Here is a 121,896-nt window from a genome sequence, read left to right on the forward strand (position 1 = left end):
AGAAGTGCATAAAAAAGAAGAGGAAATACAGATTTTTTGTCTCAGTTAACATATCATGCTCAAAATGGGGTAGGAAGAAGTGAGAACTTATAAACTCCTACCCCCTAAACACTTGAAACTTTAGAGTCCTACTGTCATTAAAAAAATCAAAATCAAAATGGCAGTCAGAAGTAACAGTTACTAATATTTACCCATACATTTTCCCATTTTATGCTGGTTTGTCTTTCTAAACCCTTACACCAAGTTGTTATCTGCAATACACACCTTATTGCTTTCTGTCACCCATATGTGTATCTATTGAAAATTACCTCCTTGTACTTTCTTTTGAATTGTGTTAAGCTATTGCTTTGTTTTAAATCTTCATGTAACTTGTTCCATAACTTTACACCTTTAATTGAAATACAGAAGCTCTTTCTTGTTGTTCTAAAATTGCGGATCTTGAAGTTTGAGTGACCCCTTAAGTTATACCCCCCTTCTCTTTCAGAAAACGTGCTCTGTATGTACTCAGGTAACAACTTTTTAGATACTTTGAACATAAATTGAGCCATTTTAAATTCTACAAGCTCCTCAAATTTGAGAATTCTGGATATTATGAAGAGCGGGTTTGTATGCTCATAATAACCGACATTATGGATGATTCTAATGGCTCGTTTCTGTAGGACGGTTACCGGATGTAAAGAGCTCTTGTAATTAACTCCCCACACTTCACAACAATATGATAGATATGGTAAAACCAGAGAGTTATATAGAATATGAAGTGATTCAGCATTCAGTACATGTCTAGCTCTAGCCAATATGGATGTACTTCTACTGAGTTTACTCTGTAAATATTTAATATGAGGTTTCCAACTGATTTTGTCATCTATTATTAAACCGAGGAACTTATTAGCAAAAACCCTTTCTAGAGTTACGTCCTCTATTTGAACTTGGATTTCAGTATTTTTATAACAGTTCCCAAAGACCATGATCTTCGTCTTGTCCAGATTTAGGGATAATTTATTATGGTCAAACCATATCTTTAACTTACTAATCTCTGAGGTGACTGTTGAGAGAAGATGCTCTAAATTGTTGCCAGAGACTAGAATATTTGTGTCATCAGCGAATAAGATAAATTTTAGTACATTGGACACTTTACTGATATCATTTATATAGAGATTAAATAAAACTGGTCCCAATACGGATCCTTGTGGTACTCCACAGACAGTCTCCTGCCAGTCAGATTCCACATCTCCCAATATCACAAATTGTTTTCGGCTCTTTAAATAACTCCTCATCCAGTCAGAAACTACTCCCCTAATTCCATAGCGTTCTAATTTTTTAAGTAGGATTTCATGATTTATTGTATCAAAAGCTTTCTTTAGATCTATAAATATCCCTACTGCCAGTTTCTTACTATCTGTTGCGTTGGTTATTTCTTCTATTAAGTCAGTTACGGCCAGCGATGTTGACCGGTTTGCTCTGAATCCATATTGACTGCTGATAAGTAGCGAATGTTTTTCTATGAATTGTTCCACTCTTTTCTTAAAGAGTTTTTCCAGGATTTTAGAAAATTGTGGGAGAAGAGAGACAGGCCTGTAGTTAGTGAAGAGGTGTTTGTTGCCAGTTTTATACATTGGTTTGACCTTAGCTATTTTCATTTTGTTGGGAAATGATCCCGTTTGAAATGATAAATTGCAAATATAAGTTAGTGGTTTAGAGATTCCTTTAATTACTATTTCAATAGTTTTCATGTCCAGATCATCACAGTCAGTGGATGTCTTATTTTTACATTTATTCACAATGTTTATGATTTCTTCTTCTAGTACAGGGTTGAGATATAAGGAGCTGGGATTATTCTCAATTTGATATTGCTGAGTTGCAGTTTTTGTAATCGGTATTTTTTCTGCTAATTGAGGTCCTATATTAACAAAATAACTATTGAATTTATTGACGACACTTTTCAAATCAGTAATATTCTGTTCATTATCTGTAAAATAGTCTGGATAGTTGTTATTGTTAGATTTTCTAATAACTCTATTTAAAATATTCCATGTTTCCTTAATGTTGTTTTTATTCCTATCCAGTAATTTATGATAATAGTCCTTTTTACATGTTTTTATAATATTAGTTAACTTATTTTTATATTTCTTATATTTATTTTCTGATTCAGACGTTCTATGTTTTAGAAATTCTCTATAAAGTTTGTTTTTCTTTTTACATGCCTTTTGTATTCCTTTTGTGATCCACTGTTCATTATTTTTGATTGCTTTTCCTGTTATATTGTTTGATTGGGCAGTGCTTGTTATATAATATTTTAAATGTTTTTAAAAATTCTTCATATGCTGAATTCACATCATTCATTTTATATATTAATCTCCAATCGTAGGCCAACAACTCAGCTTCTAGAGCTTTTAATGTCTCTTCAGACGTAACCCGTCTGTAATGCGTCTCTATTTTTTGATCGTCTGTTTTGCACTTACAGTCGTAGACTATGAACACTGGTAAGTGATCAGTTATGTCATTCATTAATATTCCACTAGTTAAATTATTTTCCAGCACATTTGTAAAAATATTATCAATTAAGGTAGCGCAGTGCGATGTAATGCGACTGGGCCTGGTGATTTTAGGATACAGGCTTAGACTGAACATGGTGTTAATAAATTCTTCAGTCATTCTATGTTTATTTGGATTAAGAAGGTCAATATTGAAATCCCCACAGAAAAATGTTATTTTTTGAGTAATTGTTATAAATTTTTCTTCTATCCAGTTGTTGAGTACTTCAATGTTTGATCCAGGGGCTCTATAAATGCAACTCACTAAGACATTTTTCCTTTTTTCCACGAGTATTTCTATAGTCACACATTCAAACATGTTGTCCATCACAGTTGACATTGTTTCGATCAACTTATAATTAATCTTCTTGTCAACATATAAAGCTACCCCCCCTCCATTTTTGTTTTCTCTGTTCTTACAAGCCATTTCATAACCATTGATTTCAAAGTCTATGCCCTTATCACTATTGAGCCAAGTTTCTGATAAGGCACATGTGTCAAACTCAAGGCCCGCGGGCCACATGTGGCCCTCTACGTCATTTTATGTGGCCCTCTCCCCCCACCACCGTTTTACAGCCCCATTGATTGACTTAAAATAGGTTTTGAGCACGAATTGACTACAAACTACATCTCCCATAATGCCGTCCGATTCTTACCAGCCAACATTACGGCTTCTCGCCACTAGAGTGCAGCAGAGTCACCTCAAGCTGATTATTAATTTTCCCAGCGAATAAAACTGAAACATCGACAAGCTAACAAGCTAAAGAGCGAAGTCCAGTGATGTTTCAATCGAGGATTTTTACCATCTACTGCCCCCTGATTTGATGCCACAGCTTCGACTCCATGCAGCTCGTGTTTTGTCCATGTTTGGAAGCACCTATCTGTGTTTTCAATAATGAATTTAAACAAGACCAAGCACAGATCGCGCATTACTGACGAAAACCTACACGCCGTTTTGCGGATTTCCTCAGCACAAGAACTAAAACCGGACATGGACGAACTGACCAGGGGAAAACTGTGCCAGACATCCGGCCAGAAAACATTGGTAAGCACAAACAAACTAAATTTAAATAGAATGAATGTAAAACCAAAACTCAGTATAATGGAATATGCTTATAGTTTATTGATTTTGCTTGTGTTTTGTGTTTATTTACAGAACACATCACAATGAGGATGTGTGAGTTGGTGACAGGGTGAAGAGGATCAGCTTTGTGTTCAAGGACAGGCAACATCACCTCATTGTTTTGTTCTTATGTGAAATACATGTTCGTTGTGTAATAAATAACAAAAAAGTTTTGTGAATGAAGTTGAGAGTTAATATCAAACCTTGTTTTTATTCTTTGTCTGCTTATCTTTAAAGCAGACAAAGATTAATTTTCCCAGCGAATAAAACTGAAACATCGACAAGCTAACGAGCTAAAGAGCGAAGTTTAGCTGAGCAGTTTAAAAATACTGAGCATATTTTTAAACTGCTCAGTTTAAAAATATTGTAATTTTTAAACTGAGCAGTAATTTTACATCCATGCAAACTCAAATGTAATATTTAAAACTTGAATACATAAAATCAGTTATTTAACAATGTGAGGTGTTGTTTAATTTATTTTTAACATTGTATTTCCATACATTTATGCTAGGGTTGCCCAAGTCTAGTTTTCCAGACCCACCACTCTGCAACTTTAGATTTGTTCTTTCTCTAACACACCTGGATCATTGACTCATTCATAGGCCTCTACAGAACTGAGTTGCTGCTAATGAGGGAATTCAACTTTTTGTCTGGGGTACGTTTTAGCAGGGACGCATCTAAAAGTTGCAGTCTGGAGGACTGAACTTGGGCATTCCTGATTTATACGGTCAATGTGGCCCATTGAGGGTGGCCAATATGCTGAAGTGGCCCTTGGTGAAATTGAGTTTGACACCCCTGTGATAAGGCAATAACATTGAAGGTCTGTGAAAGTTGTTTGATGCTGTCAAAATTTGCATAAAGGCTTCTGCTATTAAAGTGAATTATTGACAGCTTTTGTTCCGTTTTAATGCTGTTGAACTGATCATCGCTGTAATAGTGACAACTATCATTGCTGACATTATAAAAGTTGTTATCAGGATCGATGTCAGTTTCAATATCTTGCTGATGATAGTTTCTGTGTTGGAATACGGGTAGCTCTATATATCCTCATAGGCCGCGATCTGTTGCATGTTTCTCTTTCAGAAGTGAACGTCAGCTATGTCTGGCTGTCTGTCATACATTGTTGGATAATTTAGGGGTACTAGTACGTGGATGGGTGATCAACTTATCATAACGTAGGTAAGCAATGTCCCCTCTTTGACGTGCTGCTCTTAAGTCCGGCATTAGTTCCGCCCTCCTTTTCCTTACTGCATCCGTGAAGTCTTCGTTAATGAAAATCTTAGATCCCTTAAGTGCCTTGGTGCTCTGCAGAATAGTTGATCTGTCCTTGTATTGTAAAAATTTGACAACAATGGGCCTGGGTCTGTCTCCTCTAGGTTTACCGGTGCGGTGAGCTCTCTCAATGTCAACCTTATGTTGAAAGTTTAGCTTTTCATTTAAAATAGTTCTCACTTTCTCCTCAGTCTCAGCCCAAGTCTCATTTGGTGATTCAGTAATTCCATCAAAAACCAGATTGTTTCTCCTTGATTGCCCCTCAAGGTACTCCATTTTATCAGTGATAGTCATCATGCCCTCACATACTTTAAATATGTCTGACTGCACCGTGTCACTTCGGTCCTTGTGCTTAGCACTTTCTACTTTAATATCGTCAACGTCTTTCTGTGTAAATTGCAGGCTGGTTTTAATGTCCTGTAGTTCTCGTGTCATTGCGTCCATTCTAGTGTTAGTAGTGTCCACAATGATTTTAACAAAACCTTTAAAATTGTCCTGTTGTTGTTGGAGTAACTCCATATACATTTGCTTTTGCTGGCTCAGCAGCTCTTTGACTTGCGTGAGTGATACATAGTCCTCATCTTGTCTCCCGTCGGTCTTGGATCCTTTTGGAGGCATTATTTCGCTTCTTTTTGCCTGTCGCTTCCTTAAGGCTCCTGCTCAGCAGTTGGAGGCCACTGCGCTGTCTCTCTCTGCTTGCTGTCAGTCCAACGTGTCGTTTTCCACTGGTTGTTTTCTCGGTTAGCTCGGTTAGCTGCCGGACGTTCAATCAATCAATCAAATTTTATTTGTATAGCACATTTCAGCAGCAAGGCATTTACATCATTACAAACACAGAATCACAATGCAATATAGAATCAAGCATTAAGTCAAGTTCCATCAATAAATTTGTAATTGATTACATTTCAAATACAATTCTAAACAGGTGGGTTTTTAGTTGAGATTTTAAAGAAGTCAGTGTTTCAGCTGTTTTACAGTTTTCTGGAAGTTTGTTCCAAATTTGTGGTGCATAGATGCTGAAAGCTGCTTCTCCTCGTTTGGTTCTGGTTCTGGGGATGCAGAGCAGAACCAGAACCAGAAGACCTGAGAGTTCTGGAAGGTTGATACAACAACAGCAGATCTTTAATGTATTGTGGTGCTAAGCCGTTCAGTGATTTGTAAACTAACAACAGTATTTTAAAGTCTATTCTTTGAGCTACAGGGAGCCAGTGGAGGGACTTTAAAACTGGTGTTATGTGCTCTATCTTCCTGGTTTTAGTGAGAACGCCAGCAGCAGCATTCTGGATCAGCTGCAGCTGTTTGATTGATTTGTTGGACAGACCTGTGAAGACGCTGTTGCAATAATCAATACGACTGAAGATGAACGCATCGATGAGTTTCTCTAGATCTGGCTGAGACATTAGTCCTTTAATCCTGGAAATGTTCTTCAGGTGATAGAAGGCCGACTTTGTAACTGTCTTTATGTGGCTCTGGAGGTTCAGGTCAGAGTCCATCACTACTCCCAGGTTTCGGGCCTGATCGCTGGTTTTTAGTTGTAATAACTGAAGCTGTGCGTTGACTCTAGATCTATAACTCTAGATCTATAACTCTAGATCTATAACTCTAGATCGTTCCTCTTTAGGTCCAAAAATAATAACTTCAGTTTTGTTTCTGTTCAACTGGAGAACGTTTTGGCACATCCACACATTTATCTGTTCTAAGCATCTGTTCAGTGATTGGATGGGGTCAAAGGTCACCTGGTGACATCGTAATGTAGAGCTGTGTGTCATCTGCATAGTTATGGTAGCTAATATTATTTCCTGTTATAACCTGAGCTAGTGGGAGCATATAAATATTGAATAAAAGGGGTCCTAGGATTGAACCTTGGGGTACCCCACATGTGACCTTTGACGTCTTTGATGAAAAGTTTCCAAATGAAACAAAGAAAACCCTGTTCTTTATGTAGGATTCAAACCAGTTAAGTACTGGACCGGAGAGTCCGACCCAACTCTCCAGTCGATTCAGTAACATGTCATGGTCAACAGTGTCAAAAGCTGCACTGAGGTCCAACAGAACCAGCACTGTGGTTAACACTGTGGATCATTGAACACTTTTATGAGGGCGGTCTCTGTGCTGTGGTGACATCGGAAACCAGACTGGAAGGAGTCAAAGCGGTTGGTTATAGTTAGGAAGCTATTTAATTGTTTAAACTGCTTTTTCAATAACTTTGCTGATGAATGGCAGGTTGGAGGTCAGAGATCGGCCTGTAATTCTGCATTAGTGATTTGTCCAGATTGTTCTTTTTTATCAGTGGTTTGATTACTGCTGTTTTCAAAGCCTGGGGGAAATGAGTTTACTATTTGGATCAGATCATTAGCAACGACAGGCAGGACTTTCTTAAAGAAATTTGTGGGTAAAACATCCAGACAGCAGGAACTGGAGCTTAGTTGACTTATAATTTCCTCTAAGGTTTTAAAATTAAGTAGTTGAAATTGGGTCATTTTTCCTGTATTTGTTTTGTTTGGGCACAGCATTGGTACTGACTTTATAGTGGATGTACTGATTAATCCTCTGATTTTTTAAATTTTCTCTGAAAAGAAGCTGGAAAACTGGTTGCAGGCGGCAATGCATTGGAATTCAGGCAGTAACATCACAGGAGGGTTTGTGATTCTGTCAACTGTTGCAAATAAAGCTCGAGCATTATTAATGTTTTTGTTTATGACATCTGCAAAGAAAGCCTCTCTTGCATGTTTTAGTGTTAAATGATAGTTACGTAGTCTTTCCTTATATATGTCACAATGAACGTGGAGTTGAGTTTTACGCCATTTTCGTTCTGCCCTACGGCAGAGTTGTCTTGCAGATCTAACTGTTTGTGCATTTCTCCATGGAGATTTCTTTCTACCAGACACAACCTTCATTTTAATGGAATCAATTATATCTGAAACTTTAGACTGAAAATCATTTACCAACTTATCTACATCATTACAGCTTAAGGGTGAGGAAGAAGAGTAGATTTGATTAAAACTTTCTGCTGTGTTTTCAGTGAGAGAACGTTTTGTGATGGTTGCTGTTTGTCCAAGTGGGTTAAAAGATAAAGAACTTTCAAAAATAACAGCGAAGTGATCCGACAGGCGACATCAGTTACAGAGACATTGGAAATATTCACACCCTTACTGATAACCAGGTCCAGTGTGTGTCCTTTAGTGTGTGTTGCTTGTTTGACATGTTGTGTTGGACCAAAAGTCTCTAAAATATTAGCGAGCTTTTTTGCCCCTCTGTCTTGGGGGTTGTCAACATGAATGTTGAAATCACCGACAATTATTAAACAATCATAATCAATACATATAAGAGATAGAAGCTCATTCAAGTCAGTATAGAAATTTTCCACAAAAGTTGGAGTTTTGTATAGAGTTACTGTCAAAGTTCGTTTGCGGCCTTTAACCTCAATTCCAAGATACTCAAAAGAGGTGAAATGACCCAAAGAGATTTTACTACAATGTATGGTATTCTTAAATATTGAAGCCACGCCTCCTCCTTTTTTATGTTTTCTATTCTCACTGAAGAAATTGTAGTTAGGAGGCGCAGATTCAATTAGTACGATCGATTCATTATTATCATTCAACGATGTTTCTGTCAGAAACATAACATCGATATTATGCTCAGTGATGAAATCATTAATTAATAGAGCTTTAGCACAGAGAGATCTGGTATTTAAAAGAGCTAGTTTAAGTGACTTGGAGGCCAAGAAATCTTCAGTCTGGGGTTCCTTTAGGCAGGGGATCAGTCTGATGTTTGAATTAGGTCCCCTATATTTTATGTTTCTGTTTCTTGTAGATTTTCTTGTAGTTATCCAGACAGGTAATGTCCTGTTCTGCAGTGCCGAGGGGCCAGACACATTCTGGAGCAAGAAGGGTGTAAAGATAAAGTCTGGACCCCGGCCTCAGACCTCAGAAACGCAGAGTGATGGATCCTCTGGGAAGTTAGAGTCAGGTGGCTTAAATGAAGTGAGGTCTGCTACGTGAGCGCTAAGGAGAGACGTCCCAAGTACAACCTGTTGATTCATTCCATCTGTAAATTTAAGAAACTCCGGTCCAGAAGACATTTCTTCATGTGTATCTTGTGAATCCTGTGAATGAGTGGGTGAGCAGAGAGGGAGGAAGGGAACCAGTCGCTCCGCCTCCAGTCGATGTATCAGCTGCTTTTGGAACAGTTTGTTCCTGATAAGCCGACGGTTTTTTCCTAGTCAGAAATCCTTGAGCCTGTTCTACAGAAGCGATGATCACGTTGCTGTCCTTGTTGATAAAGTGAAAAAGATTTGCAGAGAGTAGCTTTATCCCATGTTTATTAAAATTGCGTCCGCTTCTTCCAAAAAGGTGAAAGCGCTGCCAATAGATCCAGAGATTATCGATGAAGGTCACTGAGCTGGCAGAGCAGCTTTTAATCAGCCATTTGTTTATCATGTCCAGCCTGGAGTGTTTTTCATCTGATGGAATTGGACCACTGAGAAATAACTTCATTTTTAACGTTCCCATAGTTTTCAGAAGAATATTAAAGTCCTTTTTCAGAATCTCAGCTTTCTGCTTTGCCAGATCGTTGGCTCCAACATGCACTACTAAGGACTCAATATCTGGCTGATCAGCGGTCAGCGAAAGAACTTTACGAGTTAAATCAGATACAGTGTCACCAGGAAAAGAAATCACTCGTTTTCTTGGGATTGCAAACGTGACTGATTCCATTTACTGCCTCATCTCCAACAATAAGCACTTTTGGCATACCTTTCGTTTTCCTGGTAGCCGCTTTGTCTTTAGGGGGTGGATGTGATGGTCTTGCCTCATTGTTGGTGTTTGAAAGCGAGGTTTCACTCAGAGGCTCAGGCTGGAGTACAGAAAATCTGTTTTTCAGTGGGATTCCCACAGAGTCAGAATGTTTTGAGGCCCGGGCTGGTCGCTCTGTCCTTGGGAGCGGGGTCGGTGGAACCGTTTTGGTTGCAGCTGCTTGTTTGTTTTTCTTTGGTGGAGCAGGTGTTGAGGTTGAAGGTGGGTTTCGGCTCAGAGCCGGCCACGCTGATTCGTCCAGGTGAGGGGTTCTCCCTGTCAGTCGCCTCATCGGATCTGCAGTGTGAGACTTTTGCTTCGGCTTGGCACCCAGAGCGTTCCAGGGTGAGCTGCTTGATGCGAGGCGTACAACCTCTCCGTTGATTTGAGGAAGAGTTGTCTGATTTCCACAGTTAGCGTTGATTTCAAAGTTCACCTCCAGCTGTTTGATCTTCATGTCTATAGACTGAAGTCGTTGTATAATACTGCTAATGTCCTTGGGGTCGGCCGGAGACGTTGGCCTCGTCCCGGGTAGCAGCCGCGATGTTAGTAAGCTAGCCGCAGCAAGCTAGCCTTTGTGTTTTCTGCATTCGCTAAAATAGCTTCACAAGTTTCAGGAAGTATGTTAAGCACGCGCTTGTTTGTCCAGAAACACTCACGCTCTCTGCTCGTTTTCCAGGCCGGCGTCGGAGTACTCCAGCCCATCCGGGCGTCCGCTGAGCTGCAAACACGCCGTGTTGATAACAGACGGCATGTGTTGCAGGGAACCAACACTTTGTGCGGTACTTCACTGTTTAAGTTCTGCAAGCTGCCAAAGAACAGATCAGCCTGCTGAGTCATTCAACTGCAATGTCAAGTTCAAGTAGGTCTGAACAAATCAAGGCGTGGGATGTCATTGGCTATAGAAGAAAAAAAAAAAAAAAACAGAATAACTTTACAGACACTAAGATTTTAATAAAAAAATAGATTTTGTTGTTGTTTGAATAATTTCCATAAAATCCTGCGCTCATTTTGTGCTTTTCCAGATCTTTCCAGATTCTATTCCTGCACATGTCCCGGTTTTTTTTTTCTTTTGGGGCCCCCGTGAAATTCCTTCTTAAGTGTCAACCAAATGTTGCAACTGTAAGAACATCTTAACTAACCCTCTGATTCAAAAGATCTTTTACAAAAAAAAGCAACTTCTTAGACTGAAGATTTAAAAAGGAGCGACTGAAGAATCATGCACAATACTGGATCCAAATGGTTCTACATTTGGATCCAAGGTTTATTTATTATGATCTTGTCCCTCATGGTGTCTTTATGTCTCGCGAAACCGTCAAGGTTTTACTTTTTTCATTATTTAAAATATGTAAAAAAAAAATAAAAAAACATTTAAAAAATTAGAAAAATTATGACAGTTTACCGATTTTTGCATGGATTGCATTGTGAACTCATCTATATTCAAAATCCATCACCAAGACGATGAACATTTAATGACCTTTGTATGGAAATGTCAATTCCAACTCTAAATGGATCAAAAACAAACTTATACTTTATTGTTTCTGCAAGTGTTTCCTCCTCTTTACGCTTAGCACGGCTTTCTGTGTGCAAACTCTAAATATACGAGTTTGAATTTAAGGCATTGTTAAAATAAATACAACTAAATACATTTTAAATTCAAATCTTATCTCCCACAGTGATTCTGCATGGCCACTGTACTGCAGTGCAAAAATGTGAAAAATGCGGTGCTGGTCACATTTTACAGATTGACAATGCAGCTGTTTAAATAGTCTGACAAGTTTGATTCATGCCAGCTAAATGTATGTGGTGTGTTAGAAATAAAATAAAAAACCCAAAAGGTACTTTTTAACTTTTTTTAAAATTAATCTAACGTAAAAACGCATTTAGATTTATCTTTTGCCTTTTTAAAGTGCGTAAATTGGTCTTCTAACCCCGGGAGTGACCCGGATGACAGAAATATGCAGATGCTCGCATGTTTTTACTAACGTTTCATAATGTTTTGCATCTGAATTTTCGGCCACGTGCCCACCCAGGCCAGGCCCATTGCGGTAGTTCGGTACCGTAAGCCGGGCCGGCAGTCTGGAAATTTCCACTTCGGTGACAGGATCAGAGCTCCATCACCGATCTAAGAAAAAAAAAAAAAGAAAAAAGATCTCGGCCTACAATTTACATTGAAAGAAAAGACACGCCCCCACAAAAAAACGATCCCACCGATGCCGACGGCCGCCATTGGCCAGCCCGGATGCGTGTCATTCAACGTGACGTCAGAGAGCATAAATAAAACCGGACGAGCCCCCTTCGATAAACTCGAGTTGCGACACTTGAACAGCCGCCAGCACAGATAACCTGTAGGTAATGTCAGCTTGTGGTTGTTTGTGTGACTAAATTAGGGCGTGTTGGATCCGCGGCTGCGTCTCTCGCGCTTCGCCTCATGAATATTCAACAGGCGCCGGACGCCAATAAAAGCCCGGCCTCCTACTGCGCCAACAGCGTCCACCAGCGTAACGTTTCGCCGGGCTTTCATCGGAACTCTTTTTCTCTGTGACTAAAGACACTGAGGATTATTTATTTTATTTATTTACTTATTTTATTTTTTATTTATTTATTTTTGGGGGGGCAGAGAGGATAATAAAAGAAGAAAATGGCACTGAGGGGACCGCTTTCCCATCTTCTCCGAACTCAACTCAGACAAACGTGCCAGCAAAGCAGAGCTCAGTCTGTGGCTGTCCTGGGAGCCCCGTTCTCCAAAGGACAGGTAGAAGAGACTCACCTTTATTATTACTATTAGTCCTCTTTCATTCATTCATTTATTTATGAATCTACTTATTCTACATCCCTCCACCCTCATCCCCTCTTCTGCCTTGCTTACAGAAAAGAGGAGGAGTGGAGCACGGCCCCAAAGCGATCAGAGATGCGGGTCTCATCGAGCGGCTGTCCAGCTTAGGTAGGTGAAAAGCGGGGAAGGACCGGAACGGCGCAGCCGGTGGCGCAGAGTTATTATGCAACGTCGGGTGTCTGAAAACACTGGAGGGTTTTAACTTCTACATCCGGTTTTCTCCGAACTTGTTACATCACCGCGACACGGGATAAATATACACACACCCGCGTGTAGAGGTGAGGCGCCGTTTTTCGTTTTGCTTTGCTCTGATTATTTGTTCTTTTTTTTTTTTTTTAAAAAAACAAACTCTTTCGCCATCGCGGACGTTTTTACACGTTGTGAGGTTTTTCCACTATTTGAAATCCACATGTCAGTGTTAGTCACGCTTTTCCCCCCCCTCACGCTTTTGCAGATGCTCGGAAGGTGACTCATTTCTGAGCTTTCTTTCTTTCTTTCTTTTTGTGTCACTGTAGCTACTGTTTTCAGACTATATGCTTCCACCACCCGTTCATCCGCACCTCAAACTGCGGCTGCGCCCTGGTTACAGAAGCTGCAGGCCGCCGCCGGGTGGAGAAATCAAACCAACACCTCAGTCAGGAAAACAAACAAAACAACAAACAACGCAATTGTCTTGCTGTGCGTCACGACTAATAAAGGAGCAATGACTCAGACATAACAGAGACGGCAAAACGTGACAGTACGCCACACGCTGTGATGAAGTTATAGTCATCCATGGTCCAGATAGCTGCGCGATTGTTGTATATTTCACTGCCTTGCCAAGGTACTCCCACCCATAAAAACATAACCAATAGGGATTTAGATTAACGCAAAGTGGTTCATATTTGTTGCTCTCTTGGAAGGGGGAAAAAACAACAAAGTCTTCATCATTTGTTTTTAGTTAAAATTATAAAAAACAAAAAAAAAACCCCAAAAAATCTAAAAAGTGTGCTGTTTGTATTCATCCTCTCCTTTCAGCCTGACTCCGCTAAATAAAACCCAACTGAGCTAATTTGCAATCAAACGAGTAAACTGAGTTTGACCTGTGGGTCATTTTTAAACACTGATGGTTGGGATGACCAGGGCCGGCCCAAGCCTTTTTGGGGCCCTGAGCAGATTTTATTTCGGGGCCCCTCCGTACCAGCATGGTAAAAAACAGATACTTCATCGTTCCAACGCTAAGCCTGTGACATACCAGCGTTTATTAGCGTCAGTTGTAATTAGCTCGCATCATGTCTTTGTTGCTACGTCTGCTGGGTTTAACCTTAAAGGAATAGTAAACAAGCAAAGATGCTCTAATTAGTTAGCATTTTGAAATGGCGATCGGTGTTCAAGTGCGGCGCGTTTTTAACTATTTGAAAGTAGCATCTGGAGACAATGAACAAGTTAGCGACTTTAATATCTTTTGCTTTCAAAATGTGGAACAGGTGTGTGAAATGTGTCAAACGTACAATCTGCCACAACAAAAATCGAATCAGAGTAATTCTGTTTCATTTGGTCTCTTAAGTACGAAATATTTCATAAATGACGGGTATTCAGCATCTGATTCAGAACAATCTTCGTTATCATGCATTTAAAACCTAAAGATTATGTCCATCAATACGAAATACACCTGGTCAGATTATTACGGGTAGTTTTACAACTGTAATCTTTAGAGAATATAAACACGGTTTATGGATGGAGGGGATTTATGACACTCTCTCTGACTCTTTGAAGTACTGAAACAAATGTGAAATATATTTCTAAAATTGTTTACGATTAAGGCAAAAAAAATGGTACTGGAGTCGTAAAAAAGCCTTTAAGTTTGCTCTTCGTGACATTTTGAGTTAACATGAATTATAGCAACATTTTAATTTCCCTCTGGGAGCAATCGAGTGTATTTGAACGGAACCTGAATAGTCTGTAAACTGTTTCCCTGACGACAGCGGTTACGATGCGGCGCTTTTTGGAAGTGGCACTCGCTGAACTGCCTAAAGTTGGACATGGAAATTCTTTATTCAACACCGGAACTACCTCAACTGCTTTTCCTAAAAGTTGATAGATTTCTATGCAATGCAACCTAAAACATAAACCCTTTGTATTGTGTAATAACAATCTTAAATATGTGCCTAAGGACCTCGGGTCACCGGGTTCACACATCGTCGCCTGGGTTTTCTTTTCATCAAAATGCTAAAAATTCAAGCGCAACAACACTTTGATCTCGTCGAGGCGTGCCAGGAGATGTTTTGTGGCTTCAAAGGGAAATACATTTGTCAGTCATCAGCACAGCAATGACACGGGATCCTGTCTCTTCTGAATATTGAACCCAAAGGTAGTAAGTAATGCGGTTGAACAAGTTTGTGTTGGAGCCAAAACCGAGGTTTGCGTCCAGCTTCAGCCGCCTCAGCGACAGCCGCCTCAGCGACAGCCGCCTCAGCGACAGCCGCCTCAGCTTCAGCCGCCTCAGCTTCAGCCGCCTCAGCTTCAGCCGCCTCAGCGACAGCCGCCTCAGCGACAGCCGCCTCAGCGACAGCCGCCTCAGCTTCAGCCGCCTCAGCTTCAGCCGCCTCAGCGACAGCCGCCTCAGCGACAGCCGCCTCAGCGACAGCCGCCTCAGCGACAGCCGCCTCAGCGACAGCCGCCTCAGCGACAGCCCTAGCTTGCTAGCAAGACGTGCTTCTTAACCCGAAACCGGTTGTTCTCAATGAAGCGTAGATCTTCGCTGGGGTTGTCATGGAAACGGTGTGGGCGCCATCTTGTTTGATTCACTTTAATGCCATTGCGCACGGACACGACAGCGAATTTGGCAAGAAAATGTCGTTGTTTGGCCAGAGTACACGGGAAAAAAATACTGAAAAACTACAAGTGTGACTTAAAAATACATGTAAATAAGTAAAAATCTAGAATAAGTACGCAAATAGATTTAAAGTGCTTATACATATTTCTTTCTAGTTTGGAAGGGCAAGCTCTAAAGCAAAACATGATCTTAGTAAGTAGTTTATTTCCAGCTTAATTGAGTCATTTGGAGAATACTCAACAGTATTTACTGAAACTGATCTAAATAAAAACAGTCGTCACCTGTTCAGCACCTCTGACTGTACGACTATAAATAAAGAAGGGGAACGGGCCGAGTGTCTCTGATGCCAGCGGCTCTGTGAAATTACATAATAGCCTTCATAGCGGTGTTTGCTTTCAATCTAGCAAGGCGTAAAGCAACGGCTGCCAAGTAATCCGACCAGCGTTGCTCCCAGACATCAGATGAAATCAGAAGGGAAAGTTGCATGTGTTGGATATTGACTTTTACAGAGTAAATCCGACGTAGTTTCAAAGCTTGTGAGCAGAGTCGGGTTTTAAACTAGGACTCGTGAAAATAAATGTACCCAATTCGCGCCTCATGTATCTAGGCAGGTATAATTTGCCTGGTAAACTTTCTAATATTTGCTCTAGAGACGTAGGTGTTATGCTGTAAAACAATGTGACTTATTTACTTAGGAAAGGTTCAATCCTACTGATGTGAACATTTCTGTTGTAAAGTGTACTTTAAAATAACGAAACAAATAATAGGTTTGCGGTGCAGTCAACAGGACGATTTGAGCGTACATGCAAAAACTGCTGTCATGATTAGCATGGCTGTCTAATGATATAACTATTATGAGGAATTACGAATGAAAGTCTTTCTTTTCTGTAGACAGTGGCCAGTACACTGTAAAAATGGGCAACGTGAATAGATTTTTCTCAACTTCTTCATCTTAACTCATTGAAGTTTAAGGCAACTGGAGTGAAAATTAGCCTCCCAACGGGCAAAACGGCTGCAGCGTCAGGAATGGAGTCCAGTATCTGCAACTGAACACCAACCCAACTGCATATCATACCATCCCTGAATCTTAAAGCCGTTTGTTCATACAGTGTCTTGTGTATTTGTGCCTTAGCAATCATAGCAAGACTCTTTGAGCAATAAACAGCATGCTGTAAGAGTTCTGAGTTGGTGATTTGAACCGGATTGAGCAGAACCAGCAGATAGACCATCCACACTCTCCTCGGTCTGTCCTGCAAGAGATGCTCGCTGTTGCATCAGGTCAAGGCTATTCCTGTCCCGCCCCACAGGGCTGGCCAGGCCGGTAGCCCTTAGATCAGCAGAGTAATCCGACACCGCTAACAGGGTTTACATTTTCAACCCTGATGGCCTTTAAACATGGCAAATTGTTCACAATCTATCATCCTCCCTGGAGTTCACGGTTTGTTTTTTCCTTCTTCAAGTTCTTAAGTCTGCAGCAACTTTGCACGGTGCGAGGCGCAGTCACTGAAACCCGAGCCCCAGTTCGAATCAGGACAAGTGGAAAGTGCCCCGTCACTAATGTTCCACTGGCAGCCGGTGACTCAACCCTCTCAAGGGCTGAAGGGTCAGGCAAATCCCTGTGAGGAGGCGTCTGAGACACTGACACCTGGTGTTCACACCGTGCAACTGTCCGGATTGCGTTGAACAGTTGAGGGGTGGCAGGTTTTATGCTCTGCAGACAGTGAGCGGTTTCTGATACGGGCGGCGGTCCAGGGCGGTTTCTCTTCTAGGGTGTCGGGAGCCTCGTTGTTTGCGTTTAACCGCCTAGAACGACACGTTTGGTTTTCAGCACAAAATATTTCAGTTTTTAAAACTTTAATTCTTCTAAAACTAAACCACGACAAGGGAAAGTAAAACTATACTTACTAATGGCAATGATGTTGTGATGTAACGTGGGTCATGTGAAATAGCCATTAGCTGGAAGAGGCGTCGCTTCTGATCAGAGTGTTTCACAAACTGTCAAGACATGGTGAAAGTTTTAACAAATATGTGTATATTTTTTTTAAATAAAAGTTGCGTACTGCAGCTTCAGTCCGGCTCGCGATGAAGAATGACGGTACATTTCATTTTCTCAGACTACTCTGTTCATGACTTCGGCGACCTCAGCTTCCACCTCCCGGAGACGGACGAGCCCCACATGAACGTGAAGTCTCCGAGAAGCGTGGGCGGCGCCAACCAGAAGCTCTCCCGCGCAGTGAGCAGAGCCATCGGCGCCGGGCACACTCTGGTCATGTTGGGGGGAGATCACAGGTATTAATCTCCAAAAAAAAAAAGGAGACACAAAAACGACACTTCATGGAGCACAGAATATTCTGCGCGGAGCTCAAACCACAAGCATTTACGACTGCTTCTCACCTTTCCCAGCCTCGCTATTGGCTCAGTGAGCGGCCACGCCCAGCAGTGCCCCGATCTGTGCGTCATCTGGGTCGACGCTCACGCCGATATAAACACGCCCATGACGTCGCCGTCAGGAAACCTCCACGGCCAGCCTGTGGCGTTCATGCTCAAAGAGCTGCAAGACAAGGTGAGAAGGGCGGCGAATGGTCTTATAGGATCATTCATTGTAGATAGAAATAATAATAATAATAATAATTTTTAAAAGTAGTGGCAAATATCCGCTAAGCTTCAAAAGTTGAAGATTTTCTAGAACAAAATAATTAGAAATAGTTTGAAAATGTTGAACATTTTTGACTTTTGAATTTCCAATTTTCAAGTTTTTTTCTCAAAACTTTCTGAGATCAATCTGAAAATTTCTGATCTTTTATCAGCATATGTTAAACTTTTCAAACTCAGAAATTTCCAAGGTTCTTTTCTAGAGAACTTTGGGGATTCATCTCAAAATTTCAGAATTTTTCTCAAACAACTTTTTGACTTTTGGAACTTCTTGCTTTGTCTAGAAAATCTCAGATTCTCCAAACAAATTTTCTAGAAAATTTATCCCCCCCCCTATCTACAACTATCTAAACCCGCAGTCGTAACTTCATGGCAATAAAATACCTCGCAAACGTTTTAAAGTGACATGTTGTCACTAGAATAAGTACGCAAAAGTGACATGTTGTCACTTTAAAACGACAACCTTTACATTTGGTGTTTTATGTGATAAACCAACGCAAAGTACTGTATAATTTTTATTTTTGTACATTTTTCACAAACTCAAATCCAAAATGTGGGAAGTGTCTGTGTTCAGGCAGTCATTGACCCGCCTGCCACAAAGCTGAAAGTTTTGCCCGTACGTCTTTGCTAAGCTAAGATGAACTTTCTGGAATGTGCTTTCATCAAAGCATTTTGTTGCAGCTCTGGCCATAACAGATTTTCTTTCGGTATTATCTTCTTTTATCTGATCTTCAACTCTGAAGAACTTCCTCATTCCTCATCCCTCGGCAGATCCTGCCAACAACATAGCAGTGTTGGGACTTGCAGTGTAATTTTTCTACCACAAACAGCATTTTGTATGTAGGCCAAGTAACATAAGGCACCTGGTGTGGAGTCTACTTATTGAAGAGATTATGTAATGTAAGGGTACCCAAATAAAAATGCCTGAAGACAAACACACACCACAGTTTACAGATTTAAAAAAAATATATATTTCTAACCAAAATCCTGAAAAATTCTGGTTTATTTATTAAATTCTTTTCTTATTTCCTTGTTTAACAGAGTTCTACTTTTGAATTTAATGACATTGTTTCCATCTACACACCCAGATGCCTGATATTCCTGGATTCTCCTGGACTAAACCGTTCCTCTCTTCACGGGATCTGGTGTACGTCGGACTGCGGGACGTTGACCCCGGAGAGCAGTGAGTACCAGAGTACCTGCTTTTACTTAAAATATCTTTGACGTGTCACAGATTTTCCCTTCAAGCAAGCGTTGCAAAAAACTTTATTTGTACGCTTTCGTTTTGTTTCAGCCACATCCTAAAGAACCTGGGCATCCAGTACTTCACCATGAGGGATATTGACAGACTAGGCATCCAGAGGGTCATGGAAGTCGCTCTGGACCATCTTTTGGCAAGGTAGCGAATACTTACTGATCATGATTGATGTGCTGATTGAATTCAAAGACGCCTTGAATTCACCTTTTGTCATTACCTGCAGGAAACAGCGTCCGATCCACTTAAGCTTCGACATCGATGCGTTCGACCCGTCTCTGGCTCCTGCCACAGGAACACCGGTCAACGGCGGATTGACCTACAGAGAGGGGATCTACGTGACAGAGGAGATTCACAACACAGGTACCAGCGTCTGCAACAACAGTCCTATAAAATTATATAGATCCTTGACTTTGGAGTCCAACATGCTCCTGTGTCGATGCATAGGTCTGCTGTCGGCCATCGACCTGGTGGAAGTGAACCCCGTCCTGGGGGCAAACCAGGAAGCGGTGGAGGCCACCGCGTCCTTAGCGGTGGACGTCATCGCGTCGTCTCTGGGCCAGACGAGAGAGGGCGCTCACGCCTCCATCCCTGCGGAGAAAAGCGACACGGAGCAGCTCTGCCTCTGAGAGCTTTGAGAATCGAGAGCTATCTGAACTTTAAGCCATGCCTGACCATTCCATTGTTTTTACTTTCTGCTGTTGTTTAAACTCTGGTGGAAAACAAGGGAATTTCTGGATCCATAAGCGAAAGAACGAAACGAAAGGGCTTTAAATGTCTTCATGTTGGTCATGCTGAGGAAAGCCTTTAACGGGATTTGAAAGGACCTGACGGTTTGATGAAACTGCTGCTTATCTGAAAAGCAATACTAATCCACTTTTGTTTATTTGTATGAAGTGTTTTAAAAGATAAGGAGGTACCTGCCTCAAAGGCATGAAATAGTTTCACTTTCTTTAAAGTCCACAGTCAGGACTCTTGTTTTTCGTGGCTCTGCCAGATAGTTTAAAACTACTGTAGTAACGTCACTTTTTACTTTTGGACCAGCTGTGGTTACTGTATGGAGTTTACATTGGTAGCAGTACATGCACTTTAAATATTTAAAAGATCCTTAAAAACAAAACAAACCTTTAGCATTCACTCAAACACTGGGGGAAAAAGTACATATCATGTATTTTCATTAGACCTGTGGTGGTTTGTTGCTTCTACTTTGAGATCAAGACGTAATGATTATTTACAAAGGGAACTTATTTCGGTCTTCCATGATGAGTGTGAATAAATGTTGGTTTGTATACATCTCCTGCTGTCTCTTTATTTTTAGTTTCATGAAATTGTGGCTCAACTGTCTCCGCGATCAGGCAGATGTTTGACCAAACGTCTAACATTAGAGAAAAGGAGAAACTCAAACCGTACATTGGGTTGTCTGTGTGTTTCGTAATGTTTTGGTGCTGACACAAACGGATACGGTCCCCTTATTTAACTACAGCCGTGTTATGAACGCAAGAAAAAACTGGGGAAGGGTTCATCTGAAATCACTCCGTCAATGTAATTCTTAGACCTATTTGTGCAATAGAAGAACAGATGTTTGAAATGATTTTCTTTTTTGTATTAGCAATAGAAACTCCCAAAACACATTGTACAGAAGGTTCCTGTTCAATCTCAATCTACATTTTTACCCTCCCAGTCTCCGGTTGTCGAAGTTCACAGTCAGTACTTTATTCCTGTAAGGAAGGACAGACGGACAGATTGGTTGCTGATTGGTACGACTGATGATGGACAGACGGTAAAGAAAGCTTGACCAATGGATGGACATATTGACTGATGGATGGACAAACACTTCAGGGAGTGTCTTATTATTTTTTTTGTCTTTCCTTACTTGTTCAAAACTAGAAAATATTTAAATTTCTAGACTCTTGCTTCCAGCAATATCTTTCTTGCCAAATAAACCCGAGTGGGGACGATATTGTTGTCCTTGACAACAGGTTAGGGGTTTGGACTTGTGGGTAAGAAACCCTTAGATTTCTAATGGGATTTTGTTATGCAACAGATTGGATCGCTCTTTGCAATGGAGAGGACTGAGTGTGTGACTGATTACATAAACGTGTGTGTGGACAACAACATCCCCACCAGGACAGCGAGACGCATCCATAATAACAAACCCTGGATCACCAGTGAACTAAAGAAACTGTTAACGAAATAAAAGCCTTCAAGGAGCAAGACAGTGAGCTATTGAGGAGCAGCTTAATGTCAAGATTAGAGTCAGCAAGGAGATGTATAGGAGGAAGATAGAAAATAAACTGCAATGGAACAATATCAGAGATGTGTGGTCAGGGAGGAAGAAGATCACAGGCTTCAAGCAAAAGGAGGATCGGATAGATGGAAGTATGAACTAAATCTGTTGAACTAAATTCAACAGATTTAGTTCAGAAAAAAGCTCCTGAAAGTCCAAAGAGACACAGATGGAGGACTCAACATGTGACCACAGTCTATGGGACTGAATGTCTCACAGACAACATTAAGCATTCACTCAAATGCTGGGAGAAAAAAATGCATAAATTGTATTTATATCTGTATAGTTATATCAGTAGTAGTTTGTTGCCTTCACTTTGATGAATCAGATATTAGGTTTTAGACTGAAACTGTACATTTTGTGGACATATATGGTGAAATATTGGATTGTGCTGAATCTACACCCTGAAGATAAAACCTTAAAAAAAATATATATATATATACAGTACAGACCAAAAGTTTGGACACACCTTTTAATTCAATGAGTTTCCTTTATTTTCATGACTATTGACATTGTAGATTCACACTGAAGGCATCAAAACTATGAATAACATGTGGAAATATGCACTAAACAAAAAAGTGTAAAACAACAGAAAATACCCCTTATATTCTAGTTTCTTCAAAGTAGCAACATTTTGCTGTGATTACTGCTTTGCACACACTCTGCATTTTCTTGATGAGCTTCAAGAGGTCGTCACCTGAAATGGTTTTCACTTCATAGGTCAACCTGCCCTGTCAGGTTAATAAGTGGGATTTCTTGCCTTATAAATAGTCATGAAAATAAAGAAAACCCATAGAATTAGAAAGGTGTGTCCAAACTTTTGGTCTGTACTGTATATATATATATATATATATATATATATATATATATATATATATATATAATAGATTTTTATTTTAAAAAATTAAAATATTTTAAAAATATTTTAATAAAAAAAAAACATTAAATATTTACTAAGATTTTATGTATTTTAAATATGTAATTAATTAATTAAATATAATTAATTAAATATTAATTAATTGTATTTAATTAAATATTACAATTAAATATTTTATTTAAAAAAAATGTATGTATTTATTTATTAAAAAAAAATAAAACCTCAAGATGCCTAAAGCACCTGATAACATCAAAAACTCGAACGGATTTGTGAGTCAAGGTAACATTTTTTTTTTTTTTTTTTACCTGGAAAATTCAAGTGAGCTCATTTAAATCACGTTATGTAACCCGTATGTTTACAGCGCAAAGAAAAGCAGGTCACCAAACATGTTTTTGTTCTCGGCGTGTTTCCAGGAAAGTCTGACGAGGAACACCGCGGCAGATGTGCCTCTTCACTAGCAGCACACCAGAAATAGCCTTATCAACGCTTATTTGAGAGTAAATCTCATAGTAGCAAATGTTACTTCCCCACCGGTGTGTAAATCCACAGCGGATGTCTCCTCCCCCTCCCACCCAACTGCTTTATCTCATCCTTCTTAAAACACTGCCATCTGAGGTCAAACATGATCTTTAATCACATGAATACTTTTAAATAAGGACTCCTGAGAGCACACTGATTAGATGTACGGTTAATGTAAGAATAAAGCAGCTGCATGAAGACCTCCCACTCACTCCTAGTTCACATTCAGCATCTAATGGATTTGGGGCCTTGCTCTGATTTGGAAAACCGGCACAACGCCACAAAACAAAGTCAGCTGGTGTCAGTTCTTTGATTTCTACGTCTGTCAGTTTTCACTTTCCTTCAACTATACGCAAGGAGGGTTGACACAGGTTCGTGGCGCCCGGCGCACACGTCCAGATCGTCGTCCCGCTGGACATCACTGGCGTTAAGAGACGGTTAGAAGAGCGCAAATGTCAGTTCGGGGTCGTTTCTGCGGGTTTGGTCCATTAACGGCTTCGAATATTCAACACCCTCGTCCCAATAGCCGATGGATACACACCCAGTCTTAGAAAAAGTTCATCGCTTCGAAGGAGTCGCAGGAACGACAGACGAGTATTATTGCTACCGAACAGCTGAAAGAGACAGTGTTTAGTTTAATGTCCGCGGGGTTTTTGCTCTGGATTCAGAGCTCCGCCTGTTTGCAGATGACGTTGTCCTCTTCATTTTCGGAAGAACTTCAGGTAGACCACGGCACCCAGAATGCCCAGCTCCATCAGAATGATGACGGCCAACAGCAGCTTGTTCGTCATCAGGCTAGAGGACGGGAAGGAAGCACACAAAGAGAAACTCTTGAGTTTCATTGTCGATGAACATCTACGAAGGAAAACATAAGAATGAAGAAGAACTCCATGATCACAGTGGTTATTGATGACTGATGTGAAGTCTCAAGCTTGGGATGTAACCGTATTTTGTTTTCTGTGGAGGCGTTAGAATTATTTTGTCCAAGAATATCCTTCAGATTCAAGTAAAATGAAACTTTGACTAATATTCAATCTGATAAGTAGATTTTTTACAAATTAAAGTGAGTAAGCAAGAAGAAAATTATTAGCTGAATCATCCGTCGAAACTGAAACAGTTTCTCTAGATGTGCGTCACTGGATTCAAATTACAATATATTTGAGTTATAGTAACTTTACTAAAGGTGGAGAAGTATAAACAGTCATAATGGAAAATATCATACAACTTTTTTACATGCTGGTAGACAAGCGTAACAATGTCCTAAAAAGTGATTTTTTATTTCAGCAGAATAATCTAGTTTGCAAAAAAGGTTTAATTTGATCATTTTTATTTAGAAGGTGAACATTTACTAGTGTGTCTGAAGACAGACTGTTGAACCATTTCTGTGTAGTTTTTGATCATTATCCTGCAGTAACCATTTTTATTTTTGTTAGGAGAAAATGAACATTAGGGTAAGATCTTTCAATTTTTCATTTTCAGATATCCTCTCTTTGTTTAACACCAAACCATCCCGGAGTGTTTGTTTGCTTGTTGTTCTGTTTGGGATTCTCGCTACGAACTGCGGCAATACGTTTGTTGCGATTCCATTTTTTAAACAGCTGTTGTTTATCTGACTGCACATATGCACAGGATAAAGCAAGTAGTTCCTTGTTTTGTCCCTTCTCTAACACAGCTGCCTTATTTGCATGGCAGTTTCACCCAGTTTTTTACCATTTCGAAGAGTTGCTAACAAAACTCATCATTTTTATATCAGAGGGGGAAAAAAGGACATTGTGCTTTAGTTCTTCTAATTTCCAGGATTCTCTTATCGGCTTAAAAGAAACAAAGGTAAACATGAGAGGAAACTGAAAAGCAATCTATGTCAGTAAAAGATGAATTTATGTTAAGACTGCTTTAAGCGTCATTATAAGTGGTGATATTAACTGGAGAGTTCATCTGCATGGTGTTACTCACCGTCGCGACATGGCGCGAAGGATTTTTCTACTCCGGCTGAGGTTTTCTCCTGTATTCATCAGCTGAACGGAGAAAAACCAAAAGACATTTTAAATAACATACATTTAACGTGTCGTTGTCTAGCAACAACATCACAGTCAGTTTCTCCTCTACGATCATGCACTCATTGCTGCCTAGCAATGCATGAATGCCACCTTTAAACTGAAACCACATCTGACCAATCGTCTACTCACTCTGTCTCTGGTCCGGTCCAGCTGCTCCCTCTGCTCTCCCAGCTCCTCGATAATATCCGTGCCGATCTGATCCGTCTCCGCGGCGATGCGCTGGCTTCGCTCGATGCTCTGGCTGGCGTTGTTCAGGTACTCTGTTCCCTGCAGTAAAAGAGCTCTCTGGGACTGCAGGTGTGTCTGCAGAGGTAGACCAAAGTGGCATCGTCAAAACGGGGTGAATTAGATTCGATTTGGACAAAAAAAAAAAAAAGATCCGAAAGTGAGTGTTTTCGATTAGGTACGTAGCGTGGGAATTTTGGTGCTCACACTTTGTTGATTTTGAGATGAGAAAACGCTTGGATGGCTTCCCTGGACTGTCTGGGACGAGGAGCTGAACCCTTGCGCCGAGGTTTTCATGTCCCTCTGCAGCTTGCCGAGATCCCTGCGGTAGAGGCGCAGCTTTGCACTCATCGCGTTTCTGTATGAAGAAGGAGCGCCACGCAACTCCTCTTCCATTCCTTGTAACTGGAGCAAAAAATAAGAAAAAAAAGATGAGCAATGCCACCAAACAAAAGACGTTCTGACTCTCTAGACCGCATGTGTCAAACTCAAAGCCCCGGGGCCAAATCTGGCCCGCCGTAGCTTTTTATGTGGCCCCCTAGACTCCAAATTACATAAATAATTCCCTCCAGTTTTTCACAAACCTACAAAATTCACACCAAAATCAACAAATCTCCACATTTTTCTTTCTGATTTTACTGCAAATTTTCTTAAAATTGGTTAAAAACGTTGAGTAATAAAGAGTCACATTTAACATCGTAATTTTAGTGCAAACATTGTAAAAATTCCAAACATTTCTAAATTGGCAACACAAAATGTGCAATTTTGAATTTAAAAAAATAAATCACTAAAACAATCACAAAATCCTGAAGGAACAGCTATTTATTGATTTTTTTACAATTTAATTGGTTTTATTAATGTATTGCGGCACAACGGGCCTTTTTAGAACATTCAGATTGTTGATACGGCCCAAAATAAACATTAGTTTGACACCGCTGCTCTAGATGATTAAGCCATCCTACTCTGTAGCTACAAGGTTTCTAATTTAAAGGCGCAGGACATTTTCAGTGTTCAAAAGAAGTATTGACGCCCCACTTTTACAAATATTGTTGCTTTGAAAACACAAATATTGGATTTGACTGGCATTAATGAAATATGTTAACACCAAATAGGGCATTTTTGTGAAATGCTACTTGGGTTTTGATAAAAATGTTAAAAAAAAACTGTGGAAGGCCTTTGTATTAATTCCCCTTCACTCTAAATACAATTCACTGCAACCGATTAACTTAGTAAGTAATGACGGCAGTTCCAAAGAAGCTGATCAGAGTTAATGAGGGGGGGGGGCATACAATTCAAATTTTAACAAAGATAAAGAGACATGTCTCCAATTTACTGCATTTAAAAGGTAAACAGACAGTAACTCACCACTTCCTCAGCCTCTCCCTGTCTCTCATCAAATGTCCTCACCAGCTTCTTCCTCGCCTCTGCATTTGAGACAGCATAAATTCAACGCTCAAAGAACAGAATATCTTTTAAATGAATTATGCCAGCTGGGTGTTTACAGTGTTTACCTCCGTGGCTTGTCAAAGCCCTCTCCGGAATTAGCTTCAGCTCGTCATACAGCGACCTGTACATCTCATGCAGCTTCTCAAACTCTTCTGACGACATTTTTACTTTAAACCTAAGTCCGCTGGGCTTATTAAGAGACTCCGGCTTTTCAAACAAGACAACAACAATTACGTGCGCACGTAAATCTGACAGTTTTGCTTTGGCTATAATCAGAACCCCGAGACTCTTCCGCATGATTGGCCCGCCTGACTCGCAGCGCCTTGAACTTCTCAACAAAAATCTAAATGTTATGTGGTTATGTGTTAAATATGGCGAATTTCAAATTTTATATTGCTGATAGCTTTTAATATAAATTTAATAATAAATGCTGTTAAATTGTGGCGTGAAAGAACTGAGGTTATTTGTTTTAATCAGGCACTGACGCGGGCAACCGTTGTGAAAATCTTTGGGAAGTGTAGTTTTCTAGAAAGTGTAGGTTTATCACAGTATTTCCTTCTTTTCCCCTTTTGTTTATGCTAAAGTAAATATGACATTGATAGAATTTCGATATAAATTAAAAATTAAACCTTCAAACAATGGCGTTTTAAAGTTTAAACTTAAATAACGGATACGTTATTTTTATTACTATGATTCAGAATTTGTTTGAAGTTAGTGGAGCTTGACGCTGCCTTTGCCGATTATTTATAAGTGAAGTTAACTAAAGGTGATGGGTAATGATGTTATTAACTGAGAATAAAATGCAATATTTTTATTCATTCTTTTTCTTTTAGAATACAGTACAGAACAGAATATAAACAACCTAGATGTACGTAGTACTTATTGTGCCAATAGAAAGTCTTTATTTTTAGACTAAAAGTAGTCCATATATTTAGAAACAAAATAAATGAAATAAAAAACAAATCAACATTTGTTTACCAATGTGTAAGATGATTATCCATAATTCATAATCAGTTATTATTACCTAGAAAGATAACTAATCACTTTCTTACTTTGTGTGTATATATATATGCATATAGTTAAAGTAAAGACTGTAGTTATGTTGGGTTCCTTACCTTTAACGTTAATTATGTATCTTAGAAGTTATTAAAATGTGATGGTCATAATTTACTTCACACACTTTTTTTAAAAAAAACTTGGCCTTAAAAACTACAATCCCATGATCCCGTTCGCATCGTGAGTCCGTTTCCCTCCCGCCTCGCTTCTGCTTTGACATCAGCTGTTCTGCCTACACACATCAGCTGCATCTTCTAGAAGGGGGCAGCCAGGCTCAGAGATCTGTGGCGTGATGTTTGTCTTATTAATTATCGCGGGCCTCGGAGTGGTGACGCTTCTGGTGATTTTATTCGCTCCACATATACGGCAAGTACCTTTTATCCTCATGCGAATCCACATTTCTGGCCAGAATGTGCTTTTGGTCGACCAGATATCGCATTGCATTGATGTAATTAGTACTACATTGTCCATTTGTCCCCGTTAGCCAATTTCTCTCCTGCGTTTGAATGTAACTGGGTTTTTTTTGTTTTGTTTTTTATTTAAATGTACGGTTTCTAAGTTTGCTGCACAATGAAGGAATGTGGGAGCTGGAAATCAATGAAACGGACTGATGGAGTGTTTGCACGGAGGTGATCCGGCGGTCTTCCGTCTGAGCTGCTCGGGCCTATCAGGAGGCTGCGCGTGGGAGGAGTTATATCTGTGTGCCTCACTCCGACACGCTATTGGTTGCGGGTCGGTGCCGCTCGGTGGCGTGGGTCACACGGCTCGAAGCTCGGCGTTGTTCGGCCAAGTTTCGCGATGAATAATTAACCCGTCCGACTCAAATGTTCGTCCCCTAATGAGGTTAGGATTCAAACTGTGGCTCTACAGGGACGTGACGAGCCGCTCTGTGTTTCCAAACAGAAGATATGCAGCAGGAGCCGTGTGCAAATCCACAGCACGTCTGGATGGGAAGACGGTGCTCATCACCGGGGCCAACACGGGGATCGGGAAAGAGACCGCCCTGGACCTGGCAGTGCGAGGTGGGCTTACATTTGGGGTCCATTTGATCGAATTCTGAAAAGTAAAAATATTTGTAAAAAAATAACTAGAATTGCATCTTGTACACCTACTAAACAATACAACATTTGTTAAAGGGGCAGGATTGTGGGAAATCGACTCTTTTGAGCGTTACATCATGTTATGATGTACAAACAAATCAAAAACATACCTGGGAGCGTTGCCTTGATTCTTTAATGCATGTTTGAGGAATCCTCTAGTCTCCTGTGGGAACCATTCAGCTACGCAAAACGTTTGGGTGGAGACAAAGTTTCTAGCTTCTAGGTTTCTGCCTCACAGAGCTCCCCTCCCCCAATTCCACCACTTAGCTCCTTCAGACTAGCCAGCAGCAATTAGCAAACATCGGGTGGAACTGCACATCTGCTGAGCTCGGTATAGGAGCTACTTGTCAGTGAAATGCTGGTTTAAAATCTCCCGAAGTTGGAGTTTCAGAAAGAGCAGGAGCTTCTTAAAGAGACAGAAACCTAATTTCAAGGCGTTAAATTACAAAGTAAAGTTTCTTTTAAATTATGTGTGACATATAGACTTTTTATAACTGGAATGTAACACAGTAACTTGATTGTTCTCTATAATGGCCCTATACGTATGAAAACACATAATACTGCCCCTTTAATCCCACCTGACATTACTCAGAGTGAAGTCCATGTGGTTTGGTTCTCAATTACATTATATCCATTCTGACTCTTTCAAATCAGTTTTCTGCCTCTCTTCTCTTGAACATCTCAGGCGCTCGGGTTATAATGGCGTGCCGAAACGTGGAGAAGGGCGAGGAGGCCGCCGCCAGTATACGAGCCGCGTACTCGGAAGCCAAAGTGGAAGTGCGAGAGCTGGATTTGGCGGACACCTGCTCCATACGAGCGTTCGCTCAGAAATTTCTGAGAGGTGAGTGAAGCAGAAGCGGCGGCGTCACAGCTCACAAGTAGCTGGAATTTGTTGTCATTTAACGTAACGTTTTTCCGTTTTGTTTTTCTTTTTGTTCAGAGGTCAACCACCTTCATATACTCATCAACAATGCCGGAGTGATGATGTGTCCCTACACGAAAACAGTCGACGGCTTTGAGATGCATATCGGAGTCAATCATTTAGGTAGGATCCAAAACAGAAACATGTTGGAGTCACAAATTCATCCGCAGAGGTACAGGTTTCAAGAGGAAACTGTCCTGTACGATTTCGCATCAAAGTAAAGTTAAATAAATCTGGATCAATTTATTGGCCCACCTCTAGATTCTATTACAGGCAAACATCAAAAATGTCTTATTGAGAAATCAGGACTGGCCAAAATGTGTATCGTCAAGCCAAATATCACCGTTTTCAAAACTGACTTTTGAAATTGGCTAAAAAAAAACTGATGGTAAAATTTGTAGTCTCCTATTAAAGGAGCTATACAATTGATTGTGCAATTTTATAGCACAAGCAAGTAACCATGCTACCTTCAGTTGTTATAAAAATGATATATACATATCAAATATGACTTCAAAGAAATTTTACTTCCTGATTTAATGCCTTGAAATTGGGCATGTGTCTCTTTAAGACCGTCCTGCTCTTCCTGAAGCTCCGCCTTCAGGAAGTCATCACAACATGGCTCCTCTATTAACCCCTTAACAACCTCCTTTACCAGCGCTGCACTGAGAAGCAGCTCCTATAACGAGCTCAGCAGATGCTCAGCTCCACCAGGTGTTTGCTGATTGCTGCTGGCTAGTCTGAAGGAGCTGAGTGGGGGCGTCAGGTGAGGGTTGGGGGCCGCTCCATGTGGAAGCTGCAGCTATGAGGAGGAACTTTGTCCTCGAAGGCGGGGCTAGGTTCATCCTGGCGTTTTGTACAGCTCAATGGTTGCCATGGAGATTAAAGGATTTCTCAAACATGTGTGAAGGAATCAAAGCAATGCTCCAGGTAGGTTTTTAAAGAGGGAATCACATTATAACATGATTTCAAGCTAAAAAAAAATTATATAACTTAGTTAGCTTACATAACTTTAAGTTATGATATATTTACCTACAGTATTTACTTGGGTAAATAATTTTTTATTGCCAGAAAACCTTCAGTGGTTATGAAATTTTAGTTAGTAAAGGTTTTATTCTGGTGTTTTTATTTTTTTGTGTTTGAGTGTTCAACCCTGACGCTTTCTGATTTGATCCACGAACCAATATCGCGAGTTTGCAACAAAGACCCAAACTCCTTTACCAACCACGTCGGCTTGGGTCTCGTGCATTTCCCTCAGGTCACTTCCTGTTGACGTACCTCCTGATTGGACTGCTGAGGCGCAGCGCGCCGGCCCGCGTCGTGGTGGTCTCGTCGCTGGCACACAACTTCGGCTGGATCCGTTTCCATGACCTTCACAGCCAGGGCAGCTACAACAGCGGATTAGCATACTGCCAGAGCAAACTGGCAAATGTGCTGTTTGCCAGAGAGCTGGGCCGCAGGCTAAAAGGTACACAGACGGTCAAACAACACGTGGGAGAACGGACAGATGACCTCTACATTCAGGGGGGAAAACCAAAAAGTTAGAATGGGGATGCTTAAAAGAAATAACAGAACAAAGTGACTAAAATAAATAAAATAATGCTTAGTATAGGTTTCAGTAAATGGGTACAAATTACATATTTTTTTCCAGCAAAAATGTTAGATGAATGCCATAGGCTGAACTGAAACAAAAAAACAAAGAGATGCATTTGGGGGGGAAAAACTTTTGGGTTTTGTTGCGTCTGATCTGAATTTAACAAGGAAACTTCATCAGAGGCAACACAATTCAAATTCCTCCCACTGTAATTTACTGAAAGTCACAGTTTGTGAAATAAAACTAATTTTCCTTCATTCTGATTTAGATTGTGTTCATTTAATCTCGACGGTTCGGCGGGAGGAGCAACCGATTGAGTTAAACTCGAGCTGAATGCCATCAACTTTTGGTGGGGGAAAAAAAGCATTTTTTAACCCAAAACTTCAACTTAAACTGTAATTCTTACTTATATGAAAAGCAAAACAACAAAAAAAGCAAAACACATTAAAAAGCTGGAAAAAAAAATTAATAGTGTACAAATGGGATTTTTTTTATTGAAGGCAAGGAGAAAAAGTGAGCTTTCAAACACAAGGGTTCTTGGTTTAATTTCCATGGAGGAAAAAGTGAACATATTTTTAAAAAGAAAAACAAATAATAGCTGTAAGTTGTCGTGAAATAGCTCCCCATTTGAATATTTGAATGACTGAAACAGAACAAAGATCGCAAACGCAGGTCAAGGTCAGAACCTGCAGAAAAATCACCAGGTGAATCTCAATGCTGTGAACTCTTTGTAGCCTTCACAGCAAAGGTTTCCCTCCACAGAAGGAGAAATCTTTCCAGTTCCCGTTTAGAAAATACAAAATATCTTTCAGTTCCAGGTTTTGAATTTGAATAAATGATCTGCCGCCATTCCGCCTTCCCAGGCACCAATGTGACGGTGAACTCGGTCCACCCGGGCACGGTGAACTCCGACCTGACCCGACACTCGACCCTCATGATGATACTGTTCACCGTCTTCTCAGTGTTCCTGAAGACGCCGCTGGAAGGAGCACAGACCAGCGTGTACTGCGCTGTGGCCGAGGAGCTCCACTCGGTGTCCGGGAAACACTTCAGGTAGGAGACGGCGCGCTGCGGACAAAACCTCCTTATAAAAACAAAAACCCGTCTGTTAATGGGATGGTGCTCTTTTCTGAATTATTCATCGGAGAGAAGAAGCGCCCAGAAAGAAATGTGGACATAATGCTACAAAAGCCGGTCGGTAATTTGTTCTCGCCTCCTGTATTATTAAAGAACGGAGCATCGGGCGAGAAACTAAAAATAGGGAAAACTTGCCTTCTCAGCTGTGGAAAACCACAGCAAGTGACTATTTCACGTTTTCCGTGTAGAACTGTAAAACCTAGCTTAATATCACAACAGCTGGGTTCATTTTAAAGCTGTAATCTGAATGTAAATGGGGGCCAATAATGAAGCTCTGCACTGGTTTTATCTACATTAATTGTCAAAACTAGGAGTAGGTAGATGAAATCCCTGTAATATTAAGATTTATTTAGCTATTAAATCTATTTTTATATAAGTAGTTCAGGAACTGTTTTTAATTTTGCCAATAAACCTTGTTTACAGAGCAGATTTTAAATGTAATAATTTTAAAAAATTCCCGATTTTGTCACAATCTTGAATTATTCCATAGATCCAAATTGGTCTGTTTTGTGTGTCGGGATGAATAAATGAGTTCCAAGTCGCCTCCTGGCATTCTGACTTGGAAACCCGAAGTCAATATCCAACATAGGGCCAGGGGATAAATTGATTTTGAATCAATTAATTTAATTTCCTGTTTTTCCAATATTAAATTTTCGGGGGGGGGAACTGGATTTTTGTCACCAATTAATTCCTTCATTTTGTCTAGTTCAGAGTGACGTTAGCGACCCAAGAACGGCCATCTTTTCTTTTTCTACATGCGCATTTTGCAACTTTTATTTCTATTTATTCTGATTTTGAAGTCAATTTCCAGAAGAAACGATTGAAAAAGAAAAGTTTTTGAAGATATTTTCTGTCATTTGTGTTTTAATTTTTTTTAATAAAAAAAAAAAATGGGGGGGGGAAATAGCTTAAAATCTGACATCAAATTTGATTTAAAAAAAATCCCTGGAGATTTTATTTTTAAACCATATCGCCCAATTCCTAATCCAATGTGGCTGCTGCTGAGCATATAGGATGTAGTCAAAGTTGCAGAAATAAACAGCTTATATGGAGTTCTAATGTTTGGTGTCACATTAAACCGGAGGCAGACATTATACCATAAAACCTCATCCTTCACAATTCTCAAATTCTGACCTGGAAAAATACTCGCCAAAGCTGAAATCAGCAACCATCCAACATGGCTGCCATCCAACATGGCTGCCTCGTGTTTAAAACATAGTAAACATTAGTCGACCGTTTATTCTGCTGTTTTTCCAATTATTTTCCTTATGAGACGAAATCAAAACGCAACAACATACATATAATGAAACAGTATGGGATTAATAGTTTGATTTGTTACATTTATTTAGTTTTAATTACACAAATATAGGATTAATATTTGTGTGATTTAAAAAATACATAAATCACATGTGTGTGATTTAAATCTTTTAGGTCAAAATCTAAAATAATTTCGACCTTTTTAATATTTTAAAAATAATCTAAATGAAGTATTAGCATAGTTTTAATTACAATTACAATTTGTGTAGTTGTGTCATTTTAACCTTGGTTGTTTTTAGCTAGACAGTTTGAGCGTTGTCCAGGGACAACAGATGAAAAGTAGCATTTTGGCTAATTCTGGCACATTTACCAAAATGTTAATTAATGTGCATTGCCCCTACCGGATAAAATAAAATAAAATTACATAGAAGGGTGGGATTTAAAAAAAAAAAAAAATACAGATTAGCAACATTCTGCTCAGATCAATTAGGGTTTGGACGGTCAGTTTCTAGAAAGCCGTGCAACAAAGTCAGAATGAATACAGACGGGAGCAGCTGGGGGTGACTCATGCTGTTATTAGCTCTTCCATAATAACGGTCCGGGCCTTTCTGCTCCGGTTTCAGCGACTGCGCCCCCGCCTTCGTCGCTCCTCAGGGGAGAAGTGAGGAGACAGCCAGCAAACTGTGGGACGTCAGCTGCGAGCTTCTGGGCATCGACTGGGACTGAGTCCTCCTCTTCGCAGCGCTCACATTTCTCAGGCTTCCTCGGAGTCCCTCACACTTCTGTTCTTGTTTTTTCTTTTTTACATTTTTATTTCGATGTTCCGTACTGGAACATCGAAAGCTTTTCTTTCCGGTACGTTCTATAGGAAGTAAAACAATGTGAAGTTTTTTTTTTTTGGTGAAATACGATGCAGTAATGTTGGGTGTTTTGGTGCTCTGCTGCAGCTCGATAGACCAGAACCAGTCTACTGTATCGACGGTTCATATCTTAGGACTCTATTTTCATAACACAATGCGAATACAGCAAATGGCAAAAAAAATAATTAAAAACGAACTTGATCTGTTTGTAATGCTGTTGCCGTACGATTAGCCGTCAATGCAGGGTAAAAAGACCAGCATCTTTTTCATTCTCATAGGATTTCATGTTCATTTCTTAGGAATTTGCAGTTAAATAGTTCAACTCTTGTGCCAACTTTCTTAAAAAAACAAAAAAAGTCAAAAACAGGGATTATATTTTACACTCACGTTTGTTAGCGTAAGCGTGAGCCATAAATGTATCGTTTTCTTCTTTATTTTAAGAGGTAAGAAATTTCTTTTCCCTTTTCTAGTGTCCCGATTGGCACATTTCCGCAGATTTAACAATCTCCCAACTTAACGTTTTCGTTCACGTTCGTAGTTGCCGAGAGTTTACATTCTCTGTTTTATACAAGTCGAAACATGCCTTTTACGAAACTGACATTCATAGTAAGAGTTGAATGTTTACATTTTATGTAAATAAAGAGAAACATTACAACGGGGGTGCTTGTGCGGATCTTGGAATTTCAACCTGTCTCGACATTTCAGGCATTCCGTATGAAACAGCTGGTTGCTACGTGACCCAGGGCTGTTTGGCTCTGCAAAAGGGAAATTCAAGATGGAATGCTAATTACAGGATTGCCTTTTATTCATTCAGGACTGCGTCTTGGAGGTAGACGGGTCACACACCTCAACTGTTTGGATTATTTGTGTAAAGGTATGTGTGTTTGTAGCGTTTATAAAAAGAGATGGAGGGCACTGAACCCACACACATAAAGTTGAAACGAACTGGATAAACAACACAGATAACCTGTGACAAAAGTTTAACTCCTTTGCCTTCTCCCAGTACTGTGGGAACGCACCACTCAGTTGGAAACAACCAATCAGAGATAGGCGGAGGGTTTTAGTGCTGTCAATAACTCTTGTGCTCCTCTCCTCCCTCCAACTCTTTGCTAAGCTACAGCTGATTCACCACAACAGTCTGCCACTAATGCTAAGGCTAGTTAGTATAGGGCTTTACAACGGCAGATAAACAGTTTTTCTGTTGTTTTTCCACCATTGGCGCATTGTGGAGCATACAGGAGGTTGATTGACAGCGCTAAGACCCTCCTCCTGGCTCTGATTGGTTGGTTTTGACCAGGAGTGGTAGCACAGGGAGAAGGTGGAGGAGCTAAATTTTTCACATATTATCTGTCATATTGTACTGTCAAGACATGGTGACAGTTTTAATAAATGTGGAAAAAAACATTTTTGTAAAAGTTACATACTGCAGGTTGAAGTGAACTATTTAATTATTGAAAACAAAACCAGTTAGGTTTTCCTACAAGCAGAAATTCTCTGATTATAAACATAATCAGATCAATTTAAAAATAAAGGCTATAAAAAAAACACTTTTATTCTTCCAGTATCTTTTTTTCTTTTTTTACAAGATGTGTGTGGCCGTATTTGAAATTAAAATGACAAACACCAGAAATAAACATCTCAACAAAAATATATATATCAATAATTATGATTTTATTTCACAATTGACAAACAGAGCACAAAATCATTAGTCCCTGCATTTTTTTTTAAAGCAGTACATTACATATTTCATGATATTTTTTTTTTTTCCCCTAAATATTCGTTTCAGTATAAAGTGCGGCAGTGATGGGACACAACAGTCGAAGTTGAGTAGGGATAGAGTGCAGCTTCATTCAAAATGGTTTCATTTGTTCCTCAATAATTACTACAGGAAGATTTGTTGCCAGGTTAGTGCAGAGACACGCAAGGCAAAGAGGCAACAACATCTCCACCGCCTGACGGTGCTTCTTCAAACATGTGACACATTTAATGTGACTCTAAAAGTTATACCTGGAACCTGTTGGTTCAGGAATACAAAAACTAATTCAGGTTTTGTGACTCTGTGTGTGTGTTTTTGTTAATTTTTACTCAATGTTACAAATTCGTCTGATCTACCTTAAGGACAGACAACAACAAAAAAACTAGGAGTCTGACAAAGCAACAGTGTTTCTGATCTCATAAACGAAGTGGATCCCTTCCTGCATCCCACCTGAAATTTAAACAATTAAAATGTTCTTAAATGCCCTGAAATATAATTATTTCTTTGTACAACTGCTTTAAAAGGATAGTTTGGGATATTTGAAGTGGGGTTTTGCTAAAAAAAAAATGTAGAAGCTTTTAATATCTTTCCTCCAGCAGATAACTTTTCATCCACATTAGAGAGTACAAGAGGCTAAAGCTAATGGCTAACCCAAGGTGAACTAAGACCAGCATAGTTGAGATTCTTTAAACGGTTCCATCACACGCCTTCACAAGAAAATGGATACGTTTATTTTCCTGTTAAACAACTACTGCATTGTTACCCTGATGCTCAGTCACCTTTGGCTGCTGTTTCATAACAATGAATGATATACAGCTGCTACCGTCAAAACACCCAACTGTAAAATGGTGGTGGGGAAAAATGTACACAGTCTCTGGAGAAGATGGAGACATTTAATATCTGCTAATGTTTGAACTGTTTCCCAGAAATGACATTTTCAGCTTTGAATCGTTCTGAACTGCAGATAAAATAGACGACTCGGCTGGCTAGCTGTTAGCCTTCCATCACTGATTTCTGCATTGTTCTCCAACCTCACTTACTATGATGTTATATGTGTCTACTGCCGGTGAGGGAACCATTATTGATTACTTCATAGGAACCCTCCTGTTTCTGTTTAAAGAACTCAAATTTAGCTTAATTATTCTAGCTAAAAATGAGCTTGACTAACTTATTTTAGAAACTTCTACCCCTCCTCAGATAATTATTTTCAGAATCAATGGAGGCTGGAGACGATGCGTCAATGACGATTTTCCTGTGTGAAAAAAAACAGAGTGGAAAAGTAAAAACGATTCCTGGTCCAAGTACTGCATTGAGGCTAGTATTTTCCATTTTTCACTTAATCTCTATAATAGATTGGTTAGTGCGACTGGAAAAACACATTCTGCTTTCATTGCATGTTTCACACGGGAAAATTGTGAACTGTGCTCTGCTTCCTGCCTCCGCGTACTGTGTAACCAAGATCCGAATACCAACCTGTCAACGATTTAAAGGTTCCTAAAACAATGTTTGGGTAAACAAGTGTGAATTTTTTGATACTGGAATTTAAGCTAACAAGTTAGCCGTTAGCTATAACCTCCACGTCCAACTGATCTGGACAACGAGAGCGATCTGCTGTATCTAGGATATTATCTCCTCACAACCTTTTAGCAGCACGTCGCTTCAAACATCCTGCACTATCCTTTTCAAAGAAACAATCACTGAAAATGTGTTCTGTACACGTAAACTACGTCTCTGGGATAGCAACGAGAATATCTGTTAGGTATGTAACATTTTGACAAAGAACATTGAAAGTGGACAAACCAAAACATACAGACATTAATATCGTTAATAGAAAGAAAGAAAAAAAAATGGTAACATTTATCAAGGGTCAGTTTCGGATTTCTTTTCCCTTTAGGCTGAGGTAGGAAACAAACACACACCAATGCAAAGCAGCGTGCGTTTCAGTCAAGTACCGTCCTTTTAAAATACCGAACCGATGAAAAGCAACGTCGTCTTTCGAGAATCGGCACAGTGGTGATTCACAGCTTTACCGCGGAAGGAACGATACTTGCGTAACAAAAGGTTTTCCCAACAGGTTCTACCGTCAACACAGGGCTAACGCTGGTTTAGCGCTAGTGTTTGCTAGCGCCAACTTAGCAGCACACACTTTTTGAGCAGTAAAAACTGATTCTCAAGAGTTTCACATCTGAGAAACCGATGCTACGATTTTGTGTAAAATGTTCTGAAATTAAAGGGGAAAAAAATACTTGTCAGTTATATTAGTTTTAGAAAGAATTACTGCATAATGCCAACATGATGCACAGATGGTGTCCTCTTTGGTTGTAGGGGAACGCCACAATTATTTCAAATGAAAGTACTTGTTCACATGAAATCTAAAAGTATGTTTTGTGGCTTCTGCAGGAAGTTGAAATATTTCCCTCGTCAGCAGACTCAGCCTGGGGGTTTTGAACTAAGCCCTATAAGTTTGCGTAACCCATGTAATTAGCAGGGTAGGATTGCTGCGATTACGTTAAAGGAGGAAGATCAATTCCTTACGGTTGTGGTGGGTAGAAACAACATGTCAATGGGGAGATTTAAGTCGGCAGACGCTGAGGCCCACGTCGCTGTGTTTTAAACACGTAGTGTGCGGATCGCGACTCCTTTTGCTTCAGAGTCTTCCCTTCTTTACCTTGCGGTGGGCCGGCTCTGACGCGGCGGGGGGGATCTGCTGTGCTCCGAGAGCCACTGGCGGCAGATGTTCTGCATCACCGAGTCCTGCGCTCCTTCAGCCGCTTCCAGGACGTCCTGGACCAACGGGCCCGCCCGGCCCGGGTCCAGCTTCACGGCCAGCAGGTACGCCGGCCTCAGTTTACTGCACACCAGGAAGGCTTTGATCTGAGACAGAAAAGTTTCAGATGCATGCAATTAAAATTGAACAGATTTTTCTTCTGTTTTTCCTTTATTGAAGTTCATGAAAGACTGCTTAGTGCAATGAAAGCAGAACAAACACCAGTCTACCTTGGTTTCTATGCTCTTTATCTCCATGACGAGGATTTCCAGCTCCTTGGCCTGAACCAAAACAAAGGTGAGAATCAGCCTGTCCAGACGGACTGCATGTCACAGTTTGTTCTGCAGCTTCCTTCTAGTGATTTCTGCCACTTACATCAGCCGGCCCCTTATCGGCTACAGACACACAGCTGAGGATGAGGGCGTCGCAGTCGCTCCTGGTGGCGGTGCCCGACTCGCCCACGCATTTGAGGAGCTGCTTCACGGCGCCGTACTGCCTCTGCCGGACGAGCCGGTGCCCCGCCTTGACGTAGACGGCCTGCGCCTCCAGCTGGAAGTCCTGCGAGGGCAGGAGGGGAAAGAAAGGAGAGGAAGTCGAATAAAAATTTAAAATACTCACTGTGACCGGAGCTCGAAAGAGTAGCGGCTTAACTTGTACCTGTATGACTCTGTACGCGATGCCGAACCCTTCCTCTACGTTTTTTCCTCCGAGCATCACCTGTGACACAAATGAAAAAAACCCCACATGTGATTCCAGAGTTCATTTGTTCCCAAATCCTTTGTCTTGTAAAACCATCATAAAACATTAACTTTTTCCAACTTTAATGTAAGGTCTGGGGGATTTTATGAGGTAGGAAAAAAAAAAGACAAGTGGTTTTTGATTTTTGCCATTTTGTCTCACTAAATAATTATGGCAGACATTTGTATTAGGTCCCCTATTTACTGTGATTCCCCAAAATAAAATCCAGAGCTGACAGTTTCCTTAATTAGTCAGCACATTAGTAAACTCTGCTGACCTGTGACTTAATCTCAATATAAATCCAGATGTCCTTTCTCAGAGGTTTATCTCTCTATTTTAATAAGCATTCTCCATCGTGAGTAAGGAACACAACAGAGCAGACGGATAAAAGTTGTGGAAAAGTTCAATTTAAAAACCAATATCACTGGCAAGCCCTCTCGAAAAATGCTGCCAATACAAAGGCAAACAGAGACATCTTCGATAACAAAGACAAATTTAAATAAATAAATTAAAAAAATTTTTTTTAGTTTTGCCTCCCTAAACGTTTTACTGGCCTGGACACCCATAGTCAGCAGGATGACGCCGTCAAAGCTACAACGGAACAAATGTTCAATTAAAATGGTCTAGTCAAAGTCCAGACCTCAATCAGGTTGAGCAGCAAGACTCGAAAGTTGTTGTTTTCCAGGCAGCTCTTGAGCTATTTTGTCTCATGACCTTTAAAGCTGCTAGAGAAACGCTGGGGCGTTCACACATAGACACTAGGGGGTGCTAGAGCACCTGCCCTTCTTGCCCTCTGCACGAAAAAGTCCCCTTCTGAAATCCTTTTTTTTTTTTTGTGGTTATAATCACATCAAAATGTGACGCTTCATTCCTGAATGGATTATTAGGCTCAGAAGACGAGTCAGAAACATCCAGCTTCACCTTGCAGGCGACCTCCATCTTCACAGAGTTTATACCGAACAGCGTCGGCGGCGGCGAACCGGATCCGGTCGGCCTGCCAGCCTGCGAGGCGCCGGAGGACGCCGCCACCGCCTCACAGCGATGCAAGAAGCGAGTCACCTCCAGCTGCAGTTCGATTGTGTTCATGTGCCTGCAGAAAGTTCAGTCACCTCTGCTTCAAATGTTCAAAAACTCCGAAGGGAAAATAACAGAGGGTACAAAACCCCCTTTTTAAAACGCAACGATAAAACCGATGAGGTGTTTATCAAATAACCTGGACACGTCGCTGGATGACATCGTCTTCCTGAAGGAGCTGACAGACGGTTTCCTCCTGCCGGTGCCTCGGCCTTGCTGCTCCTGCAGGTATGTCTTCAGGTGTTCTTTGGCTCTGGCCAACCAGCGCTGGAGAACGCCAAGAAAAGAGTCAGCCACAGGCTTAACTTAGAAAAATAAATTAGAATAAAATAATCCACTTGAAATCAAATAAGACAGAAACACCTGCTGCTCCCCCAGCTGTAGGTATGAGGTCGCTCCATGTGTGAAGAATCGTATGCAGGTCATTGCGGCGCGAACGTGATCCTGCGCAGAAAACAAAAAATTATGCTTTCAAATTCAGATTTAACACTAAAAAAAATTATTTTTGTCCCTTCTGCGAGTTATACAACGGAGTATTAGGGACAGGCTACGAGAATTTTTGTTCAATTACAAAAATAAAAACAAAAATTTCCTCAGAAAAAAACATTTTCTCATTAAAAAAGTTGTTTTAATAAGAGAAAGGCTGGGATAGTTAAGAGCTGACCTGTGTAGTTCTGTCTTCATTGCTTTAAAGTCCTACTACTTGTAATTTCATGCTAATGTGTTCAAAGATGAAGTATTTTTTGTTGATTAAATATTATTTGTAAAAAGCAAGATGCTCAACATTCCTCTCTTTAACGTTTTCTTATTTTTCATGTTGGAGTTCTCATAAAATGATGATTTATTCTCTTAATATTACAACTTCATTCTGGCATTATTTCAACTCTATTGTCATACAACCGTATTCTTGTAGGATTATGACTTTCTCCTTGTGATTAAAAAAAAAAAAAAAAAAAAATCATAGCCTGGCCCTAATATTCTGATGTAGAGCTGACCTGTAAACAGAAGCTCTTAAAAATGTTTGTCAAACAAGATGGCCGCCGTGGGCATGTACATCACTCTGAAATATAGAAACCCAATGAGGGCATTTGGAGGGAGGGAGGAAAAATCCACATTTTCCAAAAATTAAATCCTCAAAATCCAAAAATTCAATTGTTAAAATCGGATTATGGTTTCATCTAAATTATAAAAACTAAACCTTTACAAACAACAAGTGTTTGCCCCCAAAAAACACAGACATTAAAGCAGATCCTACCATCATGAACTGCTGCAGCTGGTACAGACAGTGATAGTACTGCTTCCGCTGCAGGAACTGGCACGAAGCGATCAGGTAGCGGCTCCACGAGTCCAAGCTGGGCTCTAGTTTTCCCATGATGCCCTGCAGCTTGCCGAGATGCCCTCGCTCCACACATGGCTGCAACACGCCCTCCAGAAACACTTCCTCGGGACACTCCTGAGCCGCCGGACGGGGTGCGATCACACACACACAAACAAACAAACGTCTGATTCTACAGCACAAGGGATCGACCCAAAGACGATCCGTAACCATGGAGCCTCACCTTGGTGAGAAGATACGTCAAGGCTTCCTCGTCACAGTTGTGGCGCATGTAGAAGCTGACGACAGCCAGGTGGGGGCCGTACGTCTTCAGGTAATGGAGACACTCCTGGTGGAGGTAGCTGCTCTGAGTCGGGGTGACTTGTCGCTCCGCTGGACCGACTTCGTTCAGAGCGTCCTCCAGCTCCCGGAGGGACGCCAAAATGTCTTCGCCGTACGACTGACGAAGGAGACAGAAGGCGGCAGTTTAACAAACAAAACAAGTCGCAGCTTAAATATGTCAGAGAATATAACTACGCCCGTCACAACAAGCAGTGAACCAATTAATCGCGTGATTAACTGAAACGAGTGCGATCATTTCCGCCGGGACAGCAGCGGATCAAGAGATGATCCTTTTTAAAGATGGTTGAAAAGCAGCCATCTTTGGAAACACTGCAAACATTTGACACCCAGTACAAAGTAGTTGGTTTAACTACCCTGTCTAAGTTGAATGATTATTAAGTAGAGATATGCAAATCTGATATTAATATCTGTATCGGTCCCAATAGTGATAAAACTTCTAGATCAGGTATCTGTGACCATGTAGCTGATCCATAAGAGCAGATCTATTCAGACTAATTCTACGCTTTTTTTTCTTTTTTGAGGGACAACATGCTTTATTATTAATTTTAGATTATGTTTGGAATTACTAATTGTACTTTCTGCACCATCTCAAAAAAGGTTCGTTGGAGTTTATGTTTGTAAATTTCAGCATCTTTATTATTTATTTTACATTGGCTGTTATACTCCTAACTGCACTGACTTAAATTAAAGGTGTGTTGTCTTAACATGATTGACCAAGCTAGTGAAGCTATTGGTGTATTTCAGTGTGTTGCACTGGTGAGTTATCAAATAAACTTGTAAGTCAGTAAATTTATGTCTATATTTACAAAACAAAAACATTTCAAGTCAACTAATCTCTGTTTTTCTGTTTCACAACGGTATCTTTCGATTCTAAACCTCAGATATTGGTAAAGTGAATCAGTGCATCCCTACCATTTAGTTAAATGTTCTTTAGAAATTTATTGTTTTTTTTTCTGTGAGTGGACACATTACATTATTATATTAGTGGAAAATGGTCTCAAAATGACAGTAGTGTCGTTTATCGCAATAATGTCTGGGAGAATTTATCGCCCAGCATAATTTGTTTTTGTGACAGGCCTAAATGTTATAATACTGTAAGAACGAGGGAAACCCTGGTTTCTAAAAAGTGTAAAACACATAGTGATGTTTTGACAGAAAGACAGGAGTGGCACCATTATATATACATATATAAATATATATAAAAATAAAGCTTCTCACCGGGGCGCAAGCGGGCCGTACGGTGGTCTCGAGGTGATGGACGATCTCCTGCAACAAAGGTGGGCCCAGATTGAGCTGGTTCCGGTCCACCGGAGGCTTCAGGCAGCGGGAAAACTTCTCCCTGGCTCCGGAAAGATTCCCGGCCTTCAGAGACCCCAGAGCCCACGCCTGCCACACGCCGCCGGGGTCGAGGCCGCTCTTTGTCGACACCTAGCAACACCGCCAGACATCATCGTCACCAATCTGCTGAACGGCGAAAAAATTTAAGTCGAATCAAAGAATCCCAGGAAGCCCCACCTCCACCGCCAGCTGGTAGTGTTCGGCCTCCAGCAGCTGGTTGCGCAGGCGCGTGACGGCGGTCGTCTCCAGGATGTCGTCCAGAGAGGGAATGTATTTGTAATTGGCCAGCACCAGAATCTTCAACACGTCTACTTTGCTGATGTAGCTGCAAACGGGACGAATGAAGAAGAAGCAAAGCTTTGAAACCGACATTCAGAGAGGATTTAACACATTACTGTCATTCATTTGGATGGAATGATGATGCAGCTTCAGTGAAGAAAAACAAAGACATTTATTAGGCAAATAAGTTTTAATTTATCGTGAATTTTTGCTAATCTACACAGGATCAACATTTGTCACACTAGCTGCTCAACCAGCCAACTTCAACTACCTCAACAATCAGTGGTGGCCAAAAATCCAATGATATTTATGACAAAAGCTCCTTGATAGCTATAAAAAGTTGTGTTTTTTTTAATCAAAAAAACTATTAGTGGGGATCTATGTTTATACTTAAGCTTATATGCACATATTTGAACTTGAAAGTTAGATCAGTTCCATAATAAATAAAGACTTATTGACATTATCTACTGCATCATCCGTCCAGCTCATAAAAGGAGAAGTTCAAAAATAAATTTCCTGGATCAATAAAAGCCAAAAATGGACAATTATGATGACAAATTTTGCTGGATTGTCCCAGAGATTATTGTGATAAACGTTAATATTGTAGTTTTGAGACCATTTTGCACTAATGAAATGATAATGACATAATAATGCATTAAACACAGACTGATAAACTTTAACTTTGCACACTGGAACTGGGAGACATTTTAAATACATCAAAATATAAAACGACAAATAAAGACAACGAATAAAAAAAGCCAATTAAAAACTGAAACCATAAATAAAATGGATTTTGACGTCTCTACAAAAATGTCCTTGAAAAAATATTCAAATCATCAGAATGGAAATTATTGAGATCGTTTTAAATAATTATGCAATTAATTGATTAACTAACCTAATCCGTGATTCAGTTCAATTCAAAAATGCTTTATAGATCCCAAACAGAAATTAAATATCGTTTTAACTTATGTTATCCAAGGTTCCTCAAAGAGTTGTTGTATATGGGGATTGCTGTGAGAAGGAAGAATCTCCTGTAGCAGTCTGTGTTACAACGGTTCTACAGAAGCCCCTGACTGAAGACTTTGTTTTGTTGTATAACACACACAAGAAGGTGTGTATGTTTCTAACCTGCTCTGTACGTTCTGTAAGGATGCAGTGAGGTAAGTGGGTGAAATATCAAATAAATACTTTACGTCACGCATCCTGTGACTCAAAGGGTTGCAGGCTGGTTGCAGCGACGAGCTACAGTTTTGTAAACCTTCCGGTGTTGGTTCACTTTTGAGGAACTTCAAAACTAAATCAAAAGAATATTCCTTTCAAGGCCTGTAAAGCTATTCGACACTTAGCTTCACGTCGCAGGGCGTGTCCTACCTGTCGCATAAAGCCAGATCGTGGCTCTGACCGACTTTCACAAACATCAGCTTGGCGCTGAACAGCAGCTGCCGCATGACGTCGGTGAGGAGGCAGGCGTCCACCTCCGGGTTGGTCAGTTTCCGGGACAGGGAGCGGCAGTGGTTGATGAGCTGGTGGCCGCAGGCGGCTTGGTCGCTGTGCAGAGACAAGATGGCCACGCAGAGGTGGGCGCTGGGAGCCTGGTGGCGTTACAGACGTTTACATTTTAGCTAGCGACACTCAAACGGATCACAATCACAGCTCTAAACATGAGAAACATATCATTTTAAGTCGCTTTGTTCCAAAATTAAGGCTTTTATCAGGACGAATGCGGGAAGACAAGTAAACATGGAAGGAAAAGTACAACATTAAGTTGCATATTTTTGCTCGTCATGCTACAAATACAAACTTTAATGCATTTTTGGGGGGATTTATTGGGAATTATTTCTTTACAAATACACTTCTATTCAGCCTCCTGTACTCCGATATGTCTAAATAAAAATAATGAGTTGAACCAAACAATGTAAAGTTAGACCTGTTCGTAGTAGAACTCGCTCCGCCGCAGCTGGTTCTCAGCAGGGCTTGTGCTCAGACGGATCTGTCGGTGGACCACTTCAGGCAGATGCAGCATCCCGTCCAGAGGCTCCTGGGAGACGACCGGGCTTCCGATGACTGCGCCGAGACAGACAGAGGAGCGGGAGGCTACTCAGCAAACAGAGGCCTGCAGGCGAGAGTTACTTAAACAACGGTATTGGACGTCGACCTACCTTCGGCAGACTCAGACTCCTCTTCAGAACTGCAAAAACAGAATAAAAGGAGGCGAGTTTGAGGAATGGTTGAGTTTAACTTGAGCAAACAGGTTCCTCACAGAGGAAGTTACATTTTGAATGCTTGGACTGTACGAGGCACTACGTAAAAAGACTTACAAATAAATGAAGGCTAGGAGTTTAAAAGTAAATTTTTTTATTTTTGTTTTACATACAAAAGTCCTGAGCTGGAACCTATGTTTTTGACGTTTCCGGTACGCCCATAAATCGACACACAAGTCAGAAGCAACAGCGGCAGAGAACAAAGATGCTTTTCTTGGCTCACCTGGGATTCATTTGTGCTTCGAAACACGATATGATTGGACGCCAGAAAATCGTCCAATCCTATCCTGTGTTAAAGTTGTGCTAAAAGGAGTTAGCCTATCAGTGAAACTATTCTATCCTAAAATAGCATCTCAATGCTAAACATGTAGCAGTAGCACAGACGTCCTCGATGCTAATGTCAGCATCCACAGTTCACATTTCTAAAGGACTTTTTTTCAAAGAAGTTCCATGAGTGATGTGTAACAACACTTTGCACCAATCAGATGGTTGAATAACCCAGATAATAGATTGAAAGCAATAAATAAATTCCTTTTTGAGATTGAATGTTAATTTATTCAATAATTTAGCAGATAAATTGATTTTTGAAAGGAAAATGTTGCTTTCTTTTTGTCAGCATATGGTTTTGATTAAAATGTTATTATTTAAAACAACACAAACTAACAACAAAAATGTACTCCTTAAAAAGGAACTCACTCGGGGTGGAAGTAAAGGTAACACTGGTCGCAGACTCTGACTTCCTCTCCTGGACGCCCGTCGAGCAGCATCTTCCGCTCCGAACACGCGCTGCATACCAGGCGGCCACATCTCCGGCAGTGATGCCGTCTGTTGAACTAAAGAGCAACAGGGATGGAGACGGCGGAAATATTCAAGTCTGTTCCTTTAGTTGCCAAAGAACCCCTCTTCTTTTAAAGCAGGAATGTCAAACTCATTTTCATTTTGAGCCACATCAAGATCATAAATGTTCACAGTGGACTGGTTGTGCCTGAATGTATTAATAAAAACCATTAAACTGTTAAAATACATACACATCTGTCTCAGCATTCAATAAGGACTTCTTAAAATTAAATAACATTGAACATCTCTTCAGGTTCATCAGTATCTTCCAGATGTTGCGATTGTTTTTGTGATGTGTTGCAATCAAAATCACAGATTTTGCAGTGCTAATTTAAAAATATTTGCAATATTTTCAAATTTATGACATTAACTTGACATCAAATAAGGCTGAAGCAGCAGCGTAGTAAAACTAAAAAATACTGCCACCTGCAGGTGGGAGCCACTTAAACCCAATGGGGCCACATGAAAAGCTATGATGGGCCGGATTTGGCCCAAGAGCCTCCAGTTTGACACCTGTGTTTTAGTGACTTCCAGTACCGGAGCAACAACATAAAATACCACAACAAAAAAATAAATTAGCAAAATGTAAATAACAGATAAATGGAATATTGTGCAAACTGTAATATTAGAAACTCAAACAGCTTTTCTACTTGTGGTTCACTTGCTATAAATTCACTGCATGAAAAACTTGAATTCATTCGACCCCATTGAGAACTTCCAGTTTCACAATCAAAACTACAACTGGTCTTCTTGTCTTCTTGCTGCCACTCACCATGGTGAACCTCTCCCGCTGGCAGACCATGCACAGATCGTGGCGGGTGTCGGGGATCCAGTCCTTCCGGGCCGGCGGCTGATCTGGGGGCCGGAACTTGGCAGACGAGCGCCGGCGTCGCTCCGACGAGCTTCGATCCTTCTCCCTGTCCGAGCTGTTTGCAGACGAGGTGTGTGTCGGGGTGCTGCCTGCCGTCGAACACGGGGGAAGTAAACGTGAAGAAAAGTCAAATAGAAAGAGACCAGATTATGAAGGTAGAGCGTTCGTCTCACTTGAGGAAGAAGCCGGAGATTCGATTTGGCGGAACGACTGGGTGCTGAGCTCGTGCGCGGGACACTGCAGCAGCGCGTCCTGAAGGCTGATGACGGAGTCTGGAAAACAAGGTGACGCATATATTGTTGCAATAAGCTCCACAGGGTTTTCTGAAGTATAACATACACAAATCTAATTTAGTTTTTCCCAGCAATTACAAACTCTATTTAAATAATCTTGTTAAAAGTAAAGCTAACTCCATTGGGAAACGCCATTAGAAGTGCAAGTGTCACAGCAGCTGCTATGGCTTCAGACAAAATGAAGATGGAACATAAAATAGTTTTTTTGTTTTTTTTTTGTTCCTTGCCAGAACTCTTTTTCATTATCCAGCATATGAACTTTTCAGAAATATCAGAAATGACACTACAAACTTTTGGAAACAATAAAGCCACCTTTACATGCGTGAAATTGATGCAACTGAGGAAAACTAAAGCAAATTTACAGAGGATTTAGTAAAAAAAAACAATAACAAAAAAAAAACATGGTGTCTGCCTTTGGCGCAGCTTGACACCATCTACAAAAACTGTAGATTTCTTGTGTCTTTACCTACCAAACTTTAATTAACGTATTTTTGCATGTCTAAAATTGCTTTTTTATTTATTACATCTATTTTGTTTATCCAGTTATAATAAAACAATAAGAAATTGGCTATATTTCACTCCAACGGAAGTGTGGTTTTTTTTGGAAATCCACTGTGATAAAAGAAAAATTACTTAATTTAAAGTTAATTAATTATTTAATTAATTAATTAATTTAGGAATATTTTAATGAAAAAAAACCCACCAAAATATATGCTCAGATTTTTTGGGCACTACCAGAACTCCATATAATGTAATTTTGATGGAGGTTTCTGGTCACTGACTGTTTTTTTGGGATGCCATTGTCCTCCAAAAACAAACAATATTATTCTGCAAAAATAAATACCCCATCCATAATCAGGTAGGAAAAAAGAAAGTTAAAGTTAATTAAGCACCCTAAAAGAAAGCGGACCTGCAGCACCAACCTGAACGCGACCTCTCTTTGGGGGCGCACGAGAAGTCCAGGGCCTTGGAGGCGTAGTCCGCCAGGAGCTTATCGATGTCCTCTGCGCTGAAGCCGGCCTCGTGGCCAACCAGCAGGCTGTGCAGCGTCTGCACCGCCACCTGCACCCACTCCACCTTCAGGTTCATCAGCAGCTGCTCGAGCATAAGCATGGGTTCTGAGAGCAGAGGGAAATAGTCCTGCCTGGAGGCCGGTGGGAGGGTCAGCAAAACCTGGAAGTAGAAACATATTTATGCTGGGAAAGCCGACAAGAACTGGGCATCTGCGGTTTTCAGTAAATCAAATGTATTACTGTTATGAAATCTAAGACAAAATAAAGAAAAAGAAAAAACGCCTGTATTACAAGGATAGTAAAAACTGTAACATTTCTGGGCTCTGCTTGTGCTTGCTTAGAGTTCACTTACTTTTAAGCTAGGCTCAAGGTGCCTAGCTTAAAGGTTTTACTGTTTTATGGAGGGGGGTTTGCACAGAATGCGCCCAGTATCATACTGGCTGTCAATAGAAGTGAGCCAGTGACAAAAAAGAACGTCGTCCAGCCAATTCGCCATAAATTTGCCCTTATTCATATAGACGCAAAAAAGCTAGCTAGTTGGCTAGCAAGATTCACAGCAGAGTTGGGTAGTACTTACTTACATTTACTTGAGGAACTTTTTGGAAAAGATGTACTTTTAGTAATATTTTTACTACGCTTTACTTCTTTCTTTTACTTGAGTAAAATTTCTTGATACTCTACCCACTGTCAGTAACTTCACTGACAGAAGCTTGTTCTAACCAAAAGTTCAGATACAGACACACACCAGTGCTTTTTTCTTCAAGTTTCACATTGAAAGAAATAGATTTTATTTGTAATTCTTTTGCATGATTTTTGTTATTTTGTAATTATGTTATTTATATTAATAATTTTAAAAATACCAGCATTTCTTTCTGTTTGGATGTTTTTGTCATTTTTAAATGATTGATGTTTCGACCAGTTACACATCAGTTGAGTAGCATTTGTTACCAAATACTTTTTTACTCTTACTTTAGTCATTTCTAGTAACGGCTACTTTTTACTTTTACTTCACTAAAACTATGCTGACGCAGTGCTAATCTTACATGAGTGCAGTTTTTGGCTACCCTCTAAGTAGCAGCTAGTTAGCGTAGCGTCAGGCATTTCGAATCACACAATAAAGATGTCTGCGCACCACTCAAAACTTTTACCTGACAAAAAAGTGATGTGAGAAAAAGACCTAAACAATTAAATAGTGATACCTCAACATAATGTAAGACTTGTGATTAACGTATTTAAGGTCAACTTACATTTATTAATAAAAAAGACGGGAACACATTTATGGGAGAATACCTGGAAAAGATTATAGTCTCCTTGCAAATTACAAAACTTTTGGAACAGACAAGTTTCAAAATATGTTTTCGTAGGCAATGAGTTGTTCATTCATGGAAGACGGGGTGTGTCTGGGAGGAGACTTCTACTGACGAACGAAGGAGAATTACACAACAGGACACAAGGAGAACTCCAGAATGTTCTCAGCATAGGCACGAGCTGTACTTCCTGTGTTTTCAGAACACAGACACGGACATGCAGGACCAGACAGGTGCCTGGGATCCTGGCAGCGAAGTGTGAAAAGAACTACAGCAGAAAAAAACAAACACAACCGAAGCATTTTGTTTTTTCTTTTGCAATTTACACTTTGTTTTTGAAGTTGATCAGAGTTTTCTAGGAACATTTCCCTTATTTGTGACATTCTGTTTCTCTGGGGGTATAAATATGACGTAACACGGACGTGGACTTCATCTTTCAACACACACACACTTATCAGAATGAGAAAAAAGAATTCCACGGCAACACTTGGACATCATTTATATGCCAACTTGTTGTCTTTACAAGAAACAATAACTTTGAGTTTGCCAAACTCTACAAGTATAGTAATTATTGAATTTATCCACTGGACGCTGGATTTGATTACATTTTCAGTTTTAAATTTTAATATTGACATGTTTTGAACACCCTTTCCAGAGTCTTAGAAATAAAATTTGAATGAACCCTCAAGTTGTCTTAATAGTTGGGCATTTATAAAGCTACTAGCTACTATCATTTAACACCTAGAGATAGCAAAGGCCCTGGAACTGACTAACCTTTGATCCCAGATGAAGAGCGTGGATGTGGCGCCGACGGGCCGGAGACACCTGCCTCTGGAAGTGGACGGTGAGGTAGTCAGCCAGGAAGTGACACGCTGCCAATCCAGGGCGTCGATCCAGGGTATGTTCGCAAACGTCAAGGGCAACGGCAACATCCGAGATGCTTTCAAGTAGCTGCGGTCACAAATGGGGGAACATTTCAAGAGGAGAAAAGACAACTAAAGGGAGTTCATGAATGTTGAAAGTTGTTTAATCTTTTGATTATTTTTCAAAGATGGAGATAAGTTTATGGTCTTTAAATCTTAAAAACAAGAATCTATCTCCTTTGAAAAGACGGTTTCTCCTTTCTGAACAAAGTAGAGCAGATTCTCTAAGGACGATTTCTCCAATCAAGAATACTTTTCAGTTTTTCACCAATTATGTTTGTCGTCAAAAGCTCATTTTTTGCTGCTAAAGTTCAATAAGGTGATTAATCCAGACCTCAAAAGCCTCATCTGTCACTTCCTCCTCCAGCAGATGAAGCAAATGCTCCGTCTGCAGCTGCAGCTTCAGCTGGTCAGAGACAGGATAAAGCTCCGTCCACTGCTTGCAAAGAGAAAATTCCTGCAATAAAGAGACAAAAACAGACTAATATCAATATTTTTGAAAACTTTTTACACGTGTATTTTCATTCTCCAGGCTATATTTTTCATCTAAACTCTTACAGACAGTGCACTGATGTGCTAACTACACTGATGCGGGTTGAATGCACCCACTTTTGCCTCCAGGATCACAGACAGCATCGACTCCGGGTTTGCTTTGGATTCCGTCCTCAGCTCCTGCCAAGTTTTCCAGGGCAAGGACGGATGAAAATTCATCATCTGTGGCGGGATGAGACGGAGTAAATGGCTTTGAAATCACTTGAAAAATAAAACGCTGTTAATTGCAACCTGCACAGACTGCAAAAACGCTCCGTATTAAAAGCAAACGGTGACTGGAAAGGCTGCAGGGAGCTGGATCACAAGGAGAAAAGAAAAAAAAAAACGGACTGTAGAGTTGGACGTTTGAGGTTTAGCGTTACCCAGCGGTAGATGCTTAGTTCCTTCTTCTTGAGCTCCAGGTCGGCGTTGAGCGAGGTTTGCGTGTCGGGGTCATTGAGGCAGAAGTCGATCAGGTCCAGACAGGCGGACAGAGGCCAGCGCTCCAGGGCCTGGAGGGCAACACGGGCTCGCAGGTTGGCGTCCTGAACCCGGAACAGATGATCGACGCCTTCGGCTTCCTCTGCACGATGAAGGAAAAACATCACACTGTCATCTGGAGTGTCTGGCTTTTATGTCAGTTAACTAAAATTTACTTATTCAATAAAAAAATATTTCTTAGTTTAGATCCTTTAAAAACAATTTCCTATTAAGCGCCTTTTGCTATTCAATTATTAATTTGTTCATCCAAACAACTAATCGACAAACCAACCCTGCACTGTATGTAAGTCGAGCAGAAAGTCTGAACTTTCACAAAGTTCATGTTGGAAGTATTATTATTCTTTGCTACAAATGATCAAATGTTCAATTATGTTGTTGTATTCCAGGCACACTTACTTAAAAAGAGGAATTGAAATATTTGTTTATTTACATCTTCTAATGTATTTCTAACATGGCACTAAAAGTTCTTAAGTGGTTAAATGAATAATCTACAGAATTCTTTTTTTCTTTTCGATGAATCAATTAATCGATAGGATAATTGATTACTAAAATAATTGTTAGTTCTAAAAAAATCAGAACTGGTGTGACAGAGTTTTAAAAAATTTGTTAATAGAAAAAAGAAGTAGTAGGTTTCCACCAAAAAAGTCAAATTTCTGAGATTTGTCTCAGAAATGTTCTAGAAAAAAACTTTGAGAAGTCAAAATTTGTGAGAAAAAACTCTGATATTTAGAGATTAACTACAAAATTTCCACAAAAGTTGAAAATGATCAACTTTTCAAACTTTTGATATTAATCTAAAAAAGATTTTTGAGTTTTTCCTAGCAAATCTTTTACTTTTTGAGCTCGGAAATTTCTGAGATTAATCTCAAATTTTCTGTTTTCTATGTACAATTGCAATATGACCCTGTTGTAAAGAAAACCCTGACTGGTGCATCTCAGTAAAAAATAAAATAAAATAAATAAAAAGCTCCTTTAAAATAGATTTAAAAAACAATTAAAACAAAATGTCTCATAAAAACATTATTCCATGGGTTTTTTTATACAACATTCCATGAAAGCCTCAAAGTAAAAAAAACCCAACTTCCCACCTTCCAAAGCGGCACAGACCAGCAGGCAGTCCTTTAGCTCCCCCTGCTGGCTGCCTCCCTGCCCGTACAGCTCCAGCAGGGTGAGGGCTCGGCCCAGGTCTTTGGTCACCACGGCGTTTTTAAAAGCCTCGGCAGCCAGAACCTGGGTCAGCTCTTCTTGAGGTCCACACAGCAGCAGACCGATGAGTGGTTTCCCACAGATGGCGCCACCGAGGTCAGCGGAGCCCTCCTCGCCCTCGCCTAACGGGGTCCCAAGCACCGGCTCCGCCATGGTGTGAAGGTACGCCTTCAGAATGGGGAACTCCCTGAGGAGGCCGTCAGCCTCTCTGGATATCTGCTCAGCGTCGAGGAAAACCTCCTTTCGTCCGCTGCGGAAGTATCCGGATAATCCAGATGATTTGGTGCGGGGGGCTTCTCCCTTACACGCCGTTAAACACGCCAACGTGGCCAGCAGGGGGCAGCGAGACTTCAGGTAAGACAGGGCTGATGCTGTCAGGAGGAAGGTGCTTGAGGAAGACGAGGCGGAAGAAGACGAGCCGGAAGAAGACGAGGCGGAAGAAGACGGCGGAGACGTGGAGAGGTGGATGGGTGAGGAGGACGGCTCGTCCGCGGAGGCCTCGGACTCGGAGCTGCAGTCCGACGGCGGTGGTTCGGCCATCGCCAGCATGGTTTTGTAATGCTGAGAGTGCATTTGAAGCAGCAGAGACAAGCTGTCGACGCTGAAGGCTCCGCCGGCTCTCCTGCCGTCGCCGGAGGACGTTTCATCGGCTGGACGCGAGCGCCACACGGGCAGGGCGTCGCAGCATCTCTGAACGATGACCTGCTGGACGCTCAGCCGCAGACCCTCCTGCTGCAGCACCGACAGAACTCTGGGATTTAGGAAAAAACAAAAAACAGGTCAAGAAAAAAAAAAACACACAAGTTTTAAATTTTAATTTACAGTCACTTACAGAGGTTTTTGTTCAATCGGTGCATTTTTATTGTCACAGTTAAACACTACTTTGTGTTGCTCTGTTACATAAAACACCGTAAGTAGCAGTATTATGTGTTTTATTATTATGTGTTTCCAACTTTGTTACTTTCAGTTGTTATAAAAATACCATATAGTTTGACTTATAATAAATTTGACTTTGAAAATTGAAATTGGGCTTCTGTCTCTTTAAGAAACTCCTGCTCTTTCCGAAACTCATCACAACATGGCTCCTCTAGAAACCCTTTGGCAACTTTTTTTTTCTTTTACCAGCGTTTCACTGAGCTTTAATAATGAGCTCAGCAGGTATGCAAGTCCACCAGGTGTTTGCTAATTGCTGATGGCTAGTCTGAAGGAGCTGAGTGGGGGAGCCAAGGGGGGGAGGAGATCTGTGATCTGGGCGGAGCTAGGTCCATCCAGACGTTTTGGATGGCTGAATGGTTGCCATGGAAGATTAAAGGATTCCTCAAACATGCATGAAAGATTCAAAGCAACACTCCAGGTATGTTTTACATACAGACAAATTCAATTTTACTTCCTTGTTAAGATTCTGTGTCTCTGCAGTGCACCCTGTTTTATCACCCTAAATGCACTATTTCCAGACCAAAAAGTTACATAAAATGTTCAAAAGTGTTTGCATGAAAACACAGTGATCGGGGATTTCTGTGTGTACCTGTCAGGAGAGACCTGTCTGTCAAACAGCAGGTGTGAGACGAGCTGAAACGGGGTTTGAAGCAAAACCAGGAGTGGATTTCCAAGCTTCACTTGACTGCTTTGGTCTAAGGAAGAAAAATAAGCAGGAGTAAAAAACAGTAGTTTCTCTGGCTGGCAGAAGAAAGTGAGATAATCTTACCTTCTGAAGAGAGGCTCCTCACCAACACAGAGGCCAGTGTGTTGACGTAGTCGAGGAAGCTGCGCACGTAATCCGGCCTGCGCAGGCCTCCGTCCGGCTCGAAGGGACAGAGCTGGTTCAGGGAGCGGAGGAGCTGCTTCATGCCGGAGCGCACGGGGTGAGCGTCCAGCTCCGCCGGCTTCAGACTGGCCTGATCCACCAGCAGGGTCAAAACCCCGCTGCCCGCACCGCCGCCCTCTGGCACCCAAGACATAACCAGCAGAGACACAGCAGCTCAATGAATATCGAATCTGACTTTACATACGAAAAACTAGAAAACAATGGAAAAGCAGCTGACAAACAGGCTCTTTCTGTTGTATATTATTTCTATGTTAATACGGCAGCCTCAGCTGACGGCAGCAACAGACCTGCTCCCTCTGTGGCAGAACTCAGAACCTGCAGCGGGTTCTCCAGACGCTGGATCAGACCGAGCCAGGCGGCGATGCTCTCTTCGCTCAGAGTCGGGTGGCAACAGAGCAGCACTTCCTGGATGCAGCAGCCAAACGGGCTGGAAAACGCCTGGTCTTCCCCGGCGGCATCTGTAAACAAAAACAGACAAACGCTATTAAAACAACAACAACAACAAAAAAAAGAGAAAGAAATTCTGTATAGCCTGTACATTTTTATTCATGATGTTTTCACACAGACAGCTTGCTATGATTGTGCTATGATATTGTATTTTCCAGGCACACGGTACTGTTTTATAGCACAATAAATTTACCTTCAATTGTTAAAAAATGCTGTACGTATCAAATATGACTTAAAGGAAATTTTACTTCCTAATTTAATGCCTTGAAATTGGGCCTTACCTTCATACACTATAGTGCAAGGCAGATTATTTTCAAAAAGTGGCTTTTATTTCAGTCATTCCTTCTGTGAGTTGCACGACGGAGTATTAGGGAGTATTATTACGAGAATTTTTGTTTTATTACGAGAATATAGTTATAATATTAGCCGAATGAAGACGCAGTTTTACCAAAACGTCTTAAAAGATCACAAGAAAAAAAGTAATTGTAATGAAAAAAAGCTCTCAAAGTTATAGAGATGTAACATGAGCAGCTCAGTCTGTGGGATTCTTTCTTTGAAATGGTAATAATTACTTCATTCTCCTGACATTAAGACGTTAATCTGTTCAAATTAAACATTTATTCTTGCGGTATTTAGACTTGGTCGTGCAACTTTGTTCTATTATTACTACACCTTGATTCTTATAACATCATGACTTTATTCTCAGATTTAAGAAATTGCAAAACTGTAGCCTGGCCCTAATATTCTGTCATAAAGTTGACTTGAATTCAAAGTCCAAATAAATAGACGTTGTAAAAGACATTTGTCAAACAAAAATCTGACATCACTCTGAAACCCAAGGAGTGCATTGGTGAAAAAAAAACCAACCTGTTTTCCAAAAATTTAAGTCTTCAAAAACAAAAATTTGATTAAATCAATACAATCAATTTATTCCACAATAAGTGTTAAAACTAATATTCACATTTTACTATTTTCATTCACCTGTTTTGCCTGAAGGTTTATGAGAGGCCGAAGGATTCAGGACCTTGCTGATCTGCTGTAAAACCACGGGAAACCCACAGATCCCCTCAGAATGAGCCACTTTACGGTCAATTCTCGTCCCTTAGGAAGAATACGAAAAACATCCAAACTCACTCAAATAATCGACGTGACTACATTCATCTGACGCTGTAAAATTCAGACGTGGTACCACGAGCTTCGAGGCTGCTGGTGAGCCGGCGCTCCGCCGTGTCCAGCAGCTGTCGACAAGTCTTCCAGAGCTGGCAGTGGCAGCAGGCCAGGTCGAACGCCGCCATGGCGGCCGGGCTCAGCTCCTGGAGCAGCGCGTGCAGGAGGCCCGAGGCGTCCGAGGAGCAGCGGCTCAGCCAGTAACCTTCCTCCAAGGAGGGCAGCGGGTGAGCGGGCGTGCTGAGGAGACGGTCTGCGATGTCTGAGATGGAGTAAAAAGCAACTCCTGCAGGGGGAAAACAGCAGGAAGTCACTAAAATACAGTGACTAGATGCATATTAAACATGCTGGGAAAACAGAAAAAAAAACAATCCAATAGATGACAGACCTGCTGCTGCGGCACTACCGATGGCCTGCAGCGTCGACCGACCGCTGCTGCCTAGCCGACTCCTCCCGGCGCCAGGAACGGCCGCCGCCCCCAAACCCTCGGAGGAAGACGACGAGGAAGACATGGGCTGACTTTCCATCTTCTGCTCCACCTGTCCCAACTCTGCCAGGACTTCTCTGTAGCGTTCCATGAAGGCCAGCTCGCCGCAACAGGGCGCCCCCGCCAGGTCGAACACCAACGACACCTGGAGAGCGCGTCGGAGATCCGTTTAACTTGCAAAAAGTACATGTTACTGTGGCGACAGCGACACACTTCCTGGCGCTACTGATTTGATAGAAACCTGATGCGCCTGCATGAAGTTTCCCCGGCGGATGCAGGACGTGAGCAGAGATTCCGGAGGAGACAACATGGCGGGCACCAACCAGCTGTGAGGACCTCCGCACGGGCAGAGCTCCAGCTCCGCACAGACCGCCGCCGCTGGCCCGCCGCCGCCATCTGGCATCGGAGAGACGAAAAAATACAAAACAGGTTTCAATTCGATTCAGACATTTAGCTTCCAAAAAGGCCAAGACTGTAGATTTTTCTTACAAAATATATACTGCTCAAAAAAATAAAGGGAACACTTTAAGTGTGAAACACCTGTTTAAGTGTTCCCTTTATTTTTTTGAGCAGTGTATAACAATTAATCAAATCAATCGGATTTATTGATTACTGAAGTAATCGTCAACTAATTTAGTAATCGATTAATCATTAACTGGCTCATACAAACTCAAAATTATGCCCTTTGCTGAAAGAAATAAAATGCTCTAAGAGAAATAATTAGGCCAAACTGTTTAAAAAAAATATACACATTTTGCCTTCAAGATGAAAAACAAAAAAATGTTTTTTTGTTTGTTTTCCAAATGTGTTTAACCCAGAACGAGCCGCATACACTGATGCTAAGTGAAGCAGAGAGGGTTCAAGTATCTATGCTATGTTGTCGCATTTTAGGCAATAAAATGTTTATTTTCTTATTTAGAAAAAAGGAATTGAATTGTTTATTTGTATTTTTTTTAAAATATTTTTAATACTGTGTAAAATAAACTTAAGTGATGAAATGACAAGTCCTCAGATTTTTTTTTATCCTCACTTTTCTTCATCCGATTACTTGATCAATCGTCAGAATGATAGGTAGATTAATCAATTACTAAAGTAATTGTTAGTTGCAGCCGTCCACTTAATAATTTTTAGGATATTTCTGACAAAACACAGACGCTCCTGTGAGGAGAGTTAGGAAATGTGGCAATTTTCCATTTCTGTTCACCCCAAGTCAATCCTCTGTAGAACCAACATTCAGCTGAAATTCGTCTCCACCAACTTGGTTTCTCAGATTTACCCGATGTGCTGGTGCTAACTTCTCCGTTATGTTTCTCTACGGAGGTTTGTCTCTCGGCAGCGTGTCTCGACGTTTTCCTCCTCTTCCTCAAACTCGACCTTTTCCTGCATCCCAGATGAGCGACAGTGGAACTATACGTTGACATCTGCACGGGGCTCTCTGAACCTGCAAGAATATTTTCCATTAATGCTTTCGCAGTCAGCTAAAAGAAGCTCGACAGTGAACTCCCAGGTTACCAACATTAAAATATTCTTGAGATAACAAGTTCATCCCAAGAAACCTATACAGAAACCTAAGAGAAGTACATGAAGTCAAGAGCGGTCGTACTCGAAAATACATTTCCCCAATGGTTTTTTTGAGAAAGCAAGTTAATTCCCAGACGTTTTCTCAAGATAACGAGTTAATTTTCCAATGGTTTTCTTGAGATCACAGAAAGATTTCCCATGTCCTCGAGAAAAAGAGTTAATTTCCTGTTTTCTCGAGTTAATTTTCTGATGCTTTTCTCAAGTTAATGAGTTAATCTCCACCTAATGGGAAATTAACTTGTTATTTCTGGAAAACCAGCAGGAAATTGACTCAAATCTTTTAAAGCTCACCGTCTGCGCTGCTCTGGTTGCTGGTGATGATTTGCAGCCTCCACTGTGCCTCCGCGGTGCGCTTAGACAACCTCTGTAGGCGGGCTCCGAACGTCTCGGCCGTCACAGAGCAGCCGAGACTCGCCGCCGCCTCGGCGTCGCGAGGCAGCGCTCTTCCCGCATCCTGTCCCTCCTGCTGACCCACCACACACATGCCCTCCAACCCTTCTTTCAGCAGCTTTAAAAACCCCTCCATCGCAGCCGCGTCCACCAGAAACCCCCTGCAGCCGTGAAGGAAGTGGCCCAGGTCCAGGTGGCCGCCATGGGAACGCGGCTTCTGGTTTTCGGTCTCATCCGAACCGGATTTCCCCGCTTCCACATTTTGATCTGTTGGAGTTGATAAGCATTCTGACTGTGTCTCCTGTCCTGTCTTTGGGTCTGAGTCTGAGTCTTTTTGTGTGTGTTGGACAAAGTCAGAGGTGGACAGAAAGAGAAGGGAGAAGATATTCTCCAGGAGCTCCAGGCGGAACATGGCGGGTACGGTCTCCAGGTAGAGCTGACATTCGGATAAATAGTGCTGAAACATATAATGGCAGCCTGGGGAGGAGAAACGGACATCTTTAATCAGACACTGTTCCAATCGAACTGAAACCGCTCGATTTCTCAAAACAGACAAAATACACAAATGGAAACTGTCAGGGATAACCGCATCTATATTTGTAGGGCGTTTACACCCCTGACAGTCCAATAAACTCAGTTTGATTAGGAGCCAAAGTTGCAACATTTGTTACATTTTTAGCTGGTGAGGTTCACTTTCACACTGCACCAAACCCTTTGAGAAACCCGTTCCCCCCTCTCGCCTGTGGGGGCGCTGCACCAAGAACCATTGAAGGAAATTACTCAAAAACACCTGAAGAAGACATGAGTGCAACTTCCTTCCTTTCAAAACGTAATCAAAAATGGACTAACATAAGATTTTTAGCGGATGCAGGATTTCTCTTTTGTCTTTGGTAAAAGACAATGAGCCATCTCTCCTGCCAGCGTTATTCTCTTGCGTTTGCTTAGGTTATGTTTATTTTGTTCAAATGCATGTGAATGCCAAATGGACCGGAAACCGCTCCAAAAGCAGGAAGCGGACTATATCGCAGGGCATTCTGGGTGAATACTAGCAAAACAAACACACAGATCTATCTAGCAGGAGAAATGGTTTGTGGTCTTTTGCCAACGACAAAGTGAAATCTTGTAACCGCCAAAATGTGACGCTGCTCCATTTTTGCTTGCATTTTGCAAAGAAAAAAAAGCTGTGTTCATGTCTTCTTCTGAGGTTTTCGTGTCGTTTCCTTCAGTGGTTCTTGGTGCAGTGCCACCACAGGCAAAGGAGACAACAGGTTATTCAAACAGTTTGGATCGTTTGACGCGGTGCAGAGTGAAAGCGAACCGCAGCAGCTGAGAATGTTACAAACGTCGTCAATTTTGGTCCCCAGTCCGACCGAGTCTACCGGACTATCAGGGGTGAAAACACCCACAGTCTCCTACCTTCTGAGGAAGCCGAAGTCTTGTTTGCATCCGTTTCAGCTTCTGTGGATTGGTGACGCTGCATGGACTCGCACTCGGCACAATTCGAGTATTTATGAAAGTTGACACACAGAGCATAGATTGCATACTTCATGGCGCAGAAGCCCTGAAACAAGACAATGTTCCTCTGCAGGCCGGCACTTTGACTGACCACGTTTTCTGCAAGAAATCAAACCAGGAACCAAAGCGACAATTTAATATGTGACGCCGTCATCTCTGATATTTGCTTGGGAAGAAAATGTACAACGTGAACCTGTTTGAGGTGAATTTGGCAGTTGTTGTAGTAGATCTAATATCCTGCGTTCTTCGTACTCAGGCAAAGGAGTCAAAGAGTGCAGAATGTAAAGAGCTGAGTGATTATCCAGATTCTGCAGCTGTGCCTGCAGAGCCTCCGTGGATATCCCTCTGCACGCACACACACACACACACACACCAAGCATATTACCTATGAAATTTTTATTTAAAATCTAGAAGAACATTTTTAAAATGAGAAACAAGGAGCTTACGGATTGTTGTTTTTGCACCACTCAAGAATTCCCAGTTGGGAGGACAGAAGGTTACAGAAGTCCTGAAGAACCAAGTCATTGGCTGAACTCTGGGGAAAAAAATGAATTGAAAACATAAACAGTGCATTCGCAAAGCATTAAAGACAAAGTGGAAAATATAAAATATGATGGTCAGTGAGTTCAGATTTGTGTTGGAAAGCAGGCATGGGCTGAGTATCAAGGAGTATTAAAGTTTATAAAAATTTTCAGTAACACTTTATTTGAAGGGGTGTCCATAAGACTGACATAATACTCATAAATATGATAAAGCACCAGTTATGAAGATGAAGGAGTCTTCGTGAGTGGTTATGACTGTTACCATGAAGAGTCATTCAGTAAATAATCAAGCTTTTAATGTAAAGTTAATGGACTTTTAGTGCAAGTTTTAGTTCAACCTTGCATTAAAAGTGTCTTTTTTTTTTACCAAATAATGCAAAGTTCACACTTTCAATTGACTTTTAATGCAACTTTTAGTCTATCATGCTATTAATTGCTTTATTGCTCAGCATTGTTACAACTGTAACGGTCAACATGTTAGATTTTTGTGACAGCAGTAGTATTGTAATGATACTTGAAATTCGAAAAACATGCGGTTCAAAATAAAAGAAAAGCGGTCACGCTTCTGAAAGGTCGAGCAGAATAAAGTGGGTGTATGAACAGGTGGGTTGCGCCGGTTTTCACCTGCTCCTTGTGAAGGACGTTCACAAGCGCTTGAGCGGCGTCGAGGCTGCGGCACTGACTCCATCCTAGCAGCAGCAGCAGACGAGACAGAGGCCGAAACTCCAGCTGCAGCAAATCCTTCAGCCCGCCGTATTCCTCGTGTTTCATCAGGTCGAGCCCCGTGACCTTTAGGACAGAAACACTCTTATGTTGCATGGCTGAATTCCATCGCGTACGCTTTCTAATCAACTTTACGTCATAAATAAAAAAATGAATCCCTTTCTTGATTTAGCAAACCGGCACCTTACCAAAACCTGCTCGAGGAAATGCTTCCCGCTACTAAGGCACTCAAAGAAGATGGTCCTCCAAGCAGAAGGACGATCGTTATGGCAACACAAGCTGAGGGCGAGCTTCTCTGCTTCAGGCAGGTCCACTGGAAAGGGGGGACAGACAGAAAAAGGAAATTGGAATTTTTGAATTACAATTTTTGTATTTTCATTTGCTGTGATTATAACAGCGCTTTAGCTCAATAAAAGCTACATTTTTTTTTTAGTTTCATCAAAGTTACACTGCAAAAGTCAGCTAATGGAGTTTTCTCAATGGACACGTCTCTCTTTGGACTGGCACTAAATTACATATCGGTGCAGTTTTTAAAGATAAGAGGCCGTTCTTCCTCTTTCCTTCTGCTGCTTCATCGCAAAATAAAACCCACTGTTAACATTAACGGTGGGCAATATAAGTTTTACATTTTATCACAATATTTTGAGCAAAAGTGACGATTAAAAGATATCTGCGAGTTCATACAAACGAACTCTGATGCTGGATGCAGTCTTGATTTTAAAAAGTCAGTTAATAAATCAGGGGACCATCGTACTGATGGCAGAGCAAATCTGCCCTCGCAAATGTAGTCAACCACCTTCTGTGTACGGTATGCCTGAAATGCCAAGAAAGGACAGATAAATTTTTAAAAAAGAAAGTTTTTACAACTTCGCTCTTTTTGTTTTCAAGTAACAAGAAATCATTTTTAAAATGAATGTTTTCTTTTAGAGCACTATTTGTGTTTGTGTTTTAACAACTGCAGGACACAGTTGTTAAAACACAAACACAAATAGTGCTCTAAAAGAAAACATTCATTTTAAAAATGATTTCTTCCAGACATCCAGGACAAGAAAATTTTTTTTGTTTCTTATCGCTAAGCTGCACGTTGTGACTGTATTTAATCATATTTTTGAATTTACTGATGTTGCTATTGAACAAAAGGTGGATAAAATTGTGAAAGTTGCAATTTGAGACAATTCCACCCAGTTTTAAGGCTTTTCCAGACATCACTGAGTAGAATTTATAACGTTCAAGGTAAATCAACATTCTTTGGACTAAAAAAAAAAAAACCAAAACATTTTTCACAATAACAATAAACAGCACAAATTGCCTATTCTAAATCTTTTTACATTTTGCTACACATAATCAATTGGATTCAGGTGTGGACTTTGACTGGGCCATTCTGAAAGATGAACATCCTTATTTATGAGCAAAAAAAAGTTGTGTCTGTATGTTTTGGGCTGCTGTCCTGCTGGCAGATCAGACTCAGAAGGTTTTCCGTCTGGATGAACCTGGATTTTCCTCCAGCTATCGACAATCAAAGCTGACCAGATATTGTCAACTTTGAATCTCTCTGAGTGGATTTTTTTTTTTGCAAAGTGCTTTGAATCATTTGTTGTGAATTGGAACAATGAAAATTAACCTCATTAAAGTGGACTCAATTCTACAAAGGCCTCAATGATATTTTACAGGAGATTACTGACCATGTTCTGTAAAAGAAAAAGAAAAATGTCAAGAGGAAGATTTTTTTGTTTTTAATTCATAAAATGTTCAAATCAAAGTCTGTCACGAGTCATTTAGGGCACATGACAAACATGCGGAAGAACACGATCTGATCAGATGGGAGAAAAATTGGACTTTTTACATTTATTCTCTAAGTAATTGCAAAAGACTGTTAAAAAAATAGTTGTGTTTTTTTTTATGACAACACTACTGTTTAGCAAGGCTCCCTATAAACGGAGCAACTTTAGAGCAAACGTTTATGTTCATCAGATTTAGAGAACAGATAATTGGACAAATGAAGACAAAAGAAGGAACAAAACAGAGCTGTAGACGCCAGGTTTTCTAACACCAGTTTAAATGTGGTAAAGCTGTACGGCAAAAGCAGAAGTGTTATTAGAAAGGGGAAAAGAGGAAATCTGCTTTTCGTCCCTGGCACTGCTAAAAGGAAACCTATTTTAAAGCTTCAACTGTCTCCCACTTTTAGCACGAGGTCTTATTTTGTCCTTTAAATTGAGAAAATGTAATAAATGTCCAAACTGACTGAGTCTTTTTCTGTTAAACATGATTACTGTAATGAGCAAAATAATTATGGTCATAACTTTTTAGATGATCAAGCATTACTTTCCCACACCAACACATCAGAAAAGGAACTGACTTATACAGTCACGTGGCTTTGTCTGGAAATGGGTTGGTCAAATAAAATAACACAAAAACCGTCGTCAAGGAAATCGCAACTGTTTCTACAGTTCAAGTCTTTTTCAAAGTGCAGACCCAGAAAGAATGAGAAGTCAGACTGCTCCCTGTCTGCAATGCAGAAAAGTGTGAACACAATTAGAGAATTGGAAAAATGGAAATGTTAGGTGGGCTTTTTACAGCAAATTTGGGGTTTCCCAACAATCTAAATATTCTATTTAAGCGTATATGCTGCAGTAACTGATCAGTGAAAAACAGATCTAATTAACAGATCCTCACATTTTTCCTGCTAATTGTGAGTTTATTGTAAATTTTCTCCAAAAAATAGAAAGAAATATAGGATCTTATATTCTATATTTTTGTCGCCTTTACAGACTTGAGTCTGAGGTTATGAGTTATGTCAGTGTCTGCTTATACTCAGCTGTTCAAATCCTTTAAAGTGTTTGTGTCTGTAATGTTTTCTTCTTCTGTATGTAGACTTTGGAAGGGGTTTAATGAGAAACAAAATTGCAAAATTTCTTGAAAATATTCAGGAAGTAGCAAGAGAAAAAAAAAAGAAAACACCAATATGGTTGCAAAATTCTGGCGAGATTGATTTATAAATAAATCAAGTTCTGAATGGGGGTCTCAGAGTAAAGCGGGCTAAATATGTGTATACGACACAAAGACTTCGATTTTTAATGGTAAGAAAAGAAAACGTTATAAAAGCACGTCTTTTTTATTCTACTGGATTTACAAGCTCTTCTTTTCTAAGAGGGAAATTTAATTTTAGATAATGTTTACAAATGAGGCAAGAATGGGAGTCGCTTGACCAAAAATCATGGAACTTGAGTGAAACATGATCATAAGAATTATCTGAGCTCACAATGTGAGCACAAGGAAGACCAATTTAATTAAGCCAATTTATTCACGCAATTCCAATTCGCTCAGTTTTAAGCTCGGCGTAAACGCTTTCCCGGTGCTACTCGCTTCGTGCCTCACACCCCACCTTGCGTGTCAGGCACATTTCTCAGCAGGTGGTCTCTCTGCAGCCGCCGGGCGGTGGAGCAGTACACCGAGACGAGCGCGTCGCATCGAGGCCGCAGCAAGCAGCCGAGGATCCGCTCCTCCTGCAGAGGGCCGCCTCGGGCCGACCACAGCGCCTCGCACAGCGCCTCCAGCAGCGGCGCGCCTCGGTCCGAGCTCCACGGCATGAGAGCCAGGACGGAGTAGATCTCCTCCACCCACTGCTCCACCCTCTCCGGGCTCCGCTCGGGGCTCCCCAGCTTCCTCATCAGGTGCTGGATGAATTTGTGCTGCAGGGGCCGGCCTTCGCTGCTCGACTGATCCTGCTGGAGACGGGAGGAAAATTATCAATTAGATATGTATGTTACACCGTTAAACACGGTGGTGGAAGAATGGCTGGTTTTCACCAGTGTTCACCAGCAGCAACACCTTTTGATCACTGACGTATTCCTAAAATATCTAAAGTCTTGATAAGGCACTCACCCCCTTTAGAATTTTTATGCTGAACTCACACGCTTCACTGTATTTCATTGTGATTTTAAGTGATAAAACAAAACGTACCATACAAAGAATACCAATAAAGTGCAAGAACAAACTGCTGGCAAAATTTTTTGCATATATAAATAAAAGAAAAAAATTAATCAGAAAAGGATCCATGGAAACCCACAGTCGATGTTTTGCAAAATCAGTCTTTGTTGCAGCCACAGCTGAAGGTTTCTTAACTTTTCTGACTTTGACTGGGCCACTGCTACAAAAGAATATGGCTGAAGGCAAAGCAGCTATGTACCCTTTCATTATAATTACATTATAGTGTAATTTATAATTACGTTACAGTAATTATAAATTGACCAAAATAATTATAAATTACTGTAATGCTGACAAATATGCACACTGTCCTAATTAAATAAATGAAATATGCTTCAGTCTAAAGAATTTCACTGTAGCTCTAGCAGGAAGTCTAGTCTTGTCCTAATCAGATGCAAACTTCCCGCCACGATCTTAAATCTTTTGCAGACTCTTTCAGGACTGTTCTGTATCTAGGTTACAAAACCACAAAAGAACCATTTTGCAAAATGTTAAGGATGCATTTAGGTGTGATGTGCAATGTTGAATTTTTAAAAAAAAAAATCACACACCGTATTTTGAATCCAGACCAAGAAACTTCAACTTCGGCCTCATCTAACCCAACTTCCTTCCTTCACAGGTTATGGTTTCCCCTCATTGTGACAAACTTTAAACTGGATTTCTGGAGGTTTTCCTTCAATAACTTCTTTCTCCCTGCCACTGTTTCATGAAGGCCAAGCATTAAAAAGAACTGAGCTTTGGCTCTCTCTTGGCGCCGTTAACCCACGTTAACACTGTGCGGTGATAAACCCTTTGAGTCAAACTGTCTCACTGTGAAACAGTCGTGAGAAGATCCCACGTCAGGATCTTAAATCTATCGTCTGTGGTTGTACACTTAGGGCAGGGGTTTTCAAAGTATGAAAGGGTGAGCCCTCCTCCAAGGAGCACAATGCCTGCTGCCCCCCCCAATAATCAACCCACACACAAACAAATGCCACTACAAAACACCTTCTAATTGCTTTTATTTTAGAACCATCTCATCTTTTAAAATGACGCTTTATCTGAATGAAATTTAATACATGAACATTTTAAAACATTTCCTCCCATTTTAATTATTTTATCAGGGCCTTTGTATGGCAAATACGCCCTTTTTTCATTTTTCTAATGATAAGAACAACCCCAAACTCATTTTTCAACCGTTTTCTCAAACAAACGTTACATCTGAGATTCTGAGTTTAATGTTTGAGATGCCAACAGTGTTTTCACATCTTAACAAAAACATTTTGATCAGATCTTTGGAACAGATCTGTAAATGTTGCACATTTCCTTGAAATTAAAAAATAAATCAAAAACCTAAACAGTTGCAAAATCGTGGAGCTCTTTTTGTGGCTCATCTAAACAATTTATCTCGAGCTAAAAGAGCGTGCTGTATGAAAGAGCGGAGGCATACAAAGGAAAAAACAATTACGCACGCTATGCGCAAGACAGCAAGCAGATAGCTTCTTTTCCGGTTTATTTTTTCCCTCGCACCGCGCCTCCCCTAAAGTGCTCTGGCGCCCCCTAGGGGAGGCGCGCCTCACACTTTGAAAACCGCCGACTTAGGGTGTTTTCACATCCGACAGTCCGGTAGACTCGGTTGTATTTACGACTGCGTAAAACAACCCAAAATAGTTGGAAAAACCTGTTCACCTCCTCGCCTGTGGGGGCACTGCACCAAGAACCACAGAAGGAAACAACACAAAAACCTCAGAAGAAGACATGAGCGCAACTTTCTTCCTCGCAAAATACAAACAAAATGGAGCGGTGTCAGGTTTTAGTGGTTGTAGGATTCTTCTTTTGTCTTTGGTAAAAGACCACAAGTCATTTCTCCCGCTGGCGCTAGATACACATGTTTGTTTTGGTTGCATTTACCCAGAATGCCCTGCGCTATACTCTGCATCTATATATGCATTCGAATCACAACCGGTCTCAACCGAACTGAGACCTGGGTTTTTAGGAGGACCAGAGTCCGCTTTTTTTGTTCAACGTCAATGCACACACTGATGTAGAAACTAGCTGACGATGTCAGTGTTTTATATTTAGAGGTATCAGATTGAAAAGGGGGCTTAATCCAAATGTATACAACATCCCTCCCAACTTCATTTGTAAAGGATTTTCAATTTACAATCAGGAGCCACTATCTACTGGTTTAATTCAACAAAGTTGGAATAAAATAAAAAATGTGCGATTTATACTCCGAGGGGCGTGAATACTCTCTGTTAGGCATGGAAAGGACAGTTGAAAAGTGACATTTATGACGCACATGCTTTAGTTTGAGTGAAAACTGTGTTTAACAATCAGCTTCAAATTCCCCAGATTCTATTTCTGTCTAACCTCCACTTATCAAAAGGAAAATATTGGATTTATCCCGTGGTTTAGACTCTATCTACTCACCGTTAATGCAAAATCCTGTATTACAAATGTTATGCAGATCAACTAATCTACTGAATGACTGCAAATACAAACCCTAAACTTTGACTTCACCTGTACGAAATGGGCCAAAGTCTGGGCAAGTCTCGGTTTCTTCTTCTCCAGTAGAGTCTGAAGGCAAGACTCGACAGCAGCAAGGGACGCCTGCTCCTCCGACTGGGATGCCAAAAAAGCCTGATGCAATTCCTGCCAAAAACCACAGGTGAGTGTTTATTTTTATTGTTAGATCCATGTCTCCTTTTTTTTTTTTACTTTGCACATTTACAGCCAGGATGTAAGAAGAAAACCTTGAGATCAGCCTCCGGTATGCCCTCTGACCCCAGTTCCTCCAGGAAGAGCAGAAACTCCAGCTCGCGTTTGACGTGAGGAGGAACCTGGAGATGGAAGCCGCAAAGCTGAGACCCGGTTTTTACGTTGCAAGGTTGATATTAAAACTAACGGTGTCGACGAAAAGGACAAGAAGCAGTCCGGGACTGGGGTTAAGAAGAAAGGCAGACGTTAAATGTTTCGGAGTTTCGCAGGTTTACCTGATCTTGAGTCCATCTCTCCAAGACCTGCAGCCAGAACCAGGCCAGTTTGTGCGGACTGCCAGCAGAACCCCATCTACAAAATTTCCAGAATTCAGCAAGAATAAACGAGATACATATACATATACTGCTGAAACCAGATATCATCAAGCACTGCATAAGAAGAAAACGGGGTTTCTTTAAAGTCGGGCATTAAATTAGACAAAACTTTTCTTGTGTTAGGCCAGTTAGGATTAAAAAATATCTCCATTTGTTACATGGAAGATAAGAGAGAATTAAAATTTCTTAATTGTATATGTTCTGTTCTTCACACACACACCTTTGTATTTCTACCCATAGACTTTCAAGAAAGCTGAGATGTTTGTTCACACATGAACTTTGTTGTCCTTGACACCAAATTGTAGCTAATTTGGTGCTCAGCAGTCATTGTCCGTTTAGAAGACCCATGTGTGTCTAAACTTTAACCTCTTGACTAAGCCTGTCACAATAAGCAATTAATCAGTTAAATATTATGGTAAATTAAAATGAGCTAGATAATTTCACTTCTGATGATTAATATTTTTTGAAGGGCAATTTTGTTTACAGAGACTTCATGATGCATTTTATTCATGGTTTCAGTTGTGTGTGTGTTTTTTATTTCTGTTTTATTTAAAATATTTAAGAATATATTTATAAATATATTATAAACCAACAATATTATCATTTATCGCAACAACTACTGGGACGATTTATCGTCCAGCAAAATCTGTTATTGTGACAGGCTTATTCCTGGCTTTCCTCAAGCTGACTTCTGATTTGTGAAGAGTCCCTGGTCAATTTTGCATGATGCTGCAATCACTGAGTTAGAGAACTGAAAAAAGCCATAAAAATAATTTTAAAAAAATAAAAAAATCTCACTCTATTCTGGTGTTTAGCAAAAACACTAACAATTCTGGTGATCCCAACTGACCTAAAACACAAAGTTTAATCTGAATTGCTGAAAAAACCCCCAAAACATGTTCTTTTATGTGGAGTCTGTAAAACATTTGGACTGAACGCTGTTTTAATCCTCCAGGCGACTCACTTCAAACTGTAAGGGTGGCAGATGATAGCTCTGATTATCTTTCGCACTTTTTCAGAGAGTTCCGCCTGAGAGCTGAGCAGCTGGGGAACACAGGCGCTCGCCAGCTGCCACTCTCCGTGCTGCAGGCACCTCTTGAAGTGCTCAAAGAGGTCGCGAAGCGAGGCCTCGGCCTCGCGGCCGAAGGGATACGCAGCGGCCTCCGCCGTGACGGGCCTCGGCTTGGACATCACAGCCGGGGAGTCACGCCGAGCAGCACCTTTCAACACCTGACGCAGAAACAGAGTTTATGCAAAAGAAAAATTTTTTAAAAACTGTTATTTCATATTATCCATGGTGTAATACACAAATAAGTCTATGATGCTGAAGGTTTTTCTCATAAAACACCTATAACTTGTGGGGGGTTTTGCTGAATGTAAACAGTGCCTTGAAAAAATAAAATAAAATCTCAATAAAAGTTTTCACTTTTTCTTTTTTCACACATTATGCAACCACAATTTTTATGCAACAGACCAACACAGAGTAGTGCGTAATAGTAAAATGGAAATACAAAGATTTATTGATTTCAGCAGAATTTCTTTTGTTTACAATGAAACATCTGAAAATGCCTGCATGTGTATTTTCGCTGGAGAGTGTCTGTTAACATCCAGACTTCCACCTGCATTTATGGCTTGCCAATTCTGAGTTATTAATATGCTTTGATGCACATGCAGCATTTCGCACATCGCCCATGAATTTCTATTCTGGTGTCCTATGACTCACCTAATTTGTGAGTCGAAACAGCTTATCAAGAGCAAGATGCACTGGAGTTTGTTGCAGCGTGACAAAATGTTAAAAAGTTGAAGTGGATAAATGAATATTTTTGAAAGTCACACTAGTCAACAATATAAAGAAAGCATTCTGAATATTTGAAATCAGGTTTTGTTTAGATCATTTGTTTGCTTTGCAATACTTTAGATCTATTTTAGATTTACAGTAAGACTATTTCTGACGTTCTGTAGTGACCTCTCTCTCAAGGAAAAATGTCTCAGACTAGTGACACCAATCCGGTTTAGTGTGATTTAACTTATTTACAGTTGTGTTCAATTTGTACAGAAGTTGGGGGAAGTTATTTCAGCAACACCGTTTTAAATTTGTACTTTTAGAAACGTGTTTAAACGTGACAACAACAACAAAAAATCCCCCTTATGATCTCCAAAATCTGCACCCAGCAGAGGTGAGATTTTATCAATGCAAACAAACCACAGCGTGACCGTAAAAAAAGACGCGAAATGAAACTCGACTGGGTAAAAAACGAAACTTTGCTTTCTCAATTACACTTTCAAAGGCCGACTTGTCTCGTAATGGCCATTCGGCTTCCATTTGATTTGACAGCTAACCCTCAAGTCTGCCTAACATTTGCTCCTCATGTCTTAAGTTGAACCTCACTTCCGTAAAAGTCAGTCGGAGAAGCTCGGGCTTCACATATAACATATAACATATTTAGAGATTTTACAGTAAGACAAAAACGCAATAACTTACTCATTTCTCTGACGGAACCCCAGTTAGTTTAACCTACGAAGCAAAGCTTTTCTCAACATGTTATGCTAGCCGCATAACGGAGGTCATGTGACAAACATCAGCTGATTCTCCGCCGCTGGTTGGTCAAAGGTGAAGAGGAGGAGGGCGTTGATGTTGCCTTCAGGTGTATCCGGAAAATACACTCACTTTGACGCTTCCGTTTAGTAATGAATATTTATTTTAAATATTTGTTTGAATAAGTTATACTTATATGAGCTAAACGTAATAATAATAATGATAATAATAATAATAAATATTTACATTATTATTATTACCTTACAAATGATCATTAATTCTAATTTGCAATAATGTTAACAAATTAATAATACATTAATTTCTTCATTAATTTATTACTTGAATCTGTATTTTTTTGAATTATTATAGTTAATAATACTAATAATAATTTATATTATTATTTCTATTTCTATTTTTGGAATTTTAACCACACAATTCTTGTGTCTGTCTTACAAATGTTTTATGTGAGTAACTTTGATTTACAGTACTACAAATAACATATGTTACTGCCCATGAAACGATTCATGGAAAGTAGTTTAATGTAAACTTTACTGTGTAATGTATGCAGAACCCACAGTGGTTTTGCCCACCAAGGCGAACTTGCCCCTCACAATATGAAGGACGCCCTGTGACGTATCTCCTCAATCTGGGCAACGAGGCGTCCACTCTTGTGTCTGTCTTCCAGCATCACCTCCCAAATAGGAGCCGGTCTCCATGGCAACAGGCGGGATTTGCCAGCTGGGAGGCAGAGTCAATCGGTCCTCAGTTGGTATCACCGCCCCAGCTTCCACACCGCATCACGCCCCGAGTGGAATGGATGACCAGGACAAGAAAGACAATGTATGTAACATCCTTTTTGTGCTTGTATTGAAAGGCACGTTTCGCCGCGTTATTATTATCATTATCCAAAAATATCTAACTGGTTTGGACTGCCTCTGCGGCTGAGTTACTGATTGTTTCCCATCTGGATCAAAGAAGCTATTGTTCCCGCCGGTGCAGCTGATCGCAGATCAGCTGGCCGTAGACTTTGTCTGCATTTAGGCCTCTTACATCTGCTTCAGCTGAGGACTCTGCGTGACGGTGCGGGCCTCATCCCGCGTCAGCCTCATCAGTACGTGTCTCTTTTGTGTTGCAGGGGCAGTACGTCGGCGAGATTAAAGGTGGAATGCGGCCTTCAATGAAACTGGTTGTCATGGGAATTATTGATAAAAAGCCCAAGAGGTCAGTGCGCACAGCTGTCGTCTTACAACTGCATAATAAAAGTCTCGTTTTACTAAACTGTCAGTAGCTTTACCGGCTGCTGCCCCCTGAACTCTTAATTGTATCCTTGTTTACAGGAAAAGCAACATTTTTAGTGCATGACTGCATGCCAACCATGCAGCTAGCCCCTGTTTTGGAAAATGTCTGCGTGATGCCTGATTAGGGTTAGTCTGTGAGTGTGCGTGGGAGAAACGCATTTCCCATAAACTCTTAATCACTGTAGGCATTTTTTTTCTTAATTTATTTATTTTGGTTGTTACCTCGGTTTGGATTTTTTTTTAAAAATAAATAAATAGTATTACTACTACTACTAATAATAATAATAATAATAAATCAGTAAAGACAAAATTTTACAGTGTGCATCCTCTCATCTTTATCAAATTCATATTCTCTGAGGTTTACGTAAATGATAAATGTTTTGATTTGATTTTTTTTTTTAAATAAATGTGATGATAAAATATTAATGCGACATTAAAAATCAGTTTTAACATAACCTGTAAATGCTGTAGACCAAACAAGTGACTTTTTACCCTTCGAGATGTTCTCTATAAAAACAGCCAGTGACTCATTATTGTGACATAAATTCACATAGTTGTGAGTATTTAGTTACCATCGTCAGAATATTTCTCTCTTAACATTGGCTAAAATCAGGGGCACTTATCGAGATTATTTCTGACAATTCAGGAAAAGCTGTATTGTTACAATTCTACAAAAGGCCAGCAGGTGTCACTGCTCCGTTGGTAACTCTCAGAAAAATAACGAAAGATGGACATGGAATTTATAGTCTTGTTTTTAACCATTGAGCCGTGAATCCTGCACCACACTCATGTGCCCCTAATGTGTGTGTGGGTGTGTGTGGCTGACTCAGCATCGAGGTGACCGTGTCCTGCAAGCCTCAGGAGGAAGAGGCAGAGGCGGACGTGGGTCTGCAGCTGAAGGTCAGCTTCATGGATAAGGCTGTCCAACGTAACGCCCGTTTGGCTGGGAAGTGGGGTCCGTGTGAAAACACACTCTCTTTCTTCCCCTTTGCACCCGGAGAAGCCTTTAAGGTATTTTTTTTTTTTTTTTTTTTTAGCTCTGTACTCAGAAGGTTTTTTTTGTTGTAGATATTTTATCATTTCTTTCTTTCTTTTTTTTTTTTTTTAGAGAAATGATGAAATCCACAGCCTTGATTTTGCACATTCAGCGTTTAAACCTGCCGTATAAGCTGCCATGACAACAAGTCACTGTCATCGCTTCCCCTTTGCTATATTTACGGAGCTTCGCAGAGGCTCCTGTAGTTTCCCCACATCTAGCCACAGAATCCCAAACTTTATTGGGGGTTTTCTGTGCCAGACAAAAACAAAATACAGTAGTTGCAAATAAATATTTGCATTCAGCCCCTTTTAGGCGGAGACCACTAAATACTAGAAAATCTATGGTAAGACTCAGAAACTCCTGCACACAAACGTGTCAAAACAAGCTGAGCTTAAATAATTCCACCAACAACAAGCAGGAAGAAATTTCAGCCAGCGTTCTAACTTTCTGCAAAAATTTCGACTTGGCAGAGCGTAATATAAATGCATGCCACACTTTTCAGATTTTTCTCTCTGTTTTTTGTTTTGGAAAACATTTGAAAAAGTACACGCCCTTTCTCTTCCGCTTCACAAATGTAATCTACTTAAATATTAAATGAACGTGATACTATTGATTGATTGACTGGCTTGTTGCTGCAAACTGTGAGAAACTACATCAGAAGATATGACTATAAATTTATACAATTACAATGTAATTTTATAAAATAAAAGTTTTGCAAAAAACAAGTTGTTTTTTTTTACAAAAATCACTTTTGGCAAAAAATGATTTAAGTCTTTATTTTAAGAAGTCGATGACATATTATAATATTCTTGATTATAACCTTTAAATAGGTAAAAAAAATAAAACTAATTATGCAATATTTTTAAAAGAACATTTTATACAAATTTCAGTTTAATAATATGTTATTGTAATATTTTGCCACCTGCCCAAAATAAAAGCATTTTTTTTTAGTGTTTAGATTACATGTCTCAAACTCGGGGCGCAGGGGCCAAATCTGGTCCGCCATATGTTTTTATGTTTGGACCAATGGTGTGCAGGTTAAAAACTTTCACTTAAAGCAGCAAATTCAGCATTTTCTTTTTATTAATTTAACTTTGACTATGTTAGCCAAATCCGTACATTTGCGAGTCGCAACTGACTCCTTCGCTGAAATAACAGCTTGTCCATTGAATTGCCAGATGGAGATCGTCTGTGAACACCAGCAGTTCCGCATCTTGGTGGACGGCCAGCCTCTGTGTGGCTTCAACCACCGGGTCTCCAAGCTCGCCTCCCTCACCGCCTTAAGAGTCTTCGGGGACCTACAGCTCACCAAGGTTGCCTAGCGCCGGCCTCTCGCTGACAGGAAGCTGAACTGAGGGTTCCCCCACGCCGCCGGGGGGACGGTACACACACCGCCATTAGATTAGAACTCTTTTTTTTCCAGTCGCCGTCATCGGGATGCTTCGCCGTTTTAGTTCGCCGACAAAGTTGCACCAGCCTCGTAATCCTATGTTGAGACAAAGTGCCTTCGCTAAGATTACCTGACTGGAGACTTGAAGATGCCGACTGAACGTAGCCACAGTCGTCTTGTGTCTTAAATCGAATGAGGAATGTGCTTTTGAGTTGTTGTGAATTGGAACGCGATCCAAGGTTGGGCGAGAAATGTTCGCGCCTTTGAAGCCACAGAAAAAGCAAGTTAAGAACTCTGGATTAGTTTTTATCCCTTCAGAAACGAAGGTTTCAGAAACCTGTCATAGACGTTTCTGGAAAAAACCTTTGAAAGCTTTTCATTTCCTAGAGGTTTTTTCTTTGTTTTTTTAAGTTGAAGACATAGTGAAGATTGTTAGTGCGTGCCCTGAAAGACACAGCACTGTATTTGGAATTCTCTCAGTTTACATTGGATTCATTTTGTCCCACACAGTTGCATTCAAAATGGCGGCACGTTTTGAAACATCAGCTGAGCTTAAATTTGCTTTCAAATCCATACAACTGTGGAAGAACTGTAGTTTTTCTAGAATCAGACTTTTTTTAAGCAATGATTTATATCACTGAATTTTTACTCTGTGCAATTATATATATATATATATATATATATATTTTTTTTTATTATTATTTTTTTTTTTTTAATTTATTTTAATTTATTTTTATTTTTTTACTTTTAATTTGCCAGCAAAAATTTCACCTGCAGAAATTTGCTGGCTTAATTTTTAAGAGAGGCACCTGCTGTCCCTTCATCAATTTAATTTTCGCCTCAGTCTGGTGCCGATTGCTCCGGCCGTGGTCACCAGAGGGTCACCACATTTTTTACAGGTAGAATTTTAGCTGGCAAATTTTTAATTAAAAAAACAAAATTCATACACATAATTGCTCTGGGTACAATGTCATTGTTATAAATTCAACATCTTAAAATAGTCTTATTCTAATGAGACTATCTCTTCCATATACGTGTATCAGGAATGCTGTGCTTTCGATTCCAAAACCAAAATGGGTCAAATTTGCTATGAATCTAAAATCTCTAAAAAAAAAAGAAAAGAAAAGAAAGAAAAATAGAAAATCTTGACAGTACAAAATTGTGAAGCGTGACCAACACGGACTGAACAGTTTTGTTCACTTCCTCTGCTGCCATTGAAGAACTACAACCCTACACAGGCACGCTGCAATTGTAGAAATTCAATTGGAGAAATCAAGCTCAATGGGCGAAATCCCCGACAAAGCTGGGAGGGAGATGAGAATCCAGTGTAGAAATGACCAGGCTAGCATACCGTTGAGCCACAGCTTCTGAGAACTGGTTCAAATCTGCGTTGCACTGAGTGGGAAATGTTTTATTTTGCCTCACAAACAACATGTTTAATGTCAATCCATAATGTTATTCTTGATTTTCTGTTATTCAAGATGCTGCTCGCTAACTAGCTTGTTTTCTTTAATTGCCTTGTAAAACATTTTTCCTCTTCCCAACTTTTTCATCAAAGTGCACTGTTACTTTGAATAAGGTCTTAAATGGCCCATTTTATTCTGATTGTCATAGATGAACGGACTGTAACCACTCGGTCCTTAAATAAGAGCAAAAAGTTGTTTTTTAACAGAATGAATTGAACTCCACGCTTCTGTTGTTCAGAATTAGCAACATGAATGTTTTCACTGTTTATGCTTTTCTGACATTTCTTTTGTTTTTCATCTAGAGGGAAATTTCCCACCATTCACCTCGATTGATCTAGTTAGCGACGTTGGACTGCTGCTGTCTTCAGCACAACTGAATACTGAGACTCGCACGCAAATCAGCTTCGACATTGAAAAAGCGTTCACGAATTGTTCAAAGGTTTTTTTGTTGTTGTTGTTCTTTTGGCACCTTTCGCTGGAATGTTTTATATTTTCAGTCACCGTAATAAAAATCTAATCTGTTTGTTATGTGTTTGTTCCGCTGTACTTTGCACGTAGGTATGTCGTTTGGATTTGACATCAAATCCGAGATATGACTTGGGTGTTGCGCCACTTTTGATCTACAGCTGCTGCGTTTGAGTCACTCAGACAAAAGCCGGACTCAGCTTGCCGAGTGGGCGTGTCTGTCCGTGACACCTGGAAGCGCCTCAGGACACAAGTTTAGCGATAACAACACATACCTGCTGATACTTTTCTTGTCCCTGCTTGCACATTTTTTTTTGCTGACGGAGAAATATTTTGTCCGGGGAAAACAACCTCGAGAAGAGGAAGACTCAAGGAATTTCCCCCAAGTTCAACTACAAGACTTTGTTTTTTTTTTTTAAAAAAAAAAAAAGGTGTTCCGGCAGGAAGCGGAGCCGTCGAGGTTAAGGCGTCGATTTATGCGATTAATGTAAAAAGTCTCAGCATGTTAAAATGATGTAATGCGGATTAACGGCTTTACCTATTTTGACCCGAACGCCTCTCGTCCGCGGAGGGTTACTCGGTTCAAAGCGGCGCGCTACACAGGCTTAGCACTGCGGTCAACAATGCAGTGTTGCAAATGTGAGCAAAAAGAGTAGCGAGGAAAGTCAAAGTGCTGTGCTCGATGTCGAGTTTCGCTTTAAAAAAAATCCATCCCGATGAACGTTTGGATAAAACCAAGGTAGTATATACATATTACAACAATGAATTATCCTTCCACCAAAGCACAGCCAGCTTATATTTAACATTTCTGAATGAACGTTTGAAACGTATGAAAACCTTAAAAAAACAAACAAAAAAACAAAAAAACCTGAGAATCTTCAGGCTATTTTGGTTTGAAGCAAAAACAAACAAACACTTTCTTAAATATTGTTTTGAAAATGCGCATATTTACATTTCAGTCTTCCAAAGTTAATCGATTAATCTGATTGAATCTTGAATCAATCAGATTAATCTGCCAATCTTTTAATCGACTGGCAGCACTACATAAAACACAAAGGAATTGAATGTCTGTTTAATGATCATACAAGAAAATACATGGCAAAAAAAACCCAAAACCAATATAAAATCTTGTCTCCTAGTTCAAGTGGCCGAGAAAATGTTTAAACTCGAGTTTAATTCTGTATTTAAGCTAACAGATTAAAAAAAAAATAAGAATAACTATAAGAGGCCTACAAGAGTTTTGTTCAATGAATTGCAAGGAGAAATGTTAGACAGAGATATTAATTCGTCTTTAAACCGTAATGAGATTATGAAAGGGATTCAAATATGACAGATTTTTTTTATCAGTTTTGTTTTTTAGCACGTACAGATTCTTTTTCTTTGTGTTATGTTTTGAAGTAGACTCTCCAAATCAAAATTTTGTAAAATTTTTTTTTTACAATTAGCTATGTATGCTCCCTTTTTTAATACCAACTAAAATTTGCTTCGGATCAAATTGTCGGCAGTGCTTAAAGACGACAGAACACACTGCTAATTGAATAAATAATATAATATTATTTCTTTATTTTTTTAAATGTCAAAAGAATAAAATAGCAGAAAATGAAATTTACAAACTTGTTCAGTTGCTAAAAAAAAATGTAAGAAGCATTGTCCAAATGCTAACATTGAAACTGAATTACAAACGGTTAAACTTAAACACAATTAGGCAAAACACATTCAAAAATTTCTACCACTGAAGGGCTTCTGAAAAACTAAAAATATTCACACAAGAACATAAGATTTAACGTGTTGAACACAAATGAACAGAATGGTGACTACCTATAAAGTGTCTATTAGCCTTATAGTGAAAGTGCATTCACAGAAAAATAAAAAGGTTTGTCCCTGCAGATACGTTAAATATCCTGGACACAGCAGTTCTACGTGTGCTCTCTGATCGCGTCTATCCAGTTCATCTTCTCCTGGTGAGTCGGAGCCTGGATGAAGTAGTGAATGTCCGACTTTGTGATGATTTTAAACAGGTTGCCTTGAATGTTGCCCTTCACACCTGTGTAACGGGAGAAGGTAAATATGTCAGTGAAGCATCAGCGTACTTACAAATGAGATCAAATCTGAAATAAAACACACTGACACGAAATAGCAAGCGCACACGTCTCGAGCCATCGCTTGAGGACCAAAGACAAACTCCGGAAACATTAGCCTTCCTCCCGTTGAGGAGTTAGCGAATGCTACCGCTAGCCCTGTTTGACATTTAATGAACAAACATTTGACAAACGATCGGACATGAAGTTAATGTAAAGAGACAAAGGTTTGTATATCTAAGTTTTCAAATTCTGTTTTTGTCAACGCTAATAAAAATAAGACTTCAAAGATAAGCTACATAGTGAGACACATCAAGACGGTTCTGGAAGTTTCCATGTTCTTACTCTGCGTATCGCCGCCACCTTCCTGAAATAATGGTCTAATTTATTTTTTGGCAAAAGTGTTTTATTTATTTATTATTTTATCTAAATTATCTTTTGCCACAACAAAAAAAAAAGGTGTTTTTTTTTGTGATCCCAAAATCACTTTTGGGATAAATTATAAATTATATACTGGATTTGAAGAGTCTTGTATTCAAATGAGTTACAGCAACATTTCACTTCCCTTTTGGGATCAACAAAGTATTTTGGAATTTGAATTTGAATTAAATCTACACAATATTGGACCCGGAACTCTAGCTAGCAAAAAAAACACAAATTGGGTTGTTTTGTAGTTGGGGAACTTCACTTCCTATTTTGACTGACCAATGGCGGCTCAAGCAGCCGCCTGAGAGTACCAACACGCAGGGCCGTACATAGCCAGCCAATTGGGTGCCGTAAGCACCGACAAACGCTGTGGTAACACGGGGGGAAAATCAAATCATTTGGACAAAAACGTAGGTAAAGCTTCTAAAGTTGTTTATTTTTCCTCCTTAGTCACTGAAGTCTGAGTTAACCCACCTGAAGGAACTCCATTATCATCCAGAGAGGATATCAAACACCCGCGCAGGGAGAAGCCGCCAACAGGGCTGATGTCATCCTGACAAGTGACACAAGAACGGAAGAGATTAAGTCAGACATGAGGAGGCGAGGATGATAATGATGATGATGATGATGATGATACATTTGCTATGAGTAACACCACCTTCAGACTCCCAGCTCGTAAAAGTGGTAGCAAAAACAAAAGGGGATTCACTCTGTTTGTGTTCAGGTTGATGCATTTAGCAGCACTGTGAGCGCTCACCTTGGTGGGGTCATAATAATGGAGGAAGTCGGGCTCCGAACGCAGCACAAACAGTCGCACCTTCCAGTTTTTCCTTCTGTGCCCCTGCAGTTAAAGATTAGCCAGAAGTTCAAACATGACCTGCTGAAGACCCGTCAGGGTCAAAGGGCATCGTGTCGCACCTTCAAGATGAACTGAACTTCTTATTAGCCTTTAATATGGGGGAGGCTTTGCAACAGGAAGCAAGCAAGTTGTTACCTTCAGATAAAACTCAACAGTTACTGTCACTTTTACCTATAAGAAATAATATTTTAATCGTGCTAACATTATAGACTCTTGGCTGAGCTTCAGTGGTGTTTACACCGCAAGTATGAGGCAAATGAATCACATTCATGGGGAATGTGTTCCAAACAGCCAAAAATGCTGGGCCAGAATTGGATTAAACCCAACAGTTTAAAAAGACAGCGGGTTTCCTCATTTTCAGCCACGCTGAATAAATTAGCATATGCATTCCCACGAAGATCGTCTGTCAGATTAAAAGTACATTTTGAAAACGACGACCTTTGAGCAGGTGTTAAACATGCTCTTGGTTAAGTGCACATTTATGATTTTTTTATTTTTTATTATTGGTCTGATGTAATATTTTAATCGTACATGTCGTGTTTTCATTAGCTGTATAAGGGAAAACATTAATTACCAGAAATAAAGCCTTGAAAGTATCAGCCTGTGTGTAATTATTGTACATCATAAGCCCAGAAGCCCATTAAAATGCTGTCTACATCGTTTTAAACTGTGTGATTGTGAGTTTGAGTGGGAATAACAGTAGCAATAGGTATTTTGTTCCATATAACACAGTAGGAGTGTAACAGGTTAAACCTTCTATGGATGCAAACTCTACTAAAACCCACCTGTGTAGGATTAGATTTGAAACCTAATCAATTACAAATTTATTAATGGAACCTGACTTAATGTTGTGTTTTGATTGTTGATTCTATGTTGCTTTGTGTTTCTGTGTTTGATATGATGTAAAGCACTTTGAAATGCCTTGCTGCTGAAATGTGCTATACAAATAAAATTTGATTCGATTTTGATTTGATAATATGTTTCGCTTAGTTCATTGAGTTACTGAAATAAATAAACAATTCAATAATATTCAAAAGAATAGAATGGTTCTGTGTATGCTCAGTGAGCATGCTAACTACTATTAGCCAAAACAACATACATTACAAACCTTCATTTTGTTCTTTCAAACCAGTTTGGCAACATTTAAACTAATGTAGACTGTATTATATTGTGTTTGTGAAATGGTATTAAAGGTACAAGTTGTCAAAAAAGCAGTAAACTGTGTTTGCATAAAGGCAGCCATATTGAATTTTGATTTGTTGACTAAGCTCTGCCTTTCTCATTCGAATTCCAATTTCAGAGCAATAATTCTCTTCAATGTTCCGACGTGAAACTTGGAGGTTTGAGTGACTCAGTGAAAACTGTGTTCACATTCCAAAATTTACTGGAGCCTCAAGAAAGTTCACCTGTTTCAGCAGATATCCTCTTTTGACAACTTTGCCACTCAGCTCCAGTGCAGACCGCGACCTCTCTGACTTCACGCCGCCTCTCTTTTTGAAGCTGTCAGGCTGTGTGGGGAAAAGCATTGCAAATAAAGCCGACCTTTTAAATGGACTCCGTCATCCGAGCTGATTTAACGTGAAAGTTGGTGCCCGCCAGGAGGAGTTCTAGGTGACGTACAAAGCTGTAGAGGGCAGTGGAGTCGTCCATGAACTGCTCACTGAGGCTGGCGGTGCGAAGGGCCTCCACGCTCCTCAGGCCGACGGTCCGCAGGAAGCCCTCCTCGAGCAGAGCGGAGGCCAAGGTCACGGCCTCCCCACGGGTCAGACTGAGCTGCATGAACACCAGCCAGTCCACCACCGCTGAACCTGAAGGGGACATCGCGCATTGGGAAAAGATTCTTCCAGACACCTAACGTTTGTGTGTTTTTGTGGCAGTTCAAGTCCTTTGTTGCTGCTTACCCCGTAAAAGAACCGTTAAGAATTTGACTTTTTAGCCCGAACACAAGGAAGAAGGATAAACAAGGAATTAAGGAAATGTAATAAACTGAGAGCGGAAACTAAAAATATCGAACAAGAACAACCAAGCTAGAGCTGCAAGCAGTTGTCGATGGGGTCCAAGCCCAACCTAGCAAGTCCGTCTGCTGCCCACATCCCACCACGCCGGCTTCCCCGGGTCCATTCACATGTTGAAGGAGCTGCCATTACAGAGAGTTAGTCCAGGTGCAGTACAGCATAGGAAGGTCCGCCCCTGGTCCTGTCTCGTGTTTGTAGACTTTTAGCATTTTGCCTGCTAACTAGTTAGCACAAGCCAGCTCAAATTTTTGAAAAACCAAAACTGACAATGTTCTCAAGGCAAGGTTTTGGTATAACTGGAATAATATAAACATATGTTCACATTCCTAGATTCCATGTTGTTATTTTCCTGAAAAGTAGTATTCCGCCTGCCTTACGTTACCCGTTCTGTTCACTCCAAATAGTAGCCATAAAAATAAAACAAAATCCTTTTTTTGGAGTTTACTTTTTCTCTATTGTTCATCGCTTAGTGCACCCAGTCTACCCCTGTGCTAATCTGTCCATAAATGTAACTTAAAAATGCTGAGATTGGAGGCAAAAGTCAGAGTGCCTGAACAGAACCGAGCCCTTAAAACACAACAACGTAGCTAAGAGGCTGTTCTGCCTCCCAGTCTGTGATCTCAGACCAGATTACAGCTTCAAATATCATAAATAAACAATGATTCACCTGAAAAGCAGTTGCTGTAAGTGCTTCCCTGCTCCACATGGTTGCTCAACTTGATCCCACTGTGGACATCATACATGGAGTCCAACACCTTGCTGTAGAAGAGAGTGAAGTAACAGGGCTTCAGTAAGACATAAGACAGAGAAAACAAACGCATGGGAGCGACTGTATCAGTCGGGTTTACCTCAGGTTGATGTTTTGCAAGCGGGATTCGGCAGAATCTTTCTGGCTCATCAGCTTCCCGCCGTCAGTGGCCTGCAGCTTGTTGACCGCGGCCGCGATGTCAGCAGCCCACTCATCCCTCTCCTCTCTGGAGCAAGCTTCCAAAAAGTGATCCACTCCATGCTTGGTCTGGAGTTTGAATGCAAGCTAGTGAGAAGGAAAAACAACAACAACGAAGAAGAAAAAAAAGAACACAGAAGGAGCAAATAGTGAGCTGTTCTTTGATGCTTGGCAGACAAAGAAGGTCGGGTTTGGACAAAACAACCTTGCTGTGGCAATAAATGTTCTTATTATTGAAGGTGTGGAAGTGCAGCAGGTGGCGCTGCAAATAAAAATAAAAACTCAAATAAAAATGTTGCGTCTTTTTCTTATTTTATTTTTTTTTTAATCCGAATGCTGAGTTCATGCTGTTGGGACAGAAGGCCAGGAGATGAGTAGTTAGCTAACTGGTCCCAGTTGACCCAGTTCTTTGGTTACAGAAGAGAACAGAAGGAGCTCGACTGTTTTCCAAAACAATTTGAAATAGTCTAGGATCAATTAAGATGGTAAAATGATTCTACATAATAATTTTAACAACCCCAAACCTGCTAATGTTTTTACGAATGAGTTTGTACACTTGCGATACCTGCTAATTAGCTAGCACAAGCTAGTGCTGCAGTTCTTCAGCATTGCAGTCTGGCGTTAGACATAAATAGCATGAAATTTTTAGACATGAATAGCATGAAATTCTAATTCTACGATAACCTTGACTTCTAATTATCATGGCATTGAGTCATTATTGGAAAAAATAAAAATATCTTACATATAGTATTCTACATGTACTTCTGTAGAAAATGGAATATTCCCTCAGATTAGGCTATTTTTTTATTTTTTTTAGATTGCAGCAACCTTTCAGCAAAGTATTAAAGTTACTTTTCATGAAGTTCACATTTTTTGTATTTAAAATATTTTATTGATATGACCTAATATTCTACTCTTAAATGTTTTAATTACCTGAAGGTGGAAAATCGTCATAATCAACAGAAATAAAGGTTGTGCGAACTTAATGTTTTTCCACTTAAACATTCATTATGTTTTCATTATGTTTTCCACAGAAAGAAGACAATGTAGAACAGTATGTACATGTGTGAAACCACGTTCTTTTTTAAAAAAAAAAAAAGTTACTTCCATCCAAATTTAAGTTGATGCTATTTGGCATTGTTGTGTAAACGTATCAAAACTATCGCAAATGTAAGAGTGTTCATGTTCCTGAACAACTCACCGGCCGATTTTCGTACTCCAGGAACGGACATGTTATGAGGCAATCCTTCAGCAGGATTTTCCCTCTCTGACACGAATCCCGTTTCCCTCCTTCGTATTTGTAGTACAGCAACTTATCAGGCGTCAGCACGAACCAGCGGGCCTTCCAGTTGTGAACTATGTGGCCCTGAATATACATGATAAAAACTTTTTTGACTGATGTATATTTTGGAGACAAAAAAATTTAATAAAATCTGATTCCGGTAAATTTACACTCCTGATCCGTTTTGATAGTAATAATAATAATAATAATAATAATAATAATAATGAAATGTTCTTACCCTCTTCACCAGGAAGCCCTCTCTTAACACAGGGATTTCGTTGTCTGCGTCCATGTTCTTCAGTGTGAAGTTAAAAAAGTCTTACTGGCCTCTTTTTGCCTGCTCGGGTTTTTATGCTGAGGATGAATGCGTCACACACACACCCACACACGCACCTCACACCCCTTACACACCTCTCCTCTTTAACCCAAACCCACGCAGTGAAACAGGAAGCAATTGCTGCTCGTTTACGCACGATGGCGCTCTCTCTCCTTCCCAGACGCCAGGGCCGAAGAGGACCAGCTGGCCCCGCTCACTCTGCAGCCACGCCACTCTCAATCACGTTTGGTATGCGGGGATTTCAGGATCCTGGAAATGAAACAGGGACATGTTCCTCAGTCCTCCCCCGCATTAGCTGGATCCAGGTGGGACAGCGCGGATTCTGTGCACAGTTAATCAGACACGCAAAGGAAAAATAATCATGTTTTTTTTTCTCCTTCCAAACATTGTTGTTTTTCTAATTGGTTGCCTTAAAAGCATGAACAGGCCAGAAGGAGAAGAAGGCCGGGGGAAATGTTTATGTGAGCCCAACATTTACTCTTAAAACCCTTTTGGAAATATTTAATACGTTAAATTCAAGATTCAAATAGAACCAAAAACAGAAACAATAACACTCGAGTCATGAGATTGGATGCAGAGCTTCCTTTTGCGACTCTTCCAAAAAATATTGCCTAGTGATTTGAGTGAATGAATAAATAAATTACATCTTTATTTCAGGAAAGATGATAAAAATGATTCTACAAAATAATTTTAATGACCCCCCCAGCCCGGGTAATAAGTTTAGTTCACATTAGAACGAGTTTGTACAAAGAGACGCCGTTAGCATTTTACCCGCTAATTAGCTAGCACAAGCTAGTGCTGCCGTTCTTCAGCATTGTAGACTGGCTATATTTAGACAGAAATAGCATGAAATTCTAATTCTACGATAAGCATCACTTCTAATTATCATGGCATTAAGTCATTATTGGACAAATAAAAATGTCATATTTATTCCACAGATTCTTCTGTAGAAAATGGAGTGTACTAGGCTAATTTCTTAGATTGTAGCAACCTTTCAGCAAGGTAATAAACATGCTTTTCATTAAGTCTGGTTTCAATTGTTTGAAGCATAATTAATGTTGATGGAGTGGAGAAAAAAAAAGCATGGAATGAAAATACAGTAATGCGAAAAAGAACCATATCAGACGAGCATGGTGGATAAAATATTGTCTGAGAAAACTACAACAAAATTAAAGTGAATCACATTCATGCATAAAAAGAAGTGAGAGAAGAAATTTTTTTTACTCTATCTATAAACTGTGTACAGATATTTGTACCTATACTATCTCACCAAAACCACAGTTGTTCAGTTTATATCCAGGATTATATGTTTAATGTCATCCTACATGAACGGTCACGTCTTGGTTGTGTCATTTTCAGTCAATTCTCAGGTCATTGTCTTACAAGCTAACTCTGACTTGTCTGCTGTGTTCCTTCGTCCTCAACATGAAGTTTGCTCACTAATGTTCTCTACCAAACAAGACCTTCAAACAGCTGCTGCTTGCATACCAAGATAATTGCATAATTAGCCTGTATAGACTGGTTTGATGACTTCTAAAATAAGTTGTTTACATTAGATTTTATTTGGGGGCGTTAGAGAAAAGGTGGGAGGAGTCCAAATGTGTGGTGTATTTTAGGAATATTATTTGTAAACATCTTTTAAAAGATTTTTTTCCCCCTCTCCTTACATGCTACAGCTACCCACTTTCTGTACGTCTATGGCATACAAGCATCAGAAAATTCAGGTATGTTTTAACTGTGATGTGGGAAAAACCTGTCCAAAGGGTATGAATATTTTTTGTAAGGGACTCTAAAGGCGCCAAAAAGAAATTCCTTAATGATTAAAGCAACGACTATCTGTTCTCATTCTGTTTTGTTGCAAAAGTGCCGACACAATCCTTGAATTCTGTCCCAGCTTTTCTTGAAAAGCAAGCAACACTGACACACACAGAGAGAGAAAAACCGTGCAGTATGTGCAAGAATCACTACACCAGTTAAAGAAATGCTGCAATGAATGATATAAAACACTCCTACATACGTGGTAATATGAGTTATTGTGCGGTTAACTCATAACCACACAATAAACGCTGTGTATGCAATAATTAGGCAACTTCTTTTACAGAGGATTCATTATGTCAGTCAAACTTCACACCTGGACATTTAAAGTAAAAATGACATTTTGGGATTTTGAGAGGAATATCTACGTGTGCATAATTATTGTGAAAAATTTGTGTGAATACAGTTGTGTGTGTGTAAGGAGTAGAGGAGGGGGCTTAGCACAAAGCCCTGTGGGACGCCGGTGCTGAAACAATGATGGAGGAGAACTGAGAGGTGATCCTGACAGACAGATGGATCTATCAGAAGGTTCTCTAGGAGTCTGCAGGTGGCTGTGGGTAACCCTACGGCCAGCAGTATTTGGACGAGACGTTGTTGGAGGATAACATTGAAAAAGCGTTAGCATTAGCTTAAACTAGCTTAAAATTCGCTCAGATAGACTGCAGTTCCATCCCAAATTAAGTAGCTTGTCTTAAGCGGCAGGCAGTGCAACCACAAACCAATTCCACACATACCTTAGAAAATCCCTTTTTTCAATTGGAGTGTTCGTTTTACACAGCGTCCCACTAAATAAACTTGAATAATGTCAGGATGAACAAAAGTCGATTCTGGAAAGTAGAAAATTACACCCATCTCCAAAGAAGCGTAATCTTCTACTGTCTTGTTTTTTTTTTTAAGTAATCCTTTATTTCTTCTTTTGCTTTTGTTATTGTTGTCCTATCAGACACACAGTTTGATTGACTTTAACAAAGATCAAAGATCATGGAGAGATCAAAAACGCTAAATCTTATTATTTCTTGATGCTCAAGTCACTTTTACTGTATTATTTTATGTTCCTCCAACAGTTTGGGGATTTTTTTTTTTCTGGTCTACTAAAGCTCAATTTGATGAAAATCACCAGGATGTTTCCAGAACGTCCCTCCTCTCTTTTAAAGTTTTCGATTTCCCAGTCAAGGAAACGGGAATAAGCTGCGGACTCTCGCTGGCAAGCGGCCAAAAGAATCTGTTGAACACACAGAGGAAGCAATCGGCCCTAAAAAGAAAGTAAAAAAAACCCTGACTGCTTCGATACGGACAAGCGCCTTCTTGAGTGAGAGTCAAACATAACTCTCCGATACGACAGCCCTCTGCGCACATCTTAAGGCGTGTCTGGTATTCCTTCTGTGTTACATTAACCATTAATCAAACATCAGTATATTTTTTTTTCAAATAAAGATGGCGGTGTTTTGGCACGCCAGGATACGGAGGCCGCTGACGCAGGTCGGCCCCACGTGGGGCGCCCGGTTGTCCTGGTCACACGCAAACAGCCGGAGGACTCGCTTTCCAGAGTCTACAGGCTCATTGTTCTCAGGGTGGGTGTGTGTGTGTGTGTGTGTGTGTGTGTGTGTTTGCAAGTCCACAGCTGGTTACACGGAACAAGGCAGTCAATCCAAAGCTTTATTGGACTGAACAGGGAAAATTCCCGTGTCAGCTGACAAACAAGAGTTACGCAAGAGAAATTTTTTCTGAAGCCCTTCTTAAGTTACAGATTCTCCAGTTTGCCACGTTAGTAAAATCTTAAAGACTTCAGGTTGTTCCGTTTTTCTTTACGTCACATTTTTAATCAACCAAGTGAACTTGTTTAATGATTACACTTCACATTTCTGAACAAAAGCCTAAAAAACTATAATACAAGAAGATAAAGTCCCTTATAAGAACAACCCCTCCCCCCCAAAAAAAACACGACATGGTCTAAGTTAGCATCAGAGACGGTAGCCGTCGTCTGAACAACTGAGGGTGGGCTTTAAACTTTCACTGACGGCAAGAAAAACAGAAACGTACACTGCCACGTGAACGTTTTCACACACTTCACATTTTGTCACGTCACAACAACGTATTTTATTAGGACTTTACGTGACGGAGCAACACGACGAGGTGCCTAATTCAGTCTGAAATGTGCACTCAGCCCGCTTTCGTTAATAAAAAAATTCTCGCAAATCAACCTAGATTCAAAAAGCACCCGCATGGTGAAACATGGTGGTGGCAGCATGATGCTGTGGGGATGCGTAACTCAAGCGTGAACAGCAAAGCTGCGAGGAAACATTTATAAGAGATGAGACTAAGGTGGAGGTTCACCTAAAAAATTACAGCATATCTAATAGTAGCTCATCAAAATACACTGAAGTTTGTTGTGTAGTGACAAAATATGGCTAGGTGGTGTGAAAACCTTTTCAAGGCACTGCAAATGTCACCGTCCCAAATGTTAAAAGTGCCTTGCGAATTAAAGTGCACCCGTTTCTGACTTTTAAAACTTGGGTTGTTCAGGCTTCCGTATACTTCCTCTTCGTTTCTTTCAGGCTCTGAGCTTTGATTAGCTTGGCTCTCTCTCTCTCTCAAAAAAAAAAAGACAAAATTGAGAAAAATTGTTCTAAGTACTTCAAACTTTAGTATTTAGAACAAGCAGTAAAAAAAAAAAAATTCAGATCTTCATCAGCATACTAATTGAAATTGAAGACCTTTTGTAAACACAGATCTAACCGAACCGGCGTTTTCACCAGAAGCAGTGAGCTGACCTACAAAGAAAAAAAAGACAGCCTCCTTTTTCCAGAAATGCCTCTCCTTTTTTTTCTCTTTTCTTCTCCCATTTTCTAAAACTTTGTGCAAATCCTCTATCTACAGAATTTCGCCAAGCATCTCGAATCTCTTCCAGGTCGTCGACCTGCGGCGTAGAGTCTGGGCCGTAAACAGCCTGCTCGGTGAGCGGCGGCGGGGGCCGGTGGAGCAACCAGCCGCGGCAGCCAGGCGTCTGCCGCTTTTAAAAGTGAAAGTCTCAGCAGCGGCGGATTTAGGGAGGACTCAGCCGATGCCAGGCTGCCACCACTTTCTCTGGGTGAGCCATCGTGTCCTTCCACTGCTCCATGGCCTCTGGCAGAGGACTGTCGAAGCCCAGCTGGATCTGAAACCAAACAGAGAGCAGAAGGTCAAGTCATCAGTTCAACACAAAAGCAGATGCATTTAAATTTTTTCTCCCCCCCCTCCCCGATTTGCGATGACAATATATCAATAGAATACATGGAAATTTGGGGTAGTAATGTGACAAACTGAATAAAGTTAAAGACGCCAACCACCAGCCTCATCACTGTTTCAGAGCAAATACAGGCTCTTATTGTGACAGTCTAACCCACGACCAACCACCGAGCAAAGACATAAAGCAACAAGCTAAACCCTTTACACGGGGCAAATTTAAAAATCTGGTAGAACCTCTGCAAGCAGCGACGCAAATAAAGCTGCTAAGTCACACTGGCAGTAATGACAACGCCCAACCTCACTATAAAAAGTTTAAAGGACGTCACGAGTTGAGGAAATTACATATTGACACAACCTTCAAGGCTCACCTGTCCAAGACACTGTTTCCTCCTGACGGAACTGCGGCTGTAGAGCCTCAGCGACAGCGAGCAGGCGTGCTCCAGCGACGCCAACAGGAAGTGAAACGTCTCCTCCCAGCGACACTGGCCGCCGGACGCCTTCAGCGCTCGGGTCTTCTTCTTAATTTCCAGCTGGCCTAACTGGTGCATCTCGGCTTTGACGAAAAACACTTTGGAGGAGGCGACAGAAACAACTGAACATCGATCCCCTCGTTTGGTCATTTTAGTTGGGGACTAATTGAAAATGCAGGTGCGCTTACCCTGGGAGAGGGGAGAGGAAGACGGTGGGAGGTTTTGGGCTGCGAGGATCTTGACCTGGATGCGTCCACTGACCGGCTGAAAGAGGGTGCTGAGGTGCAGCTCGGAGTGACACGCCTGTACAAGCACACGACTCGTTTCTTAACAGGCTTTTACTGCCATGTTTCAGTTGGCTGTGCTTCAACCAACATAAATAAAGTTACATTGATTATTTCACATTTTGTTTATGTTTTTTAAGTTAGCCCTTTAATGACTGCGTTCCAGTTGTACTCGGAACTCGGGAATGTCCCATTCCCAGTGGGAAGAGTAAACTGGAACGCCATCTGAAGTTGGATTTCCCACTGGGCAACTCCGGCTACCACCAGTCACGAGACTTTTTGTTCCAAAATGGCCGCTCCTCGCCTCAGCAGCAGTGAGATGTGGTGGGAAACATGTTTATTTTACACCCTTTAAACTTTTATTTCATGAAAACGTCCAAGGTGTTTTATTGGGACTTTACACGACAGAGCAACAGAAATTAAATGCATAATTGAATGTGACAAACGTGCTCGGCCCGCTTTCAAAAATAAAATCCCTTGCGACCCACCTGTATGCTAAAAGATAAAAGAAAGGCGGAAGGTCGATGTCTTTATCATGTTCAAAATACGGCTTTACTCCTAAAAATCAATAAATGAAGACAAATTCGTCACTCAATATCACTCATGTAGAAGGCTTCCTAGCATATAAAACAGACATTTCTGGTAAAAATAGTAGTTTTCTTCTCTGTTTTTGTGTTTAGCAATCAGCCGTTGCCTCTAAAAGCTCCCACAGTGGCGGCGATTTGAACCATTTTTCACTCTTGTGTCCGGCAGACGGCTCCTCGCAGAGTGAATCCCGCTGACTGATGAGTCACCGTCTGATCTCTAAGTACAAAAACAACCGCCACCGGCCAGACGCGCCTCCATTTATCAGCGAAACCGCTCTCTGCTGGGGAAATGGTTCGAGGTTTGACCTACTTCCCGTCCCTCCAAATTACAGCGTCTGAACTCTGGTTTCTTCTCTCCTATAAAGTCGGCGCCACAATTTTCCTTCGAAACGAACCTTCTTTTATGTTTGGTTTGTGACTAGGCGGCCACCTCCACCAGCTCTCCGCTGTTCATGCCAGCACAATGGTGAAACAGTCACAGCTCAAACAAAAGCCGCAAGAACTCTTGGGCGGTTCTATTCATTGCGTTTCTTTTCCGTCCATTTACCAGACAAAAAAAAAAAAAAAAAAAAAAGCAACCTTAAAATTATATTTGCTACTAGAACATTTTTTGTTCAGCAAAAAACGGCTTAAAGCATTTAAAATGAACGAGGGCATTTTGTCAGTGCTTGGAAATCGATGGAAAACACCTGCATAAGTCTAGTTTAGTCTCTAGTGCAAGTATCTTAGTGCGTTTAGACAAAACGGACATAAGTCAATAATTCATTAATATTGAAGAAAAGGTACCAGTTCTAGGTGAAATAATCTACCAGTGGAACTAGAACTTCTTCATCAATATTAAGAAATCATTGACTTAAAACAAGCGCTTATATCTTGCTGAAAAGTTGCTTGTAAGTTAGTTTTGCCTTATTTTAAGTGTACGTAAAATTACTTGATAAGATTTTGAGTTCTTTAGCGTGAAGTTATTATTATTATTATTTTTTAAACATTAAAAACCATGAAAAAACAAAAACCAAAACATCAGTAAAGCGACGACGCCGTACCGAGGATTTGGAGGGCTGCTGGAGGTCGAGCCAGTGCTCCGACTCCCGGGGGCCGAGCTGGCGCAGGGAGAGGACACACTCGGCCGCCGTGCGTTTCCTGGGGCTGTGCGTCTGCAGGCGCAGCACCAACGCGCTGCTCTGCAGCTGCTGCAGGCGCAGCGCGAACACAAAGGTCTCCATGAAGGCGACATTCTGAAAGCGAAGCAGAGCAAGTGAAAAAATCCTCCTGTGGCCTCAAGAAGTTGAAAGTGAATCATGAAGACGGCTGTTACGCAAAGTTACTGTCTTCTGGAACGGGTAGCTTCGTTACGCACTGCCTTGCTAACGTATTTATACAGCTTGAACTTCTGCCAGTTTCTTTTAGCTTTGTAAAGACGACATTTAATGTGTCATGCTGGGACTGTATGTGGTAGACCAACACAACGTGGTACATAGCTCTACGGCTGCAGCTAACGATTACTGTAGCAATCGATTAATCGATTATCCCCACGATAAATCGGGTAGAAAAATGTCTACAGATTTTTCATATAAGCACTTAAGCCTTTTTTATACAATATTAGAAAACATGGAAAGAAGCAAGTAAATAATTCAATCACTTTTTTAAATAAGAAAAACATTTTATTGCCTAAAATGCAAGAACTTAGTAAATCTTTAGTAAATCTGAACCGAGTGAAGCTAAAACGGCCACTTGAGAAGTTTTGGCTATTGTTTACAAACGAAGGTGTTTTTCGTATTCTAAGTTCAAATTGAATATATTTTTTGTACAGTTTTGACTTATTTACTGCTTATTTACTGAATACGTTTAGTTTTTACCAAACAGCCTTTTTTTCCCCTGGAGTCTGTAATCGATGAATCAGTTAACGATTAATCGATTACTAAGTTAGTTAATGATTCTTTCAATAATCAATGAATTATAATTCATCGTTTCAGCCCTGCATAGTTGTAAAATGAAAACAAAATGACTATTCAGACTGAATTGGAGTCGATACTTTGTAGAATGGCTGTTCGCTGCTATCGTAAGTCTTTAAGGTAAGTTTCTACCAATTTTTCACGCCTAGGAACTAAAAATTTGGCCCGTTGCTCTTTGGAAATTCAAAGTCAGATTGGACGGCGAACACCTTTTTAAAGTCTCAACTGGATTTAGTTGAAGACTTTCAATCTTAATTTGTTGGAGTCTCTTTTTCCCCCCCCCCTTGTGTTTAGCTCGAACCGTCTTCCTGTCCACTCTGATCAGCGTTTCTGTCTTCGCTAAAGAAAAACAAGCCCACAGTATGATACTGCCACCACCAAGCCTCACTGTAGGAATGATATGTCCAGGTTGATGTGTCTCAGTGCCTCTTTTTTTACATATTTGCAGGAAAGCAGGACTCATTTGCAGAGTTTAAAAAAAAAATTGTTTCTCCCGTGTGCTCGTCTATAAATGCCAGATTTGAGTCCTAACGGTTTTTTCAATAGTGTCTGTCCTCCACAGTGTCCACTGGGCTCTTGGCTGTTTCTCAGTTTGATGCCGTCTACTTAGCTTATCTTGGTCTATCTCATAAAACTCCAATAAAAATACTCTGAACTTTACCAATAGGAAGAAAAATAATAAGGAACATGGCTATGTTTCTGTAGGCTGTGCAACATGTGCAACAATCAAGCTGCGATTCAGGCATGTGTTCAGCATTCGGTAGCGTTAGGTCAGTACCTGGTGATACTCTTTGAGTGTGGTCTTGAACTGGATGGGTTTGGGGACGGTGAGGATTGCTTTGAAGCCAACCTTCTGCTCTTCATCTGGATGGACGACGAGGTCCGAACACTGAGCGAAACAACGCAAAACAGCAGCTTTATTACCAGGTTTGAATGCTTATAAACACAATAAGTGTTCAATTATGTTTGGGGGAGGGGGGGAGAAGAAGCTTCCCACAAAATGTCAAACCCCACTCACAGGTTGGAATCAGGGTGTGCCTTTTCATCTGTGTTTGGCTCCGTTTTGATTAGGAGTTTGTGCCCAACTATCCATTAGGCTTTTAAAGCAAGCATTGCATTTTAAGCGCGCGGCCGCTTCCTCTGAGTCGCTTTTTTTTAAAAACTCCAATCTAAACTTGAAAAAGAAAAAACCAACAACCTTTTCCTCCGAACTTAATGGAGCACAGAGACCGGCACACAGAGACCCTTCGCTGTGGACACACAAAGGCCCCACTGTGGGAAGCTGGCGGGGAGAACAGTGGAGCCTTTAGTACCTGAGGCTCTCAGGTCTGGGCTGAGTGTAACCGTACCTGGACCAGGGTTATCCACACCTGCTCCACGTCCTGCTGATATCGTACCCGGACACAGACCTTCCCCGGCTCCTGCTCGTCCCCCGACAAAGCGATGGATTCTGGGAATGAAAATAAATAAATAAATAAAAAATCAAGGAAAGCGACACTTCAGCATGATGTGGGTGAGTCAGTGAAGTGGTTGATAGGAGGAAAGCTTGGGGAAAAAAACTTCAAAGTTTTACAGATTTTTTTAAATATAATGTAGCTAGTATTATAAAAATAATTGTGTTTTAAAAAAAAAGGAAAAAGAAGCATCGTTTTCAAAATGTCTACTAAATAAAGATCTGAAAAGTGCGGCTTGCGCATGCTCCAATTTGACTCTGACTCCCTTCAATGACATTTAAAAGCCTCCAGAAGCCGCCTAATTAGCAGAAAGCACGTGGGCGGGTCAGATGAGGTCAAAACTGAACAAAATCACCTCTGAAACAGAAACATCATCGCCCTTATGCTACATGGTGGTGGCAGCATCATGCTGTGGGGATGCTTCTCATCAGTTTTGACATGTGAGCTGATTAGAGTTGATGGGAAAACGTATTAGGAATGCGTCTTACACGACGTTATCTTTTTTCGTCCGTGTGTCAAGATCTCAGTGTGGTGCGATGTGGATTTAAGAGTCGACGTGTATATTTGTAAAATATTCAGAATTGCCAAACCAAACCATGAGACCTTGTTGATTTTAGAGCACATACAAGGTTACCGAGAAGTTTTAGGTGAAATTTTCCTTTTTCAGACCAAGTCAAGCTGGCTTTGTGTGCAAAAATATCCCACGTCTTCTTCAGAAATGCAGTTAGACTGAATGTATTAAGTAATCAAACCAAAAAGGAAAAGCCAGGTCTAAATGAAATGGTTACCCAGGCTGCTTTCCATGGAGCTCATCATGGAGGAGGCGCTGCTGACGGTGCTGGAGGTGGAGTCAATTCGCTGAAGAGGCCAAAACACAGTTAGAGAGAGAAATATGTTTACTGGAAATGAAACCAGAGTCCTCAATACGCTGCAATAACTACGGATAAAATGTATTACAGGTCGTGTGCTGAAATCAAGATGAAGGGACGTTCTGCCTCAGAATCGGTTCGTCTTTTGGATCTGAAGCCGTCTGATCAATTTTTGATTCAAAAATTAAATCAAAGCAAAATATCATAACATAAGAAATGAAAAAAAAACCAAATAGCTCAACAACAATGACGTTGTAATTTTAAGTCTCGGGAATGACCGATAGTAAAATAGACACTGAAGTAAGTCGGGGTTGTCCAAAGTGAGGCTCGGGGTCCAGTTGCTGCCCTCTGCAGGGTTTTATGTAGCCCTTCAGATGCTAATCTTGACGGAGATGGATTCATTTTTTTATTTTTTGTCTTTTAGGGTGACGCATTCGCAATGTTTTCTTTTTTTTAAAAAATGTCAGGTGTCACACAAATTACGCAGGTTTCTGCATTCATCTTAATTTTGTAGCAAATAGAACCAGAAACATTTTGATTAGGAGTCAAAATGTTTTGTTGTGGCTTCAACTTAAAGATTTTGGCCTTCATGGCAAAAAATTGGAACCACCACAGGAGAAATGATCACTGCTTCTCTTCTCTTTCTATCGTTCATCTTTAAGTTTCTTTGAAATTGTTGCGGTTATTGATTTGTACTTTGGCTTTTTATTTTTATGTGTTTGTTTGGGGTTTGTTTTTTGTAATGTCTTTTTTGTAATGGCTGTAATATTGTGATTTTATTATAATGTTTGTAGAAGAATAGTCTCTCCTGTGGTAGGGACTAATGGGGATCATTAAATAATTGGTCTAGTCACATACAATACTTGAAAAATAGTTGCAAACTGAACATGTGTTGCTTTTCCACCTTTGTTGTACTTCTAATTTAGGCATATTTATGTCATTTAAAAAAAACTTAAACATTTATTAGAAATTATGAGGCTAATCACACGTTTAAGCTTCGGGTTTAAAAGCCTCCCAGCCTTCTATCCACATAATAAGAGTTATTTGCGACATTGAGCTATAGTACCGAGGAGCTGTGCAAACTTTGCAACTATATTTAGTCTCATTCCACACAAACGTAAGGGAAAGAAAATGGTGTGAAAAGATTAGATTAGATTAAAAGCAAACAGTCTCACCTGGATGTGGCTCTGAGGGCTGGCCAGGTCGAGCATGGAGCTGCTCAGGCGCTGCTGGTTGCCTGGTTTCAGAGTCCAACCTGGAGGACGAAACCATTACTAGTCGCGCTGCTTTGATTTCAATGCAAAACCAGTGATTAACTGAATTACATTATTAAATATTTTTTTTAAAAATAGTCACGATATCTTAATTACATTTTTGATTTATTATGCGTAGGTGCAAGTTAAACTTTTTTTTTTTTACCCCTCCAGGGGATCTTTTGTGAGCTCTAGTGTCCCTTATATGACAGCAGGCTGACAGGAAACGGGGAAGGAGAGGGGGGGAAGACATGCGGCAAATGTCGTCGGGTCCGGGAGTCGAGTACTCCAAATATGGGTCGCGCTAACCCCTATGCCACCACAGCACGCCCAGGTGCAAGTTAAACTTTTAATGACTCCTCTTATTGCTAGTTGTAACGCAGCGTGACGTAACAAGCGTAAAAAGGTTTGATGTTGTGTCCACGAACTGATAAAAGAGCCTAAATAGTGCATTAGCACGTTACATAACGAGGTGCTGCTTTACTTCAGGCTCCGACCTCAGAGCGAGACGCAAGTTTAATCCGCTTGGACCAACCGTGCGGGGCCGCCGGCCACTACCTGGGCTTTGAGGGCCGCTCTTCAGCACGTCTCGTCGGGCGGGGCCGGGGGAGATGTACGCCGGCATGCTGCCCTGGTGGAAGATGGACTCCGAGTTGTACGGGAATAAACTGGCGCCCAGCAGTTCTGCTTTCCTCCCCGCGTACGTGGACCTGGCTGAGCCTGCGGACAAGAGTTGGAGAAAAGTAACTCTCCTGAGCGGTGGGGCGTGTGGCGCTAGCGCAGCAGCAGGTACGCTGTGAGGTTCACAGGAACTTGGCGACAAGATTTGACCTTGTTGCATTTTCCTACACAGCAGAGGAGAGATGCTGGAAGTCCGCCTTGGTTTGACTGAATCAATTTGCCCGCCTCAGTCCGTAACCTTAAGCCAGGGGTGTCCAAAGTCGGTCCTGGAGGGCCGCCATCCTGTGTGTTTTAGTTCTCTCCCTGGTTTAACGCACCTGGATCCAATGATGGCTCATTAGAGGCCTTAGGAGAACATTGACAAGCTGAGAAGGTTGTTACTACAACCAGGGAGAGAACAAAAACATGCAGGATGCCGGCCCTTGAGGACCGACTTTGGACACGCCTGCCTTAAGCCTTTAGTTTAAGGTAACCTTAAGGTTTTAGTTGCAGGTTATCATGTTGCTACAATGTCTGCATTTGGAATCAAATTACAGCCGTGTTTGAGCTGATTTTAATTAGGATTTTCATAATAACTGTCACACACCATCACTTTAACAATTCACCCAATTAAAAGTAAAGATGCAGAAAGAAATTTGCTGGTCAAAAAACCGAATTATTTTTCCAATCGGTGAATGCACCACAGGTAGTAGCGGTTTCTGATATGGGTGATGTGGGCAGATGCCCAGGGCGGCATCTCGTCCGGGGCGGCAATTTTGTAAATGACTCAATTTAGAAATACTCTGTTTTAATTGTATTATTTTTCCATAGATTTTTTTTTGTGTATTTGTATTGTATACTTTTAACTTCATGGTTGGATATGGGTGTTTAAAGAATTACTTAAGTTTTTTTTCAGGTTTTTCATATGAAATTAAAACGGGTGGGGGGCTTGTTAGCTTTGGGCACCAAACAGGCTAGGGTTGCTACCAGGCCACGCTAGCAACAACATTCTTTACTTTAGATGCTGTAGCTAAAAAAAAACAAAAACGAGACAAATGTAGCTATTTTCCACATACAACAGAAACACAATAGAGTTATTGTGTGATCCTCTCGTATCACACAATAACTCTCTAAGTAGTTCTGTTGACTGATACAAATAGGCCGATACGTACTGTGCAGCCCAGGCTGCAGAGTGGAGAACTGGCGGCTCTGGGGCTGAACGTAAGTGGGCTTGAAGGTGGGCACGACGAACGGGACCTCTCTGCCGCCGGGAGGCTGCTTGGAAATGAGGTAATCTTCCACTTTCTCCATCCTAGTCCTCTCCTCCGGCAGCTCTCCTGTCACCATTATCTCCTTGGGAGGCGCCTTTATTTTGATCACTTGGAAAAATGAAACAAAACCAAAACAAACAAAGTCAGACGTGAAATCGGCGAAAAACAAGACGCCGGACCCGGTGCCGACCTTGGGTCTCCTGTTCCTGCTTGTTCCTCTGAGAGAAAGTCTTGCAGCAGTCCTTGAAGAACTCCATGACGCTTCTATGGGTGTTTATGAAAACCTGGAATTGCACGAGAAGGCTGCAGGTCAGACAGGACGCACGTTAAATGTAACTTTAAGGAATTGGATTTGAGATCGGTAAAGCCAGAAAAGTCGCAACGTTTCCACGGTTGTTCAAAGTTGCCTGGCACATCGAAGCAGACCAACGGACTCATCTGAGCTGAAAGCCTCTTACAATTATAGATTCATTTGATTCAAGGTGGAGGGATGAGGTTTAATGTTTCATACTGTCTATAAGCAGCCACTGGTGGGAAAAAGGTTATGACTCAGTTATGCACTTATAAAGAGTTACAGTTTGGGCTCAGACAAATCCTGTAGACATGAACAAACTACTTTTAAAGCATGACCCTGCTGAAATAACTTTTTATTTTATTTTTATAAAAAATTTTTGTTTTTTTTTAATGTTTGCATTTGTACACCCATCCTGTGTTTATTCGCGCACTCATGGGGCCCAAGGACCAGCCGGGGGCCCATAAGCAGCCGTATTGTTTCTCTAATGCCGTTGGGCAGCCAGGCATTGAAGGAATCTATGAAACAGGCTTTAGGACATGCAAGGAAATAATCATTATAACATTCAGGTGGGTCAAAGTTAGAAACATTTTCAGAGCATGAAACGTTAAATTTAAACAACTATTGTCTTTTTCTCCTTTATTTTTTCTTAAACCGGTGCAGCCAAGTTATTATTATTATTATTATCATTATTATTATTATTCACTGTCGATCTGCTTTTGAAAGACAAACGTGGTCACTAAGGATTTTATTTATGCCCCTTTTACATTTCCATCACTGGCCACCACTCTAATGTTCTATTTGACGACAGTATCAAGACTGCAGGCGTTTTGTGGCCCCCGTCTGGAGCCAACCCTGATAAGGTGAAACAAGTGTAGCAAATATTTATCCACAAATTTAACTGAGTTCATTTTTAAAAAAAAAAAATATATATATATATATATTAACTCACCCCGTCGTGCTTTCACTGGAAAGAGCTCCCAGTCGCTTCTCTCTCAGCAGGCAGCAGGGAGGGGAATGCCGCTGATCTCAGGTCTGTTGTTCACTTTGAGCTTCAGGTTTCTCTCTCTCTCTTATTCTCTCTCTCCGTCCCGCCCTCCTGGCTCTGGATGTCTCTCCGTTTCCCCGCACAGACGCTGACCTGCTCTTCCTTCCCCGAACAGCAGCACTTTCTGTTAGATTTTTTTTTGTTTGTTTACTATCTGTGTGTGATCAGATCTGCCATTGTGGTGTCTTCCTCCTCCTCTTCCTCAGATGGTGTGTCAACAATGCGAGTGCCGACAGAAACGTGGCCAACATTTTTGGGGGTGGGTGGGGGGATAGTTTACACCTTTAGTCGACACTTTTCAGAATTCAAAGTGGTTCCAAAGTTAAAATGCTCTTTTTTTTTTTTTTTTTTAGAACAAAAATTTACGTAGAAGTGTTTAGAAATCAATATTCAGTGTAGAACTACTAAATATTGTCAAAACTCTTATAAAAAACCCCCAAAGACTTTTAGTTTAGCCCAAATCGGTAGCTATTAGCCAGCAATACACATTCTACACTAATTAGACATGAAATCAAGCAACAGAAAACATGTTATTGATGCACCAAATTAACTTAGTCCTTTCTTGGTTTATTTTGCCCTTTTTAGGGGTTTTCTCCCATGACGACCCCATTTTAAAAATAAAAATAAAAAAAAAGACCAGTGTGCATTTAACGTCCCTATATTGTTTGCAGAAGAGCTAAAATTAAACTCCTTGTGTCAGAAAACGAGTTTTAAGTGGCCCTGAAAATATTGTTGCTGAATAAATAGCAGCTGTTATGCTGCTAAGACCAGCTTATTTCCCTGACTTACCCATTTGGTCTGGGAGGGAGTTGTGTCATAATTAAATCAAAACAATTTTTTATTTGCTCTTCATAAACATTAGGCTTATTCATAAACACAAAGCGTGAGAGCGTGAGAACCTGAGAACTCTCGTTGCTGCTCCTGCGTCTTTCACTAGGAAAACATTTGCAGCTCTTTAAAACTCATTCACATTATGCCGAATGTATCCTTAAGTCAAATCCATGCTGGGAATATTTCTATACGTTTTCAGAACGTTTACTTATAAGATCAACATAAACATGACAGGCCACACGTCTACGAAGTAGAGTCGTGTCAGGCTCGGTCCAAGGTTTTATGAGACCTGAGGCAGCATTGAATTGTTAGGTTCTGTCTCCGGGAATGCCCACTAGCAACCACAGCGCTGTCAAGAGATGGTGAAAATATTTACATTGTGTTGCCGCAGACTGTACCCTCACTTGCTTTCTGATCACTTCTTATTCCAGAAACAGGAGTCCTGACAGGCTGGTCACGACGCGGAAGTTACTGGCGTGTCTGTGATTGTTTACTATATTTGCAACAATTTCACAAATTCATGGATTCTGCATCCTGCAGGTCAAAGGTTACCAAAAATAATAACTGCCAGAAACCGGAGACCGCCTTAAAATACACTAGTATTTCCCTCTATGTATTTAAAAATAAATGTAGTCAAATAATTGCACACATGCTGAGTCACTAACACTGAACTGGAACCGATCCAATCGTGTCCAAGTTTTAAAACCATAAAACTGTCAACGGAGCTATGGAAACGGAAGCTTTAGGATTTCAACCACTTGGCTGCAAAACAGACCGCACAGCATGATGCCACCGCCGCCGTACTTTGACAGTTTATTCAAGGCTCTGTAGGTTTTCTTCAACTCAATATTTGTGTCGTATGACCAGGAGCTGCAAATGTTTGACAAGTTTAAAAGGTGTTGAATTTGGAGCAGGAATCTCCTTCTTGGTCTGCAATCTATCAGTCTATAGTAAGGCTTGTGGTGGAAGATTACTACAAGTTCACATCTGCTGATCATGTTATAGGAAATGCTTGTGAACTCTCACCAAAAGAACTATTTGGGTTACATGTACAAGGGTGGAAGTTGTTTTCTATTTTTTTTTAATCGCTCCTAAACATCGCAACCGGTTCTTTTTCCACTGAGGGGAACAGTCCAAGTCAGGACGATAAAACTTGGCAAAAGACAGAAAATTGCCATGGCAACTGTTTGTCATTTATCATTCATCCAAATATAAGCATGTAAAATGTGTATTTAAACCTCTGATAAAACTGTATTTTTCACCCAAAACCTTTGAAAATATTTGTGAAACCATGTTACAAAAAATACGTAGCATCAGCTGATGAGACAACTCTTAAAGACCTGCGGTGTGTGCGCATTGTGATAGACGCAAACCTTTTAGAAAACAAAGTCCAGGATGTGATGAACTCATTTATTGTTCTAAAAGAATCTGTGATCTATATTTTAATTAATGACTGCTCGTTACATAATCTCAAACACTTTTTTTTTTCCTTTCCCCCCTTTGGCGGGAAACACACAGGTAGCTTACTCTTCGGTTCCGACAACCTGCTTTTCTTGCTTTCAGTAAGGCATGAAATGACGGCATCTACGGCAGTCGCTTTCTCAGCTTAAATGTGAAGAGATGGGATCCCCGAGCACAAACACCAATACTCGATTAGTAATCTGAGCCGCGCCGTCGCAGAAGAGGACGTATGAAATTGTAGACTATAAATATTCCTCTGTGTCCGCAGCTGGAAAAGCATCCAGCATCCAGGAAACCCGAGGACGTTCCGGCAAAAGGAATGCCTTCGCATCCGGTGATCTTGTCCGAGTCTTTATCGGGAAGTGTTTGAACAGAAAAAAAAAAAAAGAAGAAAAGAGTATTCTCAAACAAAAAGAATTACACCAGTTACATGTGAGTGCAGCTGCGTGTGGGTTCTCAGAACGGATGCTCCGACACGTATATCGTCAGCCTGATGATGGAGCTTCCTCGAAAGTTGATGACGTTGTTGACCGTGACCATCTCCAGGTCCAGCACCAACACCTGCGGCCCTTTGATGGGCCGCGTCAGGACGAGGGTGGCGCTCACGTTGCTGGTTTGCTGCAAAGGGAAGAAAGAGGAGAGGAATGTAAGGATTGATGCACAGGAAGCAAAGAGTCAGACAGGTTGGGCTTACAGGAAGAGAAGCTCTTGACTCTGTGCCTTGTTTCTTGTTATATAGTGTTCATGACCCACTTTACTTTTTATCACATTTCATCACAACACACTAGGACTGGAATGATTAATCAAATTAATTGTGATCAATCGGTTTAATACACTAGGGCAGAAATTATTAATCTAATTAATTGTGATTAATCGATTTGTGAAATAATCGGCAACTAATTTTGTAATCGATTACCTGAAATATACAGACTCATAAAAAGAACATTTACTAAATAAACTTATTTAGAGCAGTAATAAAGCCAAAGCTGTACAAAATATATAGACATTTTGCATATATAGATAGAAACACCTTTGTCTGTATATGTTTTACCCAAAACTCCTCAAGTGGCATAGTTTTAACTTCAGAGTTCAAATTCACTAAAGGAAAGCTCTATTATTGTATTCTAAGCAATAAAATGTTAATTTTCTTATTCCTAATATTGTATTAAAAAAAGCTTACAAGGTTAAATAAAAATAAAACCTGTAGAATGTGTCAATTATATGTATCTAAGTAATTGATTAATCGTCAGAAAAATCATTATTCAACATTAAGTTGTTCATTATTACAAAATAACAGAAAAAAGGAAGATGGCTACTTATAAAAATCGTAAAAATGTGGCTGGTATTTTGGTTTCAGTCCCTTTTTTAAACAAATACTGAAATTAAATTGAGTGCAGATAGTTACATTCAGTTCAACTAAAAAAAAACCTAATTTATCCCCACTGGGGCAATTATAATTGAACTGAACTGAAGGTCTATAATTTAAAAAGGCCTGCTTTTTAAATTATAGAGAATTTAAAAAGCAGGCTTGCGTTAATGCACAATGCAAAACTGTAGGAGAAAAAAAAGAGTAATAAGATGCCACACTTTTCAGGTTTTATAGGTCTGACACTTTGAAAAGCATGTATCATTTTCCTTCAGCTTTACAATAATGTGCTGGTAAAGCTATTATTACCACAACTAGTTACTGTCATTTACAAAGACTGTCCTACTTTAAAATCCCGCCATGTGTTTCAGCGATTTAACAAAAACAACAACAAAAAACAACAACAAAAAAAAAAACGAAGCAAAGCTCTGACATGAGTAAATTGCTCCATCTAGAGGCGACACGCTGCAAGTGTCTTTCTGCTATACCTAGACTAATTAAATAGCTTAAACAACTGGAGAACTCTCGATAATCATTCATCAGCAGCGTTGCATCAAATACCTATGAAAGTAATCTATAACTACGTTCCTATGAAAGAAGCTCGAGTGAAAAATCATTTTAAGAGACCTAATGTTTTATCTGAGACTCTAAAAATATTTAAAATCCTCCTTTTATTTACACATTTTAGACATAGATATAAAATGGGTTCATTAGCCTCAAATTCTGATTCAATGAAAAAGAAAATTGTAGGCACAATTAAGTTCGTCGCAATAAGCAATGAATCAATGAATCGCATAAATTGAAACGAGCTCAATTATTGGCATTTGCAAAGTTTGTTTTTCTCTCTTTCTACTAAACTTTGGATGATAAAAGTCTCCAGTCTGCTGCTATGGCCTCAACTAGGACAATTATGTTTACAGAGAATTCATAATTCATTTTATTTGTTGTTTCTGTTTATTTTAAATGTTCATTAGAATTAAAGTTTATTGATATTTGACTATGTGTTCTTGCACTATTATACCATTACTGTTTAATTAAAAAAAGAGGTCTCAAAACAGCGATAATATCGTTTATCACAATAACTTCTGGGACAATTTATCATCCAGCAAAACATATTGTGACAGACCTGACATGATTACACTTGCCCAATAATGTTATAAAAGGCTAAAATAAAAAAAAACAAACCTGATTTTATTCATAAAGATTTTGGCTGCAGGTTTTACCACTAACCTGTCATTTCTGATTCAGCAGTGAAGCTGATACAGATTGAAGGTAAGAGTAACCCGTTGGCACGGTTTCTGCAGGTGGCAGTGTTTTCCTTCTTTCTACATGCACGTCAACTCACTCTGACCGCCCCGCTCTGCATCCTATCTCCCGTTCATGGACTCCCGAGTGCTCACCCTCATGTAAAACTCCCGTCCGCTGTTGCCCGACTTTATCTGGAAGATGTAGAAGGCGCCGGGATAGCGCGTGGTGGCCTGCATCTGGAAGATGTCGACAGGCACACTGCGCCCCGACGACAAGTCCATGTGTCGGTACAGAACGGTGAAAGCCAAGTCCCTGCAGGCAGGGTTCTCAGCTGAACACATGCACTGGCTGCAGAGCGGTGGGACATAGGAGGTTCAGAGAAATAAACCTTTAGATTCTACAACAACAACTCAAAACCTTTACATTGCCACGATGTGATAAGAGGGTGACGAGAAAACTCACTTGTCGCTAACGGCGATGTAAGGAGGCTGACACTGTAAAGGATTCAGGCATGTATAGCCTCCCTGGAAATTGAAACACACTTGTTCTGTTGTACAGGTGTTGTTACCAGTGTCACATTCATTGACGTCTTTGAAATCAAGCACACGACAGTCAGAGTCAGTGAAGTCAGAACCACAGCAACGAGGCATCAACAAGATCACAGCTTTGCATTTTTTAAAAATTAATAAATAAAATCAAGAAGAAAGTGATGGATTTACATCGTAACAAAAAGAGAAAACTGCAATATGGTTAGTTCTCCGCAGCGAGCTTTACCTTCACAGCTCCGGCTGTCCTCGTATAAATAATACCCGGGCGGGCAGATGCAGGAGAACGAGCCGGGGGTGTTCACGCATCTGAACTGGCACAGAAACTCAGAGAAACTGCACTCATCCAGGTCTAAGTGAAACAAAAGGTATAATTCAGACAAATAGAAAGCGTCACAGAGAGATGAAGATGGCGGCTTTGATGCGTCTGTAAGGAGTTCGTCCATCTGCTCCGGTCCTACTCCATCAGTCCATCACATGAACGCAATGGAGACTCTGAACTCTATTTGAATTTTTTCAAACGTCCTCGTGTTTCGATGAGCCAGTTGTGGTAGATGGAGAGCATCTGTGTCCAATTTAATCTCGGGATGAACACAGCTCTGTTGTGAAGGCTGCAGCAGAGTGCATTAATCGGAGAAACACCCAAGAGGACTGTGGCAGCTCTGGAGGAGCTGCAGAGATTCACAGGATTGCAAATGTGGATTTCATGGAAGAGCGACTGGAAGAAAGACGCTTTTCAAAAAAATGTCGGAGGTTTCAGCAGCCATGAAGCGAACAAAAATAAGAAAAGGAGATGCTTGAGCGAGGTGAGGTAAAAGTTTCACTTTCTGGTCTGAAAGTGTGGTGGAAAACTACGTTTATACTAATCAGAATTAGTCTCAGAATCATACTTCTTTTTTTTTAATCACTGAATTTATAACAATTCAGTGCTCTGAAAAAAATTAGACCACTTAAAATGACCAGTTTCTGTGATTTAACTTACAGGTACATGTTTGAGTAAAATGAACTTTGCTCTTTCATTCTATGAACTTCTGACAACATGTCTCCGAAACTCCAAGCAAAAATTTAGTTTTTATTTACAGAAAATGAGAAATGGTCAAAATAAGAAAAAAGATGCAGTGCTTTCAGGCCTCACATAATGCAAACAAAGCAAGTTCATATTCATTTAGGAACCACAATACTGATGTTTTAACTCGGGAAGAGTTCAGGAATCCATATTTGGTGGAATATTTCAATGGGCTTCAGCGCAGTGGGCTCTTTATCTGTATATGCATTTTGTTTTTAACTTAAAATTCGCCAGCAAAAATCTCCCCTCCAAAAAAAACAATCAAATAATAGAAATTCAATGTCTTAAAAAAAAAAAAAAGTACGATTCTAATATAGTATTTCTTCCATAAAAAAGAAAAACAAACACAGCACCTCACCCTGAACGCACCATCTCCACTAGGAGACATTCTACCCTCAGAGCAGCGAACTGGAAATATCCTCACCGATACAGGTTGTGCCGTCGGACGCCAGTTCGTATCCTTCGTTGCAGTTGCACATGAAAGAGCCGTAGGTGTTGAGACAGCCGTGACCGCATGGTCGTTCGTCACATTCGTTCACATCTGGTGGACACAAAGGGGACGAAGGAATATTAAAGGTTTGAGGCAGGTTCTACCAGTCCGGGTTTACTTGACGAGACGCCGCTAAACATGGAGCTGAAGGGACACTATGGGGCTGGTTATCGGCTCAGGTCTAACAGGTGGAGCTGCACGAAGACGACAAATCACAACGAAGAAAAAAACAGCCATCAAAAAAAAAAAAAAAAAATCTAAATTAAGAAGTACAGTTGAATGTGATTATCTGACTTTTCTCTCTTCACCATAGCTCTCTGCAGGGTTTTTTAACAAAGCTGATTCTTTGTGGAGAACTTAAAACCTAAAAAAAAATAAATAAATAACAATACTATTACCTGGTAATAATTTCTTTAAGTACAGTTTTACATTTAGAGAGCCTATAATTTATTCTAAAGTCTTCAGAGAAGGAATCTTGGCCCACATCTGAGCTTAAAAGGTAAAAAAAAAATATTAAGTCTTTTTAAACTGCTTCAGGAGCTGCGCTCTGATTTATGGCATCCAAAATAACATTAAAAAAAACAACATACTGGACAAATTTTTAAATCAACTTTATTGATTTGACTCTGCGTTCCTGTAAATCCACGTACCCTGACAGGTCCGGCTGTCTGGATTAAGGAGGAAACCGGGATTACACGAGCAGGAATAAGAGCCAGCGACGTTGGCACACAGTTGTTCGCAGTAACCATAGCGGCACTCATCGATATCTGGCTCAAAGGAGAGAGAGAAAGACGGAGAGAGAGAGAGAGAGAAAGAAAAAGAGAGAAAGAAAGGGAGAGAAGCTGGTTATAAAATACAAAAACATATACTTAAGAAGCAGCTGCTTTACTTCACACAACCTGCAGAGGGCGCTGCTCTTACAGAAGAATACTAACGCCTTTAATATCATTCCTAGATATTTTCACCCCCTCAGAGGTGATTAAAATAAATGTAGCATTTCTGCAATGAAGACAACTCTGACTGTTTTAACTCGTCACATTAGCCATTTTAAATAAGCAAAACGCTTTAATGCGTGTTTTACATCTTGAGAAAACGTTCTAGTACAAGGTTTTCCCCAGAAAACCTGCTAAGCCCGATGATTGGGTGCTAGGTCAGTCATTCATCCAGCGGCCCGGCAGGTTTCTTAATTAAAAAATGTTTAAAGTTGACAGGAAATTTGAAAATATCCCTTGATAATTATATGTTATTAATAGATTGCAAAATTATTACCTGAACACTGACTATAAAGTCTTAAAAAAATGCAAACATATTAAAAAGACAAATAAATAAGCAATGCTAAGCCTGGTGGGGCACAATTGAAGCCTGGTGGCCCACCAGGCTGATAATACACTGGGGGAAGGCCTGCTAGTAGTTATAAACTGCTGCCGATTAAATGATTAAAGATTTTCTTAATGGTTGCATTTTGGATGTCAGGGGAAAAAAACAACTAATATCCTCACCTTCCTAATATAATGGCGCAAGTCTTTTTTTTGACAAGATGATTTGGGGAAAGAAAAAGGAATTTTAGCAACAAAAAAATAAAAAATAAATAAAATAGACAGCCTGCCGTAGCTTTTTATGTGGCCTCTAGACTCCAAGTTACATCAATAAGTTCCTCCAGGTTTTCACGAAAACACGCAAAATCCACAGATCCCCACATTTGTTTCTGATTTTACTGCAAATTTTTCTCAAAATTGACCAGAAACAAAGGGCGAATTAAAGAAATGTGACATTTAACATCAGATAAATTAAGCCTGCAAAAACAAAATCCTGGATGGACTGATCAGTGTGAAAAGATGTTTAATATCATTTCATTTTAAGAGACACTTGGTGAATGCAGAAACAAACAGATGTTTGTAGATGTTTTAACAACCTAACGGGTTTTTATCAATAGATTCTGGCACAACCGGCCCTTTAAGAACATTCAGATTTTTAATGTGGCCCAAAATGAAAATGAGTTTGGCCATTATTTTAGGACGGTGGCGATATGAGAGTTTGCAGAGAAAGCTTCAACTTCGTACTCCAAGGTTGTTTCTCACATCATGAGTTTGACTGACCCCACCGCGGCGTGGCTCTTAAAAACCGATCAAACCCAGGAAATGCTCTCAGAGGTGGGGGAAATGCTTCGCCCGGTCTGATAGCCCACTTCCTCAAGCAGCATACAGGATGCATCCACTCAACACAGGAGGGGGCGCCAACTCCCTTTTGATAGTGCATGCGTTCATAAAAGTCAACACACAACTGAGGCAGAAAAATTATGGGTTTTTTTAATAACTGGTGCTCATGACGCCCCTCTTCTACTGCTGCTCTGGGTAGGTGCCAATATCAAAAGCTTGCCACTGATAAAAGCTTTTTATTAGATCCAAAAACCCATGCAATGTTGCCCGACAACAGTGATGCGATTATTTTTTAAATGTTTAATGAGTAAACTTTACTTATACTGCCATTTTTACATAGAAATATCACAATGTACTTTGTTGTAAAATACAAGAAAGCAGCGATGTAAGCACAATAAAAAGATTTAAACATAAAAATGTTGGTATGCTGGTATGTTCACATCCTTGAGGAGTTTTTTTTTTGACAAAATGATGCTTCAGAATGACATTAGCAGCAGCAGCAGCTCTCTCACCTTGACACTGTCCGGCTATGAGCCAATAGCCTTCGGTGCAGGAGCAGGTGTAGCCGCCGGCGGTGTTGATGCAGACCTGCGTGGGGTTACAGTGGTGGGAGTTCGTCTCACATTCGTCAATGTCTGGAACAGAGAAAAGTGGCGGGAGACTCAGAAACTGCCGAGGCAGACAGGAAATAGTTTTAAGAACAGCAAAACCTCAAATCAAGCTGAAACATGAAGGATGAAACACCATCACATTTCGGTATTAGCAAAAAAATAAATAAAAAAATAAAAATCCCACATATTTCTGTAGCATAAACTCGGTGAACGTACAATGTCACACAGCAGAAGTATTCATCTCCACTCTCACGTTTTACAACAACAAGATACCGCAACATATTTTATAGGCAGATCAACAGAAAGTAGTGCGGCGTGTCACTACGACCCCACCAGAGTGACGATGAGGAGCTCACTGTACTCCTGTGAGACCTCAGCACAACACAACGCCTTTGTTACGTGGAGGAGAACCTTTAATGCTGCCATGAAGAACTAGGTCAGTACCGGGTCAACCCAGCATGAGCAAGGTGTACCTAATAAATAATAATAATTATTATTAGAATTATTAATTAATAATAAAGATGGAATTACAGGGTAGTCACTCCCGGAGGCAACTGGTTGCACTGGGTTTTATTTAGCAAAAGGACAGTAAAAGAGCATGAATGAAAATGCCAATTTTGGTTTATAAGTAAACAAAAAATAAATAAATTTAACTGCACAACCTCGTTCTTCCTGTTCTCAACAATCTACTGCAGGTCTGTCAATTAAAACCTCGGTAAAATACATGTAGGTTTGTGATAACGTGAAAAAATTTCAACGGGTGTGAATATTTTTGCCAAGCGTTATATCTGAAACACGTCACAGAAAATAACAATAAATCCAATCACTAAGCTGCAATCCAAGCCAAAACTGCAAGAAAACTGACCTGTTAGCAGCTGCAGAGGTTTTACTTGACCTTCCACCCAAACATGGAGAAGCAGGATTCAGCTTCTATTCACCACAAATCTGGAACAAACTTCCAGAAAACTGCAGGTCTCTGGCAACACCGATATCCTTTAAAACAAGGCTAAAAACTAGGCCTGTCACAATAACAAGCTGGACGATAAATATTTCCTGAACTTATTGCAATAAACGATAATATTGTTGCTTTGAGACCGTTTTCAAGTAATAAAGGTGCAATAATGCAAGAACAGATTCTCAAAGCTCAGTAAACCTTAAATTCTAATGAACATTAAACACTGGAACTGGAAGACATTTAAAATGTCCACAATAAATAAAAAAAAACAACTAATAAAATGAATTATGAAGTCTTTGTAAACAAAATTATCTTTGAAAATAAAGGGGTCGTTGAGCTCAAAGCACAAGAATGAAGACTTTTATCATTCAGTTTCTGGTAAAAAGAGAAAAATGATAAATCAAGCAAATAAAAATGATTGAGTTTTTTTATTTTTTATTTATCATGCGATTAATTGATTTATTGTTCATTGTCACAAAATTTGCATTCCAGTTAGTAGTAAACGGATCAACATATTTGATGGAATTTGACGAAAATATAACTCTTATTGCTTGCTTCAGAATTGGTGACAGCATAAAAGTTTATGGTGTGAAGCACTTTGAACGGCCTTGCTGCTGAAAAAGTGCTGCACAAATAAACTTAACTGGATGTCTGAGGTCTTGCCTCCCAGTAGATGGCGGTGCATAAAACTCCTATTTCCTTCTGGTTCCCAGATTGCATTCTAGTAATTTGGCAGCTCTCCTTCCCTCTCGTGGGAAGTCTGTGGCCACAGTTTAGGACTTTACACGTCCACGAGACGTGCATGTTTTCCCACGCCGTCACGGAGATCGTATCAGCAATCTTCCATTAAAAAAATCAAATAAAATCTTTCAAGCAATCAGGTTTTCACCACCCTGTGTAAGGAAAAGAAAAGGCTAATATTTGAGTAAGGCATACAATAGTTTCTCGTCGGGATAAGCGATATCTCAAATTTGAAGCTGAATTCCTGTGACGCCCTTATAATGGACACATTTCCTTATGAGGATATGACACTTCAGTGGTTCTCAGCCTGTGAAGTCACCTATCTCTAGGAAACCAGCAGTGAAAGTGGTGGGTGTCTTTTCTCCTTTTGTTTTTACAGGCTGTTTTCATACGGGATCTTACTTTGGGAGCTTTCTACCTGCTCCCCTGGACCGGAGAGGAGGGGTCGGAGGCCCGAGAGCGCTCGGCCAAAAGCTAGCAGCACCTGCTGGCAGCAAGACTCTGAAAGACCCTACATGTGCCAGACATGTGTAGTCGACATACACACACCCGGCACCTGCGAGAGCGTTCCAGATCAGCTCCTTATATAGTCCCGTTTCGGGGGCTGCTCACAAGCTGTGGGGTGGCTGCAGACAGCCGGACCTGGCTGCAGAGAAGAAGGGGATTAGCTTGAAACGCCTGAAGACTGGTCGCATATAGAAAAGAAGAAGAAAATGCCCTCAGGAGGAAGATATGTCAGCTTGTGGGCCAAAACGGGGTGAATATCAACACTCGGGGGCAGTAAGGATGCAAAAAACAATGCAGCTGCAAGCACATGTTGCTCAAATTATACAAAGAACGTTGAAAGTAATCTGTGTTTACAGTTAAATTAAAGACTGCAAACAGAAAAGATCATTTTCTGATAAACTATAGACTCGCATACAATTCAACTCAAAAATATCATTGGTCCCAAAAGGAAATTCAATTTTGTTGCAACTCATATTAATTCGAATTCTTCAGAGTTACGTTCGAGTGTGTCAAGTTTTTCTAAGACAGGATGATCTCCTAATCTGATTTATCCTTGGTTTCATTCAGAAGTGGTTTTTCTCTCATCTAATACCAAAAAAAGAAAGAAAAGACTCCTTAAAGTCGCAAACTCTAATTACGACTGTGTACTTTTCTTTGGCTCACAAGGAAGTTAGTCAGAGGCAACAGGAAGGTGGATGGAGTCAACTAGAGAGCAATCCTGAGAGAAAATTTAACCTAGTTACAATAGAATATTGCTCTAAATATATTTAGAGAATATTGCAGATTAGACTGTAAACTATAAGTAAAACCTCTAACTTTTGTGTTGGAACCGCCCAGCCAAAGTAGTTGAAAATCCAATTAATTAATCTATTTGTTGTTTACAACATGAAGTGGCATTTGGCAAATAATGACACTTTTAACGCAAAGGTGCACTAAAAGTTGCATTAAAAGTGTCAACTTTGCATTACTCAGTAAACAAACTTTTAATGCAAAGTCCCATTAAAACTTGCTTTAAAAGTCAATGAACAATTTTAACTTTGCATTAAAAGTCTTATTAATTACCAATGACACTTCATGACAACAGTCACAAACATTCATGAAGACTTCTTCAGGTTCATAACAGGTGTTGTGTCATGTTTATGACAGTTTCATGTCAGTCTTATGAACACCTCTTCAAATAAAGTGCAACCAAACTTTGAGATGTGAATAGTAAAACTGTGGCTAACCAAATCCCTAACAAGCTGCATTGTTCTCTTGCAGAGCGGCACAAACTGGCAAAAACCGGTGGCAGAAAGGTCCACTTAGCGAAAGACAAAGGCGTGTTTTTGTCGTAGATTCAGACAGGAAGTCGCAGCGCGTGTGCAATTTCTGCCCAACGGCATCCATCAGTCAGCAACCGATTACATCAGCGCACACAGCCTTCAGGAGTGTGTGTGTGTGTGTGTGTGTGGACTTGTAACGAGTGGTCCCCACAGAGGCGTGCTTGTTGTCCAAGTCTGGCCTGGGTGCAGATTTTGGGGGAACATGACCTCACTTTTGGCCCCCTGGCGGAGTGGTTTACCCAAACAAGGTCGTGAGCAGATTCCCTGGCAAGTCGCCCCAAATTCAAACAGCCCATATTTGTGCATGAAGTCAGCTCTCTTGCTCTCTTTCAGAAGAGAAAACAACTGCACTCTATGTATATATTTTCACCTCATTGCAGGGTTCCATTTATCCTAAATGACAGTAAAAAAAAATAAAATTAAAAAATCCCAATGCACTTTGAGGAGGCTATTTTTAAACAGCTTGAGTAAAATTATACCATAGAAGGTCTATGCGTGAGTGTGTGTGTATGTATTTTCAGTTTATTATTACTTTATAACCTAATTTAAATTCAATAATGAGTAGTGATATAGTGTTTTCATACATGAACTCACTCACACACGTTCATGCACCAATAAGCAGATCGGCAACTTCTGGGTGAAGTGCCTTGCCCGGGGGCAGATCATCATGTCAGCAGTCGATCTGTACTCTGGTTAATAATTATTATTAAACTAATTTTCTGTTGGGGAAAAGATGAATAGTTACTTCTTGAGTGTCTTCAGTCAGTTGGGTTTTTTTTTGTGTGTGTGGGAGGGGGTTGGGGTCAAAGGGCATATGTCTGTGCTTGAGTTGGGTGAATGTGTTTTCTCCTACTTACAAGAAAGAAGTTCTTCAAGGAGTAAAGCTTTCAGAGTACTCCTCTGTGAAGGCTTCTGTAAGCTTTGGGGTTCCCCAAGGCTCTGTACTCAGTCCATTATTATTTTCTATACTCTGTGTAGCTGGTATTACTCAGTCTTTTAGTAACATCCCTCACCATTCAGTTGTATGAGTTGCTAAGTTATCTAAATTAAGACAGACTGCCTACCTCAGATAAGAGACTGGCTGCTTGATGGCTTTTTAATCCCAGTGAGAACATATAACAGACCTGAAATACACTCTGACATCAGACAAGTGGAGTGTTGGATATTGGGAGTGACTTTTGATTGTGATGTAATCATGGACTCACTTTTAAAATTCATATCAAGGTCTTGTTTTGTTTTATTTTTTTCCCCATTTAAGCTGAGACCTATTGGGCCCAGAAACTAAATGAAGAAATCATGGGTGGATCCGTTTCTTTTAGCTTAGATTCGTGTAAATTCATCGCTCACTTGTCTGGGCAAAGTGTTTCAGACAATTACAAGTCACACAGAGTTTTGTTTTGATTTCTTTACACTGTTGTCCCGTTGAATTCAGAATCCTTATTTTAAAGAAAATTCCTCAAATATAAAACTTGTATCGTCAAGCTACACGTTTTGTTTCCTGTTCTGTCCATATAAAAATCAAAATGTGTTGGTTTTTCCCCTTATAAAATAAAAAACTGAAGATCAAGCCTTTTGGTCTGATGAAAAGTTCTGTGTGTTTTGTTATTTCACTCAGTTTTATTAACAAGCAGATAAAAACTCATTTTTTCAGTCTGGCATTTGTCTACTGGCATCAGTACTCTCTGCCCATCCATCACCTCCTGCATGGGTAATTATTTTTCTTTTATGACTATTAAGTTTAATTAGCCATTATTAAAATGTTCAGTTCCTGGGTTTTGTATGTGCAACAGGTTTATGATCTCCTCTGTGGAGACTGCTTTAAAAATAAATTCTTTATTTGCTTGTGTTCCTCCATGTCCAGCAGCGCATCATCGAAAAAGTGGGGTGCACCCACACGCTCACAACTGAGGAGAAACAAAACCACCCAACATGTAGATGTGTGGTTTTTTGGATGGCGGGCGAAGGCCGGAGTGCTGGGTTAGAACCGATTCCTGCAGAGATCGTAACCCAGCCGCAAGAGGAGGACAACTGTGCAGACGTGCAGGTGGAGTCAGTTGCTTTTCTGGGGTTTTTGGGGGGGTTTTGAACAAAAAGTGCAAATGACTGTTCAGTTAGAAGAGAGGGCGTGCAGACATTTAGGAGTCGCTGGGCCTAATACCTAAAGAGGAGCAGCCAGTGCTGCAACATGGAAAGTGAACATGGAGTCCAAATTAAGTTGGAAGGCTGGCGACAGGGAGACGTCCACGCAGACAAACACAAAAGATATATAAAGGCAATACAATAAAATTCAGAGTAATGTGACAAAAACAGAAAGTACAAAAGAAAAGAAAATTAAACAAAACTGAAAGTGTTTGGAAGAAACTAAGGAATTAGCTGAAGGAAAAGTGGATTCGTGAAGACAAAGCCAGACCAGAGCATCACTCATTCACAAGTAGAAGAAAACAGGGCTACCTGTTTAGATAAAAGTTAGATTTAGAGATAATTCCCAAGGAGATGATGCTGAGGTGGGGCTGCATGTCAGGTAAAGCAGCAGATATCTGAAAAAACATATTGCTGCACTATACTGTTCCTGAATATAATGATAATATCAGTCACAATCAACTTCTTTTTCCTTCCTGAGTCTTATTACTAGAGTTTCTCCACCACTTTCTAAAGGTTTGAGCATCTTGGCCACTAGACATATACCTCTTCTGTGGGCAAGACATGATTCAGGTGGCGTGTTATAATCGGTGCAAGAAATGTGATATCCTGCCAAATGTTTCCTCCTTGCACAGGTGACGACTTTTAACACTTTTCTCCTCCCATCAATCCAAAGCGGAGGGAGGTTTGGTGGTTATTTTCTCGAGATGATAAAGCATCTTTCCACCGAGTAAATCGTGATGAATACTTTCTTCAGGAAAGGCAGATCAACTCCGTGAGCCAGCAAAGAGTCTCTCTGTATAATTGGAAATGTATGATGGAAATGGGAAGCCACCTGCTTTATGAGACTGTTTGGAGTTTGACTGATGAATATTGTTTGGCCATCAGTGAAAGAGTTCAAGAGTTCACGAATGCCAGAGGAGGTGCAGCAACTAATTGTACTAATTGTGGCTTCCACACACTACTTGATCAGATTTTTTTTTCTTCCAATGGTATGAATTGCAAAGCCAAAACACTTGGCTATCAAATAAAACATTTTTCCTTCAAAAAAACAAAAAACAAAAGGTGATCACATTTTTTCACTTGCTAGGACTTGCACAAGTCATCCACTTCACCTATCTTTCATTCTTTTGAAATTGTCATCATGTCTGAACTCCGAGAGCACAGCCGCTCGCCTGTTTACTCACCGTTGCAGGTGCCGTCCGCCGCCAGAGCGTACCCCAAGGTGCACAGCGCGGGATTGCTCACAATGGGGTAACTCGGCTCCGCGGCTCTCGCGGGAGCCCGCGCGAAGGTGTCCGGGATTCTGTCAGAGGGCTCCGGGTAGCTCGGCTCAGGCTGGGCGGGGCTCACCCGTCTGTAAGGCCGGTCGTAGTAGTCGCTGGAGAGGCACTGGTAGCCTCCGATCCGGTTGACGCAGAGCATCTCTCCTTGGCACGGTTGCGGCCAGCTGCACTCGTTCACATCTGGAAGGCAGAGAGGAGCGGCGGTGAGGACATTCCTGCTGCAGCTCCCGCGTCTGCGAGACGGTGGCCCACCCAGTTTATCTTCAGGCTACAGATTTGTTCCACCTTGAACTTTTGAGCGTTATTTTATGATGCAACCACAAACTGAGATCTGTTTTTAATGGGATATTACGCGCCAGGCCGACGTAAAGCAGCACGTTCATAAACGGGAAAGGAAAAATGCAGCTTTTTAAAATTTGTAAACAGAAACCGTCTTGGTGTTAAGGGTGGGCATTTATTGTATCGTTTATCATTTATTGTATCGTTTATCATTTATCGGGATAGATTTCTTATTTCGTTAAGATTTTGATTTATTGTTGTCACAATAAATTCCAATTCAGTCCGTATTTTCGGGATTATTATTTTTACCCTGTGTTTGTTCCACAAAAGGTGTGTTAATAAATCTAAATAAATTTAAAAATATGATTAAATGAAGTTACTGTGTGCATTTTAGTTATAAAAAATAACATTTCTTTATGTGATTATTGTCCTAAGCGCATTACAAATGGGAGTGTTTTTGTCTAGAGCAGGACTTGTGCTTGTGGGGCTCTGAAGGCTGTGCCATTCAATCAGTCACAAAGCTACCGCCAAAAATAAAAGATAACAAAATACAAACAAATAGTTGTGACTGTCATTTTTGTTATCAACACAATAGTACCGCAGAGCATAAAACTGTACGTTCATATCGCCCACCCCGACTTGGTGCGACTTAATCTTAAATTTATCCCTGTGCACCGATTCTTGCCTCTGGTGTTTGTTGGAAAGTATTAGTCAACGAAGACCAAGGAATGCTCCAGACACATCAGGCTTAAAGATGTGGAGAATTTTAAAGCAGGACTAGGTTATAAATCCAAGAAAAGCAGCCCAAAAACATCCATAGTAAATCAGGAGGAGCAGCAGAGATCCAATCTGTTTACGGAAATTACAAATTCATCCTTTATGGAAGAGTAGCAGGTGGAAAGACATTGTTGAATGAAAGCTACAGAGTCCTGTTAAGACGTGTATGGGATACAGGAAACGTGTGATTCTCCAACTCATTTTCCAAAAAACAAAGGAGAGTACGTAGCTCAAATGAAATCAAGATTCGTTGAGAACTTCACGTTCCCATTTTCCCATTGTCATGAGAAAATCCCACCAACGCCTCTGTCTCCCGAAAGAAACCGAAGGCAGCTGGACTTGGCCTCCCAGCCTTCACTTTCTTTTTACAGATGGAGGGCGACCTGAGCAAGCTTACCCCGGTGTGATACACCAGCTGCTCAAGGTTGGATATGAAAGTAGTCAAAACAGTTGGCAAGATGACTGGATGTCTGATGTCTACATCAGCTGCTGAGGGATCAAGGCTGGAGGAATCATGTGTGACCCCCCACCAACACTTTTAGTTCCTTCTGGAAGACGTCTGTGCAGCTGATCATCTTCGCTTAATTCAGCTGCATTCCTGAGGCTACCAGAATCATGAACAGATGTTGAACAAATTGTTCTTAGTTATTATTTTTATTCGATATTTTATAGCCTTCGTTTGTATTTTTAGTGGATTTCCCCCCCATTATTCTCCAGGCTTTCAGTCCACATTTAGTTTGCGGATGTTGCGTGTTGATCCCTGAAGATGCCCGAATCTCATGAGACATAAATTGAACTCTTGGATTGGCCTAGTCAAAGTCTAGACATCAAAACTGACGCTTGAAGCAACCTCTATATCCACTTTGACTGTAATTAAGCAGTTTGGCTAATAAGAGAGGGTAAATAAAGTAAAAAAATAAAACAAATCTGAATAAATGTGTCAACTTAGTGGACACACTCCAGAAGACTTGGGAGTTGTAACTGCAAACATACAAATACACACCACACTTTTCAGATTTTTGTTTGTATTAAATTCAAATTACAATAAATCGAGCATTAATTTGGGTTAAATTATATCCCTAAAACACATCAGAGTTTGTGATTTTCCATTTTTCTTTAAATGCCAACTTATGTAAAACGACTTACCTGAACATTGTCCTAAATTCCGGTTGTATTCAAAGCCGTACGGACAGGACTGAGGAGAGACGAGAGGAGCTGTGAGCGTTTGGCTCGGATTCAGACCGTAATGAAGCAAGGTGAGCGGAGTTACCTGTCCGTGCGCTGACTGGATGCAAAGCAGAGTAAATACCAGAGCGGCCAACATTCTGCAAATGGGGAATTTTTGTTTTGTGAAGCCTTTTGGAGGACAGCTGGCCGGAGCTCGACAGAAGCATAGCCTGCTGACACAAACAGGGCAGAGAAACCGCATTAACGGAGGCTCCCGCTACGCAGAAAGGCTTCAGCTGGATTGGGGGGGGGGGAGAAACGAGACGAACCTTAGAGAAGAACAAAACCTGAGCGCGAGCGTTTCCAACGGCATTGTTTAATGGCTGCTGGTGAAGTCCCTCTTTAAAAAAAAGAAAGATTTAGACGACCCGTAAAACCCGAATCCCAGCGGGGCTCCCTCCAACTATGCGCCCTTACGCGAAAGTCGACACCAGGTTTTCATTAACCACTGTGTGATCGAGCTGAAGCTTCGGCACATTGACCAACTCTTACAGGAATTTCCTCGGTCGAAGAAAGAAAAGAAAAGAAAAAAAAAAAAGCAAAACAAACCCCAACTTCGCCGTCCCGTTTTCTGCTCGGACCGCTGGGCCGCGCAGATCATTTAGCAATGCAGATGTGACGGCCCCCACCGAGCACTTTTAGCAACAGCTGGATCCAATCAGGAGATCCAGCCCCCTGCGGTGGGCGCGCGCAGCCCGACAGGCTCAGCGCGGTGCTGTCCGCGAGCTGAAAGACATAAAGCACACACTGTGGGGGTGACTGTGTGTGTGTTTTCTCAGGACACGCACACACACCAGAGTTCAGTGACACTAAACAGCCACTTACTACGCCCACTTCTGGACCATATGTACAGCTGAGACGGGTCTCACTCCCGGGCCTCAAAGCAAGCGGCCCGTTTTGAAGTAAAGAGGAGAAAGCTCTTTACTTGTGACGTAATTCTTAAATAAACACGCAGCCATGAATACATTCACAGCTCAGTTTGTCATTTCACAAACTTTAAATGTATCTGCTAGGAATAGCAAAAATAAAGGGGCGTTGCTTAAGACTCGTAGCCTTCACAGGAGATTCCCCAAAGGCTTTCTGGTGATCCTCATGCAGTCTGCGTAATTTAAAAAAGCATTTAGTGCTTTAAACGTCTGGAAAGTCACCAAGTAACAGCAGATCAGATTATTTCTCAGATCGGGTACTACTACTAGTTAGTAGTACTTCAGTTCCGAATGATCCCTTACTAACTAGTAGTAGCGGGTTTATTAATTAATGTAATAATGGTGGGTTACACAGCTTGATAACAAAACTAAAGAATGATATGAATCTGAAAGTTTTTTAATAAGGAAGGGGACTACTTTTAAATTCACTCTGGCGATTTTCAAACATCTAGTTAAAAATGTCAACCAATATCAGGACATCTCAACAGGTAGGCACAGGTCCGTTTCCTACCTGTCGCAACTTACCTGCGATAAACGGCCATCAACGATAAGTGTCCGGATGAGCATGTATCGTACGGTTTATCATTTATCGTGAAATTTCTCACCACGATGAGCATTTTGATTTATTATCACAATAAAAGGCAATCGTTTAAAAAAAAAAAAAAAAAAAAACCTCTGTATTGCTGTTTTACAATGGTTTTTTTTCTGTGACGGTATCAATACATGTTAAAATATGATTAAAAGCAATAACTGTGGTATAAATCACACTTCATGTGACTAACATCCTAAAAAAAAACATATTATGAATGGGTTTGTTTTTTAAGAGCAGTGGTTGTTTATGGAGATATGATTTCTGTCAGTCGCCTAATGTTGCCTAACAAAGTAATAATGAATTGTTCTTAGTCACTTTTATTGTACAGTAGTACT

The 121,896-nt window shown here is 40.5% G+C and overlaps 8 protein-coding genes across 15 annotated transcripts; 3 read left to right on the top strand and 5 right to left on the bottom strand.

Annotated features, from left to right (window-relative positions):
- Window positions 1-12,018: 12,018 nt before the first annotated feature.
- On the top strand, window positions 12,019-20,570 carry arg2 (arginase 2). Its single transcript, XM_028000823.1, has 8 exons — window positions 12,019-12,474; window positions 12,591-12,663; window positions 17,485-17,659; window positions 17,774-17,933; window positions 19,111-19,205; window positions 19,317-19,421; window positions 19,504-19,640; window positions 19,725-20,570. Exons 1-8 carry the CDS (start codon window positions 12,361-12,363, stop codon window positions 19,904-19,906), a joined length of 1,041 nt encoding a protein of 346 aa, XP_027856624.1. The 5' UTR covers window positions 12,019-12,360; the 3' UTR covers window positions 19,907-20,570.
- A 2,482-nt stretch (window positions 20,571-23,052) lies between these two features.
- On the bottom strand, window positions 23,053-26,991 carry vti1b (vesicle transport through interaction with t-SNAREs 1B). Its single transcript, XM_028000827.1, has 6 exons — window positions 26,754-26,991; window positions 26,608-26,666; window positions 25,450-25,647; window positions 25,147-25,320; window positions 24,914-24,975; window positions 23,053-23,755 (listed from the first exon to the last, which is right to left on the bottom strand). The coding sequence occupies exons 1-6, from the start codon at window positions 26,983-26,985 to the stop codon at window positions 23,662-23,664; spliced, it is 819 nt and encodes a 272-aa protein (XP_027856628.1). The 5' UTR covers window positions 26,986-26,991; the 3' UTR covers window positions 23,053-23,661.
- Window positions 26,992-27,943: 952 nt separating this feature from the next.
- Window positions 27,944-35,270, top strand: rdh12 (retinol dehydrogenase 12). 2 transcript variants are annotated; one of them, XM_028000826.1, is made up of 7 exons: window positions 27,944-28,110; window positions 28,651-28,766; window positions 29,530-29,685; window positions 29,785-29,889; window positions 31,022-31,231; window positions 32,221-32,410; window positions 34,375-35,270. In XM_028000826.1, exons 1-7 carry the CDS (start codon window positions 28,037-28,039, stop codon window positions 34,475-34,477), a joined length of 954 nt encoding a protein of 317 aa, XP_027856627.1. In that variant the 5' UTR covers window positions 27,944-28,036; the 3' UTR covers window positions 34,478-35,270. The 2 variants fall into 2 exon arrangements, with proteins under 2 accessions (XP_027856627.1, XP_027856626.1); XM_028000825.1 differs by having other exon boundaries at window positions 27,945-28,110; window positions 28,648-28,766.
- A 993-nt stretch (window positions 35,271-36,263) lies between these two features.
- Window positions 36,264-72,320, bottom strand: zfyve26 (zinc finger, FYVE domain containing 26). Its single transcript, XM_028000822.1, has 43 exons — window positions 72,202-72,320; window positions 70,684-70,949; window positions 69,621-69,696; window positions 69,381-69,467; window positions 69,148-69,279; window positions 66,044-66,383; window positions 62,850-62,974; window positions 62,563-62,727; window positions 61,843-61,931; window positions 61,590-61,741; window positions 61,298-61,495; window positions 59,783-60,358; window positions 59,187-59,351; window positions 58,152-58,306; window positions 57,812-58,055; window positions 57,446-57,709; window positions 57,238-57,357; window positions 56,097-56,267; window positions 55,690-55,926; window positions 55,510-55,615; window positions 53,867-54,735; window positions 52,661-52,860; window positions 52,356-52,460; window positions 52,081-52,203; window positions 51,598-51,774; window positions 49,427-49,676; window positions 48,384-48,482; window positions 48,112-48,299; window positions 47,199-47,335; window positions 46,401-46,429; window positions 46,169-46,305; window positions 45,613-45,833; window positions 44,140-44,287; window positions 43,843-44,052; window positions 42,506-42,721; window positions 42,202-42,399; window positions 41,310-41,390; window positions 41,086-41,213; window positions 40,794-40,962; window positions 39,792-39,851; window positions 39,510-39,692; window positions 39,365-39,415; window positions 36,264-39,241 (listed from the first exon to the last, which is right to left on the bottom strand). Exons 2-43 carry the CDS (start codon window positions 70,908-70,910, stop codon window positions 39,032-39,034), a joined length of 7,818 nt encoding a protein of 2,605 aa, XP_027856623.1. The 5' UTR covers window positions 70,911-70,949; window positions 72,202-72,320; the 3' UTR covers window positions 36,264-39,031.
- Window positions 72,321-72,941: 621 nt separating this feature from the next.
- LOC114134292 (galectin-related protein B) lies at window positions 72,942-79,111 on the top strand. Of its 2 annotated transcripts, XR_003593367.1 has the most exons (5): window positions 72,942-73,095; window positions 73,391-73,476; window positions 74,384-74,564; window positions 75,771-75,974; window positions 77,751-79,111. XR_003593367.1 is itself a non-coding variant. In XM_028000788.1 (4 exons), the coding sequence occupies exons 1-4, from the start codon at window positions 72,970-72,972 to the stop codon at window positions 75,912-75,914; spliced, it is 537 nt and encodes a 178-aa protein (XP_027856589.1). In that variant the 5' UTR covers window positions 72,942-72,969; the 3' UTR covers window positions 75,915-79,110. The 2 variants fall into 2 exon arrangements, 1 of the variants encoding a protein (XP_027856589.1); XM_028000788.1 differs by having other exon boundaries at window positions 75,771-79,110.
- A 136-nt stretch (window positions 79,112-79,247) lies between these two features.
- plek2 (pleckstrin 2) lies at window positions 79,248-85,907 on the bottom strand. Its single transcript, XM_028000786.1, has 9 exons — window positions 85,758-85,907; window positions 85,439-85,603; window positions 84,140-84,324; window positions 83,959-84,050; window positions 82,897-83,084; window positions 82,683-82,784; window positions 81,175-81,258; window positions 80,892-80,970; window positions 79,248-79,957 (listed from the first exon to the last, which is right to left on the bottom strand). Exons 1-9 carry the CDS (start codon window positions 85,809-85,811, stop codon window positions 79,830-79,832), a joined length of 1,077 nt encoding a protein of 358 aa, XP_027856587.1. The 5' UTR covers window positions 85,812-85,907; the 3' UTR covers window positions 79,248-79,829.
- Window positions 85,908-89,309: 3,402 nt separating this feature from the next.
- Window positions 89,310-103,151, bottom strand: tc2n (tandem C2 domains, nuclear). Of its 2 annotated transcripts, XM_028000784.1 has the most exons (12): window positions 100,941-103,151; window positions 99,887-99,980; window positions 99,598-99,804; window positions 98,324-98,485; window positions 97,688-97,767; window positions 96,432-96,501; window positions 95,539-95,639; window positions 94,968-95,078; window positions 93,281-93,472; window positions 91,555-91,669; window positions 91,265-91,464; window positions 89,314-90,825 (listed from the first exon to the last, which is right to left on the bottom strand). In XM_028000784.1, the coding sequence occupies exons 2-12, from the start codon at window positions 99,951-99,953 to the stop codon at window positions 90,715-90,717; spliced, it is 1,416 nt and encodes a 471-aa protein (XP_027856585.1). In that variant the 5' UTR covers window positions 99,954-99,980; window positions 100,941-103,151; the 3' UTR covers window positions 89,314-90,714. The 2 variants fall into 2 exon arrangements, with proteins under 2 accessions (XP_027856586.1, XP_027856585.1); XM_028000785.1 differs by lacking the exon at window positions 100,941-103,151 and having other exon boundaries at window positions 89,310-90,825; window positions 99,887-100,369.
- Window positions 103,152-103,263: 112 nt separating this feature from the next.
- On the bottom strand, window positions 103,264-120,775 carry fbln5 (fibulin 5). Of its 5 annotated transcripts, none has more exons than XM_028000783.1 (12): window positions 120,461-120,775; window positions 120,331-120,383; window positions 120,087-120,213; window positions 119,963-120,011; window positions 117,662-117,940; window positions 110,712-110,834; window positions 108,694-108,810; window positions 107,978-108,094; window positions 106,717-106,839; window positions 106,405-106,531; window positions 106,095-106,290; window positions 103,264-103,946 (listed from the first exon to the last, which is right to left on the bottom strand). In XM_028000783.1, the coding sequence occupies exons 2-12, from the start codon at window positions 120,354-120,356 to the stop codon at window positions 103,785-103,787; spliced, it is 1,446 nt and encodes a 481-aa protein (XP_027856584.1). In that variant the 5' UTR covers window positions 120,357-120,383; window positions 120,461-120,775; the 3' UTR covers window positions 103,264-103,784. The 5 variants fall into 5 exon arrangements, with proteins under 5 accessions (XP_027856584.1, XP_027856582.1, XP_027856581.1 ...); XM_028000781.1 differs by having other exon boundaries at window positions 120,313-120,383; window positions 120,593-120,772; XM_028000780.1 differs by having other exon boundaries at window positions 120,313-120,383; window positions 120,461-120,772.
- Between the last annotated feature and the right edge of the window lie 1,121 nt (window positions 120,776-121,896).

The sequence above is a fragment of the Xiphophorus couchianus genome, chromosome 19, assembly GCF_001444195.1.
Source record: "Xiphophorus couchianus chromosome 19, X_couchianus-1.0, whole genome shotgun sequence".
In the NCBI taxonomy this organism is placed as follows: domain Eukaryota; kingdom Metazoa; phylum Chordata; class Actinopteri; order Cyprinodontiformes; family Poeciliidae; genus Xiphophorus; species Xiphophorus couchianus.

Bases quoted from the DNA above. Each gene is read 5' to 3' on its own strand.
- arg2 (XM_028000823.1), top strand. From the start codon at position 12,361: ATGGCACTGAGGGGACCGCTTTCCCATCTTCTCCGAACTCAACTCAGA. The intron at 12,664-17,484 runs GTAGGTGAAAAG...TCATTTTCTCAG, and splicing joins CGAGCGGCTGTCCAGCTTAG to ACTACTCTGTTCATGACTTC. The intron at 17,934-19,110 runs GTGAGAAGGGCG...CTACACACCCAG, and splicing joins TCAAAGAGCTGCAAGACAAG to ATGCCTGATATTCCTGGATT.
- vti1b (XM_028000827.1), bottom strand. From the start codon at position 26,985: ATGCGGAAGAGTCTCGGGGTTCTGATTATAGCCAAAGCAAAACTGTCA. The intron at 26,667-26,753 runs GTAAACACTGTA...TCTCAAATGCAG, and splicing joins GGCTTTGACAAGCCACGGAG to AGGCGAGGAAGAAGCTGGTG. The intron at 25,321-25,449 runs GTGAGCACCAAA...CTACCTCTGCAG, and splicing joins CATCTCAAAATCAACAAAGT to ACACACCTGCAGTCCCAGAG.
- rdh12 (XM_028000825.1), top strand. From the start codon at position 28,037: ATGTTTGTCTTATTAATTATCGCGGGCCTCGGAGTGGTGACGCTTCTG. The intron at 28,767-29,529 runs GTGGGCTTACAT...TGAACATCTCAG, and splicing joins CCTGGACCTGGCAGTGCGAG to GCGCTCGGGTTATAATGGCG. The intron at 31,232-32,220 runs GTACACAGACGG...CCGCCTTCCCAG, and splicing joins GCTGGGCCGCAGGCTAAAAG to GCACCAATGTGACGGTGAAC.
- zfyve26 (XM_028000822.1), bottom strand. From the start codon at position 70,910: ATGTCCAAGCCGAGGCCCGTCACGGCGGAGGCCGCTGCGTATCCCTTC. The intron at 48,300-48,383 runs GTGAGACGAACG...GTTCGACGGCAG, and splicing joins ATCTCCGGCTTCTTCCTCAA to GCAGCACCCCGACACACACC. The intron at 44,288-45,612 runs GTAGGACACGCC...TCCCGTTTGCAG, and splicing joins GATCTGGCTTTATGCGACAG to CTACATCAGCAAAGTAGACG.
- LOC114134292 (XM_028000788.1), top strand. From the start codon at position 72,970: ATGGCAACAGGCGGGATTTGCCAGCTGGGAGGCAGAGTCAATCGGTCC. The intron at 73,096-73,390 runs GTATGTAACATC...TTTGTGTTGCAG, and splicing joins ACCAGGACAAGAAAGACAAT to GGGCAGTACGTCGGCGAGAT. The intron at 73,477-74,383 runs GTCAGTGCGCAC...TGGCTGACTCAG, and splicing joins ATTGATAAAAAGCCCAAGAG to CATCGAGGTGACCGTGTCCT.
- plek2 (XM_028000786.1), bottom strand. From the start codon at position 85,811: ATGGACGCAGACAACGAAATCCCTGTGTTAAGAGAGGGCTTCCTGGTG. The intron at 85,604-85,757 runs GTAAGAACATTT...ATGTATATTCAG, and splicing joins AGGGCTTCCTGGTGAAGAGG to GGCCACATAGTTCACAACTG. The intron at 84,051-84,139 runs GTAAACCCGACT...TCTCTTCTACAG, and splicing joins TTGCAAAACATCAACCTGAG to CAAGGTGTTGGACTCCATGT.
- tc2n (XM_028000785.1), bottom strand. From the start codon at position 99,953: ATGGAGTTCTTCAAGGACTGCTGCAAGACTTTCTCTCAGAGGAACAAG. The intron at 97,768-98,323 runs GTAGTGGCCGGC...TTCGTCCTCCAG, and splicing joins GAGCGGCCCTCAAAGCCCAG to GTTGGACTCTGAAACCAGGC. The intron at 90,826-91,264 runs GTGAGCCTTGAA...GTTTGGTTTCAG, and splicing joins GGAAACAGTGTCTTGGACAG to ATCCAGCTGGGCTTCGACAG.
- fbln5 (XM_028000781.1), bottom strand. From the start codon at position 120,356: ATGCCGTTGGAAACGCTCGCGCTCAGGTTTTGTTCTTCTCTAAG. The intron at 117,941-119,962 runs GTAAGTCGTTTT...TCTGCCTTCCAG, and splicing joins GAATTTAGGACAATGTTCAG to ATGTGAACGAGTGCAGCTGG. The intron at 106,291-106,404 runs GTGAGTTTTCTC...ACCGCTCTGCAG, and splicing joins TACATCGCCGTTAGCGACAA to CCAGTGCATGTGTTCAGCTG.